The sequence below is a fragment of the Sabethes cyaneus genome, chromosome 1 (genome assembly GCF_943734655.1).
Source record: "Sabethes cyaneus chromosome 1, idSabCyanKW18_F2, whole genome shotgun sequence".
Taxonomy (NCBI): domain Eukaryota; kingdom Metazoa; phylum Arthropoda; class Insecta; order Diptera; family Culicidae; genus Sabethes; species Sabethes cyaneus.
Window position 1 is genome coordinate 50,372,756 of NC_071353.1, and position 113,978 is coordinate 50,486,733.

At 39.0% G+C, this 113,978-nt stretch overlaps 13 protein-coding genes across 13 annotated transcripts; 5 read left to right on the top strand and 8 right to left on the bottom strand.

Moving 5' to 3' along the window:
- Positions 1-18,728: 18,728 nt before the first annotated feature.
- Positions 18,729-20,785, top strand: LOC128743429 (nucleolar protein 56). Its single transcript, XM_053840043.1, has 2 exons — positions 18,729-18,980; positions 19,121-20,785. Exons 1-2 carry the CDS (start codon positions 18,978-18,980, stop codon positions 20,639-20,641), a joined length of 1,524 nt encoding a protein of 507 aa, XP_053696018.1. The 5' UTR covers positions 18,729-18,977; the 3' UTR covers positions 20,642-20,785.
- LOC128743523 (abscission/NoCut checkpoint regulator) lies at positions 20,658-22,389 on the bottom strand. Its single transcript, XM_053840159.1, has 3 exons — positions 22,269-22,389; positions 22,057-22,208; positions 20,658-21,999 (listed from the first exon to the last, which is right to left on the bottom strand). The coding sequence occupies exons 1-3, from the start codon at positions 22,314-22,316 to the stop codon at positions 21,219-21,221; spliced, it is 981 nt and encodes a 326-aa protein (XP_053696134.1). The 5' UTR covers positions 22,317-22,389; the 3' UTR covers positions 20,658-21,218.
- A 10,800-nt stretch (positions 22,390-33,189) lies between these two features.
- LOC128741370 (26S proteasome non-ATPase regulatory subunit 6) lies at positions 33,190-34,547 on the top strand. Its single transcript, XM_053837157.1, has 2 exons — positions 33,190-33,218; positions 33,283-34,547. Exon 2 carries the CDS (start codon positions 33,325-33,327, stop codon positions 34,492-34,494), a length of 1,170 nt encoding a protein of 389 aa, XP_053693132.1. The 5' UTR covers positions 33,190-33,218; positions 33,283-33,324; the 3' UTR covers positions 34,495-34,547.
- A 2,874-nt stretch (positions 34,548-37,421) lies between these two features.
- Positions 37,422-37,916, bottom strand: LOC128745659 (prostatic spermine-binding protein-like). Its single transcript, XM_053842737.1, has one exon. The coding sequence runs from the start codon at positions 37,914-37,916 to the stop codon at positions 37,422-37,424; it is 495 nt and encodes a 164-aa protein (XP_053698712.1).
- Positions 37,917-40,666: 2,750 nt separating this feature from the next.
- Positions 40,667-41,161, bottom strand: LOC128745660 (prostatic spermine-binding protein-like). The gene has a single exon (XM_053842739.1). The coding sequence runs from the start codon at positions 41,159-41,161 to the stop codon at positions 40,667-40,669; it is 495 nt and encodes a 164-aa protein (XP_053698714.1).
- Positions 41,162-45,476: 4,315 nt separating this feature from the next.
- LOC128745198 (protein FAM50 homolog) lies at positions 45,477-48,078 on the bottom strand. The gene is made up of 3 exons (XM_053842219.1): positions 47,974-48,078; positions 47,053-47,916; positions 45,477-45,692 (listed from the first exon to the last, which is right to left on the bottom strand). The coding sequence occupies exons 2-3, from the start codon at positions 47,901-47,903 to the stop codon at positions 45,509-45,511; spliced, it is 1,035 nt and encodes a 344-aa protein (XP_053698194.1). The 5' UTR covers positions 47,904-47,916; positions 47,974-48,078; the 3' UTR covers positions 45,477-45,508.
- Positions 48,079-55,235: 7,157 nt separating this feature from the next.
- Positions 55,236-71,980, top strand: LOC128740651 (translin-associated protein X). The gene is made up of 2 exons (XM_053836216.1): positions 55,236-55,614; positions 71,168-71,980. Exons 1-2 carry the CDS (start codon positions 55,343-55,345, stop codon positions 71,868-71,870), a joined length of 975 nt encoding a protein of 324 aa, XP_053692191.1. The 5' UTR covers positions 55,236-55,342; the 3' UTR covers positions 71,871-71,980.
- LOC128740640 (calcium permeable stress-gated cation channel 1) lies at positions 60,695-67,283 on the bottom strand. The gene is made up of 3 exons (XM_053836206.1): positions 67,061-67,283; positions 62,773-63,802; positions 60,695-62,704 (listed from the first exon to the last, which is right to left on the bottom strand). The coding sequence occupies exons 2-3, from the start codon at positions 63,719-63,721 to the stop codon at positions 61,416-61,418; spliced, it is 2,238 nt and encodes a 745-aa protein (XP_053692181.1). The 5' UTR covers positions 63,722-63,802; positions 67,061-67,283; the 3' UTR covers positions 60,695-61,415.
- On the bottom strand, positions 71,901-72,846 carry LOC128740659 (ADP-ribosylation factor-related protein 1). The gene is made up of 3 exons (XM_053836225.1): positions 72,652-72,846; positions 72,149-72,573; positions 71,901-72,089 (listed from the first exon to the last, which is right to left on the bottom strand). The coding sequence occupies exons 1-3, from the start codon at positions 72,742-72,744 to the stop codon at positions 72,002-72,004; spliced, it is 606 nt and encodes a 201-aa protein (XP_053692200.1). The 5' UTR covers positions 72,745-72,846; the 3' UTR covers positions 71,901-72,001.
- Positions 72,847-81,176: 8,330 nt separating this feature from the next.
- On the top strand, positions 81,177-83,711 carry LOC128745661 (uncharacterized protein K02A2.6-like). The gene has a single exon (XM_053842740.1). It carries the CDS (start codon positions 81,177-81,179, stop codon positions 83,709-83,711), a length of 2,535 nt encoding a protein of 844 aa, XP_053698715.1.
- A 189-nt stretch (positions 83,712-83,900) lies between these two features.
- Positions 83,901-85,625, top strand: LOC128745662 (uncharacterized protein K02A2.6-like). Its single transcript, XM_053842741.1, has 2 exons — positions 83,901-84,691; positions 85,037-85,625. The coding sequence occupies exons 1-2, from the start codon at positions 83,901-83,903 to the stop codon at positions 85,623-85,625; spliced, it is 1,380 nt and encodes a 459-aa protein (XP_053698716.1).
- Positions 85,626-95,547: 9,922 nt separating this feature from the next.
- On the bottom strand, positions 95,548-105,086 carry LOC128745663 (uncharacterized). Its single transcript, XM_053842742.1, has 4 exons — positions 104,947-105,086; positions 103,312-104,259; positions 97,394-97,698; positions 95,548-96,005 (listed from the first exon to the last, which is right to left on the bottom strand). Exons 1-4 carry the CDS (start codon positions 105,003-105,005, stop codon positions 95,548-95,550), a joined length of 1,770 nt encoding a protein of 589 aa, XP_053698717.1. The 5' UTR covers positions 105,006-105,086.
- Positions 105,087-107,794: 2,708 nt separating this feature from the next.
- Positions 107,795-109,056, bottom strand: LOC128732588 (uncharacterized). The gene is made up of 3 exons (XM_053825870.1): positions 108,961-109,056; positions 108,766-108,883; positions 107,795-108,695 (listed from the first exon to the last, which is right to left on the bottom strand). Exons 1-3 carry the CDS (start codon positions 109,054-109,056, stop codon positions 108,061-108,063), a joined length of 849 nt encoding a protein of 282 aa, XP_053681845.1. The 3' UTR covers positions 107,795-108,060.
- Positions 109,057-113,978: the final 4,922 nt, after the last annotated feature.

The following is a 113,978-nucleotide window of genomic DNA, read 5'->3' on the forward strand; positions in this document are numbered from 1 at the left end:
TTATGCAGCCAAAAAAAATCTATCTTTAAATTTAAAAAATGAAGCGCGGCCTTTTTTTATTTTGCTGTAAACATGTTTCGAACGTGATATTTTTAATTTCGAATAACTTTAATTCGTATAAGTAAGCTATAGCTAATTAAAAATGCATGTCTTTTTTTTCCGGGAATTGAACCCGCCATCTTTTGATCCATAAGCACTCACCGTATGATCCGCCCCATTTGCATCTGCAGAACAGACAGTGAGAATATCTTTACACCTGAAGCCTAGCCCGCCTAGCGTGAAGCAGTCGATAATGTCGATAACGGATAAGCTTTTGCTGTCAGCCGAATTGCGAAATTCTATGATCTGACAGTAAGTGTGCTGTGAGCCGAAAAAAAACTTGGTAGAAGTTTGTAAAGCCACTTTAACACCTCTTAGCAGCCCTAAAGTAGTTTGAAAGCTGTGAGCCTAATGAAAGCTTCCACTCTACATTTTAACACCTTTAAGCAGCCGTAAAACGGTTTGATGTTTATGGCTGTTGAGAAGCAGATTGTTTAGCAGAAAAATCCACTATTAAGCTTGTTTATGAGCTTTTGGGAGAGAACTGGTTTGAAAAACTTAAAGTAGCTTAAACATCGCTTATTTAAACACCATTTAAGTGCTTACTTTATGCAGCTTTGATCGCCTTAAACCAACCCGTAAACAGCCATTGCTCTTGCAATTCAGCTACCGTTGTTACTTGGGAAAGGTGTTGAATAAGATTTATTTTAATTTTTTTTAAATAAGTATTTCGTTTACGATACTCAAAAACATCATAGCGATAAGTTTGAATGATGTACAATGTTTTGGTTTGCTTTAGAAAAGTTTTGGAAAAGTCTTGCTTCCTGTCAACTGTACTAAAAGTATTTTTTAACCTATACTTTACCGAAAAACGTTATCTAATTTGATATCGTTAAATATCTAACCAATTTTAATGCATGAAAATCATACCCAACAAACACCGAAGCTGAATTAAAATGCTACTGATTTGGTCACAGCTGATTTAACTCTGAATACAGGTGGTAGACGCTGAATAAATTTAAGCAAAGACCTCTGTATTGTATAAGTGATTAAGCAACCAACGAATGCGCTGTAAATCAGCTGCTTCACATAATAGTGTCACAAGCAGATTAGGCGCATCTTCAACCTCGCCACAACCCGTCAATATTCTCAATAATTGTGCTATACTAGCTGAAAAATCGATTTGTCATCTTAATAAACAGCCCTCCCACGAAACATTTATGCACTGATTGAGTATTTTAGCATCCATTATTATTCAGCCATAGCAGAATCGAATAAAATTTATGTAAACAATTCTACTATACTTATTCAGCCGAAATTGGAGAATTTATACAACCTATTTCGCTTGAGGTATAAAAAACACTTGTTCGCAAATCGCAATCGCCCTTTATATAACCTCTGTGCGCCTTGTTTCAAGCTTTGCGTAAATTGGTTATTTAAAACGCGCAAAAGCCTCTATTAAGCTCCATTGCAGCTTCGAAAGCAGCTATTAGCAAGCCCGAAGCTTGACTTAGATGTTTAAGAGCTGAAAAAAGGTTTTTATTTCTAATACTAAACCATAGTTCAGCCACAGGTTAAATAAATTCAGCTAAAAAACGTTTGATCAGCCTGGAATTGTTACTTGGGGGACTGCTTTCAAAGCTGTAATAGAGCTTAAGAGAGGCTTTTGTGTGTTTTTAAATAACCAATTTGCGCAATTCTGTCAATTCTATTTTTAGAACGAGAAATAGTTTTGCAATGCTGTTTCAGTCGCTTAATCAACGTCTCATCAACCTTTAGGCAGCCAAAAATAATGTATTTTTAAATTTCAAAAATGGAAGGCGTCATATTTATTTTGCTTTGGCGTCATAAGCAGCTATATTTTAAATTTCGAATAACTTGAATTCGTATTTGCAAGCTAATTAAAAATGCGTGTCGTCATCTTTCGGGAACAGCATGAGCAATTGCTGTTTGCGAGTTGGTTTAAGGCGATCGAAGCTGCATAAAGTAAGCACTCAAATGGTGTTTGACCAAGCGAAGTTTAAGCTACTTTAAGTTTTTCCAAACCAGCTTTCCTCCAAAGCTGATAAACAAGCTTAATAGCGGATTTTCCTGCTAAATAATCCGATTCTAAACAGCCGTAAATATAGAGCCGTTTTACGGTTGCTTAAAAGTGTTAAAGTGGCTTTATAAACCAGTAGACGCTTTCATTAGGCTCACAGCTTTCAAACTGCTTTAAAGCTGCTAAAGGGTGTTAAAGTGGCTTTACAAACTAATACCAAGCTTTCATTCGGTTCACAGCACACATACTGTCAGATCATAGAGTTTCGCAATTCGACTGGCAGCAAAAATATTTGTCAGTTATCGACGTTATCGACTGCTTCAAGTGTAAAGATATTTTCACTGTCTGTTCTGCAGATGCAGATGGGGCGGATCGTACGATGAGTGCTTATGGATCAGAAGATGGCGGTTCAATTCCCGAAAGATGACGACATGCAATTTTAATTAGCTTGCATATACGAATTCAAGTTATTCAAAATTTAAAACATAGCATACGACGCCAAAGCAAAATAAATATGACGCGTTCTATTCTTTTTTAAATTTAAAAATAGATTATTTGTTGGCTGCATAAAGGTTGATGAGACGTTGATTAAGCGACTGAAAAAGCATTGCAAAACTTTTTCTCGTTCTAAAAATAGAATTGACAGAATTGCGCAAATTGGTTATTTAAAAACACACAAAAGCCTCTCTTAAGCTCCATTACAGCTTTGAAAGCAGTCCCCCAAGTAACAATTCCAGGCTGATCAAACGTTTTTTAGCTGAATTTATTTAACCTGTGGCTGAACTATGGTTTAGTATTAGAAATAAAAACCTTTTTTCAGCTCTTAAACATCTAAGTCAAGCTTCGGGCTTGCTAATAGCTGCTTTGAAGCTGTAATGTAGCTTAATAGAGGCTTTTGCGCGTTTTTAAATAACCAATTTGCGCAAAGCTGGAAACTAGGCGCACAAAGGCGATATAACTGCTCAACAAGGGTTTTTCCGAGTCGAATAAAATAGGTTGTATAAGTTCTCCAATTTCAGCTGAATAAGTATTGTACAGTTGTTTATATAAATTTTATTCGTTGGATATTCAGCTATGGCTGAATAATTGTGGCTGCTAAAATGTTTATTCAGCGGATAAATGTTTCTTGGGTATACATAAGTCCTTAAGCTTGCAAAATGTTGAAGGTATAAACAATTTAATAATTACTATTAAAGATTGAAGGCGGCAAATTTAATGGCATTTTTCTAAAGTACTATATTTAAATATAGTTAATGTCAGCAGAATAGTTAGGTAATGTTTAACTACTCTTGTAGACCTGAGATTGTAGACTAGACGTTTTCAAAGATTTAAGATTTAATAAGAGGTCTATATATATTATCAAAATAGTTCAAACCTTGGTTCAAACTTCATATTGCAATTGCCTTGACAATATTCAGATTGGAAGCAGCAAGTTTACATGTTGCAGCAATAACTTTTTCACTGCAACTTTTCAGTAGTTACAGTATGTAGATTCTAAGTATTATAAGAAATATTATAAAAATTGCTCGATGATCCCCACGAACACCGCGTCTATCTATCACACAAGTTTTGCGAAGTAAAATACCGTTGTTTATATTCTGGCTTAAAAATTTAACCAATTAAACATAAACAATATTCTTTTCCTCACTTTTCGTGCATAACAAATGGTAAAAAGCAGTGAGAAATGCAGCTAAACAATTTTTTATTTAATGTTTACATTTTGACTTGAGCTGGCCTAATGCAATGTGTGCCCCCCAGAAGTCGCATTACACTGAGAAAAAAACCATGGTAATGCGAAACATGTATGCATGGTCATCTTAACTATATTGCAATATTGTAGCGCTTACCATGATTATTGTCAAGTTGAGAAGTTTCGTGGTTAAAACTACTATGACAACAAGCAAATCGCTGACTATTTCCGTGGTTAAATTGACTTTTCTCTCATACTTCTAATGACAATATTTTTGCAGCTTGATATAACAATATTGAATTGTCAACAGGACCATAAAATTGGTAACTTACTAACTGTAAGAATATCATGGTAGTTTTAACATTTTTATGGGTTATCGTAACAGTATAAGTTTAGTGCTTTTCAACCGACTATGGAAACGCGTTTCTTGATGACAATTTTATGTTTATTTTGCCCTTTTTCTTTCTGTCATTTGAAACCGCACCGCCATTACGAAAAATTTGAGTCACGAGTGATGTGCTTAGTTGTGAGTTTTTTTGTTTTTATTAAAATTTTTTTGATATTATGAACAGTTTGTTAGTGCAAAACAAATAATAAAAAAAATCTAATCTTTAAGTGACAAATTGTATTAAATTATTTTCTGTGTACGTGAAAACAGGTTGAATTATTTTACTGTGTAGTGTACTAACAAAAACAAACTGCTAAACTGTTATGGTGTAATCGGTGTTATTTATAGCTTGTCTGTTTTATTTTTTTAATTGCGGATGGTGCTGGACTTCCGCTCTAAACAGTTCAATCGGTGGTTTAGACGTGACCGTGAAGTGTTTTTGGATAAAACGCGAAATGATGTCCAAATATTTCCATTTAACTTGACTGCGGCGAGGGAGCTGCGGGATAGACTGTTGGAAACGTATATTTGGAACCGTAATAAAGGCAATTTATATATCCTATCTGCATGCAGACCATCATCTATAGGTAGTATTCGATATTTTTTGATTGTATGAATTATTGGTATTATCTTTTCTTTAATATTCGTCAGGTATATTTGGATTACTACACATGAGACGCAAACTACTAGGAGCAAATTGTGATAAATAACTTTTTTAGGAAATGTACTGGCTAAGCTATGGCTTTACGATTGCCAATTGCAATCCTTGAGCGTAAAATATACCCTTGTGAATTAGTCAATGACCTGGTGAGTAACGGTTGAAAATTTAATAGTCATAATTTAATTGAAATGTTTTATACAGATCGAGTAATCCTTAAGCGACAAACATGCTCTTGAGTTAGGCCTTAGAGAGATCGCAATATGTGGAGGCGCGAGTGGAAAAGCACTATCGCAAGCGATTGAGCAGAGAATCATTACTGAACATAGATTGCAAATTGCATCAAAAGTTGCGAAACACAAGAATCTTGCAGACAGGTATGCATTTAATGTTTTTATTGTATTAGCTATTAATATGCTTTGATTTCAAATTCTCTTTTATAAAAATTACTCAATCTGAGCAATTACTTTAGATACATTAATTTCTCTTCCATGAGTAGGTGGTTTGTTGAGTCCTTCAGCAACCGCCAGTTTTAGTTTCATGTATAGCATGTAACCTAACCTAATAACCCAATAACCAACACTCTCTACTTTTAAAAGCCGCAATTACCGTCACCGAGAAAAATTGGAATAATGCGAACGATTGCCATGTCCCCATTATACTATATCTGCTCGATTTTTCGTACTTCTGAGCGATAACACTGATCTTGAATAACTGTCAAGAATTGCGTTATGAAACTCCCTCTTCTGTTGAGTACTCTTACCACTGCGTCCATTATTTTGAACTATTGTGCTATGCCCCGTTTATTTCTTTTACTGTACGCTTCAAGCTTACCTATCACTTGTTAAGTAAGTAATAGGCTCGTAGCTGGAGCGAGACAGGTACCAATCAGGGATGATTTGGTTTTTGAACGTTGTTACCTTGATCGGCGACGCAAAGCAGATCTCCCTTGGCTCTGGTAGACCAATTTTGGGATACTGCACTCTACGTCCTATTAGTGCTCCACAATTGCAGAGCAAGTGTTCCAAGGTATCACGCTCGGCATTACACAAGCGACAAATGTTATCTTGTACGAAACCGAGATTCCGAAGATGGTATTTACTCGCACAATGTCCTGTCACAAGACCGGTAAGCGTGCTGAGATTTCTTGATGTCAACTTTTGAGTAACCCTAATACACGGCGTTATAATTATTTTGATTGTTTGAGGGATTGTACGGCCATCCAATTGGCCATGCCTGTTCGGCTCTCCCGTTGTGTCAGCTCACTTTTCAGCACACAGTCAGGGATGCAGCGAAATGGATTTGGAACCGTGAATGGAGGGTTAGATCCACATCTGGCTGGTTCGTCTGCAAGTTCATTCCACTCTATAGCGCAATGACCAGGAACCTAGTACAATTTTACCGAGTTCACTTGGCTTAGTTGCCGTAAGAAGCAATTGCAATCCCAGACAATTTTTGAGGAGCACTTAAAAACTTTAAAGGCTTTTAGTGCCGCTCCCATACCAATGAAACACAAATTTCCTCGTAACTCGTGAACTAATCAAGCAAGTGGAACAAAATATGACATATGGGTGTTTTTGGAGACAAGAATGTTTTCTATGATGAATTGAAACCTTTCCCCGCTTCAGGAGAGGGTGCTCCTATACAAATGAAATACAAATTTCCTTATAACTCGAGAACTAGTTAATCAAATGGAACCATATTTGGCATGTGGGTGTTTTTGGAGGCATGAATTTTTTCTATGATGAAATTGGACCCCTCTCGGTTTTTAGGAGGGGGGGGGGGGGGCTCCCATGCAAATGAAATACAAATTTCCTTATAACTCGAGAAGTAATCAAGCAAATGGAACCAAATTTGGCATGTGGGGGGGTTTTGGAGCCAGCATTCTTTTAATGATGGTTTGAGACCCCTCACCCCTGTGGTAGGGGGATAAGGACTCTCATACAAATAAAACAGAAATTTTTGCGTAACTCAAAAACTAATCGAATTCGAGCAATTTTAGATTCTTTCATAAAACATTAATCTTGTTATTGATTAACCACCAAAAACTATCAATAGTAACATTAGATAATTCAGCGTGCGACGGCCACACGCCGCGAGTGTTGCCGGCGACCTGCAGTCGGAAGCGCCGGCCACTGTGATGGGCAGCCCCCCGTAGAGATTACCTCTATCTAGGTTTATTTATTTTCCTAGATCTACTGACCTCTATTACTTTCCTTCAGTTGGGTCACCCCTGCGAAATGGTACTTTCTACGAAAAGATTTTCCGTGAAATGGTACATCCCGCGTAAGGTTTTTCGCGAAATAGTATTTTGCGAAACTCTATATTCCGCGTTATAGTCAACCGAGAATTAGTGTTCCGCAAAATGGTATTCGGCTAAATGGTTTGCAATGATGGCGAATATCTAAATGCTATCCGCTTTATTTTATCAGGCTAAGCAATGGGGGAAGTTTGTCGGGTCAGCTAGTTTGTTATATACTACAAAGTTTTAAATAAACATGTACAGTGGACTCTCGGAAAAGTTAATCGATTGGGGAATGGGTCGATTAACTTTTCCGAAATATTAACTTTTCTGAGTAGTCCTAAAAATCATTGAAAATGATAAATACATAGGCGAAAAATGCATTCCAGGATATAGGGTACACATTTTTATGTATCTAGAAGTTCTAATGAAAAGAAATATGTAGTAAGATCTTTATGAAATAATAGTTAGTTCTTTTCAGTAAGTTTAAAATAGTCGGTTCACTAGTTTACTTTTGTTTTTTCGTAGTGTGCGACTACGTTTTGATAATGTTTGCGCATATTTTTAGTTCCTTCTTTTGCATTTAAAATTCAATCTGAGTTTGCGCTTTTCCAGTATGTTATCAATAATCCTGAAGTAACTATGTGCCTGTATTGAACTGTTGTTAGAACTGTCCGGTACAAGAGTTTAATTTATTCCCAGTTATGATGCAACTCTGTATGAAACTGTGGAAAGGCGACAATAAACCGAAAAATGAGAAAGAAAGATAGAAGCTAAACACACGTGTGGACGAACGCTTGGACAACCAATGAATTCAAACTCTCAGAAAAGTTAAGGCAAAAATTAACTTTTTAGACCGTTGCATGAGAGCTGATATTCGCTTAACTTTTCTGAACAATTAACTTTTCAGAGAGTTAACTTTTCCGAGAGTCTACTGTATTTTGTTCTACCAGCTCAATAGGGGCAAGATGGGTTAGACTGAAAAAGACTTGTGTGGCACTCTATGTTTGTCCATATATCTATATTTTTGAGTTTATTTATTGTTGTTATTAAATAAGTTGTTAGCTGGCCCGGCATATATTTTATCCACAAAACAGTTAATGCGGCAAAAGGGTAGTTTTCCGACATTTCACTTTTTGTCTGATATAACTTTTATTTTGTTTCGTTTTATTTATTTTGGTTATTTTTGGATTTATATTATTAGTGATTTATCTAAATAAATGATAAGCTGCTTAAAATTGAATTCGTAGAAAAACGCATCGGGTACTTTCCTTAGGTGACCAGTCTTGCTCCACCTGACCCTATATTCTATTATAGCTGTTATCGCTGCCTGGACGACTGTGGGCCAGTCTCCCATAGCTACAGATATTCTTGTTCTGGGACCGTACACTCCAACACCCATTTTGACTTCCATTTTTGACCTGTCGGTATAGAACTTGATTGAACCACTGTGGAGGCTAGGTCCCTCCCCAACTCATACCGAACGTGAGGGTTCGTTTAATGTGTATGGGATGTCATAGTTGGTTCTAGCTTCCATCCAATCACTATTCATTTCCGCAGCTGGACCGACAAACAGGTAGAAGATTCAGGATACTCAAGTGACCGGTTTTATCTCCGTCGAGTATTGTCTTCAATCGTTTAAGTGTTAGGACACTTTTCTTAGCCTCTAACTGAACATGTTGGTTCAGGGGTAGTAAGTGGAGGATAGCTTCTAGAACCTTTGAAAGTGTGCTTTTCATTGCTCCAGTTACGGCCATGCATGATAATCGTTGAAGTTTGTTCAAATTTTCAATAGCTGTGGCTTTTATTAGTTTTTGGCCACCATACCTACGAGGCATAAGCTATCTTAGGTCTCACAACGGCGGTATAGACCCACATCACCATTTTTGGTTTGAGGACCCATTTTTTCCTACCAGTCTAGAACATACCCATAAGGCAGTCTGCCTTGCTAATTATTAAATCTAAGTGTGCGTGCCAAGATAGTTTAGCGTATAGGATTACTCCTGAGACGAGACTCTACATTTAATTTCTTCCTTAAGGTGTAGAGATTGTAATTTCAGTTTCTTCTTCCTAGTGAAACAACACAAACAATTGTTGTTATAGAGGGATTGATGCCCAGCAGGGTTGCCACATGCACAGATTATTCTGTGTTTAACAGATATTTGAAAGAAATCGCCTGTACAGAATCTGTATGCATAGAATACAGATTTTCGCCAAATTACACAGATTAAAGATTTTTGAGCTTTTACATGAGAGTGAAAGAGACGGAAATAGTCAGCAAAATGACTCTCTGTCTCTTTCACTCTCATTGTTTTGTAGTGGACAGATTTTTACACAGATATTTTTCCTCGCCGAACAGATTGTCAGATTTTTCCAACAAAAAACACAGAATTATTTGTGGTATCCCTGATGCCCAGGCCTTCTTTACTACACCAAGGCCCTCTGCATTCTATCCGATATCACGTCGTCGAATTTTCAAAGAACCATGATGACCAAATCATCAGCAAAACCCACAAATTCGAAACCTTTTGCCTCTTAGCTTCTCACAAGATCAGGTCCAAGACTTCCTGCCTCATAGCATTCATGAATGTAGGTTCATTGTTTTTATTAGCAATGTCGATATTGTTTAACGAGAGAAATTCTAAAAGGCACTCATCTCGATTGTTGATGTCGGTGCCAGCGAGGTGGTGTGGCTGTCAAATCACATACATTGTCCATGTCCCACTCATTGGTTTTAATACCTTTGGTGCTGGGACCTACTTAAAGGTTGATTCGTTTTAAAACATCTGAAATTAATTAGAAAGCAGTTAAACGTAGCCTTTTAGTTATAATTTAACTATTATTAGCTGTTATTTTCGATACGCTGGCTGGTTCCAAATTGTCGCCATTCATGGATGTTTAGTCCGCAAAATTTTGACAATTTCACACCCCTGGTCGCTGCTTCCCCACAAAATGCGATAGCGTTGGTATCGCAGCCGATAATACAGTCTTTGTTGACTTCTATGCAGAATTTGACGAACGTCGCAACCTCTTGAGTTGCAACCTTAGGAACGTCTCCAGGAAAATGGGGCGATGCTACGATAATATCGGATTTCCCTTGGCGATTGATACCTCAACTCTGATCGCCACTATGTCTCGTTTGATGAACTCTGTAATGGGCAAACAATTAATGTTTGCGTTGGCCAAGACAGCAGCTCTCGGAGGATCATATTTGTCATCATAGAAGAACTTACATGTTCTTGTTTGAATACCTTGTATTCTTCCTTTGTAGACCCAGGGCTCTTGAATCAGGGGTGGTATTGCGATTTTCGTTTCGAGTGATTTTAGTTCGTTTCGCCCATTCATTTAACGTGGTCGAAACGAATCAAAATCACTCGAAACGAGAATCGCAATGTCACCCCAGGGCCAGGTCCACACCGTGTTCGATAAACCTCCTGAAAATTACGCCCGAAACAGCTTTCGCAAGTGGAAGGTTTATCTGCACTGTATTTTTGTGATTTTTCCGCTCACTGGCATTTAGGAGAGACGGAATTACCGGAGGTTTGGCCTCATGGAGGCCGTAGTTTTCTTACTACCAGTAGCCGAACACATTTTGGATCGAGGGGGAGCTGGCTTCGTGTGGTCTCGCCTTTCCCACGTATATTACCGGAGTTTCCTAGAGACCACTTTTTTGGTTCCGCTCAAGGTTTCCACTCCTAGCGCCGAGGTTGCGACCCCGTTGACGGCCGAGCGTATCATACTCCACCCGTTTTCGAGGGTCGAAGCATCTAGCTTTAAGCGCACGTGTACTGCTATTAGGTAATTGTCCGAGTCGGTATCCGTACCCCGTAGGGAGTGTACGTTGGTGATATTCGAGAAAAACCGGCCCTCGATGTGAATATGGTCGATTTGGTTCGAAGTTCATTGGTCAGGTGATCTCCAGGTGGCTTTTTGGATATCTTTGTGGGAAAAGAAAGTGCTTCTGATCACCATCGCTGGTGATCATGCATCGCTGGCCGTTGTCGTTCGTATCGGTGTGCAGGCTATGGGACCCGATCACCGGTCTATACATTGCTTCCCTGCCGACCTGGGCGTTCATATCGCCGATGACGATCTTGATGTCCTGTCGTATGCAGCTGTCGTACGTTGCCTGCAGCTGCACATAGAACGCTTCCTTCTCGTCGTCGGGTCTACCTTCGTATGGACAATGCTCGTTTATGATGGTGTAGTTGAAGAAACGGCCTTTTATCCTCAACACACACATCCTCTCGTTGATCGCTTTCCAGTCCATTACGTGATCCTGCATTTTTCCCAATACTACGAAGCCCGTTCCCAGCTCGTCGATCGCTCCACCGCTCTGGAAAAATTTGGCTTTACCACCACGGATCCTCCACACCTTCTCGCCTTTGCGACAGATCTCTTGCAGTGCCGCGATAAAAATGTGAGCCAAAATATTTCGGGGGATGGGCCAAGGCCGCCAGGCCCCCCTGGCTACGTGGCTGCTCCCACCATTATTATTACGGCAGATAAAATAAAGCTAATAGTATTTAAATATTCACCGTGATTATATAACATTTCGCCGAATTTTCGCGGAAAACCAATTCTCAGTTGACCATAATGCGGAATATAGTGTTAGCGGAATACCATTTCGCGAAAACCCTTTTAGCGAAAAGTACTATTTCGCGGGTGCGATCCTCACTTACCCGCCGTCGCTCGTTCGGACCCAACTGAAGGAAAGTAATAGAGGGCAGTAGACCTAGGAAAACAAATAAACCTAGACAGAGGTGTTTTCTCTGGGGACTGCCCCCCCCTCGTAGTGGTCAGCGCTTCCGCCGGCAGTACTCGCGACCTACGGCCGTCTCGCCCTGAATCATCTAGTGTATATAAGCAGTTTTTAGTGATCTTGATATTGACTAATGTTTATGGAAGAATTTTTCTCGAGTTCAATTAGTTTTTGAGTTTTGCAAAAATATCCGCTTTATTTGTGTGAGTACAACCCCTTCCAGAGAAGGGAAAACCCCACCTCATCCAAAATTTGGTTCAATTTGCTTGATTGGTTCTCGAGATATGTAAAATTTGGGTTTTATTTGTATGGGAGCCACCCTGTGTAGTATAGTAAAATATTTATAAACTCTATTATCCGTTGATCTAGTAAACATAGATTCTTGGATATGCTATTTAATATACATACTGGGAAGTACAAACTTTACAACTGGGCGGCACAGACGTATTTTCATTAGCAGCACTAGCTAGTACAATAAGAACCTTCCCTGGCCCTAAAAACCGCATACAAATTTTCACTCCGATCGGTTTAGTAGTTTCCTAGTCTATAAGGCACATGCAGAACAGACAAAATTCATTTTTCTGTATACCCAACAAACATTTTTGTTTAATAGTATACCTTATTAAAACCATTGTATAGCTAATACCGAGTAGCAAACGCTTGATAAGTTGTTATATAACAAAAATATTTGTTGGGTACAATATTTTCTTTTTCTTTATATTTTCCGCAACATATTTTTAAGAAAATTTGCATCTGTTACTTGCTTCCGAAATATCGAACATAACCGGATTGCAGCTCTTTACAAAAACTAGGAATGAGCCAACACCATCCAGCAATCACAACATTTAGCCTCTATTGTGCGAACGGTATTGTTGCCGGGTCCAAGATCCACGTCATAGATCTTCTTGATTCGTCGTAAATACAATACAATGATCACGGTTTGCTCACCAACAGATGTTTTATATCGGAATCCACAGGCCAGTGAAACTTTTTATTTTATTAGGCCAGTGAAAAAAAAAGAATCAATCCAAAGTTTTAATCGCCGTCATCATAACTCCATACCGTACGGTCTACAGGAAGCACCATTTGTGCTTTAGGTAAAGAAATAGAAAAATCATCTTTTATTATCTTCAAATACACCATAATAACTCTTTTTAGGACCAGCAATGAACTCGATTAGGACTGTTTCAAACGGTTGAGGCTAATATGTTGTTTTCCAGGTACAGTGTTTTACTGGATATTTCAGCAAAAAAAACAGAAGTAAATACGTTTCGACAGAGGAAAGCGGCAATATAGTAGACCGACAGGAATCAAAAGTTAGTACATATTTTTCCTGACCGGTAGAGTGGCAGTGGTTCTGGAACTGCCAACGATGGCTGATTCGTGTCGGGAATTGAGGATTACACTTTCGGTACCTTCAATCGAATAATTCAAAATGACATCCTATGTAACACCAGCTAGACCAGTGATGGCCAAACTGCGGCTCTTGAATTTGGCCTTTGCGGCCCGCGAACTGGTTTGATAGATGGCGGACGGACACTATAGGTTGAATTTATTAATGTCAGAAGTCATTTAGGGCCGAGGATCTATTGGGGAGATCTGATTTAGCCCGCAATATGCTTGTACCGTGGCCACTGCTGAGCTAGACCATCGTCAAACTATTTCCGTCAGCAGACACTGGAGCACAATAGACTTCTAAAACCGATCAGAGTCACAATTAGCAACTCCGAGACTTTGAAATATTTCAATCGTAAAATCTACTTCTACCAGCAGTTATGACGTCCTACTTGATCGGAAGATTTCGGCCGGCCTTTAAACTACCCCGAAACTACGGCATATCCAACGAACGAACGAAGTGAGTATTTAATTTTTGTCGTATTTCAATGTTTATTCAATTTTGTTCATTTCAGTCGTCTGTTATTCAAGTTGCTGACACACTACGAACGGACATAACGAAAACATCGCTCACAGTCGATGGTATTTATTATGTTGTTAATCCAGGATTTGTTGAGCAAAAAGTCTTCATCTCAAAAACTAGAATGGAACGTAAAACGCTTCCGATGCTGGTTCCAAAAATTTAGCGTACCGATTTGACCACAATGATATTTCAGCTGGGAATTAACGATTTCCTGCAGTTTGATTTTATGGATGCTCCGCTAGTTGAATTACTGTTGCCTGCTTCAGACCTATTGCACTCTTTATCTGCATTAGACAACGAAAGACAGCCGGCATGATTAGATTGCCGTATGACAGACTTTCCCTTAGAACCGAACATATATAAAATGCTAATTATGTCGGTTGTACCAACCTGTTCTGATGAAATTGATCAGAAACCAATTGTTAAATCACTTGACGGAGATCACCTTTGCTTGCCGTTTATAACAGTTGAAATAACAATATTTTCAATGCATGGTGCACGGTGGAGAATCTTATCCTGTAGTTAATTGGCATCATGGATAGGCTTAAGTTAGACGTGTTGTCTGCAGTCAAGAATACGGCATATGTCCAGAAAACTCTTTCCAGGATTATCGATTTTCCCATCCGTACAGGATTCTGCTGCATAATGCCCCCGGGAGATGTTTCCAATTTATTCGAAGTCCCAATAACCGATGATCGTCATTGGATGTGCCATCATGATAAGGATTTTTAGAGTAGTAGCTACACGGGCTCGACAACTTTGAGGTAAATATTGGTATGTGTTAGTTTAGCACACGTCTAAAACCGCTTCTCATCCCAAATAGGATAACGTGAAGTCTATGCCACATTCGATTAATGTTCAGGCAGTTCAAACTAATAGGTAGCCAGTGGTTTCACTTCAGTATATTCCAGCTAAATATGCCAGATCTGACCGGCTCTGCTGCAGGCTGAACATCGCAAATTGTGGTTTTAGCCGCGGATGAATCTATACTCGGAATGCAGGTAACCACAGTCAGCAAACCTACACTGCAGAGCCACACCAAAAACGTACGTAAAATTCCTGTTAAAATTATAGTAATCTACGATATATATGTATAGACATAACCGATTGTTTGTTATTTGGATTGTGAAATAATGAGAAATCCGTCTAATTTATTTATATATTACCGTTCACATTATGCTTACTTCGAAAGAATCATATGAATCTTTTGCAATAATTGAATGTGGTGCATCTGCAAGTATACTTGAAAGTTTCTCTGCAAGTATACCTGCAGGTGCACCACATTCATTTATTGCAAAAGATTCGTTTGATTCATTCGGAGTAAGTATAACGTGAATGATCATAAAAACTATAAAATTTATAGTTGAGATGACTACGTTCATGGTTATTTCAACAATAGTTAATAACGTCATTTTTACCACGAAATTGTCACGACAAACAACTCGTCCCGTTCATTGCGTGTTTAAGATGACTATTTTCTTGTCAGCAATATCATACAAAACCTGGTCATGATAACAAAACCATTGTCATGATGACAATTGTATAGTTTTAAATTATAGTTGTCCCAACCATACATAGTCATTTTTACCATAAAATTGTCACTGCAACCAGCTAGTTCCGTTTATTTTTTTGTCCAAGATGACTATTTTCTTGTCAGTAAAACTATACAAAAAGTGGTTAAGATAACTAAAGCATTGTAATGATGACAATTTTATGGTATACAGATTATAGTTATGCCTACTATGCGTGGTCAACCGTACCATGCGTCCATTGTTCAAGCTTATAGTCGAAATAACCATGAAAATGTTGTCTAGACCAGTTTTCCCAGTCGGTTGAAAACCACCATACTTTTCTGGTCAAGCTTACCCCTAAAATGGTAGAATTTACCATGAAATTTTTCTGTGTGTAGTGTTAGTGTGAAAAGCCCTATGGCCGTCGCATTGATTTTCTATGAAGTGATTTCCCGCCCAGTGTTTTCGACGTTTCAGTTTCAGTCGCAGAAAAATGGCGACGTGCCTGGGGGTCGGCTGAAACTTGTATGAACTGGCCGCCCTGCTCTTTGTTATTGTTTTGGTGGTTTGATTTAGTCTCGTTTAGTTGGTAGTTGCAAACAGCGAATATGTTATTCTCCGATCGGATTTCTATCGTAATCGTTGGGAAACGAAATGTGAAACTGATTAAACTAGGATTAAACACGCTAGATCAGTACAAACAAATCGCGTTTATGTGCATTGTCTGCGAAGGCAAATGATGCCATATTGAGAATGATATTTGAACCATTTTTAATTTGCACATCGTGCAAACCAACGGGGTTCAAATTAAAAACTGTTCAGATTAAAAACGGTCAAACGAACGGGGGTCCACGGTATTTCATTTAGTGAGCGACATACTACACTGATAAAAATAGACACGGCGTTACCAAGAGATCTTACACATGAATTTCAACGTCCAAATAATTATAATCTTGTTTCATTTGTCAATCATTCGGGTATCAAAAGCGTTTCCCTTCGATTTAACATCAAATGAAATATTTCATATGGGAAGCACGTTAAACAACCATGTTTTTCCAACAAACCTTCAATCAACATGGTACTCATTGCTATCGCACTGCAAATCCACGTGTTTTACCATTAGATCGTATCCTGTTACGATCCACATGAAATTAAGGTGTAGTGTCGAATTTGTTTATTCAATCCGGATTGAAACTGGATGAACTTTTTGTGTTTATTTGCTCCTATCTGACAGATAAAATTCATCCAGTTTCAACCCGGATTGAATAAACAAATTCGACATAAGTTTTTATAAATATTTCACTGGTTTTACACGTTTAATCAAAGGGTAACTCTTATGAAATGTAATTCTATTTGAAATTCACGTGGCTTTCACGATGAGTTGATGTGAATATCAGGTCATCTGAAAGTGTTTTACAATAGAATCAATATATATAGAATGCCAGTGTCGCTGTTTTTCTACAGGACTCATTGTGGTAAACATGATGCTAACAATCTGTATCAAGTCTGTGAATCGGGAACTTTATTGTCAAAGTTGCTCATTGTTATTTATCTGTTCTTTATCTGTGCGCTGGTTGGTGCTGTCATCAGTGCGCGCATCGCTGTGTTTTCATGCCAGTGAAATGTTTTTAAACGCTAATTTTCTTTTCGTCCGGAAGAATAGAGGTTTTCCGTCAAAATTTTTTTTTCCACTAAATGTTCGGTTTTGACTCTTAGAAATTATACCCATATAAAACTTTCTTTATTAAAACCTCTAACTACTGTAAAAATGAAAAACTAAAATACGTATATTTCAACCCGTCACTTCTCGGATGTATTACATGCCTTTTTGTACCAGTGTCCTCTATTTTCACCACTTCGAAACCATTTATGCCACTCTTTACTCTTGTGGCAAGCAACGCACGAAACGAAAAAGAAGGTAATCATTAGCTTCATTCGTTTTGTCCTTTTCACTCAACCGCTGATACACATATGTCAATATCTGTTGTGCAATGCTGCCAGAAAATCTGAAAATTTTAATAAACAGTGCAGCCGAAACGAATTTTTTAAAACTCAACATTCGTGATTTGGTGAAAAGAAACTCACCATTCTTGCAATTTACATTGTTTGAAAAATCGTAGTAAATTTTAGAGTCAACGAAAAAAATATATTTTTGCACCATTATCACTCGTATTGGGAGTACTTTCGAGAAAAAATAAGAAAAGAAGGGGTATGATCTGACGGAAAACCTCTATTGAATCCCAAAACTGTGCCTTTTTGCACCAATTTTTTCAGAATTTTGCAGCCAGCGAAGTTTACAATCACATTACTTGGCAGCCATATTCGAAATTTCAAACTGGTTGTCAAAGTTTGACAATGAGATTCCCCTTTTGATGAACCTCAGGCATACACACATATGCATATATATTGTAAATACATTATCTGAATATGTATGATGTTTACCACGCGCACTGCAGCGACACTGGCATTCTATATATATTGATTATACTTGTTTTACCCATGGTTTTTACATTGAATATGACTCATGTGTTATTCCTATGAAACTGTAGTGATTAGCACCAGGAGAATATCTATGTGATCTGCACATGTGCATTTAAAATGTATTTGTAATGTTCTTTAATATTATTTACGACCATGTAATAAATTATATGTGCGGGTTTTATAAATTTTATATTTCTTGGTACATAAAGGTCTTATAAGAGCTGAACATACAATGAAAGGATTTGGAACATGATTCTTTAGTGCGGAAGCTATAGAGGTTTTCCGTCAAAAAATTTTTTTTTCCACTAAATGTTTGGTTTTGACTCTTAGAAACGATACCCATATAAAACTTTCTTTATTAAAGCTTCTAACTACTGTAAGAAAAACTAAAATAGGTTTATTTCAACCCGTCACTTCTCGGATGTATTACATGCCTTTTTGTACCAGTGTCCTCTGTTTTCACCACTTCGAAACCATTTGTGCCACTCTTTACTCTTGTGGCAAGTAACATACGAAACGGAAAAGGAGGTAATCATTAGCTTTTCATTCGTTTTGTCCTTTTCACTCAACCGCTGATACACATATGTAAAAATCTGTTGTGCAATGCTGCCAGAAAATCTGAAAATTTTGATAAACAGTGCAGCCGAAACGAATTTTTTAAAACTCAACATTCGTGATTCGGTGAAAAGGAACTCAACATGCTTGCATTGTTTAAAAAATCGTATAGTAAATTCTAGAGGCAACGAAAAAAAATATATTCTTGCACCATTGTCACTAGTATTGGGAGTACTTTCTAGAAAAAATAAGAAAAGGAGGGGTATGATCTGACGGAAAACCTCCAAATAGTTGCATAATTTTGTGGTATGTGGTATGTGGTGCACATACAATTTATTTAGCCAGTTTTTTCAGTGCATGAACAAACCTAAAATATAAAAAAAAAATCTGGCATCCTTTGCATATTTGTTTAACACTGGGTTTCCGGTTAAACGTCAAAGTAGTACGAAACGAATTTCCGAAAACAACAGAATGAAATTGGAGTGGTTTTTCATTTCGTAATGTGCGTTGACAAGAATAACAGTGAATAATATTGTTTCTAAAAGAATGTTTTCCGTAAAAGAGTTGTAAATATATCAAATTGAGCTTTTGACTTAGCGACAATATTGTCGTAGCAGAGTATCATAACTATAGTGAAGTGTTTGTTGATATTTTGGAAATTTATTTTTGAGGCCCTTTGCGGTTAAAATAAAATGGTTAGTAATAAAGTATCTAATATTTTTACGCATTACAGACAAGCATTTCAAATGCTTGCAAAGGAAAACCATAAAATCCTTGCAAGCTATGGAAAAATGATTAAAGAAAAGTACTACGTTCTAACCTCAACTTTTTTCAGGCGTTGTATGCTTTGTATGAACACGCAGCTGGCTACGCGGTTTTCAGCGTAAATGAGTTCGAAGAAATATCGATGCTATTGCCACAGGTAGAGCAAAGTGTAACTGATTTATCACGTTTTAATGCACTTGTTAAGTTAGTGGGCTTTTCCCCGTTTAAAACCGCAGTTTCAGCCTTGGAGAATGTTAACGCTATCTCGGAAGGGCTTGTCCCAGATGATTTATTATCTTTTTTGGATAGTGTGCTTCCAAAAGCATCAAAAAAGAATAAATTTACGCTTGGGGTAGCCGATCCCAAGCTGGGAGCAGCTTTAGCTGAAGCGCTAAAAATTCAATGCTCTCATATCGGCGCTGTTCCAGAAATTCTGCGTGGTATACGTCATCACTTTCCTAAGCTTGTCAAAGGGTTTTCGGAAAAAAGTGCGGGTGTAGCTCAATTGGGTCTCGGTCATAGCTATTCACGTTGCAAAGTTAAGTTCAATGTTCATCGTTCGGATAACATGATCATTCAGTCGATAGCGTTACTAGATCAGTTAGATAAGGATATAAATACTTTTTCTATGAGAATTCGTGAATGGTATTCGTATCATTTTCCGGAGCTGGTGAAAATTGTGCCAGAAAACTATCTATTTGCTAAAGTCGCTCATTTCATTAAGGATCGCAAGTCGCTAAGCCAGGAGAGTTTGGAGGGACTGGAAGAAGTTGTAATGGACTCGGAAAAAGCTCAGGCCATCATTGATGCTTCTAAGATGTCAATGGGAATGGACATCTCAGTGATCGACTTGTTAAATATTGAAATGTTCGCTAAAAGAGTGGTTAAATTATCTGAATACCGGCATCAGTTGGCAGAGTATCTGCATTCTAAAATGAATAATGTGGCTCCAAATTTGCAATCATTAATTGGGGATCAAGTTGGTGCAAGGTTGATTTCAAAGGCTGGCAGTTTAACAAATCTGGCCAAATATCCCGCGTCAACAGTGCAAATACTAGGTGCTGAGAAGGCATTGTTCAGAGCGCTTAAAACCAAAAGCAACACACCTAAGTACGGATTACTGTTCAACTCCACGTTTATTGGGCGAGCAACCGCCAAAAATAAAGGACGCATTTCTCGGTTTCTGGCCAATAAGTGCTCGATTGCATCTAGGATTGACTGCTTTACCGAGAGTCCAAACAACGTATTCGGAGAAGCGTTAAAACAACAAGTTGAAGATCGGCTCAAATTTTATGAAAGCGGAGAAACACCTCGCAGAAATCTAGAAGTCATGAAAGAGGCAATGGAAGCAGCAGCAGAAATCAGTGCCGTTCAATCCCAGTCGCAGCCAAGCGCAAAAAAGAAGAAGAAAAATAAGAAACGTAAACATGAAAACAAGGATGCTAATGGAGATGCTGATGAAACGTTAGACGAAACCGCAAATGGCAATGGATTACCCGATGAAACAATACAGCAGTGTGAAGCTGAGACCGAGAGAGAGCCCAAGAAGAAGAAGAAAAAGAAGAATAAAAATAAGGAAGTTGAAGTGTAGTTACTCATATTGATTGTATAACTCCTTAGGCATGAGGTTTCCTTTAATGCGACTTTTTTTTTCATTTACATTTAGTGGTAAGAATATGTTCTGCCATCGTATATGTCTTCTAAAATTTAAAAGAATAAATATAATCTAGAAACAAGTATCTTGGTAAATGTGTTTGAATTTCTTAGACTCTCGTGTAACTCCTGTTCTGCCCTTGGCGTAGTGATTTTGCAGTCTATAGTGGCATGAAATAGAATCATCGGCCCTCGATTTCGTTTACACTTTGCTTTATACTACGCTATAATACAGTGTGTTGCAATTAAAAAAGGCTGGCCGTTCTCAAACTACTCCCTTCTGGTTGTTGAATAGTTGTACTGCTTTGCATTCTAATAGCTAATAATTCTAATTTAAACGTACCTTCTTTAGCAATATAATTACTAACTTTGTTTCTTTCGTACTTTACAAACCTATCTCAGATCGATGCTACCTAAAACACGACTAAATTATATAAACAGGTGATCCCAGCAGAGTTAAATCCGTTTATTCTTTCAGGGAGCTATACATACTTTAAAAACCAACAAACAGACCATTAATTATTCGCTTTCGGAACAGCCTTGTAAGACTTTGTTATATGCACCCTATATTCCTCATCATCTTCATGGCATTCCCGAAAACAACCATCACAGAATAAATCCCCGTCACAGCTAACACAACGAACTTTTGCATCCTCATTACAGATTGTACACCACGGTAACTCCTCCAACTCTGACGGATCCACCAGAGTAGGTATATCAATGTTATTCAACTCATCTTGATTGTCTTTTGGGGCGTTCTTAGCATCGATTGCAGCCTCTTCCAAAAATTGGGCAGTCAATTTGCTTGCAATTTCGTCTTCATTTTCCTCGTCATAACTTTGTAGTTCTACTGACGGGGTATCTTTTGCCGTATTATTTTCCGTACTGCCTTTAAGCACAGCTAACCTTTTTTCGATCTCCTCAATTCCAGCCAACTGATAGTCACTAATGGCATCGTGGATCTGCTGTTCTTTTGTGAATTGTTTCATCAGATCCTCTATTTGTTCCCCCTGGGTCCTATTGTCTCGTGCCAGAAGTTTTTTATTTGACTCTGTGTAGTCTTTATATTCCATCCCCTTTAACGCGGCAAGACGTTTCTCAATATCTGAATAACTGAGCGATGATTCTTTTGAAGTGTCATTGTCGATGTCCTCCTGTTTAAGCGCTGCTAGTCTTTGCATAATCTGACTGTCCGCGTTTAAAACGGAATTCATAGAAACAGATGGATTTTGCGTTGGCTCCAAAATTACATCCCTTCCTGTACTCTCCATAGGTTTATCTAAAATAGAGAGGTCCCTAAAAAAACAAAATTTTGGGTTCTGTGCGATTGTTTTACTTTATAACTGTATTTACGTTTTTTGCTTTTCGAGGTTTTGGTTTGGACGTTTCCCTGTGTTATAAGAATCGTAACATCGGAGGCATACATTTTTGTTCTTACCATCTTGTTTTATAGAGAACCGCAAGCACTTTTTACAAAATGAAAATTTACAAACAGGACATCCATGCTGCAAGTAGGTAAATTGCATTATTTTTTTTGGTCAATTAACTTTTTTAAATATAATTACCTCTTTCATTAGCAAACCAAACTGTTTTGTACAGCCATTGCAAGCCATGGAAATTATTTATATTAATCCTGCTCCAAATTTAACGTAATGAGAAAATATCTGGATGAATCATTATACGTTTTGTTTTTAATCACGATCACGACGTTTTTAATTTATTGTCGTTGACTGGCAGGGCATCAGTCAGGGTCGGTCAGGGAACAGTAAAGCCCTATAAATGTAAAGTGGACGAATGGCTGTCAGTCAAGTTCCAATGTGGTTTAAAAGCAATGAGGTTTAGAAAGGTGTGGCAGATGAACACGCTTGACGGTATTAGTAGCGAAAAATCAGAAAACGACGTCAAACTACAAAAACAAACCGCGTCGGACAATGGGGTTTGTTTTTGGAGTTTGACGTCACGCTTCATCGTGATTGGTCGATTTATGATTCCACCCACACCATGATTAAATTTCTTCATTGCACTAACACCACTTAACCAACATTGCCACACCTGTATGTATCACATTGGTTTAAAAGGGTGTGGAAGAAGGAGACATTAATCGAGAAATTATTTGAAGATGTGAAATTGTCAAGGGGTCGGTCACTCGGCACGGCCGTTTTTATGTTAGGCTAGAGTGACTATATACAGAGTGGCGACAATGTCAAAATTGGAATGATAATTATCTGTCAGTGTCATTCCAATCGAGCAGACGGCCTATCCAACGCGTATGCAGGAAAGAGAAAGAAAAACATTGGAAAAACCGCATTGCATACATTTGGGATGACTTGTCGCCACTCTGTATATACACGGAGCGAAAAAGCTCCAGTTTGTTTCAAACAAAATGATTGTTGCTTTAAGCCTTAATAAAATATTTTTATAACAACCTGAAAATATTGTTGTTTCAAAACGAGATTCTGTTTGAATCAAGAAAATAACAGTTTTGAATTAAATGTAAAGTATTTTTAAATTTGAAGTTAACATTGATATAGCAATAAATATTTTCATTTCAATCATACATTTTAGTTTGAAACAAAACGAAACTTTTGTTTGTGCGTAAAACAACCATAATTATGGTTGAAACTACATTTTTATTCTCCGTGTAGTCACTCTATGTTAGGCGACTTGAAACCACAGAGAACAGATTAACAGGCTCGAAGGAAGTAATCGATTTTTTGTGTGTAAAATCTGTCGGTAGCGCCCTCCAGAAATAGTTTGCCAAACGCATCAAAAAATATCCATGTACCTTTATCAATATTTCTTTGTGCTGGAGTTACATAGCAGCGACGGCAGCGACATCAAGATTTAGTTTGCCACTTACTGCTCGAGGGGTGCTCTATTGAAGGATTACTTGTATATTACATAAAAACCCTTTACACACTTTTTGTCAATTACCTGGTAGTCTGTTCTCTGTGTTGAAACTATAGTTACTATATATATAGTTCGGCGGATAGAAAACCAGGCGAATTGGCATCCCTGATTTATGAAATTAAATTTGAAATTATGGTGAAATGTGCAGGTTTTTACGAAAAATAATCACTGGCGGGTGTTGAAAATGACTAGTTCTATGAAAATAAAGTGTGTTTTTTTAACATTACTCCTGCATTTTGGATTTTGAAAAGCTTTTGGCTCCGCTTTTGACGTTTATTTGGCTCCCGATTTTCTATCCGCCGAACTATATATATAGTAACCACAGAGAACAGACAATTATGTTCATATAAAATATTTCGCAAAAGGTGTGTAAAGCTTTTAAACAAGACACTAGCGACATCTCTCTTATAGTGCACCAGTTGTCCAACATCCTCGTTGCCAAATTTATTATATATGCTTGTCATAACAACACTGGCAACTCCAATATCAGTTACTGTAGCAACCGTAGCAACGGGGAGATTTTGTTTGTTATTTGCCGAACACGGCTAATCATTGAAAACAAAAACCAAAGCGCATTTTAAATTTTTCTGTTATTTTGGATTAGTATGGCCAAACAGGTATCGTATTTAAAGTTTTTCCACATTGAATCGTGCCATTTCATCGTTATACCAGCATGACCTCACCGCAGCGGTACTAGCTATGGATTTTTCATCTTTGAGCACCGGGAAATCCGTACTACTACTTCATCGAAGTCCACCGTAGGAGAAGCGTTTGGCTGTGATTCATTGACCTCAGAGGTGGCGACCACTAAAATTGTGGTATATTCTCGACCTATATGCCAATGACTCGTAACATCGAATTTATAATCAAAATCACCCTTATCGCCATGAAGTTCGTTTTAATTTCAATTGGCGAAAGTTATCTGCAAGCAATTCCGTTACCCCCATCTGGTACGTTCGCAATCCGATACAGATAAACAGTTTCTCCGAAGAATTAAAAACGAATTATTCAATAATCACTATTTTTGATGAATGATGTTTACCTTTATTTTGAGTTCGGTAGATTGGGTAAACAATACGTTAGTTGCTGTAGCAACTGTTAAAAGCTTTGGTGAAAATACGACGAAAGCTCAAATCAAATCGTTGACAAACATTAACAACCAAAGCCTATTATGTTAGTGATGTGAGCGCCACGTAACGGGAGCATTACCACTTACTTTCAAAATGGTGGCTAAGCTTTTTACACACGTTACGAGCGCAAGATGAATGTCTGTTCTCTGTGTAGTAACTATACTTGAAACGAGCCGAACTGTGCCGATGCTGTACCGAATGTACCGAACTGCAAGATTTGTTAAATTCGTTATAATCTGATAGATCTGGCAACCGTACTAGATGATTTTGACAACTGGCAGTGCTCCCATTTCATATGTAAAATTGAACCGGAGGTGTGTAAAGCCCTATAAATGTTATTTTTATAAGGCTTTAGAGGTGTGCCGCTTGATATATCTGAAGTGCCGCGGTACAATGTGCTGAGTGTCCGACCCCTTGGAAATTGTCAAAATTTTGCGAACTAAACATCCATGGACGGCGACAATTTGGAACCAGGCAGTATACCGAAAATAACAGCTAATATTAGTTAAATTATAGCTAAAAGGCTGTGTTTAACTGCTTTCTAATTAGTATCAGCACTGACGAACTGACATGACACTTAGAAGAAAATCCTTTAAAAACCATCGTCCTGCACATTTTGCTTGCACGCTAGCACCCTCTGTTATGCATGTTGCGGAGTAGCTTGCATTTGCAGGGTTTTGCACATTTGAAAGGTTTTATACTGAAAACTCAATGCAACACTTGCACGCCGCGGTGTGGCCATGTTGCGAAACATGCTTTTTTTTAAAAATGAGTGGTTTTTGATTGGACGATGGAATTATCGCGAGTGTCTCGTCTGTTTATCTGTGGTATCAGTAATCTCAAAATGAATAAACCTTTAAGTAGCCACCAGAAAAAAATGAGTGGGACATGTACAATGTATGTAGTTTGACAGCCACACCACCCCGCTGATATAGACTTATCCACCTTTTCGCGTGCTTAATGGCGGCTAGTGGGTACACTTTTCGACAACGTTTATTTGCTTTCGAGAACCCCGCTCACGTGCGCTTGAAAGTTCTACAACAACAATCAAGGCTGGAAATATCAACTTGACGTGAATAAAGTTACCAAAGTCCTGTTAACGTTTTCCGAAAGTTGTGCCCACTAGCCGCCATTACGCACGTGAAAAGGTCGATAGAGCTTTCTGACAGCTCAAGCACCCACACTCAATGAGGTTTAAAAAGGTGTGACAGATGAAGACGTTTGATGGTATTAGTAGCGAAAAACCAGAAAACGACGTCAAACTACAAAAACAAACGCGTTGGGCAATGGGGTTTGTTTTGGAGTTTGAAGTCACGCTTCATCGTGATTGGTCGATTTACGATTCCACCCACACCATGATGAAATTTCTTCATTGCACTAACACCACTTAACCAACATTGCCACACCTGTATATATCACATTGACCCACACGCCTCATTTTGGGGAAAAGCTGACAGAGCTGATGACTGTTTGCTGATGACAGGAAATCTCGAAACTGTCAACGCGTGAGTGTTGACAAAAGCAAAAATACTTCCCTTTCTTTTTTTCTCACGCAAAACCCTGAACAATATATCAAATCTCGCGAAACTTTTCAAAAGGACCTAAGTAACATTGAGAGACTCTCTTTGGTCTCCCTCTCTTTCGATTATTACGAAAACAATAATGCATTTCAACAAAAGTTTTCTTGACGATTAGTTAGCTGGTAGCACCAGCAACAGATTTATGTAAGGCAGATGTTTTAAAGTGCATTCGCACCGCCGTGAAAAGCGAAAGAGAAGAGGCACAAAGAGAATCTCTCATTGTTACTTAGGTCCTTTTGAAAAGTTATGCGAGAAATTTCAAACTCCCGGATCTCCTCCTCCATCCTTTGCTCCCCTCTCATTTCTACAGAAACGATCTGCAGCTAATGTCATTCTTGTTAGTGACGAAACCGCAAATTACTTCATTTAAGACTTTTTTCTTTGAAGCAGAGCTGCCACAAATACAGATATTTGTGCATGGATAAATTTGGAACTGATCAAGCCGAAGAAAAAAATCCGAGAAGTAAACTTTAAGGTGAAATTAGTCGTCATCGATTCTGCCAATATCAAAAGCAGTTTTTTTGTTCGTAACAAAAATTCTTTTCATGAAAATATATTCGCTGTATTCAGATTGGTAAGAACAATGTAGTATTTACTTTTTTATAAACATAATCCCGCTTTTGGCTCCAAAAACTGCTTCCGAAATTGGACTCTTCGACGAAAAGCTAATGACTGCTAGTTTCCCGTTAAGGCTGATACAGATGACATGTCATAATTTCTTGCCGTTCCATTGTTGTAGACGGTTGATAACGGCTAATTTGAACCAGTCTTTTTAGGTGGACCAATCAGATTGCAAGGCAGTTTGACAGTCGCTCATAGACGTTCGTCGATGTGTTTGACAGAACATGTCTATGCTGGAGAGCATCTGTGAAATTTTTTAGCTTTTCCAATGATCCATTATAATATTTTGCTGGAGCAGCATAGGAAAATCAACTTTCACTCAGTTTGCTTACGCTTGCGACATTCGCCTTTTGTTGGTTCTATCACTAACGAACTGACATGACACTTCTTCAAAAAAATTCTTCAAAAACCATCGTCCTATACACATTTTGCTTGCACACTAGCGCCCTCTGTTATGCATGTTGCGGAGTAGCTTGCATTTGCAGGGTTTCATACCGTAGGTTTTTTTACATTTGCAAGGTTTTATACTGGAAACTCAAAGCAACACTCGAGCGCCGCGGTATGGCCATGTTGCGAAACATGCTTTTTTGAAAAATAAGTGGTTTTTGAATGGACGATGGAATTAACGCGAGTGTCTCGTCTGTTTGTCTGTGGTTCTATCTTCAAATCAAGAGCAACATTTCAAATAGGCCGAAGTCAAAACTGACAGTTTCGAGAAAATCGATGTTGAAACTTGAGCATCATTTTTTAACTCCTTATTTGATATAAACAGTGTTGCTTAGAATTGAATGTCACATTATGATGCAAAAACATAATAGTTTAATGTGTAATGCAACAACTAGCAGAAAAAACATTGATTTACTTTGTAATTTGCAAAAATATGCGTTTGGCCGTTTTCAGAGATCATTCGGTAATACGACTTTTTCATAAGGCTGTTTTGATTATCAATTGTTGATGGGGCCTTTGACATGAGGCTTTTATTTACTGTCAGTGGTGATATGATTTTGGTGTTGGGCCGATTTTTAGACAGCGTTTCGCGTTTGGCCTTTTTTTATCACGTTGTTTTGAAGCGCAATGGCTAGAAAAGGTTAAAAATTCGTAACTGGGACCCGATCAGCTTTATTATTTCTACTAGAAAAGTTGGGGTTTAATTTCATCGGCAAATCTGCCACCGTTGAACAGGTTTGTGAAGCGGAACGTGTTACCCGTGAGGTGCGGCAGTGCGGCAGTCGCTATTGGTAGTGTGAAGCAGCAGCAGTTCATTCATTTAGCATTTCTAACTCACCACAGCGTGCAAGTGCATCACGCCTTGGCAGTTCAGCGATAGTAAATGTCTCGGGCGCGCAACTAACGAACAGTGTTGCCACATATTCATCTGTACTGGAAGGGACAAAAATCTTTTTTAACTGTACTTTTTCTTCCAAAAATCTGTACCAAAATCTGTACCATTAAAAATATTTATTGCATAGAAAAATTTGGCTTGCTAGCATTAAAAATACACGAGTATCAAATCATTTATTTGTTTCATAATGTTTGAACATATCTCTGCTAAACTTAGACATAAATACGTTTTGTTTTGTTTTAATTCATACTAAGAATTGCTTCTCTATTGATTTCAAGAAACAGCACTGAGAAAAAAGTATGAGTTTTTAACACTCATAAAAATCTGTACCTATCTGTACTTTTTGGCAAAAATCTGTAATCTGTACCGTACAGAATCTGTATCAAAAAATTCGAAAAAATCTGTACTTTTCCAGATAAATCTGTACATGTGGCAACACTGCTAACGAACTCTGTCCGGTTCCTCCACAGGTGATATATATATATACAGCGAAATAGCTTTTTTCGTGTAAGCCGAAAAGTAACTTAAATTTTTGTTGCCGCGCAGGCTTAAATACTAAACATGTCGTGTCTGTGAATGATCGTGTTATTTATGCAGGTAGCATCGTATTGTTTTTTTCGGTCGTCCGTCGAGTCTCTCGCGCAATTGTACGGCGGGATCATCTTCGCGGCAGCAGCAAGCAGCAGAAATCCCACAACAAAAATAGGGCCGAATGCAAAACAAAACACAAACTGCGTATAGGCTTTTTCATGCAGAAGGGCCAAAGCACAAAATGAAAACTTTGTTGCCAGCTTTCACATAAGGCTTTTTCAAATTTGATTTTTAAGACTCATAAAGTTTTCAAATCGCTATGATGTTTGGTATTACTATAGATACCTAAAAAAGCTTTAAATATAACCAAAAAACCAGTTTTTTTATATTTTGCACTTGGGCCCTATTGAAATGTTGCTCTTGAAATATCTGTATTTATGGCAGCTCTGCTTTGAAGCATTGTAATGACGGCCCCTTCGGATTATCCAAGGGGTTTCCAGTAAGGCGTATAAGTGCGTAGTAATCAGAGATTACTTTAGTAATCATTTACGAATTAATTAGGTAATCAAGGGTAATCAGTATATTGCGCTCTTCGCACTCAATTGGACTGCACAGTTATAAAGTGCAACCTTCAAAACTGTGATGAAAAGTGTGCTACTGATAATATCACTAGTAATCTTATATCGATAATATCATCAAACTTTATCGTCACGGAAAAGTATCGAAATTTGGAGGATTGAAAATGAAATCTTCTTCTTGGCTTGTTATTATTTTAACATTTTTGTTCTATTTCTTACGTATTTTTGCTTATACTGTCATATTATCGTTATTAATTATTAACGATAAGAAAACTTTATCAATAATCGTTATAGATTTTGATCGGCATTTCCCATCATTACAACTCTCCCATCTGAGCTGACATTTGATTTAGCAGTGGCGCCAGTACCAATTGTAGGAAAAGCAAATAGTATTTAATTTTTCATTTATTTCATATATGCCGCATATTTATTCAAATAATGAATTATGCGCGGAATTATGTATCTAGAATCTTTTTTTATATTATTCGTAGCGTCGATAACAACTCTACGTAAGCATTAGAATTCAAATAGGAATCAACCAAGATTCATGGGTTTTAGCCACGAAAATTTGGCAACTTTTCTCACCTACAAAATGTGTGACTGAACAAGTGTGCTCAAAATCCAACTTTCAATGCAAAGGGCAATAGTAATCAATGATAATCACCCCATCGACATCTCTATATCGAGCTGCAGTAAACGTCAGCGACAGCATGTCCGGGGCTCAAAATTTGACAGCGGGCCCAAATCAGACTGCTGGCAGTTGAGTGAAACGCAGTGCTGAATTGCTATCTCATTTTCGCACACACGAGATGTTGGCGGCGAGAACATGGTTGTCTGCCATGGGCTTGATGATAATCTTAAGCAATATTGTCCGTTTCTTTGGTAACAAAACGCGCTGTTCACTTTTTTGATAGCTTGAAATCGTCGCAGAGAGAATTTGCTTGGCTGTAAGTAAGTTATAAGTATATATTATGCTTGTCTAGCACCTTTTCACGTGCCTAATGGCGGCTAGTTAAAGCCCTATAAAGATATACATTTATAGGGTTTCACGGCTAGTGGGCACAACTTTTGGAAAAAATAACATGCTTTTGGTAGAGTGACTATATACAGAGTGGCGCCAAGTCATCCCAAATGTATATGCAATGCGGTTTATCCTAGGTTTTTCTTTCTCTTTCCTGCATACGCGTTGGATAGGTTGTCTGCTCGATTGGAATGACACTGACAGATAATTATCATTCCAATTTTGACATTGTCGCCACTCTGTATATAGTCACTCTAGCTTTTGGCAACTCTGCTCACGTCAAGTTGACATTTTCCCCCTTGTAAAACTGTCAAGCGTGCGTTAGCAAAGTTGCCAAAAGCATTTAAACATTTTCCAAAAGTTGTGCCCACCAGCCGCCATTAAGCACGCGAAAAGGTGGATTGATTTACTTGACAAAATAAACGATATTTGCCCCCGCGACGATTCTGGCGACGGTTTCGCCCGCGACGGTTTTAATTCATCGCGTACGAAAGGGTGGGAAATTGATAATAATTGATAATCATAATTAATTTATAGTAAGGTACCGTTCAAATATTACATAACGCAGCAGAGGGTGAGGGTATGCTCAATTTCTATTACAAATTGTTAAGCTTTTTCTGGGCGGAGGGGGCTTTGAGCGATAATGTTACGCGTAGCATAAACAAAGATATCGAAAAAATAAACTGCTTAGAAAATATATACAAAATTACCCACAAACTAATTAATCGACATTTGTCAGCTAAATCGCATTAAGAAAAATGGAATGATCTGCGAAACCACACATCCATCCCGTGAGACAGCTTCAAAACAGCTATGAAAACAGTGTTAGATGCATCATTCTTCAAATACAACAACAAGTTTTTCTCAAGTCCAGGGGGTACCTATGGGATCGCCTCTCTCTCCAGTGGTTGCAAACATCATAATGGAAAAATTAGAAAAAGCTACATTAAGGACATTGAATGAAAACAACATCCCGATTGAATTTTATAGGCGCTATGTGGACGATTGTTTTTTGATCGGAAAGGAGGAAGAGATAAATATCGTCCTTAACGAATTCAATAAGTTCCACGATACTATACGATTCACGGTAGAAAAAGAAGTAAACTCGTGCATAAGATTTTTAGATTTAACCCTAACAAGGAAAAATAATCAAATAGGGAAAACATGGCATCCCAAACAGAAGGATGGATATCTCGATTTCTACTCAGAAAGCCCCCACACGCACAAAGTCAATACAGTGACAGCACTTTTCGATCGCGCTCTGAAGCTGACTGATCCAGAAAAGAGACACGAGAGCATATTGGCTGCTAAAAGCACACTACGAAAAAACAACTATCCGGATCAGCTGATAAATCGTACACTCACCAACAGAGTACACTTACTATACAACACGCTACAAAATGCCAACAACGAAGAACAGCCTAAAAAATACATATCGCTCCCGTACATCCCATGCATGAGTGAGAAAGTAGCCAAGGTACTGCACAAACATGACGTAACGGTTGCACATAGACCTTGCAATAAAATAAAAGACACTATTTTCTCAAAGCTGAAAGATAAAATTTCAAAAATGCAACAAACCAACGTGGTGTATAGTGTACCCTGTGGTGGTTGTAATGATAAAGTGTACATCGGTCAAACATCGCAGACACTGGAGAAACGTCTGCAACAGCATCAGAACTCAATCCGAACGAAATCATCGATGAGCGGACTCACACAACATGCGGTAGAACACGACCATGCTTTCAAATTCTCGGAGACCATCATCTTAGAGAGAGAGAGCAACGAAGCTAAACGACTGAACACGGAAACACTACACATAAAACTACACGAGGGGAAAACAGTAAACTTGCAGCGGGACGCACTAAGCTTCTCCAATGTATACGACGGCGCCCTGAACAAACTAAGAAGATTCGAACAAAACAGAAGAGAACCGCACACGACGCGAACAGCGTCGTCATAGAAGAAACAGCGGACAACAAAAGTTTAGTGTTTTTAATTGACTATAAATATTGTTTGTACGTAAGATTTGCATTTTGTTTAAACGTGTGTAATGAAAATTGTTTTATTTAAGAATCTGATGATGGCTGAGTAAAAACAGTAAGCCGAAACGTAGTTTAAAGAAATTATAAATTTGAATTTTCACCGAGAAACATCAACCCGAAAGCCACAACATAAATATACGGTGATCAAAAAAATTAAAACATAAATCGCATTAAGTTACTGTGTCGCAATCATCGGCAAAACGATCGAGCATACATTCAGCTGTAAAAGTTGCGCGTTACGGGTATGGGTGGGGGTGTAAGGAAGGATTGTTACAAATTGTTACAAGGAGGTGGGGGGCTTGTAAAAATGGCGTTTTCTGCGTTATGTAACATTTGAGCGGCTCCTAGTCATAAGAGATTGATTGCCGGTAATCAGAGGTAATCAGTAAAGTAATCAACAGTAACTTTTTTCAAAGGTGCGTAATAATCATTGCTGTTGGAAACCCCTTGGGATTGTCTCTAGATAGAATTAACAAAAGGGCGAATGTCACAAATGTAAACAAACCGGATGAGAGTTACTTTTTGCTGGACCAGCATAGGGAAATCAACCCTCACTCGGTTTGTTTACGCTTGCGACATTCGCCCTTTTGTTAATTCTATCTTCATCTGTGCATGCATTTATTAATTAAAATATTTAAGTAACGTTCAGATTTAGCGTGTAGATTTTCGAGCAGTTCCACGTAATTTAAAAAATATCTGACACCTCTGCCAATGCCAATGACAATGCTTATTTCGAATAAATTTTTAAACGCAAGTGGTAAGTTTTAAATGTTCCGAGCTATATTCGGTGATTTTATGTACTTAATATAAACTTCCTCTAGTTGAAGGTATCTCAATTTACATTTAAACGCAACCAGCTCAAAATGCCAATCGAAAATCTCGAAGAGCAGGGATTGGAGAAGAATCCCAATCTAGAGCTATCGCAAATAAAGTTTTTGCTAAGTTTGCCGGAATACAATCCAGATAAATCTTTGGCGGATAAATTGCTTTCTGCGATAAAGGAAGACCATATGGGTCCATGGTATGAGGAAGTCTGCAAAGACTTAGGATGGACCCTAGACCACCAACTGCTCAACGAAATGAAAGAAGTAAATCGCAAGAAACTAGAAGAATTGGACGCCGTTATAGATGATGCCGAAAAAAATTTGGGAGAAATGGAAGTGAGAGAGGCCAACTTGAAGAAATCAGAGTATCTTTGCCGAATCGGGGACAAAGAAGGCGCAATTTCTGCTTTTAGAAAAACTTATGCCAAAACAGTGTCTCTTGGTCATCGATTGGATATTGTTTTCCACAATATTCGCATTGGATTGTTCTATCTAGACCATGACTTGATTACTAGAAATATCGAAAAGGCAAAAACTTTAATAGAAGAAGGTGGAGACTGGGATCGACGAAATCGTCTTAAGGTTTATCAGGGAGCTTATTGTGTAGCAATACGTGACTTCAAAGCAGCTGCAAACTTCTTCTTGGATACTGTTAGTACGTTCACCAGCTACGAGCTAATGGATTACGCTTCTTTTGTGCGCTACACGGTTTATGTTTCAATGATTAGTCTGCCTAGAAACGAATTGAGAGATAAAGTCGTAAAAGGAGCAGAAATTCAAGAGGTTTTACACCAACTGCCCGATGTCAAAGAATATTTGTTTTCCTTGTATAACTGTCACTATGCTGACTTTTTCAAGAACCTTGCGCTAGTTGAAACAGTTCTTCGTAAGGATGTTCTCTTTCATCCTCATTACCGTTTCTATGTTCGTGAGATGAGAATTCTCGCGTATACTCAGCTTCTTGAATCGTACCGTTCGCTTACACTGCAGTATATGGCCAATGCATTCGGCGTTAACGTAGATTACATCGATGCCGAGCTGTCGAGATTCATCGCTGCAGGACGACTACACTGTAAGGTGGATCGTGTTGGGGGAATCGTTGAAACCAATAGACCAGATAATAAAAATTGGCAATATCAAGCTACGATTAAGCAAGGTGACATTCTGCTTAACCGCGTACAAAAACTTAGTCGCGTCATCAACATTTAAATCTCGCAAAATGTATTTTTTCTCTTGCAAATAAATCTATCATTGAAGACAGGCGTCATTTTTGTTACATGCATTTAGTTGAGAAATTTTACGAAACTCGGATTAAGCGAAACAAAAACCCGACAGCGGGGAAAACAAATTGAAGAACAACTTTATAACACCCTATTAGATTCAATATCACGTAGAAGTGCGCATCATTCTACATGGCTGTCATCATTAGTTTTTGAAAAAGTGTAGGCATTATTTTTACAGTGACTGAGCCGAGTGCGCGAAGAACGCACAGCGGTTCAATGCAATGGTTCGTGCACAAGCACGACCAAAATTAGCAAGCTCAGGCGTTATTTGCTGACTGACTTACTAGCTTTTTAGCGGACTACTCGACAAAATCGTGTCGCGTGTGACGTAATACTAAAAATAGACCCCTCAAAATTGACACTCGACTCGAAAGACAGACCAAATTGACACTCTACGTGACCCATAAAATTTTACATAGGTGGGACACGCACCCCGGCATACCCCAGCCTAAGTACGACAATGACTATTATAGATCACGAAGAAATTTATAACTAAACAATAATTATTGACTACAAAAACGTAATTTGGGAGGACACACCAAAAACTGGCGGGCCTAACCAGAGTATAATTTTATTAAATTCAAGCCTTTTTTGAAATAGAATTTACTTTTTACATTTATCTTTAATCGTATATTTATCGTAGGTCTTTGTTGGATCGTACGGTTCCCAACGAGATGCAGGAAAAATATGTTTGTTTCTCTCGTACCAAGATCGCAGTAAAACCTTTCCAGCGTGTGACTCTTCTTTCTCTACTGTGGCATCGCTTATCATTCGAATGTCGTCTTTGCTAGAAGAAATTATTAAAAACCTCTGTAACGTTTTTTTTAGCGAGTTGATTGGCTGCGGCGTATTGCTAATTGGTTCTCGGCCCGACTCGCGAGTTAACCATACAAACTAAGCCAGCCGAACTAACGATAGCGGGTCAATTGAACGCCGTTCCTCGGACCAAGAGGACTTAATTTGCCTGAGTTAAGCTCGAGATTTTTGTCGGTGAATTGTCATGTCACAGTCATCGTAATCAGTCGTCTCCTTTTTTGTCCGTGTCTGACTTCTTGCCTTCGCTTTCTTGATTTTTTATATGCGCAGTACTATTTTAACCTTCTTACCGCGCATCATTCATTTCCCATAGTGTGATGATTCTGTTCACTCTTGTCCTATAATATTTACAAAAATCCGTAATACAAAATACGTTGTAAAAACAAACCGCGTTAATTCAAAAATCGTCACAAAATAGACCGTGTTGATTCAAAGTCGTCGAAAAACCGCTCAAATTCGAAAATCGCAAAAAAAAACCGCGTCAATTCGATGATGTAAACGAACCGCGTTAATTCAAAAATGGTCATAAAAACCGTGTTAACTGCAAAATTGTCATAAGAACCCGCAATAATTCGAAAATCGTAAAAAAGTGTATAGACTATAGAGGCTTGAGATATAAGTATGAGACTAACCTAGATATTCGAAAATTTTCTTGTAAAGCCAGTACCACGAAAATGAAAATCACATTTTTTTTATAAATTTAATATAATGGTAACGGTACTACACAATCAGCCATAATTTGATAATTTATATCTAAAAATATTATGCACATGCGAGATTTAAAGTTGTAGTATCCATGCGGGCATCTATACTTTTTTAATCTGTCCTCTATGAAACTACTCCAAAAACTGAATGCTACACGTTGGTGCGTCAATTGTCTCCTTCGAATTTTCAGCTCTCGAGTGTGCGTGAGCATTATTTGCCAATCATCAGATTCTCTCCTCTCTTTTCATCCGTTGCATGCTAGAAGCGATGTCTCAATTTTTTACATATCGTATTTTATTCTGTCGCTGCAGGGAACAACTGAAAGTTTTATTTCGCGTTTACACTGAAGTAATTAATTTCGATTTTTTTGGTTCATTTATTTTATTCCTCATCGTATCTCCTACAATCTCCCTCTCCACTATTCTTTCCAAATTAAAGTTTCATATAATAGGAGACTTATTTAACGTTAATTATTCGCTAGATATTTCCGACAGTTCAAATGAATTATGATTGCAGACAATGTGTAATCATATCTCTATTTCTAAAAGGATTTCAAATATTTCTATTCATCGCATTACGCGGTGCGTACGTCAATCTTCCATCAGTCAGATTTCAGATTTCAGCCAACTGAATCTTCTATCTAAACGCTTGAGCCTATATTGGGTATGGACATCTCAGCTATACACATAACCATTTACGAAGTGATATCGAACCGCAAAATCGTGATCATTACCAACATAATCTTACCATCAGCATGATCTTTGTCTTCATCACCATGATCATTACCTTATTCATGATCATTAGCATCATCGTGATCGCGCATTAGCATCCACATGGACATCACCATTAAAATCATGATCGTAACCGTCATCATGATCATTAGCATCACCCTTATCATTGCCAAATTGAAGATTAGAATCATCATGAACGTTACTATCATGATCATTACCCTCATGATGATCATTGCCTTTATCATAATTAGTACCATATCATTACCAACATCATTATGATCGTTACCATCACAATTATCATTATCATCTTCATGATCATAAACGTCATGATAATCACCATCATCATTATCATTAGCATCAACATAATCGTTATCATCAATCGTGATCATTACCATCATCATGATTATTTATATCATGCTCTTTACCATTAAGATCACGATCATTTCCATCATCGTGATGATCATTGCTATCATGATCATTACCATCATGATCATTGCCATTATGATCATTACCATCATCATTATCATTAGCATCAACACAATCGTTATCATCAAAATCGTGATCATTACCATCATCATGTTCATTTGTATCATCATTATCGTTACCATAAGATCATGAACATTACCATCATGATCATTGCTTTGCTATCATGATCATTGTTATCATCATGATTATTGCTATCATGATCATTACCATCATGATGATCATTGTCATCGCCATGATCATTGCCATATTCATAATTATTAGCATCATCGTGATCGCTATCAGTTTCATGATCATTGTCAATATTATGATCACTACCATCATGATCATTTCCAATACTATAATTAGTACCATCATAATCAATACCAACATGTTCATTATCATGATCGTTACCATCATCATGATCGTTACCATCATCATGATCACTATCAGCATGATGATCATAACCACCAACATCATTAACATCAACATGATCATTACTATCAAGATCATGATCATATCCAACAGCATCATGATCGTAACCATCATCATGATCATCGCCGTTATCATCATGATCATCCCTATTATCACCATAATTAGTACTATCAATCACAAACAGTACCAACGTGATCATTGCATCATTACCATCATCGTGATCATTGCTATCATTATTACCATCATCATTACCATCATTATCGTATTAACATCAATATAATCGTTACCATCAAGATCATGATCATTATCATCATCATGACCATTATCATCATCATGATCATTGCCATTATCATCATGATCATTTCCAATATCATAATTAGTACCATCATAATCAATTCCAACATGAGTATTAAGATCGTTAGCGTCATTATCGCAACCAGCATGATGATCATTACCATCAACATCATTAACATCAACATTATCATTACCATCACCATCAAGATCATGATCATATCCAACAAGATCATGATCACAACCATCATTATCATTAACATCAATATGATCGTTACCATTAAATCAGGATCATTATCTATCATGATCATTGCCATTATCATCATGATCATTTCCAATGCCATGATCATTACCATCATGATCTTTACCATCATCACTACCATTATCATAATTAGTACCATCACAAATAATGGCAACATGTTAATGATCATCATGATCGTCATTATCATAAACGTTATCATGATCATTAACATAATCGTGATCGCTACCAGCAACATGATCATTCGCATCATGATCATTACCATCATTATCATTGACATCAATATGATCGTTACCATCAAGATCATGAACATTGCCGTTACCATCATGATCATTCCCATTATTATCATAATTAGTACTATCAATCACAAACAGCACCAGCATGATCATTGCATCATGATTGTGACCAACACTATGATCAATACCATCATGATCATTGCAAGCTGCAAGTAATGTTGTTTTCTGTCTTCCCGTTCGAGGGATCCTATTTACAACATTCCCGCACGAATTAAGTTTTTTTTTACAACCTATCTCACCCAGGAGAACGAGGTTTCTATAAACAACGTGGATTCAAAACATTCCCGCTCGAGGGAAGTTCGTTTCAACCTATCTCACCCAAGAGAACGAGGTTACGATAAACACACGCACACGAGCGTGGCTCTAGAACATTTCCGCCCGAGGAAAGTTCATTACCTTTCTCGCCCAAGAGAACAAGGTTTCAAATAAACACACGCACACGAACGTGTTTCATATATCATCTATTAAAACATAAATCAAATACGCTTTTACTACCACTAACGTTTGGTAACATCAAACTTACTTATAGGGGAACCATTTTCGCACATCGAAATCTTTTTTTTTTTGCGTCACTGCTGGGTGATGCAGTGGGTGCGGTTTATCGACAGCGGTTTTATCGATCGCATTTATTGCTTAAACAATCACAGCGGTCATCACAGAGATTATACCATCCGCAGGCACAGGCAACACAACAAAAAATCACCGCAAAATCCAAAACCAAGTCTCCCGCAGTCACAACCAAAGCGTCTAAAACTGTTCTTCCTCTTCCGATGTCAGCCAAACCTCGCCGTCATGGCCACGATTTTCGCAACATACTTACTTTCAGGAGCGTGTCCCTATTTTTTGCGCCATTGTAGTATCCATGCGGGCATCTATACTTTTTTAATCTGTCCTCTATGAAACTACTCCAAAAACTGAATGCTACACGTTGGTGCGTCAATTGTCTCCTTCGAATTTTCAGCTCTCGAGTGTGCGTGAGCATTATTTGCCAATCATCAGATTCTCTCCTCTCTTTTCATCCGTTGCATGCTAGAAGCGATGTCTCAATTTTTTACATATCGTATTTTATTCTGTCGCTGCAGGGAACAACTGAAAGTTTTATTTCGCGTTTACACTGAAGTAATTAATTTCGATTTTTTTGGTTCATTTATTTTATTCCTCATCGTATCTCCTACAATCTCCCTCTCCACTATTCTTTCCAAATTAAAGTTTCATATAATAGGAGACTTATTTAACGTTAATTATTCGCTAGATATTTCCGACAGTTCAAATGAATTATGATTGCAGACAATGTGTAATCATATCTCTATTTCTAAAAGGATTTCAAATATTTCTATTCATCGCATTACGCGGTGCGTACGTCAATCTTCCATCAGTCAGATTTCAGATTTCAGCCAACTGAATCTTCTATCTAAACGCTTGAGCCTATATTGGGTATGGACATCTCAGCTATACACATAACCATTTACGAAGTGATATCGAACCGCAAAATCGTGATCATTACCAACATAATCTTACCATCAGCATGATCTTTGTCTTCATCACCATGATCATTACCTTATTCATGATCATTAGCATCATCGTGATCGCGCATTAGCATCCACATGGACATCACCATTAAAATCATGATCGTAACCGTCATCATGATCATTAGCATCACCCTTATCATTGCCAAATTGAAGATTAGAATCATCATGAACGTTACTATCATGATCATTACCCTCATGATGATCATTGCCTTTATCATAATTAGTACCATATCATTACCAACATCATTATGATCGTTACCATCACAATTATCATTATCATCTTCATGATCATAAACGTCATGATAATCACCATCATCATTATCATTAGCATCAACATAATCGTTATCATCAATCGTGATCATTACCATCATCATGATTATTTATATCATGCTCTTTACCATTAAGATCACGATCATTTCCATCATCGTGATGATCATTGCTATCATGATCATTACCATCATGATCATTGCCATTATGATCATTACCATCATCATTATCATTAGCATCAACACAATCGTTATCATCAAAATCGTGATCATTACCATCATCATGTTCATTTGTATCATCATTATCGTTACCATAAGATCATGAACATTACCATCATGATCATTGCTTTGCTATCATGATCATTGTTATCATCATGATTATTGCTATCATGATCATTACCATCATGATGATCATTGTCATCGCCATGATCATTGCCATATTCATAATTATTAGCATCATCGTGATCGCTATCAGTTTCATGATCATTGTCAATATTATGATCACTACCATCATGATCATTTCCAATACTATAATTAGTACCATCATAATCAATACCAACATGTTCATTATCATGATCGTTACCATCATCATGATCGTTACCATCATCATGATCACTATCAGCATGATGATCATAACCACCAACATCATTAACATCAACATGATCATTACTATCAAGATCATGATCATATCCAACAGCATCATGATCGTAACCATCATCATGATCATCGCCGTTATCATCATGATCATCCCTATTATCACCATAATTAGTACTATCAATCACAAACAGTACCAACGTGATCATTGCATCATTACCATCATCGTGATCATTGCTATCATTATTACCATCATCATTACCATCATTATCGTATTAACATCAATATAATCGTTACCATCAAGATCATGATCATTATCATCATCATGACCATTATCATCATCATGATCATTGCCATTATCATCATGATCATTTCCAATATCATAATTAGTACCATCATAATCAATTCCAACATGAGTATTAAGATCGTTAGCGTCATTATCGCAACCAGCATGATGATCATTACCATCAACATCATTAACATCAACATTATCATTACCATCACCATCAAGATCATGATCACAACCATCATTATCATTAACATCAATATGATCGTTACCATTAAATCAGGATCATTATCTATCATGATCATTGCCATTATCATCATGATCATTTCCAATGCCATGATCATTACCATCATGATCTTTACCATCATCACTACCATTATCATAATTAGTACCATCACAAATAATGGCAACATGTTAATGATCATCATGATCGTCATTATCATAAACGTTATCATGATCATTAACATAATCGTGATCGCTACCAGCAACATGATCATTCGCATCATGATCATTACCATCATTATCATTGACATCAATATGATCGTTACCATCAAGATCATGAACATTGCCGTTACCATCATGATCATTCCCATTATTATCATAATTAGTACTATCAATCACAAACAGCACCAGCATGATCATTGCATCATGATTGTGACCAACACTATGATCAATACCATCATGATCATTGCAAGCTGCAAGTAATGTTGTTTTCTGTCTTCCCGTTCGAGGGATCCTATTTACAACATTCCCGCACGAATTAAGTTTTTTTTTACAACCTATCTCACCCAGGAGAACGAGGTTTCTATAAACAACGTGGATTCAAAACATTCCCGCTCGAGGGAAGTTCGTTTCAACCTATCTCACCCAAGAGAACGAGGTTACGATAAACACACGCACACGAGCGTGGCTCTAGAACATTTCCGCCCGAGGAAAGTTCATTACCTTTCTCGCCCAAGAGAACAAGGTTTCAAATAAACACACGCACACGAACGTGTTTCATATATCATCTATTAAAACATAAATCAAATACGCTTTTACTACCACTAACGTTTGGTAACATCAAACTTACTTATAGGGGAACCATTTTCGCACATCGAAATCTTTTTTTTTTGCGTCACTGCTGGGTGATGCAGTGGGTGCGGTTTATCGACAGCGGTTTTATCGATCGCATTTATTGCTTAAACAATCACAGCGGTCATCACAGAGATTATACCATCCGCAGGCACAGGCAACACAACAAAAAATCACCGCAAAATCCAAAACCAAGTCTCCCGCAGTCACAACCAAAGCGTCTAAAACTGTTCTTCCTCTTCCGATGTCAGCCAAACCTCGCCGTCATGGCCACGATTTTCGCAACATACTTACTTTCAGGAGCGTGTCCCTATTTTTTGCGCCATTGTAGTATCCATGCGGGCATCTATACTTTTTTAATCTGTCCTCTATGAAACTACTCCAAAAACTGAATGCTACACGTTGGTGCGTCAATTGTCTCCTTCGAATTTTCAGCTCTCGAGTGTGCGTGAGCATTATTTGCCAATCATCAGATTCTCTCCTCTCTTTTCATCCGTTGCATGCTAGAAGCGATGTCTCAATTTTTTACATATCGTATTTTATTCTGTCGCTGCAGGGAACAACTGAAAGTTTTATTTCGCGTTTACACTGAAGTAATTAATTTCGATTTTTTTGGTTCATTTATTTTATTCCTCATCGTATCTCCTACAAAAGTGACTCGAAAACCTCGTGACAAATTTGAATTTATTATACCTGAAAACAAAAATCAGGCATAATGAAACAAGCCAATATAGCCCCTAAGTTGATAAGCATTTCCTCCTATCAACGCTAATATGTAGAGATATAGCTCCCTACACGGTTGATTATGAAAAAAAACCTCTGTACCTAATGTGAAAAGTTTACTTGTTGTGCCGTAAATTCGATCAAATTAGTCGTTCAATTGGTCCGTGTTAAATTAGTTTAATTGACAAAACTCTGATTTGGAGAAAAACGCGTTCAAAGTTTGCTGCTCTGTATAGTTTATAACTATCAATCGTTCGAAGTCATCTCATAAATCTGGTTTGCAACATTTATGCAGTCTGATTAAAGTAAAATGTAACTTAGAAAATTGTTGATCGTTCGCTATCATTAACTCATTTATTTTAATTTTGCGACTTGGTCCGATCTGATTTAACATCGACGTATTGTCATACACACAGAAAAATTTCATGGTAAATTCTACCATTTTAGGGGTAAGCTTGACCAGAAAAGTATGGTGGTTTTCAACCGACTGGGAAAACTGGTCTAGACAACATTTTCATGGTTATTTCGACTATAAGCTTGAACAATGGACGCATGGTACGGTTGACCATGCATAGTAGGCATATTTATAACTAAACAATAATTATTGACTACAAAAACGTAATTTGGGAGGACACACCAAAAACTGGCGGGCCTAACCAGAGTATAATTTTATTAAATTCAAGCCTTTTTTGAAATAGAATTTACTTTTTACATTTATCTTTAATCGTATATTTATCGTAGGTCTTTGTTGGATCGTACGGTTCCCAACGAGATGCAGGAAAAATATGTTTGTTTCTCTCGTACCAAGATCGCAGTAAAACCTTTCCAGCGTGTGACTCTTCTTTCTCTACTGTGGCATCGCTTATCATTCGAATGTCGTCTTTGCTAGAAGAAATTATTAAAAACCTCTGTAACGTTTTTTTTAGCGAGTTGATTGGCTGCGGCGTATTGCTAATTGGTTCTCGGCCCGACTCGCGAGTTAACCATACAAACTAAGCCAGCCGAACTAACGATAGCGGGTCAATTGAACGCCGTTCCTCGGACCAAGAGGACTTAATTTGCCTGAGTTAAGCTCGAGATTTTTGTCGGTGAATTGTCATGTCACAGTCATCGTAATCAGTCGTCTCCTTTTTTGTCCGTGTCTGACTTCTTGCCTTCGCTTTCTTGATTTTTTATATGCGCAGTACTATTTTAACCTTCTTACCGCGCATCATTCATTTCCCATAGTGTGATGATTCTGTTCACTCTTGTCCTATAATATTTACAAAAATCCGTAATACAAAATACGTTGTAAAAACAAACCGCGTTAATTCAAAAATCGTCACAAAATAGACCGTGTTGATTCAAAGTCGTCGAAAAACCGCTCAAATTCGAAAATCGCAAAAAAAAAACCGCGTCAATTCGATGATGTAAACGAACCGCGTTAATTCAAAAATGGTCATAAAAAACCGTGTTAACTGCAAAATTGTCATAAGAACCCGCAATAATTCGAAAATCGTAAAAAAGTGTATAGACTATAGAGGCTTGAGATATAAGTATGAGACTAACCTAGATATTCGAAAATTTTCTTGTAAAGCCAGTACCACGAAAATGAAAATCACATTTTTTTTATAAATTTAATATAATGGTAACGGTACTACACAATCAGCCATAATTTGATAATTTATATCTAAAAATATTATGCACATGCGAGATTTAAAGTGACTCGAAAACCTCGTGACAAATTTGAATTTATTATACCTGAAAACAAAAATCAGGCATAATGAAACAAGCCAATATAGCCCCTAAGTTGATAAGCATTTCCTCCTATCAACGCTAATATGTAGAGATATAGCTCCCTACACGGTTGATTATGAAAAAAAAAACCTCTGTACCTAATGTGAAAAGTTTACTTGTTGTGCCGTAAATTCGATCAAATTAGTCGTTCAATTGGTCCGTGTTAAATTAGTTTAATTGACAAAACTCTGATTTGGAGAAAAACGCGTTCAAAGTTTGCTGCTCTGTATAGTTTATAACTATCAATCGTTCGAAGTCATCTCATAAATCTGGTTTGCAACATTTATGCAGTCTGATTAAAGTAAAATGTAACTTAGAAAATTGTTGATCGTTCGCTATCATTAACTCATTTATTTTAATTTTGCGACTTGGTCCGATCTGATTTAACATCGACGTATTGTCATACACACAGAAAAATTTCATGGTAAATTCTACCATTTTAGGGGTAAGCTTGACCAGAAAAGTATGGTGGTTTTCAACCGACTGGGAAAACTGGTCTAGACAACATTTTCATGGTTATTTCGACTATAAGCTTGAACAATGGACGCATGGTACGGTTGACCATGCATAGTAGGCATATTTATAACTAAACAATAATTATTGACTACAAAAACGTAATTTGGGAGGACACACCAAAAACTGGCGGGCCTAACCAGAGTATAATTTTATTAAATTCAAGCCTTTTTTGAAATAGAATTTACTTTTTACATTTATCTTTAATCGTATATTTATCGTAGGTCTTTGTTGGATCGTACGGTTCCCAACGAGATGCAGGAAAAATATGTTTGTTTCTCTCGTACCAAGATCGCAGTAAAACCTTTCCAGCGTGTGACTCTTCTTTCTCTACTGTGGCATCGCTTATCATTCGAATGTCGTCTTTGCTAGAAGAAATTATTAAAAACCTCTGTAACGTTTTTTTTAGCGAGTTGATTGGCTGCGGCGTATTGCTAATTGGTTCTCGGCCCGACTCGCGAGTTAACCATACAAACTAAGCCAGCCGAACTAACGATAGTGGGTCAATTGAACGCCGTTCCTCGGACCAAGAGGACTTAAATTGCCTGAGTTAAGCTCGAGATTTTTGTCGGTGAATTGTCATGTCACAGTCATCGTAATCAGTCGTCTCCTTTTTTGTCCGTGTCTGACTTCTTGCCTTCGCTTTCTTGATTTTTTATATGCGCAGTACTATTTTAACCTTCTTACCGCGCATCATTCATTTCCCATAGTGTGATGATTCTGTTCACTCTTGTCCTATAATATTTACAAAAATCCGTAATACAAAATACGTTGTAAAAACAAACCGCGTTAATTCAAAAATCGTCACAAAATAGACCGTGTTGATTCAAAGTCGTCGAAAAACCGCTCAAATTCGAAAATCGCAAAAAAAACCGCGTCAATTCGATGATGTAAACGAACCGCGTTAATTCAAAAATGGTCATAAAAAACCGTGTTAACTGCAAAATTGTCATAAGAACCCGCAATAATTCGAAAATCGTAAAAAAGTGTATAGACTATAGAGGCTTGAGATATAAGTATGAGACTAACCTAGATATTCGAAAATTTTCTTGTAAAGCCAGTACCACGAAAATGAAAATCACATTTTTTTTATAAATTTAATATAATGGTAACGGTACTACACAATCAGCCATAATTTGATAATTTATATCTAAAAATATTATGCACATGCGAGATTTAAAGTGACTCGAAAACCTCGTGACAAATTTGAATTTATTATACCTGAAAACAAAAATCAGGCATAATGAAACAAGCCAATATAGCCCCTAAGTTGATAAGCATTTCCTCCTATCAACGCTAATATGTAGAGATATAGCTCCCTACACGGTTGATTATGAAAAAAAACCTCTGTACCTAATGTGAAAAGTTTACTTGTTGTGCCGTAAATTCGATCAAATTAGTCGTTCAATTGGTCCGTGTTAAATTAGTTTAATTGACAAAACTCTGATTTGGAGAAAAACGCGTTCAAAGTTTGCTGCTCTGTATAGTTTATAACTATCAATCGTTCGAAGTCATCTCATAAATCTGGTTTGCAACATTTATGCAGTCTGATTAAAGTAAAATGTAACTTAGAAAATTGTTGATCGTTCGCTATCATTAACTCATTTATTTTAATTTTGCGACTTGGTCCGATCTGATTTAACATCGACGTATTGTCATATAGCATTTATAAGGATATTCGATCAGTATACTGATGTTTAGAATCGTTTATCACAAAACAATACTTACACATCAAAATTAAACAGTGGACCACTTTTTCCGCGAGCTTTTGTTACAATGAAGTCATAGAATGTGTAATGGTGCGGAAGAATCAAGTCCTCTTTCACGTACATCAGCTGATCTGCCATAACGGTTTTCAGCTCACTGAATTCCTTACGAAGCATCTCAAGACATTTTTGCAAAAACTGGTATATCGAGTTTCCTTTCTTCATAGTTACACATTTTCTGTGTCCGGAACCGTCCCAGTAACTGAATGTTATCATTATTTCTTGATCTTTCAGGGTGGCCTGCTTTATGGCCCATTCCTGTCGCAGCTCTTCGCGCAATTTATTATCCGATTCTTCACGTTCTCGGTCCGGCAAAAACGAAGTATCTACGTCGGGATTTTTTCGAATTCTTTTATTTTTAGGCACCGAGCTTTCCTCGGTTTGCCATTTTTTTGTCGCGGGTTCCTGCTCTGTATCGTCACTGTTTTCGTCTTCGAGATCGTCTGGATTAAATGATAAAGCTTGTATTTGTCGTTTTTGGCGATCTTTTTCTGCCTGTTTTGCTTCCAGTGCCCGAAGCTTTTCTCTATCCTTTTCCTCTTTTTTCTGTGCCAACTTTTTTTCTCGTTCTCGAACTATATCTTCTTGTTTTTGTTTCATTTCATCCAGCGTGACCAAACCAATGGTGGAGGTTTTAAGCTGCTGCTCCACGGCATCATAGTGGGTGGCGAATTTATTTTCAATATTACTAACCTTGAGATCTTCCTCAATCTTTTTCTTCCGAAATTCAATCTCCTGTTGGGCGATTTCACGCTTTTTCATAAGTTGCATTGCACGTCCCCCTTCACTGGCTGCTCCTTTGTAGTAGGCCATTATGAACGAATACCTGTTAAATATCTAATATTATTTTTCATCATTTATAAAAAACAATAAACTTTCTTACGATAAACTGTTTTATAAAAGTTTGTTGAATGTTAGTATGAGATATATTAAAAGTTCACTACTTCGTTTGTTATGCCAGGCCAGTTGAAAAGGGAAAAGTCGGAAAAGTACAATATTTAATAACAAAATATTCAATATGTCAGCTCGACTCGAGCATAGAAATCAGCGATGCCAGATTTGTCTAAAATATCCGTAAACCGTAAAAAACTGTTCGAAGTTCGACTGCTCGAATGTGCAAACTAAAGATCTCGACCAAGGGGTTTTTAGTAAGGCGTAAAAGTGCGTAGTAATCAGAGATAACTTTTGTAATCATTTACGAATTAATTAGGTAAGATCTCGTTCAAATATTACGTAACGCAGCGGAGGGTGGGCCCAAGTAACCAAGAGTTCGAATAATGGTGTCTATCAAGGGTTAAACAGCTTTATGTATATCAATCTATAACTTGCTAAGCAGCGTCACTTTTAAGTAATTAACCGAACTTTCAAGCTGTCGTGGGTTCACTGCATAGAACGCTAAGCAGCTTCGAAATAAACTGTCAAAAACTAAGAAAAAACAAATTTAGCAGAACTTCTATGTTCTATTTTTATACTTTTACCTAACTTCTATATCGTTGCATTTGCCTGCTGTTGGGTTTGAACCCGGGTGTTCCGCGTTGTAAACCTATACCGATCCACTGCGTCACCTTTGTCGTATACAAGCGATCTGAATTTTGCCAATGAGTTGTTCTTAAGTAAAAGTTCGTTTTAGAACTTGCAGCAGCTTTATGCAGCGCGAGTTAATTATAGAACATAAAGTTTAGAACCAGGCAATTAGCTATAGTAGTGAGATACCGACAGCATATGCTACACAACACAAAACAATAATGAAGAGCATTACATTCTAATTTATATTTGTAATTATAAATGTGCGAGGATTAAATTTATTCAAGTGAAATAAAAATAATTAATCTCCAATCGTTTCAGGTTCTGCTGGTTTGATCACCAGAAATATAAACAAAAAAGCAGCACGCAGAACTTGTTAGCAACTAAAGTTACTTCAGAACTTCTTGTAGCATCCTAATGCTTTGAAGTATCTATGAAGTACTTGCAGCACTTCTTAAAGCATTTAGTTCCACGTATACTTGATATACACTACGAATCAGCAAGAAAGTTCCAAGGAGCTGAATCTGAACTAATTATGAACTTTCGAGTTCGCGTGTCAAGTAATATTCGAACTTTTGGTTGCTTGGGGGGGTTCCTTAAATTTCTGTTACAGATTGTTACGCTAATTTTACGGGGAGGGGGCTTTGAGCGAAAATGTAACGCGTAACATTATATATAAAAATGTCAAAAAAATAATCTATTCATATCATATATACAAATTTACGCAAAAACTAATTAACTGACATTTGTGAGCTAAATTTAAACAAGTGTCGTAATCATCGGTAGCGATCGAGCATGCATACAACTGTACAAGTTACGCGTTACGGGTATGGGTGGGGGTGTAACAAACGATTGTTACAAATTGTTACAAGAGGGTGACGGGTTCGCGAAAATGGCGTTTTTGGCGTTATGTAATATTTGAACGGCTCCTAATCAATGGTAATCAGTAGAGCGATCAATGATAATCTTAAGTAATCATTGGTAATCATGATTAATTTATAGTAATCACAAAAGATTGATTACTGGTAATCAGAGGTAATCAGTAAAGTAATCAAAAGTAACATTTTCCAAAGGGTTTCCAACAGCAATGATATTACTATACGCACCTTTTATAAAAGTGAGTTTTGATTACTTTACTGATTACCTCTGGTTACCAGTAGAAATCCGGCTTTAGTTTTCAAAAGGTCGCATAATTAACCCTTTTGCATGCATTGTGCGACCTTCTGAAAACTAAAGCCAGAAATACTCACAGTAAGAGATACGCGGAAACTACCCAGGTAACCAATAAGCATTAAAATAAGCAGTAAATCAGTCATTCATTAGCATCTCTGGCGTTTTATACTGCAGGTTGTTGTTTATCCAAGGGGTCGGACACTCAGCACATAGTGCCCCGGCACTGCAGAGATATTAAACGGCACACCTCTAAAGCCTTATAAAAATAACATTTATAGGGCTTTACACACCTCCGGTTCAATTTTACATATGAAATGGGAGCACTGCCAGTTGTCAAAATCATCTCGCACGGTTGCCAGATCTATCAGATTTTAAATAATTTAACAAATCTTCCAGTTCGGCACTTTCGGTACAACACCGGCACAGTTCGGTTCGTTTCAAGTCGCCTAACATAAAAACGGCTGTGCCGAGTGACCGACCCCTTGTGTTTATCAGCTTTTTGACTGCATAACTGTTGCAAATTGGCATCCAAAATTCTATTTAAATTCTTCTTGTTGGTAACTAGCTGCAAATAAGCATTGTCAGCACTATAAGAGGGCTAGCAGTAAAGTAGCCGCATATTTTGCCAAAATAGCATTTAAGTAGCATTTAAGGCAACTTAAATGCTTATTGACTTGTTTTTAAATTGCATTGGAAATGCTTATTGGTTACCTGGGTAAAGCCAACGGTTTGGCATCAGTGTTCAAAAACTGTCAGCACTTGCTGCGGAGCAAAAATGATCCGCTTCTGTTTTGTTTACATCAATTTTGCACAATAGAGCGATACAGTGGACCCCCGTTCGTTTGAACGATTCCTCATGCAAACTAACGGGGTTACTTTTTAATTTGAACAACTGGTAACCCGAAATATGCTGAAACCTGTGTGAACTGGCCGCCCTGCTCTTTGTTATTGTTTTGGTGGTTTGTTTTAGTTGGCAGTTGCAAGTGCGAATATTGCATTTTCCGATCAGATTTCTATCTTAATCGTTAGGAAAACGAAATGTGAAACCGATTAAACACGCTTGGTCAGTACAAACAAATCGTGTTTATGTGCATTGTCTGCATAATCAAATGATGTCATGTTGAGAATGACGTTTGAACCATTTTTAATTTGCACGTCGTGCAAACCAACGGGGTTCAAATTAAAAAGTGTTCAGATTAAAAACGGTCAAACGAACGGGGGTCCACGGTATATCTTTTAACTTAATCAGTGTAAAATGCGTTGCAAAGCTTTATACACACTGTGTCCGAGTATAATATTCAACCCAGTAAACCATTTGGTTTGTATATCTCGATTGCAACTAAGGTATACGAAATCATATCTGAACGAAAAAGTTATATTTCACACCATATAAGAGCATATATGTACCAAAGTGGAGGCGATATACGTGCGAAAATTTTGACAACTATTTGTAATTCTATTTTGCGTAGTTTTTATAACACGCAACTAAATACTACTGAATATATGATTAAGATATAATCAAATATTGCAATTGTCTATCCTGCTTCATAATTCACAGTCATGAATTGTATATGAAGACATGCACGACTGCAAAACAACTTATTGTTCACTTCGATTTGACATACTCTAATCATTATACAACTCCAATATGAAATTGACATGAAAACGATTTAATGTGAACTTTCTATTACGATTTTGTGTTATCTGGGAAGGTGTGTGACAATAGCTTAAGTAGATTTCATAACTATTTCAATACTTGTTAATCAAACATTTAAGCAAAAAGTATGCGTGTTCGATTGGCTCCCTTTTGACAACTCTCGCTGCTCGATTGGCTCCCAAGATGGCTGCTTCCGCGTATCTCTCACCTCTGAGTATTTCTAATAAAATTCATCATTTACTGCACTGAGGCCAATTTCCGTATCCAGCTTTTTACGAGCCATAATGGCGGACGTGTTCGTAATATTTGAACAGCATTTTTGACATTTCCCGAATACATCGCACGTTTTCTTTCCGCGCGTTCACGGCAAAAATAAAGGAATGTACGGAAAGAAAACGTGCGATGTATTAGGGAAATGTCAAAAATGCTGTTCAAATATTACGAACACGTCCGCCATTATGGCTCGTAAAAAGCTGGATACACTTTATTTGTGAACGTAATTTTTTGCAATTTAATCTAACAAATAACATATATGTGTGAGGCACATGAATATCATTTGAATCGCCATGAATAACATTTATGTCCCCCAAGGGGTCGGTCACTCGGCACAGCCGTTTTTATGTTAGGCGACTTGAAACGAACCGAACTGTGCCGGTGCTGTACCGAAAGTGCCGAACTGGAAGATTTGTTAAATTATTTAAAATCTGATAGATCTGGCAACCGTGCGAGATGATTTTGACAACTGGCAGTGCTCCCATTTCATATGTAAAATTGAACCGGAGGTGTGTAAAGCCCTATAAATGTTATTTTTATAAGGCTTTAGAGGTGTGCCGTTTAATATCTCTGCAGTGCCGGGGCACTATGTGCTGAGTGTCCGACCCCTTGATGTCCCCGTTAAAAGTATGTACAAGAGCACATAATTTACGACTATCCAGCTTTTTACGAGCCATAATGGCGGACGTGTTCGTAATATTTGAACAGCATTTTTGACAGTTCCCTATCCAGCTTTTTACGCGCTATAATGGCGGACGCTATAAATTGTGTTCGTAATATGTGAACAATCTTTTTGACAACTCTGCATTCATCAAAACTACCGAGGTAACCAATAAGCATTTCCAATGCAATTCAAAAGCAAGCCAATAAGCATTTAAGGTGCCTTAAATGCTACTTAAATGCTATTTTGGCAAAATATGCGGCTACTTTACTGCTAGCCCTCTTACTCTTACTCTTAGTGCTGACAATGCTTATTTGCAGCTAGTTACCAACAAGAAGAATTTAAATAGAATTTAGGATGCCAATTTGCAACAGTTATGCAGTCAAAAAGCTGATAAACAACGACCTGCAGTATAAAACGCCAGGGATGCTAATAAGCGACTGATTTACTGCTTATTTTAATGCTTAATGGTTACCTGGGTAGGCACTCTTCTCCTGTACGGCAGTGTTGCTCTTTCTTTCGTTTACGCAAAAGAAGGAAGGCAATACCGTGGACCCCCGTTCGTTTGACCGTTTTTAATCTGAACACTTTTTAATTTGAACCCCGTTGGTTTGCACGACGTGCAAATTAAAAATGGTTCAAACGTCATACTCAATATGACATCATTTGCTAATGCAGACAATGCACATAAACACGATTTGTTTGTGCAGATCTAGCGTGTTTAATCTGTTTCACTTTGCGTTTTCCCAACGATTATGGTAGAAATCCGATCGGAGAATGAATATTCACTGCTTGCAACTGCCAACTGAATCAAACCACCAAAACAATAACAAAGAGCAGGGCGGCCAGTTCACACAAGTTCCAGCATATTTAGGATTACCAGTTGTTCAAATTAAAAACTAACCCCGTTAGTTTGCATGAGGAATCGTTCAAACGAACGGGGGTCCACTGTAGTTTTGTTTACATTTCGCACAGTTTTGCTTTCCTTCTTTGACGTAAACGAAAGAAAGAGCACGGTAGTGTTGCAATAGAAGAGTGCCAGATTTGATGTATGCAGAGTTGTCAAAACGATTGTTCGCATATTACGAACACAATTTATAGCGGCCACCATTATAGCGCGTAAAAAGCTGGATATAGTATTGCCCTTTGCATTGAAAGTTGGATTTTGAGCACACTTGTTCAGTCACACATTTTGTAGGTGAGAAAAGTTGCCAAAATTTCGTGGTAAAAACCAAGGGGTTGGTCACTCGGCACAGCCGTTTATATGTTAGGCGACTTGAAACGAACCGAACTGTGCCGATGCTGTACCGAAAGTGCCGAACTGCAAGATTTGTTAAATTCGTTCAAATCTGATAGATCTGGCAACCGTGCGAGATGATTTTGACAACTGGCAGTGCTCCCATTTCATATGTAAAATTGCACCGGAGGTGTGTAAAGCCCTATAAATGTTATTTTTATAGGGCTTTAGAGGTGTGCCGTTTGATATCTCTGCAGTGCCGGGGCACTATGTGCTGAGTGTCCGACCCCTTGGGGCTGCCTCATAATTAGTAAGAAATTTCATTTGATATTTATTTATATTTAAGCAAATAAATATAATCACAGAGAACAGATTAACAGGTTCGAAGGAAGTAATCGATTTTTTGTGTGTAAAATCTGTCGGTAGCGCCGTCCAGAAATAGTTTGCCAAACGCATGTTTCAGGTCCAATAACTTTTAGGTTTAAATGTTTATAAGTGTGGGCACATTGCAAAAAATCTTCGTGTGGGCCGTGTGGGCATCAAAGCTGCCATAAATATAGATATTTGTGCATGCATAAATTTGGAACCCATCAATTATTTTAGTTGCTGTGATTTCTGGCTCTACAAATGTTCCTGAATTTTAAAGTACTCCATAAACCACCCTATTGATATCTGTATATCGAGCTGCAGTAAGTGACAGCGACTGAGGCTGTGAACCATTTCGCGAAATTTTTAACATTTTGGTTAAAATTTGACAGTTCGATGGTTATTTCTCCTTGAGTGGTTAAAATCAGTTCAGAATGTGAACCATTTCATATTTGACGGATTGATAGTTTTTTTGCTCAATGAGAGCATATAAGGTGAGGGTGAAAATATTGTTTTTTCTGTCCGAGTTAAAATCGGAGGAATTTTTGATGTTCATTTGCTTTTATTTGATAGATAAAATTCATCTCATTTTAACCCGGGTTGTTTGAATAAATTTATAATGCGATAAGCATCCATACTAATGTAAAAATAAACTAACGAAAAATCAGTGAAACTTGTCGAAGCTCTCTTCCTCACCTGTGCATATCTCATTGGCTCTCAGAACTTGGTTAAAACTAACCATGCTTCCGAGCAGGGTTATTTTCGGAAAACCATCGAACTGTCAAATTTTAACCAAAAAGTTAAAAATTTCGCGAAATGGTTCACAGCCTGAATGTCCCGGGCTCGAAATTTGACAGCGGACTCAAAACACTGTTGAGGCCGTTGAGGCAGTCGAGTGAAACGTAGCGACGAACTACTATCTCATTTCTGCTCCCGCTATGATGTTGGCATGGCACCCAAGACATGGTTGCCTGCCAATAGAGTGCCATAAACTATTTATGTTATTTAAAAGATTAGACCGAGAAAATAAAATACTCCGGAGAAAACGGCATGGTATGGTCCCAAATTTATGCATGCACAAATATCTGTATTTGTGTGGCAGCTCTGTGCGTGTGGGCGTGGGAGCATTTTTCGAGCAGTTTGTTAGATCTGGCGTGATCTGCTTCTTTGCTTTGTTTAATATTTTGTTTCAAGAGATACAATCATATTTGCTATATAATCGTAGCGGTAGCATTCTTCTGTTTCTATCGTTTTTACACGAGAATCTCGCAAATTTTATATGTACTGATTTAAAATCATTTTCATAAGCTATTTCTTATATATTGTTATAAACAGGTAATAAAAAAAATCTTGCAACAAAAATGAGTTATCACCAGAATCGAAGCGGGAATCGTCGTGCGTACAATTCTAACCGTGGCGGAAACCGTTATGGTGGCGGTTCTGGTAAACGTGGCGGGGGCAAAGACTCCAATATACCGATCGACGAAACAAATCCGGTGATACAGTGTTTCCGCGAGTATGCCCGGGAATTGGATGAAAAACATGACCGGTACGAGCGCATTATCAAGTGCAGCCGTGACATCACCATTGAGAGTAAGAGAATAATATTTCTGCTGCACACGGTAGATTCCAAGTAAGTTGAAATTTTCTACTTTATAAATTATCACACTTTGAAAAAGCGATTTTATTTATAAATCAGTTTGTTTTTATTGAACTTTGTTTAAATGTGCTTTGTCAAACGAGGGCGAATGTCACACGAATGTACTATATGTTTACAAAAAACTGCCCCTAAAAAGTAAAACAATTTAGAACAAACAAATTAACGTCTTAGCTTTTCCGGCAACAATCCGCTTATCGAATCCATGCCGAATTCAGCAGCCGTCTCCACATTTCTCGGTCTTGGGCTGCCGCTCTCCAATCGCTGGTCCAATCGAATCACTGGTCTCTCATCCGGCATCTTTGCTACGTGGCCAGCCCATTGTAGCCTCTTAGTCACTTGACAACATCCGCATCTGTGTATACTTGGTATATTGCATGATTCATGCACCTGCGCCACACTCCTTCGTCTAATATGCCACCAAGAATTGATTGCAGCATCTTACGCTCAAAAACCCCAAGAGCTCGTTGGTCGCTCTCAACGTCTACGCTTCATGGCCAGCGGGGTGCTATCCCTATCTTAACGAACGGTGTTTGACAGTCGACTTAACGAAGGGCGCTATTGCAGGAAAAGCGCCCGCCTGACAGGTAAATTTGCTGCCAACCTTGTCGAGATATGCTGAGATGTTGGCAACAAAAACATGGCACCCATCGCAAGCCCCTGTTCATGGCCGTAGATAACAACAGGGAAAATTCGAGTCTTCAGAGCGCGAGCTTTGTACAGAAGTTGCAGGCTACGGTACCTCAGCTGACTACGTAATCCGTAGAAGGTCCTGTTGGCAGCCGCTATCCGCCTTTTTATTTCACGGTTCACATTGCTGCCGCATGTTACTAATAAATAATAAACTATACAAATTCCACGTGAAAAGTATCTCCATTTCTCACCACCGCAGTTCCAACACCCGAAGGTCTACCACGCTCTCCACCACTCACCATATACTTTGTTTTGGTATAATTTATGATTAAGCCTTATCCTCGCAGCTTCATTTTTAAGATGCGCGTGCGCTTCTTCCACAGCTCTACGGTTAACACCGATGATTTCGATGTTATCCGTAAACCCTAGGAGTATATGAGATTTCGTGATGATGGTACCGCTTCTCTGCACGCCTGCCCATCGAAAAGCACCTTCCAATGCAATGTTGAACAGTAAATTCGATAGTTCGTCACCTTGCTTCAAACCATCATCACAAACGAGTCCTGACGCTTGATTTGAACCATCAAAGATAGCACGTATTAGCCTAATCAGTTATGTTGGAAAACCATGCTCAAGCATAATCCGCCACAGCTCATTTCGTTTAACTGAATCGTACGCCACCTTGAAGTCTATTACCAAATGGTGAGTCTGCAAGTTGAATTCTCGGAATTTATCGAAGATCTGTCGCAAGATTTGGCCGCGGAGCGTCCCTCTCGAAACCGCACTCGTATTCACCAACGAAGGTTTCCTGCAACGGCCTCAGTCTGAGCAGAAATATGATGCGGGAGAGAATTTGAATCGTTTGTTTGAGAAACCCCACAAGCGCAATCGCAATCCTAAAGATAAAGCTTGAAGACCTTGATGCTTTGGTAACAACATACGAGATATGGCTGCTTGACCATTAACTGCGAATTTAAGATAACACCCAAGTCTTTGATGGGCGAAACACGTTCAATTGCTGTGCATTCAAGCTGATAACGACACAGGATTGGATCTTTCGGGAAAATATAATTGCTGAGCACTTCTCCGGATTCACTATCATACATTTCACGTCGTATCAAGTGGTAAAGGCCTCGAATGATGCTGATGATGATGATGGTCCCACTCCATACCCCTACAACGGCTTGAGCGGGACGATTTATCTACTTAAAATTCTTATGATATAACCATGTAGCCAGGTGGTAAAAGCAATTAACGAGCTGGCTTCTAATACAGATATATCAAACTTTCAAGTGAATACCAAAATTTCAAAAAATTTCCGAGACTCGTCCAAAACATTTCTAACCCAAAAAATTATCTGGACTTGATTAGGAATCGAACCTAATATTTTAGAGCCCCAGCTAGTCACAACTGGTTCTAGATTACGACCTAGAACTACGAGATAGATCCGGCAGTCCTGTGGTACCAGTAGTAGTAGTAGTAGTTGTAGTAGGGGAAAGCCACCATCACTTCAAGGACTTGCCAGTGTATGTAAATAGAATTCAGTAGATCCAAATTTAATTATCATATGAATTTCACGCTAATGCTGTTACAGAAGGGCCAAAAGGGATTGGGCGGACCCACGAGCAGAGGCACTTGTGCGCACTCCGGGGTTATAAGAGTCGCCTTCCAGCGTTAGGATCCTTCCATGTAATAATCAATTTCGCTGTTCCAACCAGGGATGGTTCGATCACTTTGACTCAATTTTGATTCATTTGACACTACCGTTTCAGTCGAGCAAAATTTGACAAAGTTATGTATGAGACATTTGTAGAACTCGTTATTATTTACAATTTTGCAGAATAAAGTGTTGCTGTAACTTTTGTAGTTACGGCGCTACAATGCTAGTACCTCTTTAGTAACTAAATGAACGTTCATTTAGTTACTAATGAGGTACTAGCATTGTAGCACCGTAACTACAAAAGATACAGCAACACTTTATTCAGGAAAATTGTAGATCTAGTTATTATCTACAAATGTCCTATACATCAATTTGTCAAATTTTGCTCGGCTAGGATGCTACTGTCAAATGAATCAAAATTGAGTCAAAGTGATCGAACCATCCCTGGTTCCAACTTTAACCCACGTGATGATTTGTTTGTGAGAATTGAGAACTGCCATATTTGTTTCAGACCTTAAGGATTCAGGTTGGCAATCCACTCCATCATCCAGCGTTTCACATATATGATATCAATAATAATACTATTAATAATATGATATTAAGATGAAATGTGGTATATATGGGCAAAAAATACAACAATCTCACCAGCAGTCCTTTGAATGGAATAGAGTTGCGTCCTTTGAGGTTCTATAAGTGCTTCTAATAATTAATTAATTTTTTTCATCTGCGCCGTCTGCCCAAAACTGCGGTTTTGAGATCAGGCAGCCGGGAACCACCCAGCGTCGCACCTCCTAGATTGACTACTCAATAGAACATTACCAGGTATGGTCACGTGGAGGCGCTAGGTAGGGGCTTGGGATAGCTAGAGCTATATTGGACGCTCCTCATTTGCCTTCCCCATTTCATACCCTGATCGGACAGTCCTTTGGTACTCAGTATAAACCTCCGCAGGAAAGCGATGGTCTACGAGTTCCAAAGTCCACAAGCAAACCCAAGCCTGTCCAGCTGCTGCTCCAACCCCTTTGTTCAGGACTTCAACCTGATTATTCAATTTGCAAATTATCTCTGTCTGCTCTCACGTGAGTGGCTCAAGCATGTGTTAGTCTTGTCTATACTTAATAATAATAAATTAAAAATAACAATTTCAAATCCATCATCATCAGTGAACATGATAACTTATTATATCCAATAAAAATAAATAAAAATTAAAAATATACAATTTTCTTGAATCTTGCAAAAAAATTAAATTGTGTCTATAAAGTAGCTTTTATGTGCAAAATGTATAACCTTTTTAATTCTGCCATAGTTGTTGCTCATTTTATTTGTCGCGGCATCGAATTGAAAAAGTTAATTCCTTCGTACAACAGAGAGTTCTGTGGTGTTCTCGCATCTTCCGCGTTTGTAGTGTAACAGTTGTACCGATTTTGAAGAAAGTGACAATCGTCAATCGAGCGGATCCGGAAGTACATTTTAAGATAATCTGCATACAAGAGTTGGGGGTCATTAATGGCCAAATTAACGTCATTGGAATAAAGCTAAAAAATCAGAGGGCCTAGGTGGCTTCCTTGAGGAATACCTGACTAGTTTACTTTCTTTTTTGTGGACAAAGGACATATGTGCAAATTTCCAATACGATGGGTAAAACCCACTGGAAATGGACATTCGAAATAAACCGAGTAACGGTATTAGCATGCGGGATCTGTGTCTCTTCAGGAATACGGATGGTACTCCACCGGGTCCAGGATTGAAGAACGACTTGAGTGTGTTCACAAACTTCGAAATCATCTAGACATTGATATCTTTGGCACCCAGTGTTTGAACATCTGTTGGGACATTGTTGGCTGCTACAACAGCTCTTAGGCAACACCGTCATCGCTCAATACCTCATTGGTTAAAGCACTTGAGGTTTTTTGGAAAAGAAACGGTATATATCCTGAGGAGCGGCAACAACTTCTTCGTTTTATTCCATTAGTGACGGAATCCCGGACTATTTGCGTTGCTCGTTTACGTTACGTAGTTCCAGAAAAATTTCGTGTGATGCTTCAGTCTTCGTCGAACATTGCGATACGATTCAATAATCCTCACAAATGTACAGATCGGACCCCTCCGCTTCAGATCGTGACGTCGGAAGACGATCGTTGACGTTCAAGTAAAACTCTCTGAACGAAAACGCTGTTTGCATACTCCCCCATTCTGTATTTCGAACGGATGGGGTTTTCGAACAAAACTGGATGGTATTCTTCAATTCTCCAGCAAAATCAAATGGGCAAAACAACTCGTTCAAAACAAGTCGAACAAAATAAACACCCGTTCGAAATACAGAATATGGGTGATAAATTGACGCTACTATCGAAATGAAAGACGAGTAACCTAAAGTTATAGAATAGCGAGCCACTTGTGTATCGCGAAGACTACCAGATGATTTCGGATTGTTACGTCTGACAGTCTGTGACGATGGTATCATATACCAGAAAACGCCTGACTCGGTCGAATTGATCTAGTTGATGGCGTTCTACCGTTAACTAGACAAACAAACAGATAGACTTGTTGTAGTAGTCCTATGTAACGGTAGATCAAAAGAAACTTGATTCAGCCTTTTGATGTTCATCTCTCCTTTGATAGCCTGTTTACTACACTATTTTTACAAAAAGTTTGATTCTGTTGATTATTCAAAGACATTTGTTTGGCGACAAAATGGCCATTGAATTATTTAGAAAGTTTTAATTATTGACGTTAGTGAGGAATGCTGGTCAAATTCAAGGTTTTCACGCGTTTATTCCAAAATATGTATCTTTTATTTCTTACAGTATTAGTATTCTAGTGACGCTCACAGTTCCAATTTTATAGAATATAATTAGGTATTTCAAATGTGTAAAATATTTTACCAGTGCTCTTGTTTTTAATCAGATGAGTATGACAGAGTTTAGTTAGTTTTGTATAGCATTTTTATTTTTATATCGTTTTCATTAAAAGCTGAACTGGGCATCGCTATCAAACCTAAGACATGTGCTTCACTACAAAAAAAAATTCATCAAAGCGCTCGTCTAATCAAAGGCCAGTGACTAACTAAATCAGATAACTTGCCCAACAAACATCGAAAATCTCTGTCACTCTACAGCCGTAACTCTCTAATACCATTTCGTTGCTTACAGGCTAGTTTCTTCATGTAATCATAATCGACTACGTCACAGCTAGTTTAGTTTCCTTGAATACAAGAACCCAGTTTTTTGGTGATGTACAATATTAACCCTCATTGAAGCTTTATATGTTATACATAAGGTAAAAAATAGTACAAATAATTTAAAAAATATTAGAATTAAGCTATGTAAAAAGATGATCAGACTCCAAAAACAAGGCTTTTCGACGAAACAAAACGCTTACTGCTATCAAAAAACGCGACACTGAAATAGTGAAGAGAGTAACCATGAGCAAACTGGAATTCCCGAGCAACCGTTTGCACAGTAGTCTGGGTAAAAGGATCACTTTACACTGTCACACTTCGACCGGCATCGTTCATCACAATGTCCATCGTTGTATCAGAGCCATAGCTTAAATGTGACGGACTATCGGATACCATTCGCCGATTAATAAGCACGTCGGCAACATAAACCGGAGCCGGCCCTTCCGTTTCCACAATACTCAATGGTTTAGTGGTGCACCTCTTGATTGGTGACATAAAGGTGAACATGAACAGTGTCAAGCATAGGGCCAAAATCAGCACCACGGCGCGCATTTGAAGACCTCCCGCGCGGACCCAGGCCAGGGCGGCCATAATTGACAGCAGCGTAACTACCGAGAACTTAGTCATCGTGACTGCGGTGCTATGAATTTTACCGCCACTTCCCTGGCTAATCATATTCGAAGGCGCAAACGCGAAAAACAGGTTGTGTTTGTCTACAAAGTGTTTCAACAGAATGTACACCATTGCAAATGGCATTATCAGTGGACAGGCCAGACTATAAACCGTACTCATGGTGAACACCATAACCATCCAGGCGTAGTGAATTCCAAACGGGAAAGTAATCAAGATCGACTTGCGAATGTACGGTGTTTCTGCGCGTGACTTAGCTGTAGCCAGTTTCCAAAGGTAACATATGAGATCAGGAAATCGGATCAACTCCAATGCCGTACCGATGAAAGCTGCAGTGATAATGTAGTTGACAAAAAATGCACCTTTGTCCGGAAGAAATATACATTCCCAGCGATATGTCTCATTCGACTGGATCGTCCATTGGAGAAAAGCCTCCGCGCTAGTCAATCCAAGCGAAGGCAGAATGAGGATCATGAACAGTAAATAACCAAATGTTTTTGTCATGATCACGTAGTTCTGTCTGGATCTTGTCCAATGCGAAAGCCACGTATCAGAGTACGCCACAATTACCGGCATTAGTGCTGACAGGGACCATAGCAGCAATGTAGGTAAGAACTCCGAAATCAGTGGACTGATTTTTCCGATCTGTGACGTTGTGTTTTTCGTTAATGAAAGAGTGTCCAGTTGGTTGACAATAATTACCGGAGTAGTCAGGAAAAACAAAAACAGAAATAAAAACAAATTCACTGTAATCCATTTACAGTACCACTGAGCCGTGTCGATATTCAAATTTTCCCAGAAAATGTCCGACGGAGCAGGTGCAAACGTTAGATGCCAATCGCGATAAGTACCCGGACGGAAATGAAGAATTACGTGCTGTGCTTCCTGAGCAGTATTAAGAGTAACAAAGGCGATTCCTAGTGGTTCGTTCAAAGCTGAAGCCCTAAGCCTTGACACCTGACCTGTAGAAAGAAAGTAAAAAGAGTACGTATTTCTAACGGTAAATTGTGTGAGGAAATATTGTACATACCAGCCAACCTAGCTTCTTCCTCTTTGTAATAGTCCAAAGCATCCACTTTTTGGCAAGTGAAACAAGACAACTTCGCCTGAACAGGTTCCCGATCTCGGTTTCGATGCGCTTCACAGAAGATTCGCGCATCCACAATTCGTTCGTACTCTTCTGCGGCTTTGATCAAACTGCTAATGTTGTAAGCCAGCTGAATATCATCTATCCCCACATCCGGAAACAATTGCTGAAGATACGTTCGGATAATGCGTTTGTCACAATCCGGTTGAGTTACATTGGTTGCCATCACCGTTCTGGTCGGTGCTGTCTTGAACGCATTTCTTCCGGAAGCTCGTCGCATTATAAGCACTACCATCGGTACATAAGCGATCGCAAAAAATACATGCGCCCACATCAGCGACGAATCTGGATCCAGATTGGAGATGGTAGTATGTCCAAACGAATTCCTATCACCACCAAGCGTTCCGGAAAAATTGATCGGCAGAATAATTGCAATCGAAATGGTCGTCATGATAGCCATAACCGTCATCAAATGTCGCTGAAAGGACAAATAGTGCACTGCATCCGGTCCACTGTGGGTAAGAATTTGCTCTCTGGTCAGACGCCACGTTGCAATAATCCATGAGAAGAACCCCCGATCGATGTTAATACTTGCGTCGCTTGCCTCTAAGCCTGACCGACCGTTGACGTTCCCGTGCGCATAGAAAAGCTGTGTCCATCGCTTGTTTTCGCCGTGACTGTTAACTAGCGCAAGCCGTCCATAATCCCATGCCTGCTGTCTCAGCAACGTGAAAAGCAAAACCAGGAAAATCCACGCAATCACATTCAATAACAATGTCTCCGGGATGCCCTCGTACAGAGTTATGATGATTTTAGTTTTGTTTAGCACCAGACATGCATCTCGGCTTGGAACATAGTAATTGGGCACAAAAAACGTCTCGTTGGTTTCCATGCTGATTGCGGATCCGTTTGCTCTTTTTCTCACTAGTCGTTCACTGTCGTTTGTCAGAAGTCATGCAATAGCTGTAATGCTCTGTTGAATGAGAAAAGAAATTTTGATACAGTTTTAGTAATCGGGTGGTCTCTGTTTGTTGATTTGGCGATAAGGGAGTGACGTATGGTGACATTCGCAGATAACGAAAATAAACCTGCCAGGTGCTGTAGCGTTTCTGGCTGCCTAAAATGAACTCCATTATATTGTTGATTATTTCATGGTTCATTGTAAAAAGTGTGCTTAATATAAAAGATGAAGACTTTTTAGAAAAGCACACAAATGCAATTACTGTGTTATAATTAAAATTAAAAATATTTTTTTCTTTGCTTTTTATGTCTTCACATTTGTCGTAAATAGTTTTGAATGATTAAAATTTTGAACAACCTCGGTTGGTTTTGTAAGTCTCATTAATTCAACGTGCTAAATTTAAGTAGAAATATTTTTAATTTCCTTGTAGGCTTCGGTTTCGGATTAAAAAAATGTAGATTTTTAAACCTTTCTCGGGAAGCCGTATTTTTCTAATTTTATTAGTTTCAAAAATAATGTCATATTTCTTTGTTCATTTTGTTTTTCTATGATACCTTTTAAGCTGCTCTCATCATTTTAACCAATTTAGCTCCTCACAATCAGATACGAAAATTGTTTTTAATTGACAATATAAAATACCTACATGTTTATAATTGTTTGCTTGACAAATGTCAAGCGACATGGCGACAATCATGGGTTCAAGAGTTTTCATCATTCAATCGCAAAAAATCTATTCGTCCAGATAATTTGTTTTGCATGAAAACCAGAACTTAAACTTCTTTTGATTGTACATATTTACATGAAAAAAATAATTATTAGTTTTATCGCATTCTTCTTTACGATGCGAAAACCTACCGAGAGAGAGAGAGAGAGAAAATCGAAAAAATCGAAAGAAATTTGTATTACCCAGGGATGGAATAAATTGCTTCTAGCGATCAAGAACATAGCAGCAATCAGATTTGAATTTATTAACATCCCTAATTATGAGTGACAAGTCCTTTGTCGCAATCTGTACAGATTAGGACAAACCTCAATCAGATCATGTTCATTGCTTGGTTGCAATGTAACAGATACAGGTGATGAAGAAGAAACAACAAGAATAAACTTTTTTATCGCTGCTAGGTAAAATGTAACACTGTGATCGATTGCCATGAATTAATACAAAATCTTGTGATTAATGGGAAACTAGCAGTCATTCACTTTTCGTCGGAGAGCCCAATTTCGGAAGCAGTTTATGGGCCCAAAAGCGGGGTTCTGTTTATAGAAATGTATTCACTGCATTCTTCTTGCCAATCTGAACACAGCGAATGCATTGTTCCTTGCAGTAATGTATGGACACGCAGAAAATAACCACGCTAGTAATGATTTTCGTGTGGGAGTCTAAAAAGGTGGAATCTCCGCAATTTTTTCATGAACAACATTTTTGTTTCAAACAAAAAAACTGCTTTTGAAATTTGCGGCATGAATGACAACTAATTTCACCTTAAAGCTAAAAATGTTTGTCATGAACTGTGCAGATCACGGTATGTACATGTGGTAATAACTCATAGATTTGATCAAAATCACTGACTATACTTTTCAATCATCGCATTGTTTGAACTTCATCTTCTTTTCCGTGCTAGATGCGACAAACTACAAACTACTCATATGTAACAAATTTTTTTGTTGCCTGCCGATTTGTAATTCCAAAAAGGAGTGAGAAGAAGGAGGTTGATAAAATAGTTTGCAGTGGTCTAATTCAACTCTTGATAAATACTTAGATAACATTTATGGCTATATTTTAAGAAAACCAAAAACTGATTAATGTTTTGAATGATATTTAATACCTTAGGTTATTGAAGATTTTTGTAAAATCAATACAAAATAAAAAGGGGGTAAAACATCTTTTCATTTTCACGGGATTAAGATGTATTTTTCGCATATATATACCTAATTGATAATTTTTTCATTGCACATTGATTGAAATTTTTATTGTTTTTAATTCAAATCAGTAGCAGTGTAATTATGCTAATGCACGTTCAAATTCAGAAATAGAACAAACTTTTCTCAAGTGCATAAATATTGAATTTCTCAAGTGAATGGTTCGTATGACATATTAACTCACAAGGTAAAAAACAAAAGGTTAACCCTAAAAATACTAATGTTTCTGTCAAATTGCACTCACATCCGGCCTAATTTCCCTAATTGGTCTTATAAATTATGTATAAACAGCCAAACACAAGCCAAACAACTCTCCTGATCGTCCTCGAAACTACAAGAGAAATTACAATTCATAGTTTCTCTCATCGCATCGTTAAACATGAGGAACACGTAGGAATCGGCGGCTAGGTCAAGGTCCATTCAGTTATGTTATTTGACATATCGGAAGAAATTCTGCATTTTTTCACACATGCAACGGAAATCGAATTATGGTTTTTATCGCGAGACGAAACGTTACTCCCTTAACATTCACGATTTAGCGTTGCGATGAATCACGATATTCCTTGCCATGCCTTACTTCAACGTTTACTCATCAATGAAGCAAACACATACAGTTTAACCGAATAACACTTTTTATTATATGTGTTACAATCACAAGATTACAAAACTTACTACTCTGTCCGTGTAAACCATTATTTTATCTTGGTCTTTGCAGCTCTCTTTTCGACTTGATTTAAATCAAATTCAATTGGTTGTATCACAACAGCCACTGATGTATACTACTAAAGCACCACACAATGAGATTGAGTGCACCTCGGAAATGTGAAAGGTTGCTTAGTGTGTGATGTCATTGAAGACTCTATTCTCAACTTAGGCAAGGATCATATCAAGAAGCCATCTAAGTGATAAGAATACGCTTTGAGTAACATTCCTCACTACTCCAACCCTCCAACAAACTATCAACATTAGTCTTCGTTTAGCTAAATTTGGGACTATTACGTGAGCCTGCACATCAGTTATGGTCTGATGAATTATTAACTCCCTGTGCACGTTTCAAAGATCTCTGTAGCTTATGAAGTAATGGCCAAAAGAAACAATATCAAGTGTGAATGTAGTGACCAATCCTGACGCACTAATATCGTGTGAATGCATAATTCGGCATCGCACGAATGAAGTGTTTATAAAACAGCTGATTTAAACACTATATTGTAGAAACTTATTTCCATTGTTTTCAACTCAAATTGGGTATATATGTTAAACCACCGTCATTTTTCCTCGTACCACCAGCATTTTTTGTGCTATGACGCGGTGGAATTTGATGCGTGTCACGCGAATAACTGTACCACTTACCCCTGCCGCAGGAGCACAATTTGGGACAATTCCTCGACGGAATTTAGATGAACCGAACCACTCGTTTGAAGGTTGCGATTTATTTGATTTTTCCACAAAACCCAACAACACAGACGAACGATAGACAACCAAAAATTTTCTTTTTTCTTGCTTCTTTTGTGTGTTACACTCGCTGGCCAGCAGCAAGCCGTTCCGTTCCGTTCAAGCGATTTTAATGTTTTGATGACGGTGTGCTACTTGATGACGAGAAAGAAAATGTTTTTGCAACTTTCCTAATGTCAAACTTGTCGGGAAAATATTATGCGATTTTGTTTGAGTGTGCGTGTGCTCATAATAAGGGTTGCCAGCACGGTCAGCACCAAAGTAAATTGATGAATTTGATTGATTCATTTATTTTTGATTTTTGTGAAAGATCATCGGACTAACTATCGAACTGTCAAATTTTAAAATGTTAAACTTTTGCGAAATGGCTCACAACTTTAGTGGCCTTCATGATCTATACCTATAAAAATGAATTTCTGTCTGTCTGAATCGATCGGCGTGAAAATCTGTATGCAGGGGTTTTTTGAGCCGGGTACGTACGGTTGTTATGATGGCTGGAGACTCCTCCCCCCAGGCAAATGAAGCACGAATTTTTGTATAACTCGAGAACTAATCAATCAGATGAAACCAAATTTTGTATGTGGGTTTTTTTGAACGCAGGATTTTTTTCTATGGTAGTTCGTGACCCCTCACTCTTCTAAGATTTTTAACCAGCACAACTGCTGGGTAGCGGAATTTGAAAAATCACCATATTTCCAACGGTTATTCGGCATTAAATTTTATGACTTTAAAAAGATTGCCATTTCTAAATAGGCGCTATATCACTGCATATTAGCGTTGAAAGGAGAAAATGCTTATCAACTTAGGGACTATTATATTGGCTCGTTTTATTATGCCTGCTTTTTATTTTCAGGTATAAGAAAATTCAAATTTGTTACAAAGTTTTCGAACCACCGTAAATCTCGCATGTGTATATTTTTAGAAAGAAATTAACAAATGATGGTTGATTAGGATGTGGTACCACTACCATAGTATCTTTTTCTATAAATATAATAAAACCAAATTGGTTTGTTTGTTTGTAAGGGATAAACTCAAGAACGGTTTGACCGGATTCGCGTTGATTTGACGGCATTAAACGATATGTCTTGCACACTCATAGCAATTCCCATATGTGAGTGTGGGTGAAAATCTGCCAAAATGTTTCGATCTCTTGCACTCTTTAACAAATTCCTATTCTGCTTCACCCCTACAGTAAACTTTTTGAGGTGGCAGCAGCTTACGTTCGTCAACGCGAATTGCATGATTCTTTTTTCAATTGTTTTGTTTGGGCCTGCGTCAGGTTTATACGCAAAAAAGTAAAAAAAATTCACGCGAAAAGCTGGAAAATTGTGAAACCCGATATTTGACTTTTCCCGCAATCCAACGTACACGCAATATTTTAGGCTACTGGGATTGTTATCAGGGAAAGTAACACACATCGTATTCAATATCAAGCAGCGTCGTTGTCATGAGCATTGTAATGTAAGGTGGTAACATGTGCTTAGTTAGTGATAGTAACTTAGACCACTGAATTTTCACAGAACACGTGTTGCTTACAACTATGCCAAATCACCAGTCAGGAATGGCAATTCTTCCGAAAGCCTAAAATTTTTTGCAATTATTTGTAGAAGGAAACTCGCTGGTTTTAGATATCTCCCCATTTCGTCTGCCGCAGTTGACCGTCAAAATATCTTCAATACATATTGAAAAAAATTCATTATTTTGGCTATCAACCAATTTTATGAACTTGTAAGACTAATAATACATATTATATAATGAACTCACAATAGTTCAATTTATCAAGGAGTCTAACAGCCTAAGGTTAATTCTTTCACTTCATTAATAGAAAAATATACCAAAACTGGTAATGTTCTACGTCGGATGCGCATACAATGCAGTTTTACAAACTTTGAAATGTTTTGAGCCAGCCAAACTGATTCTTTTACATGAAACTGCCTGATCGTCAAGTACAGCGTGTAGTTACCTTACCAATTATTATCATTATTATGCTTGGTTTGTAGGTTAAAAGAATATTTGCTAGAATAAATTAGCAGTAAAAGTGTATGTAAGAAAGCTTTACAAAAACAGTGAACCATTAATATTTAACGTTAATAATTTGTGGCTCACGTCACTTCACTTCACTTTTTTGTTGCATCATTTGGCGCATGAAATACCGTCATCCGGGGCGAGATTGTGCCAAAAAAGCATATATTTTTGTTCTTTAACTCAGTATACGCACAATTTAAGAACTAAGTTGATTTCAAACCTGTCAATATGTACTAAATTGTTCAATTAACATCTACCGTAGAGATGGTTTAGTTACAATGAAACCTAATTTTACTGGAAGTGCATGAGCTTTGGCACAACCTCACCCCTTCTAGGGGGTGACATTGTGCCAAAAACATAAAGTTAGGCTAAAAACTTAAACAGTGAACATTAGCATGTTTATAAACAATACACATAAATATCAGTATAAAGTAGTTCACATGGGGCCGTCCATGAACTAAGTGGACTATTAGGGGCAGGGGGTCGGCCAAAAACAACGCATCATACAAAAAGTATGAACGAAAATAACCCGGAGAGGTCTGCAATAACTAAAAATGTGTTCGTAGTCAATGGACAGCCTTTATATAGCCAGTAGCGTTTCTAGGGTTAAAAAGGGAGAGATATATGAAGGGGTGTATCCTAAAGGGCATACTTATTTGATCATTTAACAAAGGTAACCATTATTTCGTTCAAGAACCCGCGGCCGCAGAACATGTGGCTTATCCCACCCCCTCCCTCCTCCTTAAAACTGGTAGTTTATACACGGTATAATATATTCGTCTTATTAGAGTGTTTATTCAAAGTATCTGAAATTTCCAGAGAAAAAGTAAAAATTAGTTTAAATTATTTAGCAGACCTATGATGCTGTTTGCTCCAAAATGGATGATGCAAACTAATCTGTCAAAATATTGTGCTCAACAGTAAAGAATGTGAGTGTGCTGGTGTATTCTGACGTATTTTTGTTGTGTATGTGAAATCCACAAATTGGATCGATCATTATGACTTGGCACAATCTCACCCCCGTGAAGCTCGAAAAGTACAAAGTTTCGAAAAATATTATTTTCGTAATCAACACCTTTGCCAACGCATAATAACCTTTCAATACATTGTAAATGATTAGTTTATATACCTTCAAGATAGCAAGTTGATGTGATTTCTTGTTTGGCTTGGTTTATGCGGGACATTTTTTACAAGCGTTACTTCTGCGTATTTTTGATCGCGAACTTTGAAACCCTGTTTAGGCTAAATAGTTTGCTAATATTATTTGTGTTCCATTCTAAGTTATGAATAAATATGTTACGTTCATCATCATTTTGAATTTAGGTCACCAGTTTCTATAGATAAAATAAATTTTCACAAATAAATATTTTTGGTTTTTGACACAATCTCACCCCCGTGGCACAATCTTACCCCGGATGGCGGTACCGAAGAAAAAAAGATTAGGGTTTAAACTAAATATGTACATTTATTTGAACTACGTAGTACAAAAAATTCAGGGCAAGGCACATTTACAAGTTCGATCTTTCGTTTTTCTTCTCATCTTCATCATCATCATGCATCATCATTATATTTAAAATATGACATTCCAGCCTTTGGCAGAGAGATCTCAGAGCCAGGTTGTGGAGTCCGCGCAGGGTTGGAACGCCTTCGCCTGCGGGTATAGATATGTCGGTTATGCTTGGGGCTCTACCTGTGTTTTAGTGGGCGACATTGCTTGTCTCGTCAGGTAGAACTGATGTTTGAGGTCTCCCTGACATCACAAAAGGGTCCAGCGCAGAGTTTTATACGCTATTAGGCATCCAGTTGGATAACCCGAAAAAAAGGAAAAAGATTTAATCTGTTTCATCATCAAGCGAATTATATTTTTTTTGAAATTCGATTTCATGTAAAAAAATCATAACAACCAGTCAGGCTGAACAAAAACTAGTGGTTATGAAAGCTATTGCTGTATTTTATCTAATCAGCGATTTTTTCTTGCAGGAAAAACAATCAATCTCGAGTGTGCGACGAAGCAAAGAAGCGACTAGATAATTTGTGCCAGACTCATTTTTGTACGATCGCCGAAGAGCTGCAAGGCGTTGACCCATATCAGTATACGCGAGCATATTCTAGTGGGATACAGGAATTTATTGAAGCGTACACATTTATCGAGTATATCAACTCCCAGAAGATGTCTCACTGGAAATCAATTCAGAATAAACTAATGTACCAGATTTCAACCGATGGATCAGCCGATAAAACACATTGCAATCATGATGGAATCGAAAATCCTGACAGTGAAACATTTAACAACGATAATGATTCCCAGCAATCGATAAATCAAAATCAAATAAGCTGTTTGTTGCAGCCCTTAGACTTTGTTTTGGGAATTGGTGATCTTAGCGGAGAAGTGATGCGCAAGTGTATCAATTCCCTTGGTTCCGGTGATGTTGACAGCTGTTTCGATCATCGTCGCTTCTTACAAGAGCTCTATAAGGGATTTATTTCGGTGAGTAACGCCAGAAGCCGTGATTTTTCTCAAAAAATTATTACTTTGAGACAAAGTCTTCTTAAGAGCGAAAATGTATGCTACAACGTAAAAGTCCGCGGTGGAGAAGCCGCCAAATGGGGCAGCACGGACGATTGTGCATTTGGCGTCATTGCAAAGGATAACCAGGATGAGGACGAGGGCATTTTCTTTTGATTTCATTAATCGCAAACCTCTTTTCTCTTACTTCAAAAATGGAATTTTCATTATTACTTATATAAAACACAGAATAAATTAAATGATACATACAATCGGATTGCACCGTTCAGGGAATAAGGATTGAAGTTTCAAGTGTCTTCTGTTTTGGGAGGACGAGCGAAAGAATTCCGTTTGATCGATTCCACCAGCCATTTGATACCTTCGTCGACTCCTTCCCTGAAATTGTGTATAATTTACATATCGAAGCAAGATTATGATCTAGTTATTTTACTCACCCCGTCAACGCTGACACGGGCATTACCAGACAATCTCTTCGTCCGATTAAATGACCGACCTCCTGAAACACAGGCTTGATTTCTCGTACACCCATACAGTCTGGTAGATCTTGTTTGTTGGCCAATACCAGGAGAGGAACTCCCGAAAGATATTCGTTAGCGATCATCCTGTCGAATACCTCCTTAGATTCGTGCATCCGATCACGATCATTTGAATCTACTACATATATCACTGCATGAGATTCGGAATAGTATTTGTCCCAGAGTGACTGCAACTCCTGCTGTCCTCCTAAATCCCAAAAACTCATCCGGATACCGTGCATGTCTATCTGTCCAATGTTCAGTCCTACGGTGGTGGTTATTTTGCTCGGATTCATTCCTCTGTAGTTTTTCGTAAATTTCGTCTTTGCTGCTTCCAGGTAGGTCTATTTGAGGCCAAATAGTACTAAAGTTATCCATTCATGCGTGTGATGCCACGCAAATTCCTGTTATATATAGCTTACCGTTTTGCCAGCATTATCCAGTCCCAATATCAGTATGCAGTACTCGTCCTTCTGAGTGAGATATTTATAAAAGCCACTGAGAAGTGTATACATCTTGAAATACCAGTTTTTATTTCTCTCAAATCTAGTTGCACCCTGAGAAAGAAAGATATTATATTTTACGTTTTACTGATTTTGTGTAAAGCCATATCAATTGCAATTGACGGGCAGGAAAACGTTTTGTTTTGAATCCAGATGTCAAAAATAAGATTCTGATTCTGGTGACAGTGATGCCATCTTCATTAAATTTTCTCAAATTTCCTTTAAGGTGGTTCACATTTTTATTGTTTTGTTTAAATATCGATGAATGCAAGGCAAATTGTATTGTCAATTGCAAGTAAAATTGTACCATCCAAATGCATTAAATCGTTTCGATCTTCGGCGCACTTTTTCGTTATCTTCCAAGCAATAAGTGCGCCGAAGAGACCGAAACGATTTAAGCTAAAATAGTACTTTTATGAGCGATTGCGCACTTATTGATTGGACAATTTTCCTTGCAATTGACAATATCATCCAAAGTGCGAAATCGCTCATAAAAGTGCAATCCCGCATAAAATCGTTTCGCTATCTTCAGCGCACTTTTTTGTACATTCCAAGCAATAAGTGCACCGAAGAGATCGAAACGATTTAAGCCAAAATAGCACTTTTATGAGTCATTGGCCACTTATTGATTGGACAATCTTCCTTGTAATCAGCAATAAATCGTTATAAATCTTTTGATCCCTATGAGATTTAATATCAGTTTAATCCACGGTTTAACCTTATAATCTTGCTATATGAATCTTGGCATAATTGATGCGATATGATGCGAGCAATTCTTAAAATAAGATCAAAAAGGTTAGAGCTGATTAAACCACGTGGCAAAGTGTGCATAAGATGAATGTCAGCAATCTCGATACGGATAACACGCAAAAAATAAAATAAGCACAGAAACCTGTCCCGAAAAAAATTAACAAAGGAAAAACATTGTAGGGTACGGGAGGGTATTTCCAGCGCGCTACTAAATTCGGCATACATGACGTTTTTTGGCTGCGCTTTCCCAAATAACTTCGCCGCTATATATGTAACAATACTGAAACGAATATAGCACTCATAGGCTTTAATGTGTTATAACTATTTTCAGAAAAATGTAAGTAATTTACTAAATTTTATTCAATAAACATCAAAACCACTGTTTTTCCACTACCACCTAGGCTATTAGGTTGAAAAAAAAAAAACAGAAGCAATTGCTTACGGCTTACGTGTATACGCTCTTGAAGATGGTTTGGAAAACACACAATTATGATCACGTTTACTTATTCTAGAAACTAAACAACTGTGTACATGGTATCATAGAAAAATTCTACTTCTTTTTATCACGAAAGAACACAAAAATTCCCCTCTGATATGGAAATATAAATCAATTTTCATTCACTAGCAATTTGCTATTAATTTCAGCATGTGGTGCTTTATTTACACTACTACCAATGTGTGAGGCAGTTGCGCCTGAAACTCTTCTATTGTGTTGACATAGCTAGTATTTGAGTGACAACCACTTGCTTCTGGTGCTAATGTATACGAACGATTCAATGATACAATGACATGTAGGCAATACCGACACGTTATCCAACGGTCTCTCTTTTGATCTGTTTTTGAAAAGCCGTAACCCCTGTGGAGGCTTTTTCGGCCTGCTGGATTTAAACAACACAGACACCATTATAGAAAATGCGTATATTCAGTAAACCACCTATAGTTCACTACTATAGAAAATTCAGTAACGTTTCATTAAGATCAAAATACACGCCAATATTGAGTAAATATTTGGTAGAATAAACTGGTATAAAAATCTTGTCTCAAATGAATATAGCACTGACGAACTGACATGACACATTTTTAAAATCCTTTAAAAATCATCGTCCTACACATTTTGCTTGCACACTAGCAACCTCTGTTATCGACCTTTTCGCGTGCCTAATGGCGACTAGTTAAAGCCTTATAAAGATATACATTTATAGGGCTTTACGGCTTGTGGGTACAACTATCGGAAAAAATGTCGACCAACATTTGAAAGGGGCGGATAAGCCAACTGTCAAACAGACCGAGCGAGAGTTATTTTTTGCTGGAGCAGCATAGGAAAATGAACTCTCACTCGTTCTGTTTGACAGTTGGCTTATCCGCCCCTTTCAAATGTTGGTCGACAAATAACATGCTTTTGGCAACTCTGCTCACGTTAGAAAAGTTGCCAAAAGCATTTAAATATTTTCCAAAAGTTGCGCCCACTATCCGCCATTAAGCACGCGAAAAGGTGGGTACATATTGCGGAGTAGCTTGCATTTGCAGGGTTTTATGCTGTAAGATTTTTACATTTGTATGGTATGTGTTAGGTGATTTTGGAAGCTAAATTTTGTAGCGGTTGATTTTGTCTCGCTCAAACTAGAAATTAATATATATTTTCAGAAATGCTAATAAATGTTATAAGGCTTTCATCACTTACGGATTAAGTTTCCTTTTTAAGTATTGTCAATTGCAAGGAAAATTGTACCATCCAAAGTGCGATATCGCTCATAAAAGTGCTATTTTGCATTAAATCGTTTTGGTATCTTCGGCGCACTTTTTCGTTATCTTCCAAGCAATAAGTGCGCCGAACATACCGAAACGATTTAATGCAAAATAGCACTTTTATTAGCGATATCGCACTTTGGGTGGTAAAATTTTCCTTGCAATTGACAATAATTCACCTATTACTCTTAACCGAATATGTTCGCTTTAATTTCTCCCTGCACTATAAATTTATTGCAAATTGCATCAAAAACGCGAAATGCAAAAATCTTGCAAACAGTTTACAAGTAAAATGCTAGCAGCGAGCTGTCAAATATTTATGTCAACTTATTGCAAGTGTCAATCCCAATAAATTGACATGAATAATTGACGGCTCACTGCTGGAATTTTGCTTGCAAAATGTCTGCAAGTTTCTTGCATTTCGCGTCTTTGATGCAATTTGCAATAGATGATATAGCATTTTATTTTGTTTAGTTCTGTACTTACTGTACTTTATCAACGAAAACTTATTAGGGGCTTAATGAAATATAAACTTTGATAGTATTTAGATACTATCAAAGTTTATATTTCATTAAACCCCTCATAAGCTTTCATTTAGATGTTAAATGAAAATTTATCTTTTAGAAAAAAGCACATTTTCTGCTCTACAACAATTGTCACAGTTTTAATTATACTATCTGCCTCCTACAAAATGGTTTCCCTGCTGCTGATCTGTTATTACGATCAAGATGACCAATGTTGCGGTATGATAGATTTTATCGATAAGCAGTGTTCTCAACACTCCCCGGCCCGTAAACCTTGTCTAGGAACTTCGTTTAGATCAGATGACGCAATTTCAATAACAGCTGGCTTTACTGTGGGTCGCCTATACAGCCCACTTGCTGTTTTCACCACGGCCTGTCGGATTCTCCCGTCTTTGCCTGTAATCACCTGCTGGATTCTGCCGCGTACCCAGCCATTCCGGTTCTGGTCGTCAGTAATGAATACCAAATCGCCCTGTTGAAGCGGCTTGCTATCCTCCAACCACTTGGTTTTCATGTTTAACGACGGTAAATATTCGCTTAGCCAACGCTTCCAAAGCTCAGCCGCTATGTACTGCGACCGTTTGTATGTATTCCTGAGCGCTTCGGCAGAACACGTTGGAGGACTACTGGCAACTTCCTCTTCGGCTGCTCCAATCTGCAGGAAGTAACTTGGCGTCAAGGCATCCCCTTTCGATGATTCTTGTGGTACATAGACTAGAGATCTGCGGCTAACGATTTCCTCAGTTTCAGCGATAACAGTCAGCAGTATCTCATCGTTCATTCGGTGCTTTGCGCTCAGGGTTGCCATAGAAGGAGGATTAAATGACCAACAGGTTCGAGCATTTGGAAATACGTTTGCGCATGCCGTATCGATTTGTCGAATTTGTTTCTGGAGTTCTTTGCCGGCGGATTTCAAATTAGTGCCGTTATCCGAAAATATGGTAATCGGAGCTCCTCTTCGTAAAACAAATCTGCGTATCGCCATGATACAGGAGTCGGTGTCGAGCCTGTGCGCCACCTCCAAGTGTATAGCCCGAACAGACAGGCACGTAAATAAAACGATCGATCTTTTCTCGATACGACAATTACCCGATACTTCCACCGGTCCAAAATAATCAACGCCAACATGGCTGAACGGTTTCAAGAACGGTGTCAAGAGCTCCATGGGAAGCGGAGCCATTTCTGGAATCTGCGGTCTGCAATTGCGTATTTTACACGATTGGCAATCCTTCACTGTTGACGTTGACTAAATAGGCTCGTAGTTTGGGAATGTAGAATCTACGTCGGATTTCGTTGAAAACGGTTTTGCCTTTCTACTATATGAAAATATAGTATAAAGGTATAGAAATCACTCGGAAAACCGAAAATGGAAAGAAGGTCCTGCGGGCCGAATGTCATACACCATTCGACTCAGTTTCGAAAACAGCATTTTCTGTGTGTGTGTGTGTGTGTATGTGTGTGTGTGTGTGTGTGTGTGTGTGTGTGTGTGTGTGTGTGTGTGTGTGTGTGTGTGTGTGTGTGTGTGTGTGTGTGTGTGTGTGTGTGTGTGTGTGTGTGTGTGTGTGTGTGTGTGTGTGTGTGTGTGTGTGTGTGTGTGTGTGTGTGTGTGTGTGTGTGTGTGTGTGTGTGTGTGTGTGTGTGTGTGTGTGTGTGTGTGTGTGTGTGTGTGTATGTGTGTGTGTGTATGTGTGTGTGTGTGTGTGTGTGTGTGTGTGTGTGTGTGTGTGTGTGTGTGTGTGTGTGTGTGTGTGTGTGTGTGTGTGTGTGTGTGTGTGTGTGTGTGTGTGTGTGTGTGTGTGTGTGTGTTACATACACAATGTAACGCTTTCAATCTCACTCACTTTTCTCGGAGATGGTTGGACCGATTTTAATGTTCTTAGTGTCAAATGAAAGGTCTAGGTGTCCCATAGGTTGCTATTGAATATTATCCACCTTTTCGCGTGCTTTATGGCGGATAGCGTACGCTTGACAGTTTTGCAAGGCGAAAATGTCAACTTGACGTGAGCAGAGTTGCCAAAAGCATGTTATTTTTTCCGATAGTTGTACCCACCAGAGCTGCCACAAATACAGATATTTGTGCATACATAAATTTGGAACCCATAAATTATTTCAGTTGCTATGATTTTTGGCTCTACTAATGTTCCTGAATTTTAAAGTAGTCCATAAACTATTTATGTTATTTAAAAGATTAGATCGAGAAAATTAAATACTCCGGAGAAATCGGTAGGGTCCCAAATTTATGCATGCACAAATATTTGTAGCCGTAAAGCCGTAAATCTGTAGCCAAGCCGTAAAGAAAAGGGGGGGGGGGGTTATAGGGTTTTAACTAGCCGCCATTAGGCACGCGAAAAGGTCGATACTGATCGGACTTTTAATTCAAAAGTTATGTATAAAAATAAGAAAAATATCGGACTTCATTATCTCATAGCTCCCTTAACCGATTTGAACAAAATTAATTGCATATGAAAGAGGAGCCTTCTAAATCCTTAACTTCCAAATTTCATGATGATTTGGCTTGTAGTTTGAAAGTTACATAAAGAAATGTGAAAAAATAGTATTTAAAACATATTTTTGTAACATATAAGCATAATTTCAATGAAAAACATCACACAACTTATTATTATTTGAAAATTACTGCTGAGATCTATCAAACGAATCCGAGTTATTTAAAATCGGACGGTTTATTCAAAAGTTATTCAAACTTTAACACTTAGGCGCCGTATATTAAACCGTTAAAACGTGTAAAATCTAAACATGTCAATCAAATGTTGATTGTATTCAATGTGTGTGATGTATGTGTGTATGTATGTATGTATGTATGTATGTATGTATGTATATAGGTATGTATGTATGTATGTATGTATGTATGTATGTATGTATGTATGTATGTATGTATGTATGTATGTATGTATGTATGTATGTATGTATGTATGTATGTATGTATGTATGTATGTATGTATGTATGTATGTATGTATGTATGTATGTATTGGGGCGAACAAACCAACGGTTGAAAGCCCCATCAAATATAGCAGATTGCAAGAAAAATCCTCACATCGCGGTTATCTTGACTGTTGAGACAAACCATCATAATACCAGAGACAGACATACAATTGTACCAGCGTTGTACCTGTACAATTGTATGTCTGTCACCGTGTACAACGATAGAATCACGCAAGCAAAGTGGTACAACGGTGGTTTCTGTACCTACCTCTTTCACCGTTGTACGAAGCTACAACTGCTCGATTTTTACTGCGCGCAGCGCCAATGACTGGTAGTTGTGATAACAAAAACTAAGCAGAATTTTAAATTAATTATTATTTTGCAAGATTTTGGCAAAGATTTAACGCTAAACGCTCGGCATCTTGAAATTTGTGTTTACATTTCGAGAATAGGAACAAAAAACAACGCTTAGACCATGCAATTATAGATTATCGGTGATGAGCACAACCACGTACAACGTACAGTAGTATGTCTGTCACCCTTCCGTTGTACATGTACAACGCTGTACACGTACAACGCTGGTACAATTGTATGTCTGTCTAGGGTATTAGTGGAATACGAACTCTGAAATTAAAGCAAAGAAAATACTTTCACCGACTAAATTCCACTATTTAATATTTATTCGCGACAGCTACGTATACACTTCGAAATAAGACAGTGATGAAACCTGCACGTCGTAGACGAACTACGTATCTGTCGCAAATAAATATTAAATAGTGGGATTCAATCGGAAAGTTTTTTCTTTTCTTTGATTTCAGATTTCAATTGTCATTTTCTTCACTTGCTGTTACTCACAATTGTACGAGAAAAGAAAAAGCGAAGAAAAGCAGTTAATTTAAGCATGTAGGTAGTATAGTGGTGTATAGGTTTAAAAACACTAGTGAGTTGATTTATCCAAATAAATTTATATAAATTTCATACAATTTTTGCGCATCAATAGATGCTCTTTCCAATCAATAGATACTAGAGCTTAGAAATTTTATATGAAAAATTGGAGGAAAACATTGTACGGTAGTAATTTTATACGATTTGTTTTCGTTAGTGACACTTCAAAAGATAAAAATCTTATGTCATGTATAATATTTTAATAAATAAATCGAATTGATCATATTTCGAATATAAATCATATCGATCATATTTCCCATTCTCAAGCATGTTTATGGCGCAGCTTTTGCACTATTTTTCGACCTCATCTTGTTTTCCTAACCCTCTAACGGGATACATTGTAAAGCGATACGATCATGCTAAGGATTATATTTTCATGAAAGTACATTCAAAAGAAGCTTAAGTTTTGATTTTCATGCAAAAATAATTATTTGAAGGAGCGCCAGCTAAGAAAAAGTTAAATTTCTCTTTTTCATATCTAATGCTCTATTCAGTTATGTTTTCTAATACGGATATATTGCAAAATTGAAGTCAAGCAAACTAATAGTAAAATTTTGAGACTAATCATTTTGTTGTAGATATCCTTTTTTCTTCAAAAGCCCTCCCATGGGTAAGTGGTTTGACGCGTACTTCGGCTAACCGACCTAAAAATCTTAATTCCGCATGTAGAATGTAATATAGTTTAAGTTGGATATATGTGTAGTATGTAGTATTGCATAATTTACCTTTACGTGTAGCATGTGCCTCGTAATGCGGAATGGAGCGAAATTGAACGGATCTGATTTTAAATCAAGTCCGTTTAGGCCGAAGCACCGGGAGGGCTTACTCAGTTCCCTAGATGAAATGCTGCTATGCACAGAAATTTCTCTAGAAAACTGAAACCAAATCCTACCCACCATTCATGAGATTTTGACTTACTCATGAAAATTAAAACTTATCGGTAGTTAGAACGAACGAGTGTTCAAAAATGATGTGATGTCTTTATTTACGTAATCGAGACATTTTCTATGAGATTGCCATAGAATTTGTGGCTGTTATGCGATTATGGACAGCACAGCACTGAAAAATATACACACACGTACATGTATACATGTGTATGCATGTATGAGTGTGCATGTGTGTATAGGTACGAATGAATATATGTTTGAGTGTTCTATAATGAGTCGGAATTTTTTCTTATACCTATGCTGCCAAACTACAATTATTAATGGGCAGGAAGTTATAGTCGGTAGCTGTGTTTCCTGTGTCAGTTTCCTACGTTATTACTGTTATGTATGCAATCCAACCGTCATAATTTTTCCAGTGTAAACTGTCAGTTCTTTCTAGAAAATAAAAACCGCGTTCGCGCTTACAAATGTTCCTCCGTAAAGTTCATATTTTCTCAAATAATAATTCGAATTCCGTTATGTCTGCGCGTATATCGAACCGCGTATAAGATCCCTATACAAATCTACCCACATACACGATAAATTTGGTGTCAGAAGTGGGATAACATTAATAAACCGGTCGTACGAAAGTGAGGTTATAATCGGTCGAAAATGGCCCAAGCCAATGACGAATTCATGCAGGCGCTATCTGCAATGATTGTGCAAACCCTCAGAACGTCAATCGGAAATGCTGTTGAACAGGCGAATATCGGTCCTCGAAATCCTGCTGGAGACGCTGCTGCTCCAACACCGAAAGTCCCGTCATTCTCTATGAACGAATACCGGTCCGCAGAAGGGACATCCGTTTCGGACTATCTCAACCGATTTGAGTGGGCGCTGCAGCTGAGCCACATACCAGAAGGTCAGTACGCACACTATGCCAGAGTTCACATGGGAGCTGAACTGAACAACGCGTTAAAGTTCCTCGTAACCCCCCGGAATCCTGCAGAAGTACCATACGAGGAACTACGTGCTACGCTGGTCAACTACTTTGACCGAACGAAAAACAAATTTGTAGAAAGCATCAAATTTAGACAGATCGTCCAGCAAAAAGGTGAAACGGTCGCGCAGTTCGCCTTACGATTGAAACAAGGTGCATCACATTGTGAATACGGTAACTTTCTGGACCGAATGTTGATCGAACAACTTTTACATGGACTCGAGGCTACAGATACGTGTGATGAAATCTTAGCAAAGAAACCAGAAACGTTTCACGCTGCCTACGAAATCGCGCACACGCTAGAAGCAACCCACAACACAGCACGAGAGGTGAACACAGGGACACTATCGCCGAATCCGCCTGAAACCGCAAACAAGCTCGGTTACGAAAACTCCAGATATAGAAAACTAACGCAACCTGATTGCCGTCCGTCAACATCATACCCGGCACAACAGCGACAGCGAAATTTCGAGTCGCTAGGTGGTAGGCAGCAATCCAGTAGTTACAACGATCGGGTGTCGGACCCCTGTAATGGTTGTGGCGGTCACCACCTACGGAATCATTGCCGTTTCCGTAATGCAAGGTGCAACAATTGCAACAAGAAAGGCCATATTGCTAGAGTGTGCAGATCAACGAAGGTCAATTTACAAAATTCTTCCACCGACGAAGTTCAATCACAAGAGGACGCAGTTTCTGAGCTTGATTCGATACAGTCGTTAAGCCAGGTGTACGACGTACATTCGATCGGGAAAAAGATGATCAACGTGCAGATAGAAGGGCGGTCTTTACAAATGGAGTTAGACACCGGAGCACCATGCGGGATTATTGGAGAAACAATGTTAAAAGCTATCAAACCGAGACTTTCGCTGTTACCAACGGACCGACAGTTTTCGAGTTACTCCGGTCACCGTATCAATTGTATTGGTCGCACACCTGTGAACGTATCTGTCGGAGCTGCAACGCGTAGGCTCAATGTATACGTAGTATCCGGAAAATCTGAAGCCCTCTTTGGTCGAGAATGGATCACACACTTTGCTGACCAGATCAACTTAAATAGACTTTTCGCACCCGGCGTGCCTGTCAATTCGCTTGCTACTACCGCACTAAGTCAGAAAGAAGAAGCTAAGTTATCAGAACTACTGGAACATTTTAGTGACATTTTTAGCGACATTCCCGGTAAGCTTGTGGGACCACCAGCAAAAGTGCATTTAAAACCAGATGTATCACCAGTTTTCGCTAGGGCACACGATGTACCCCTTGCCTTACGCGAACGTTATGCAACAGAAATCGATAAAAAACTCGCTTCAGGATTTTACCAAAAAGTGGACTTTTCGGAATGGGCATCACCGACACACATCGTCGTGAAGAAAAATGGTAGTATTCGGATCACCGGTAATTACAAGCCAACCGTCAATCCGAGGATGGTCGTCGATGAACATCCAATACCAAGAATCGACTCAATTTTCAATAAAATGAAGGGAGCTGCCTTGTTTTGCCATTTGGACATAACCGATGCCTATACACACTTGCCAATCGACAACGAATTCAGCCACGTACTTACGCTGAACACCACGACACACGGGCTTATCCGTCCTACGAGAGCGGTTTATGGAGCTGCCAATATCCCTGCTATTTGGCAACGCCGAATGGAAACCGTCCTTCAGGAGCTGGACAACGTCGTCAGTTTCTATGATGATATTATCGTTTTCGCAAACAACTTCGACGATCTACTGCTAGCGCTAACAAATACAATGGAAAGGTTGAAAGTAAATGGTTTGCGGCTCAACCGATCAAAATGTGTGTTCGCCGTACCGTTTCTCGAATGTTTAGGGCACAAAATCGATCACCAGGGACTCCACAAGTCGGATAAACATATCGAAGCCATCCGTGATGCTCCACGCCCATCAACGCCAGATGAATTGCAGCTTTTCTTAGGTAAGGCAACTTATTATAGTTCATTCATTCCGAACCTTTCCTCTAGAGCCAGAAGCTTACGCGACATGCTTCTTACCGATCCGTTTAAATGGACACCAGAAGCTGAGAAGGCTTACCACGATTTGAAACACGCTTTAATCTCCCCGCAAGTATTAATGCAATACGATCCTACATTGCCGGTGGTTCTAGCAACGGATGCTAGTAAAACGGGCTTGGGTGCTGTGCTTTCACACCGACTTAGCAGCGGAATAGAACGGCCTGTGAATGAATGAAGCTGTGCTATGTCCAAGACAGAACAACGATACCCGCAGATAGACAAGGAGGCACTTGCCATCGTGTGGGCGGTGAAAAAGTTTTTCCACTACCTTTACGCTCGAAAGTTTACGCTCATTACTGATCATAAACCTCTTACACAGATTTTTCACCCGGAAAAATCTTTACCTACACTTTGCATCAGCCGTATGGCAAACTACGCTGATTATTTGGCCCATTTCAATTTTGACATAGTTTATAAGCCAACTAACCTGAATACAAATGCTGATTACTGTTCACGAATTCCAGGCAAATTGGAGCATTCCGATATCGACAGCCTGCCTCTGCGCGAGGGAGGAAATAGCGAGGATGATTTCGGACTATTCGCTCTTCATCAAATGCAGCAGCTACCAGTGCGCGCTGAACACATAGCACGAGAAACACGTAAGGATTTACACCTCGGAAAAATCATACAAGAACTCGAACTGGGCCGTAATCTAGCTCAACTAGGATATAAGGCTCCAGAAGCAAAATACACTATTGTTGCCAACTGCTTGCTATTCGAGCATCGCGTAGTAATACCGCCCACTCTTCGTCAACCCATTTTGAATGACCTACACGCAGCGCACATCGGAGTGGTGAAAATGAAAGGACTAGCACGTTCATTCGTTTACTGGCCTGGAATCGATTCAGACATCGAGTGTATGGTAAGATCATGTACAGAATGCGCACGTCACGCACCTGCCCCTGCGAAATTCAGTAACCACCACTGGGAGTATCCAAAAGGTCCATGGGAGCGTATTCATGTGGATTACGCTGGCCCGGTAGCGGGAGCAATGCTGCTGATAATTGTCGATGCATACAGCAAATGGTTCGAAGTAAAAATCACCCATTCTACGACGACATCCGCCACGATCAAGATACTGGATAATGTATTCACTGCATACGGTGCCCCTATCACACTGGTGTCCGATAACGGGCCGCAGTTTACTGCTGCAGAGTTTGATTCTTTCCTACAGGCGAACGGGGTGAAGTTTCACAAACTTTCGGCTCCATACAGCGTTGCCAACCTTCCAGATTTGTCTGGATTTTCCAGATTTTTTTATGCCTAATCAGACAAAAAAAGACGTTTTTCAAACGTTGTCTTCCATTAGACCAAATGGCAGCCAGATTTTTCCAGACATTTTTATTCTCGTTTTCCAGATTTTCGTAAAAACCGGTTGGTAACGCTGGCTCCATACCATCCATCTACTAACGGGCAAGCTGAACGATATGTCCAAACAATTAAAACCGCACTGAAGGCGATGAATACGACAAACAACACATTGCAAACAAACATCAATAGATTTCTGCAACAGTACCGAAGAGCACCTCATGCTGAAACTGGAGAGTCACCGGCAAAACTGTTCCTTGGTCGGAATGTTCGAACACGACTTGATCTGGTTAGACCGCAGAATCTTAACACTAAGATTTCCGAAAAACAACAAGCAGCCTTCGATCCTTCGTTCCGGTCATTCGAATTAGGGCAACACGTCTATGTTCTTTCCGGAAACCCCCGAATGGACAAATGGATTTCGGGAATAGTAGCTGCCCGTTTAGGAGACCTGCACTACGAAGTGGTTTACAATGGGAAACGTCTGAAACGTCATGTAAATCAAATGCGAAGGTTTGACGGCTGTACAATCAGTGATAATGGTACAACAGGTGTGGCAAAACGACGAGTGCGTTTCTATGGAGATACAATGACGTCACCGGATCAGCGATGCAATTCACCTTGCAGTACTTCGTTGGAACGTTCGTCCGTTTCTACAAGCTCACCAGATGCCCGATTCCTGACTCCTCGTAGCAGTCCAGAGCAGCATCAGGAAAGTTTACCGTTCATTTTACGTCGCTCAGACAGACCACGCCGTCCCCCTCTTAGATATTCACCGTAGTCGTGAGGATCGGATTTCTTTCTCAAAGGAGGGAGGAAATGTTATGTATGCAATCCAACCGTCATAATTTTTCCAGTGTAAACTGTCAGTTCTTTCTAGAAAATAAAAACCGCGTTCGCGCTTACAAATGTTCCTCCGTAAAGTTCATATTTTCTCAAATAATAATTCGAATTCCGTTATGTCTGCGCGTATATCGAACCGCGTATAAGATCCCTATACAAATCTACCCACATACACGATAATTACTATTACTACTAATATTGCTATCGTTGTTGTTATTGTCACCTCTATTGTATTATTTTTGTTTTGGATTAGGATTAGGCTGGCAAATGAGTGAACATGTGCAAATATATCACCTCTGTTTTCTAACTCCTATCTCTACCTCCACGAGGTGCCGGCTGGGGTACGGTAGCCAAAGTTGCGCACCTGGTGGTACGCAACCTTGGTTGTCGTATGCAGACAGAGAAGGTGGAACACTCGCCGTGTGGTTTCCGGCTACCTAATCATGCAGTTCGGCGCAGGTTTTTCGGAGGGCGCGGCTGCGGGGTCTGGGCACACCGGGAGAGAGTTATTTTCTCAGCTGGCTTAGCACAGAGAGAGAGAGACTCTAAATCGGTCTGTTTTACACAATCTGCAGTTAGGCCCTTTGGCGGTTGGTGCCGAATTGTACGTTTGGGCAAAAATTGAGCCACGGGACCTGATTCTGCCGGGAGTCGGCAAATCAGGAGCCCCTAAGTCAAGGTCTACCTCCGTGCCGATGACTGAATGGCTGGAGGGGTGAAAACATGCCAGTCGCGAACGGAGTGCTTTGGGCATCTTGCCCCTACTGTGCCAAGCGGGGCTCTGGTACGGTCGATCTTTGTTGTCCCTTGCGTTTCGTGGGAACAGCATAGTAGTCCTGCCCAATTTCCCTTATGGGTTTTACGCCAAGTGCGTTCTGGCCAATATAATTGGCTTCGCTTACAATTTGCTGTCTGATCTGTGTTGGAGATTGTTTGTGAATATACTCCGCTAGTCAAATAGTTAGGGTCGCACAAATAAATCTTCAACACAAACGGGCAGCAAATTTGTATTTATGCGAAAAACTTTTTAATGGCTCTGTCACCATCGCATTGGTTCAGGAGCCATATTTTCGCAAGGGGTACTTTCATTCGACGGATATTGGAAACCAGAACTTTGCTGCTTTCAGCAAAACTGGTATGACAAATCCTCGTTTGATGCCCAGGGCATGCATATTGTTGCATAGGTCAATAAGTGCATGCCTTATCTCTGAGTTGACTACTCGAGATATTTGTGCAGTCACAGTAGAACTCGTCGTGGATGATGTCCATAGGCGCTATGTCTACTGTTCTGCATACTTACCACACGATGAACCGTCTCCCAGCGACGATTTCAGAAATGTGGTGAGATACTGCCAATCTAATGGGCTTCCGCTCATTGTAGGCAGTGATGCCAATGCCCATCACATCATTTGGGGCAGCTCGGATATCAATCCGAGAGGCTCTGATTTGATGGAATATTTGAGTAGTACCAACCTTGGAATACTCAACATTGGCAATTGTCCAACTTTCATACGAGCTGGTAGAGAGGAAGTGTTAGATATAACACTCTGCTCTAACAGGATCAGTCATGAGTTGGCACAATGGCATGTTTCAAATGAGACACCAATATCTGATCATTGCTTTATATATTTTGATCATTTGGGTGTCTCCTTGAACGCTGCAACCTTTCGCAATCCGAGATTTTCTGACTGGGAACTCTTTGAGGAGGAACTGGCGACGAAATTTCAAGGATTCGAACCGACGATTGAGTCATCGATCGACTTGGATGTGGCTGTAGATGTCACAACATCTTTTATTGCGGAATCTTTTGAAGTAGCTTGCCCGCTAAAAACTATTAAAACGACTAGAGGAACACCGTGGTGGAAATCTCATCTAGCGGAACTAAAGAAACGATGCAGGAGAGCCTGGAATAGACGTCGGAGGGATGGCGTGGAGCCTTTGAAGCAGGCCCGGAAAGCCTATGCAAAGGCTCTACGGTCTTCAGCACGCACGAGCTGGCACAGGTTCTGTAGCAACGTTTCCAGTTTCGGCGAGGCAAGTCGACTTAATAAAATACTGTCAAAATCGAAAGATTATCAGGTTAATAACATTCGAAGTTCGAACGGTGAATACTGTTCGAATGTCAATGAAATCCTGGAATGTCTCTTTTATAGTCACTTTCCGGGCTGTGTGGAACCTGAAGTTCGAAACGATCCAGAAATCGTTTTAGGTGGCTTAGACTCATGGGCTTTTGCTCGGAGACTTGTCACAACTGGAGCGATTGAGTGGGCCGTAAACAGCTTCTCTCCATACAAATCTCCTGGAACAGATGGAATATACCCTATTCTACTGCAGAAAGGATTCAAGTACTTCAAACACATTCTGAGAAGGATGTTTGTGTGTAGTATTACTATTGGGTACATCCCAACTCAATGGCGTGAAATAACCATTAAGTTCATTCCTAAAGGTGGACGCGCGACATACGAGCAAGCAAAAAGTTTTAGACCAATCAGTCTAACGTCATTCTTGCTTAAATCACTTGAGCGGATTGTTGATCACCACATCCGCGAAACAAGCTTAGTAGAAGTTCCTCTTCATTCAGTACAACATGCTTACCAAAGTGGCAAATCTACAACCACTTTATTACATGATGTGGTGGATAAAATTGAGGTTGCTTTTTCACAAAAGGAATCTTGCTTAGGAACTTTTTTGGATATTGAAGGCGCGTTTGATAACGTATCTTTCGCTTCCATTTTGGAGGCTGCTCGTTATCATAATGTGCCTTCAATAATCATAAAGTGGATAGAACAAATGCTTAGTAACCGATTGCTTTTTTCGTCCTTACGGCAAGCAAGCATTTGGAAGCAAAGTGTTTGTGGATGTCCACAAGGTGGCGTTCTCTCGCCTCTTTTATGGAACCTTGTGGCGGACGGCCTATTGAGGAAACTCAATGGTCTAGGCTATCCGTCATATGGTTTTGCGGATGACTATCTCATCCTAGTAGTTGGAAAGTGCATAAGCACATTATTTGACTTAATGCAGCAGGCACTACGCGTCGTGGAAACGTGGTGCCGAGAAACTGCACTTTCGGTAAATCCGAGCAAAACATCTATCGTCTTATTTTCAAGACGTAGAAATACCAATGGAGCTCGCGCTCTGCGCTTTTACGATTCGGATGTTGATGTTGTGAACGAAGTGAAGTACGTGGGGTTGATTCTCAACTCCAAGCTTGACTGGTCTACAAATATTGACTTCCGAATTAAAAAAGCGTGCATGGCCTTTGGGCAATGTAGACGAGCAATTGGCAACTCTTGAGGGCTTAAACCCAAATACATACACTGGTTATACACGGTCGTTGTCAGACCAATACTGGCGTATGGTTGTCTTGTATGGTGGCAGAGAGGGGAAGTTGTGACTGTCCAGACAAAGCTAAACCATCTTCAAAGGATGTGTTTAATGGCAATGTCTGGTGCATTTACTACAACTCCTACTGCCGCCCTAGAAGCTATTTTCAATATTAAACCTCTACACTTCCACCTGAAGCAAGAGGCACTAATATGTGCTTATCGACTACACGCGATTGGCCTTTGGCAGTCTGTGGACGGTTCCACTGGTCATACTCGATTGTGGTCGCAAATTGTTGCTGAGGACAAGTTTGCCCTTGCTCCTAGCGATGTAACGCTCATGCGTACTTTCCTGTATAGGACTTTCTCAAGTGACTTCCCTCCTAGAGAGGATTGGATGTCAGGCTACATGGAAAGGAAAATTTCCGACTATGTGGTCTGTTATACCGATGGTTCCTTGTACGAAGGTCGCACGGGTGCTGGTGTTTACTGCCGTGAGCTAGAATTGGAGGAATCCTATTCGTTGGGTAGTTACTGCACCGTTTTTCAAGCTGAAATCTTTGCAATTATGTGCGGAGCTCAGTTTGCACTTCAGAAAGAACTGATAGGCAAGATTATCTACTTCTGTTCTGACAGTCAAGCCGCTATAAAAGCCCTTTGTGCGGCTAATTCTAAATATAAAACAGTCATCGCCTGCCACACCCAATTAGAAGAACTAAGCATTCTAAATGCCGTTCATCTGGTTTGGGTTCCTGGCCATTCTGGTATAACCGGAAATGAATGGGCTGATGAACTAGCAAGATCTGGAGCAGAAAAGTCGGTTTTCGGACCGGAACCTGCTTTACCAATTGCGGCATGTTGGATAAAACAAAAGATTCGATCTTGGTTTTCATCTGAACATGTACGTTATTGGGAAAATCTTGAAACTTGTCGTCAAACGAAAAGTTTCATTGTTAAGCCTTGTGAGAAGGTTGCGAAATTTCTTTTGCAACACTCAAAGGTAAATTGCAGTATTCTTGTCAGATCACTGACTGGTCACTGCAGGCTAAATTATCATATGGCTACGATTCAGCGAGCTGAATCGTTTCATTGTAATTTATGTGAATCCGACTACGGTACACCATATCACGTAATTTGCAACTGTCCTGCAGTAGCACAATTGCGTCATAGGATCTTTGGATCCTACGTCTTAAATGAATCGGATTTTAGGAAATTAAAATTACGAGACATTTTGATGTTCCTTACCGAAAGCGGTATTGAGCTATAAGCTCTTATTTATCATGAGTATACCCCCCAGGGGGTGTACTTTTGATAAGTTAACTACCAAGGATTGCAGTATCCCTTCGGGGGTACAAAAATCTCTCGGTATATATATGTTTGTATTTGTCCAAATTCCTCATCCACCCCTTCCTATTCCTCCTGTTTTCCTTCCCGTCCTCATCAGGTAAATGATGACACGGGCAAGATGGGCAAGGCACAAATCTTCCACATGATTGTGAGGAACGTGCTGCTCGAGCCAAAGATGCTGATACCTGATACCTGATACGTTATTACTATTACTACTAATATTGCTATCGTTGTTGTTATTGTCACCTCTATTGTATTATTTTTGTTTTGGATGTAATTAATTATAATTATTATTGTTATTTTCTTATTTCCTTCCTTTATTAGAATGATTTGCATGCCTTGTGACTAACCGCGTTAACGGTATTCAACTAACAATATAAAATTATCACGAATGACGCTGTTTGTCTCCCAAAGACCCTCCTAATGCTGATGAGCTACTGTCGGAGAGTCCATCAAGTCGGACGGTGGCAACTCACCGGTGGCCTGCTCCTCTCCATTCTTGCTGCAGTCGTTGCGGTCGGACTCAGTACAGTGGATCTCTCGAAAAGCTTTATAGCCTCGATGCATTTGTTCTGTCCATTGCCCAATCCTGGCAGACTTCAACTGGAATTCCACTTCTAACTAAATCTTTTTAGAGTACAGCAAAGTTTCGTTAATTGGTGGTTCGTTAATTGGGCGGTTCGTTAATTGGGTGTTCGCTAATTGGGCTATGTGACAACTTGAATGTCAAAATTGTATGGAATTTTCGAGTTTAGAAATTTCTAACAACTGTCAGTCGGCCCAATTAGCGAATCAGCTAGAGTGCAGTCGTGGCCCAATTAACGAATTCAGGCTGTATAGCTCTTCAAGTAAAAACAGATACAGCCTGAATTCGTTAATTGGGCCACGACTGCACTCTAGCTGATTCGCTAATTGGGCCGACTGACAGTTGTTAGAAATTTCTAAACTCAAAAATTCCATACAATTTTGACATTCAAGTTGTCACATAGCCCAATTAGCGAACACCCAATTAACGAACCGCCCAATTAACGAACCACCAATTAACGAAACTTTGCTGTATTCGATTCTCTGGTTGATTCAAGCGATAGCGAAGGGCTGTCCTCAATATACCATCATTCCCACTTCCTAAAATATGGTCATAGTACATAATATATGGCCGTGGTATGAGGATTTTTGACGTAGGACTACGTCTTACGGCAAGTTTTGAGATAGGGTGTCATTCCAAAAAATCGAAAAATGCGAGCGTCACGAAAAATGAAAGGTTTTGAGCGCTAATAGCTCTGCGGTTCTCCGATCGATTTTCAATATTCTTACACCAATCGATCGGAAAATCTTCTAAGAATTGACCCAAATGAAGAAAAGTATGGATTCTTGACGTTGAACTATTGAAAAATTGAAAATAATGAACCTATGTTTTACCAGAATTCTCGCTTCGTGATTGGTTGGAAGATTCTTTACGATGACCTAAACCTATACCAATTTGATATCTGTGCTTGGGAAGTAAGCCAAAACAAGTGACGAAGTTTCCTCATTTCAACAATATTTCTTAACACCGCGGCTAAACCTAGACCATTTTGATGTTCTTGCTTGGAAAGTACGCCAGAAAGAGTGACAAAGCCCCCTCGTGCCAACAGATTTCTTACGAACGCGATTAAACCTAGTCCAATTTGATGTCTGTGTTAGGGAAGTGTGCCAGAAAAAATGACACAAGTTTGTTGCCCCAACAGATCGCAAATTCTTTACTGCGAGACGATTAAACCTCGGTGAATTTGTTATCTGTGTTGGAAAAATGTGCTACAGCTGTAGTGTACAGTTATAATAAGACTCTGTATGAATACGCATGCTTGCCGTTTCATTAGAAGCGTAGTGAAAAGATGTGCTGTTGATAAAATAGGATTGAATTGATAAAATTCCTTCAACGTGGGAGCCATGGGTAATAAAAACAATCTTTAATTTCTGCAAGGTAGCAGGCAAGCAATAGTTTGTGTTCTTGATTTTGTTAAATTGTTTTCAAATGCGCAATGTTTTGAGAATTAAACGTATGCAATGTTACTACTTTGATAAATGTTACAATCAACGCATGTAGCATGTATATATGTTGCATATAGCATGTATACATGAAGAATCGATTGATTACAAGCATGAATACACGCTACTATCACTACAAAGAGACTTACGTAGTCCTGCGTCACCTATATATGCGGTCGTGTCTTGTACACAACTCCTCTGATTTTTTCGATTCAATACCATCCTCACAGAATTATCAATGTCGTTAACATCTTATTAAGTCTTGCTTCAGTGACAGCTTGCACTTAAGACTTAACACGGCATATATACATATCTCCAAGTGAAGTTCTACTTGATCCACCTCATCCTTTCTTAGTTACAGAATCATTTCAATTGACAACGGTCTGAAGAGCATACCGACAAATCGGTTGACTACCGCTACAAATAGGCAATTAATGCCACCGGGAATAATACGAGCGAGTACCAGTCCCCATTATAGCGCATCTGCTCTATTTTTCGGAAGTTCAAGTAGTTTTTCGATAGTTCTGAGCGATAATATTGCTCTTGAATAATATTCCGCACAAAATATTCGAAAATTTACGCCAACAGCTACAATCCTGCAAAGATGGTAGATAAAGAAGCGGCTATGGCTTTTAATGAGCATAGGTGGTTGAACAGCGCTGGGTCAACCGTGATGACATGGGTAGTTGGAGAGATGAGTAGCGTCCATCCTAGCGAGTAGTTAGTCGGTAGTAGCATAGGTGATGGACAGACATAGAATTCTCGTGATATTACTAACCCGAAAATTGCAATCAACATGTTGACTAAAAATTTCTTCTTTTCTTTTCTTTCTTTTCTTTCTCTGCCTGATCTCTATCGCTTCTTCTCACGGCAACAATGTTGTCGTGAGGGGCGGCAAGAGATCAGCCACAGACGACTGCACTGGTGACAACGATGGAGAGGACGGCGTGGAGCCGACTTTGGGCTTAAGTTGTCGTTTTCGTTTTTGCGGTGTAGCTACACCGGTGTAGCTTTTTTGCACCAAAACTGTTCGTTTTCGATTTTTGTGCTACACCATTGCTACACTTTTTCTGCACTAGCTACACCAGAAAAAAAGAGGGTGTAGCTGGTGCAGATAGGAAAACACTAACACACCCATACCACATCACTGCTGCTGCACCGCAAGTGTTCGTTTATCCAGCGAAAAGTGTAACACCAAACGGTGTAGCTGCACCACAAAAACGAAAACGACATAAGATCAAAAACGGACAAGACGAGCAAACAAACAAGGGAAGGAGAAAACAAGATAAGTACAAGTCATCTTATTCAATATTCCACCATGTACACAATTATAGAGCCAAGTTCTGTCATTCTTCTTCCTCCTCATTAATTCATCATCACCAACGCATTATGGCGCTAGTGTTATCCGCAAGGATTCTTTTATCATTATCACAACCACCTTATCTCAGCCCTGGATTGACTTGGCTCTAACTGCACCTCGTGCTGCAAACAGAAACAGAAACAGATACCCTTTTTCTTCAAGAGCGAAATATAATATTTTTTCTGAATTCTTGTTTTTCAAAGATACTAACTTTTGAACACGAAAATATCAAAAAATCTGCTATGAACACATATTTCATATTGTCAATTCAAAACAAGTTTCGTATGTGGCTCTGAAGCCCGAAAGTTAAGGCCGTCTGCAGACCCGTTAGAGGGTTAATTTCTAATTTTCTAAATATATTCATTCAAGTCTGCAAAAATTATCTTTTGTGTTTACATTATGTTTCTATAAATCACGTAAATATTATAAAACTAAATAAGGTGTTCATCAAGTAACATAAATGACGCTTAACAGTATTTACGCATCCAAGGAAAGAAAATATAATTATTGTGCGCAATACGTTGTGAATTTTACTGGCAAATAAGGATTTTGAGGAATACGGAACGGATATTTAAAAATATGGTTTTGTGGCAGTAGAAAGGCTAGGTCACGTCACTAGGTGGATTAATTCGGGTTTTCTATTTGCGTGACCATATTTGCAATGATAGTGAAACAACTTGTGCTGTCTTGTTTCTCGGGAGTATGATGGGAAATCTGGTATCGTAGGGACTAAACTCAGCCATTATCGTTCTTCAATCCATCCATAGAACATATCGTTCGTCTAGAAATGGAGACGCTCGGTAAATGACACTTCTTCTCGATCGGTTTCCGCATTTCCATAGGCAAATTAAGGTTTTTCGTTAGTATCGCCAGCTCACAAGCAAAGTGTTCACGTTGCGCCATATTCCATAGAATGGTCTCAGCGAGCTCGTATTCCTCCTGTTTAACTGGAACGATGACGGATTTTGACGACCGATAACCAAATTCAATATTCTGCCCGGTAATTGCGGAACAGTTTCAACAGGCAAGCCAGCAACCTTGCGCCGGCAGTTTGATACAAACCGAAGAGCATAGCAGATAGTCCGTAGCAGCATTGTCCATTTTGATATATGTGTGACGTCAATCAGCGGCTGATGGACCATCGCTGTGTGAAACATGTAACAACCTCGCACTTCTTCATTCGTATTCGGCGGTGGCAAGGTTTGCTTCGGCTAGAGCTCCTCAGGAAGTTGAAGAAATTGAAATCCATTGAGCCATGGTCCAGCCAAATTAAACGATTCCTTGTCCCATTTAGTGAGAATATCCGCTATGTTTGCTTTTGTTGGCACCCAGCGCCATTCGTCGATTTTTGTTTCTAGCAGAATTTCACCGATTCGGAATGCAACAAAGGGTTTGTATCGCCGTTGCTCGGAACGGATCCAAGACAGGACATTTCGAGAATCCGTCCAGAGTACCCGCTGTTTGGCCTTCAGTCCATGATTAGCTTCAACAGTGTTAATCAGTCTCGCGCCTATAACTGCGACCTGCTGTTCCATGCGCGGAATCGATAGCTGCTTCAATGGCGCTACTTTGGTTTTTACCATTATTAATGCGCAGTGGCATCGACACAGCTCAGTGGCAGCGACACAGCACCGTATGCCTGCTCACTGGCATCGACAAATACATGATGTTGGAGGGTGTCATAAGCGGTTGCATTAGCGCCTTTCAGGTAACAACGAGGAATTTTCACGTTCTCGAGATATGGAAACGTTGCTCTCCACTGGGACCAACTTGCAAAACAGCTGTCGTTGATGGGAGTGGGATCAACTACACTCGCATCCTGTACGCCACAAATCTTGCAACAGAATTTTCCCCTGGATGGTGGAAGGTGCCAATAGTCCAACTGGATCATTGAGGCTCATTATGTAGCGGAGAGCCATCCTCTTAGGGGGACGATTATCGCCCGTAAGGTACGGTTGAAGGTCCACATGTACACTCATTGAGAAAGTGAAATAATCCTGATGGGGATTCCATATAATTCGCAGAATTCGTTCGGTCGCCTTTTCGTTCATCTGCAGCAGAATTTGATTTTTAACAGCATTTTCTCCCAGGGTCTGCAAGAATGTTGTCGAGTTTGATATCCAATTACGGATGTCGAAACCGGCCTGGGCATGCACCTGTTGAGCGCGATCCACCGCTTCTACCACCGTATCAATACTGTCGAGATAACCATCGACGTAATGCCGACATATTATAGCTTTACCCGCATCCGGGAACTCTTCTGCATGTTGTGAAGCGTTTAAGTTCTTAATATATTGAGCCGATGCAGGAGAACAGGCTGCACCAAATGTCGCGACGTCCATGAGAAAAATGTCCGGTTCTGCTGAAGGGTCAGTCCGGAAAAGGAATCGCTGCGCATGTTTATCAGCTTGCCTAATGCGCAGCTGATGAAACATTTCCCGGATGTCCGCTCCAAAGGCTATTGCTCGTACTCGAAATAGCTGGTAACGAAGTTAACATGTCCGGACCGGTGAGCAGCATGGAATTTAGCGACACGCCATTTACCTGAGCGGCGACGTCCCATACCAGCCGAACTTTGTTAGGCTTTTTGGGATGGATAACTATACTGAGCGGTAAATACCACACCTTTTGTGGGTCTGCTGATGCTAATTTATGAAACGTAGCCTTATGCGCGTAGGTTTTCGCCTGATATTCGTTTAACAATTCACGCACAGTCTGTTCAAGCGTAGTTTTTTTTCTAAGACGGCGTTCCAGGCTGCATAATTGTCTATACGCCATCGTGTAGCTATTGGGAAATCGGAAGGTGTCTGACTTGCATAATAGTCCTGTTTCAAAGTGTCCATTGATTCGCACTGTTGTGCCCTCCAGCAGCTCTTTCGCGCGACGTTCGTCTTTAGACTCTGGAAGTTGGTTAACGGTAATTCCTGCTTCTTCTACTGCAAAGTATTCACGCATTTGATCATGGAGCTCGTGGTTAGTTAGATCATAGTGACAACCTAGAAACCCATTAGTAGACGATATTCCTCTTGGCCCGTAAATAGTCCATCCAAGCTGTGACCCGACCGCTATTGGTTCATTGGTCCTTCCTACAGGTGATTCTAGAGGCGCCAGAAGGTGGACGTTATTAGTCCTATGAGAATTGTAGGCTCGTTTCCAATTTGATTTTCTGCATAAATTCCATTTAAGTATTCATAACGATTAACGATATCCGCAAAATCGATTCGTTGTTTTGGCAAGTAGAGTTTTTTCACCGTTTGAGCCAAGGGGTTTCCAACAGCAATGATTACTTTGCACCTTTGAAAAAAGTTACTTTTGATTCCTTTACTGATTACCTCTGATTACTAGTAATGAATCTCTTGTGATTACTAAAAATTAATCATGATTACCAATGATTACTTAATATTATCATTGATTACGTTACTACACTGATTACCATTGATTACCTAATTAATTCGTAAAAGATTACAAAAGTAATCTCTGGTTACTACGCACTTATACGCCTTACTGGAAACCCCTTGGTTCGAGCCTCACTCAAAATCATTTTCTCCGCCTCGTTGCTTCCCGAGATTTGCAATGAGATACATTCTGACCCCAGCTCTTGCCAAATGATGTTCCCTGTCCACTGCAACGTTAATGGTTGTGGCTTACCCGTCGTTCCGAGCTCGGTAATAATCTGTTCCCCCACAAGCGTCATAGACGATCCCTCATCCAAGTATGCGAGAGTTTCCACTGCCTTTCGCTTATACAATGTACAATGTGACCGGAACGTAACAGGGTTTGGAATATTCGGTTGAAACGCCATACGATGAACCAGTGGATGATGACGTTCGCGACACCTACCAACGTTGCAGGTAATTTCCAATTTGCACCAACCTTCGTGCTCATTTAGACACCGTTCACATAATTTACATTGTTCCTTCAGCTTTATACGCTCCGCCAGGCAGGGATGATTCCTCCTCAGAATAAAAAAAGAGAAGAGAAAAATTCACACTTTACTCAGTCACGATTTATGTTGCTCCGTTTTGTTTGAACTTTTCTCTTTTTTACTGATCGCGATTGCTCAGCATCCTGCTCATTGTTCTTCTCATTGATCATTGAGGAATAATTGAGCTAAATATCTTCGGAACAGGTCGACCTTCAAAACAGAGCAGTGTTTTGCAAATGTTTGTATCATGTTCAGAATACGCGTTTTCTGCGATGGTGTCCCATAACGAAAAGTATCCAGCTACTATTCAATTCTGCTTATTATAATAAATATTTCGCCCTCGTATTTAGAAAGTACTATTAAATAGCAGCTCAAAACACCTATTTTGGAAGACATTTGTCAGACTGTTGGTAAAATATGGAAGATTCTGCTTCGAAAAAACAGTTGCTCGTGGTGTCTCGTAACTCTGGAATGTGTCTATTGACTGAAGTTTTTGGAGCGTCTTAGTAGAATACGAAACCTAAAAATAAAAAATAAGAAAACTTATCCAATTTAATTCTACTATGTGTATTTTATTCAATGACAGATAAGTATTTCGCCTACGACTTGCAGGCTTCCTGCATTTCGAAAACAGACACTGAGGAAGCCTGCAAGTCGTAGGCGAAATACGTATCTGTCATTGAATAAAATACACATAGTAGAATAAAATTGGATAAGTTTTCTTATTTTTTATTTTTAGGTATGTGTCTATTGTTTGTGGGGGTACTGCAACGACCATAAAGCTTATCGGTTCTTAGATCCTTTGACGGATAGAATTTCTTTCCGTCGTGATGCACGATTCATCGCATTGGGAAACGGTTCTCTGCTGCTAGCTGTCCAAGGTGAAGGTAGTGTCGATGCTCAAGTGGAAATTGATTTGCATTTCGAGTAGAAACGACATGGTGAGGGTTTGCTCGAATCGCAGATTCAGGAGGATCAGCCTTCAGGAGATTCAGGAGGAGCAGTGCCACAACTGCAAGATGACTCCGGAGAGGAATTCTACGGTTGGGACTCGGAAGAAGAGCGTACTGGTGAAACACTCCATCGTGAGCAGCGAAGCATTAGAAGAGTTTTGCCACAGCGTTAAAATGACCACTGACTAACAGACGTAACACTGAAGCTCCATTTCATCGCCAATAAAAAGGACCATTTCAAATTTTCACTTAAGCCAAGACTCAAACTACAGTCGCTGCGCGAGAACGCCGCTCCCCTGCGCTGGCGCTGTTTTCAGATAATATACAAGTAAATTTATAGAATTGCTAAATTTATAGCGACCTGCTCTGCGTAGCGCGAGGACTACACCAGGTGATGCTAGTGTTTTTCCAAGTTTTAGGGATGTCAATGAAACGATGTTTTGTTAGAAAATTTGTTCGAAGTGTTACGTCTGTTAGTCTGTGTAATGACTATGTTGTTTATGTCGCAATGGCTGTTGGCCAGGAACCAACAAGTTATGGAGATGCTGTTGGTGGGCCGAAGCAGATGCTGTGTGTCGTAATTTTGCATCATCTTGCGTCTGTCGGGGCAAGCCTCTTCCTGTCGTCACCGTCCGGCGTCACGCGAGCAACTGCTTGTCCTCAGCAACAAGTGCTATCCCTAAAGATGGTCCTCAGCTAGCGGCGGTTGCCGCGTTATGCCTACTCTACCCGGCGTCGTGCAAGCGGTTGAATTTAATGAGCAAATGGCTCTCAGCTTGTGGCGGCTCCAGAGATGTGTACTGTACTGCATCAGAATTCCGAATGAACGAGGCTGGCTTGTACGTCAGCTTATATAGCTGGTGATCTTCTTACTTCCCCTAACAGAAGAGAGAATGCTCCGGAGGGGAAAAGTAACGCATTTCGCTGAAAAAGACTATGAATGAGACGAAAACTCGGTTGTTATGCGTGAAGCAGCTTGCCACGCATGATAGGGATACTCAAGTAGTATTTTAAGCAAACGCATATATTTTAAATTTTATTTTATTTGTTTATTCCCATATTTATCCTACAATGCCTTATTCCTCTACTCTCTAATCAAATATGTGATACAAAACCATTTCATTGAATCGCGAAGGCCTCTTTGTTGAGCGTTTTGGTCTACCAAGCACATCTTCACTGTCAACGATATTTTCTGCCTCCGTTTCTTGCAGCTGAAACCCATCCAAATTACTCTCATCCTCCGCCAAACCATCTTTATCTCTTTGGTGCAACAAAACTGGAATTAGCTTTACATCCTGAACATTTCTGGCATATTTTACGCCTCTATCACTTTGCACAATAACTTTGGCACCGTCTCGTGCAACAACAGTAAAACGATTTTCCAAAAACGTTGGGTCCCCTTTTTGCATTGTATTTTGAGCTAACAGAACTTTGTCGCCAATTTTGATCTTCGATTCTTTCGCTCCTCTTGCTGTGTCGGCATACTGTTTACTTGTCAATTTAGACGAAGCATCTTTCTCACGAATATCTATTCGATCCAAATGATCCGAAGGAACTGCATCCCACAAAAACGGGAAAGTTCCTCTATATTTCCACCCAACTAGCAGTTCAAATGGCGTGACTCCTAGTCGTGACAGAGGCCGAACTTTATTGTGCATATGCACATATTCCTCTAGAGCTAATTTCCAATTCACGTTATCTAATTTTGCAGCAGTCAACGCGTCTTTAATTCCCTTATTCTGGCGTTCCACGGCCCCATTTGACTGGGCACTCAAGGGAATTGATTTTTTAATTTTTACGCCCTTGTTTTCCCACGTGTTGATGAACTTTTCGCTTTGGAACGGCGGGCCGTTGTCGCTATGAATAGCAAGCGGATAACCCCATATCTCAAAAATTCTGCTCAGCGCCTGATTTGTGCTATCGGCATCTGTGTTTTTCATTTCGATCACATTCAAAAACCGTGAGTATGTGTCCACCACTACAAGAAATTCACCATAATCTCTAAAAGAAAAGAAATCCACTTGCAGAATTTCCCATGGACCTTCCGGAGTCTCACGGCTAGTTAATGGAATAGGTGGATTTTTCTTTGACATTCGAAAACAAGTTTCGCAACTCTTGACAAACGCTTCTACTTGTTGTGCCATTCCAGGCCACCAGAAATAATTCCTCAAAATCTTTTTCATCGATGCAGCTCCCATGTGCCCTTGATGCGCCGAAGTGAGCGCTTGGTTTCGTAAAGCAAATGGCAAAATTACACGATCTCCCATGAATACCAATGCACCTAAAACCCGCAAATTCCGAGCTTCAGCTTCGTATCTTCTAAGGTTTCTGTCCCAGGAACCAGTCTTGATGGCTTCTTGGACTGAGGTTAGCTCATCATCGCGTTCAGCTTCAATCTCAATATCGTTCCAAGTTAATTCCATGAGACCATTATCCAAAAAATATAACATATGTTTTTCTTTAGAATCTTCGAATGGTCCACAATCTTGTGACTGTTCCACCAATCTGGAAAGCGCATCAGCTAAGTTCTTTTCCCCTGTAACTCGAGCAACCTTGAAGTTATATGGTTGTAATTGTAATGCCCATGCTTCCGCCCGTGATACTGCTCTCTTGCCTATTCTGTGTAGTCCGCCAAAAATGAACTCATTCGATTCTGCATCGGTCCGGATTGTAAAGGTTATGCTCATAAGATATACTGCAAAACGCTCGACACCCCATACCATTGCAAAAGCCTCTTTTTGAGTCTGCGGGTATTTTTTCTCTGCCTGCGTCAACGTTTTTGATGCACATGAAATTATCCTTGGCTTTGAATCAGCATCATATTGCACTAAAACGGCGCCGAGTCCATGAGGTGAGGCATCTACGAACAATTCCGTTTTATCGTTACGACTGGAATATCCTAGGGTTTTGATATGATTCCACGCTCTCCTCTTTAGGTAATCAAATTCGTCTTCGAGGTCTTGGCTCCAATAAAATTGCTGTGAATTAGCCAATTCACGCAGGTGACGCGTTTTATCTGCTCGTTGGGGAATGAACCGCTCGATAAATGTAATAAGGCCCAGAAAACTTTTTACTTCCGCTTGGTTTTCAGGTATGCGAAAACTTTTGATTGCACCGATTTTCTCTTCATCAATTTGCCATCCCTTAGAAGACAATTTAAATCCTAGAAACTTAGTTTCTTGCTGACGATAAGAGCATTTATCGTAATTTATTTTTACGTTGTGTTCCTTTAGCCTTTTCATAACTTTTTGGTAATTTTGATCGTGTTCCTCTTGAGTTCGCCCAAATACTAAGATATCGTCTAAGTAGTTCACCGTTCCTTCACATCCTGACAGTACGATAGTTTGCATAACTTCTTGGAAAATATCTGGTGCATTCGTTAACCCGAAAGGCAAACGACAACATCTATAGAGTGCATCTCCCGCAAAAAAATTCGTTAGATGCCTCGACTTTTCGTCTAGTACAATATGAAAGAATGCATTGGTCAGATCAATTGTGGAAAAATACATGGCACCGTGTAGTTCCAACAATATTGATTCAAACGTTGGCATCTTGAATGGTGTCCTATAAATACATTTGTTTGGTCCGCGTAAATCAACTACAAGTCGAATGTCGGATTTTCCTTTAGGGATCACCAGTAGAGATGAGCAAAAACTTCTATCCATGTCCATCGTTACCTTCTCAATGATACCAGCCTCACGTAATTCAGTAAGCTTTTGCAAAGTTAATTCTTTGAAGGCAACCGGAATGTGCGTGTAAACATTTCTTGAGGGTGGAACAGAATTATCGTAATTTAATACAACTGCAGGTATATTAAATTTTGGAAATTGTGCTATGCTAGATCCTTGAACTGTATGTATAGTGACGAATTCACATCGCCAATCTTGTTCCTGCGAACCTTCGATCGGTACATTTAAGCCTACAGCCAATAAACTGTATCTGATTGCTGTGTTGAAACCCAGAAGAGATCTCGATTCACGCACTACGTAAAACTGTTCTACTGTAGCTGGTCTTTCATCCGAAACGAACAACTCAGCTGCAAAGGTGACAATAACGTCAATATTCCCTTGTGATGCATAACCACGTAACTTTTTATCCGTCTCATAACTCAGGGAATGCATGTTTTGTACTGCTTTTTCATTCTGTAAGATGGCATCAAATACTTCTGCAGTGATAGTGTTGACTTGTGCCCCAGAATCAATAAAGAACAGTACTCTTAGGCCAGCAACATATGCCTCAACGAATGCAGTTTGATTATCTAGAATTCCTGTTCCAACTGAACTCGTTCCCTTTGCAGTCGATGGAAGATGGTAAACCTGTAATAGTTGCATTGTGTCATTCAAATGAAGTTTACGCTACTACTTTTTTTTTGAAACTACTATATATTTATTATTATTCTCTTTTTTCTTACATAACTTGAAGTACACATTCTTCATTTAACTGACTTTACTTATTCATTATTATCAACTTGCATTACCTCCTTATAATGATCCTCTTCTTCACCCATTTGGAGAATTGCTGCAATTTTACTGGGTGGTTCAGCATCGTCTTCCGTACAGCGGCGTTTCTCGAGTTCTTGTTTCACTTTAGTGGAGCATGCACGTTCAATGTGCCCCCGGCGACCGCAACTACGGCATATTTTATCGGCATGAAAACAATCTGCTGGGGTGTGATATGTACTCAAGCACCTCCAGCACGATTTGTTGATTCTCTGGTTCTTCGTTACGCGAAGAAAACCTCCTCTGCCACTTCCACGGTTACCCTTATACTGATATGGTGTTTGATATTGGCTGCGACGAGACTGGGCATGATCCCTCGATTGGCGTGAAACGGCCGCAATGGTTTCAACCCTTGGATGATGAAGTCTACGGTAATCGTCCTCATTTTCTAATTCCACTTGTCTAATACGAACTTGGTCGAGTAATTCGTTTAGGGATCCTCCATCGGTAAGCACCCGATAAGCAAGCGTTCTGATGCGACTGTCCGTTGATCCTCTAGTGATGGTGCGTGACATTGCTTCGAATTCCTCATCTGGTTTATAGTTGCATAACTTTGAAGCTGCTGCAACTCTTTTCACGTAATCAATGTTTGGCTCACCATTACGTTGGGCCATATTTGTCAGTTTGCTGCGTTGCGACAAAATATATGCCCTCGAAGCGAAATGAGCGTCCAATCGTGCCATTGCATTGGAATATGCAAACTGTTTTTCATCCGGCATTCCTTGTTGTGTAGTGGTTCCTTCAAACAATTCGAGTAACAATGGACCCGCTTTAATACGAAACAAATCATATCTGGTAGCTTCATCGCTAGCTTGAATAAGGTTTAATGAAGCGTTGAAAACACCCTTCCAGTGATCATACCCTCGTTTATTAATTTCCGTATCCCCTGCTGCTGGCGTACATTCCGGAATGTTGAGGCTAGTCAAGGACAAATTGTTCATTGTTGTGAAAAAAGTCTCGTTCTCGCTGGTCTGCTGGTCGTACATCGTACTAGATCTGGCTTCATCGAAGTTCGCATCATCTATTTCAGCCAAACGACGACTTAACTCTTCCTTTTCCATCATCGTCTTTTCCAATTCTGCTTTCATCCTTAGTATCTCGCATTTCAGTTCCTTCCTTTTCGTTCGCTTCACGTGCCTATAAGCAAAAATATAAACTAATTTTAAAATTTCACAAATTTAAGTTTTGATAAAAAGTCTTCCCAATTCTGTTTTCAATTGAAGTGAAAAGTTTAGAATTGCTCGCCATTTCCATCGGAGAACAATGCTTTTTTTTGCAGATTGTCCTCTCTACAATGATACGGTTGCTATGCAACCTTTACCTCTATTCTCCGTCATTTTCATCGAAGAACAGAGAAAACAAGGCCCTCCTTAACCAACACATTAGCATTCTCCGCCATTTCCATCGGAGAACTATTTCAGTCTTCGATAACATAATGTCTCCGCCATTTCTATCAGAGACTTACACTATATTCACCATATAGATTTTTTTTTTCAAGAAAAACGATTCTAATTCTTCAATGAGAAAATCTATTCTTATTCCAGCATTCTCCGCCATTTCCATCGGAGAACAGAGAAACAAAAGTCATTTCTCTTTAACCAACACATTAGCATTCTCCGCCATTTCTATCGGAGAACTATTTCAGTTTTTAACAACACAATGTCTCCGCCATTTCTATCAGAGACTTACACTATATTTCACCATTTCAATTGAAATATAGACTCTTTACAGAACAACGATTCTAATTCTTCAATGAGAAAATCATTTTCTACTCTTCGTCGAAAAAATACTCTGATTCCCAGAGCGCAAACGTTATGTACCCACCTTTTGTTCAAATGCTGTTCGCTGCTACCGTCTGCACCATTGTCGTAATTTTGCATCATTTTGCGTCTGTCGGGGCAAGCCTCTTCCTGTCGTCACCGTCCGGCGTCACGCGAGCAACTGCTTGTCCTCAGCAACAAGTGCTATCCCTAAAGATGGTCCTCAGCTAGCGGCGGTTGCCGCGTTATGCCTACTCTACCCGGCGTCGTGCAAGCGGTTGAATTTAATGAGCAAATGGCTCTCAGCTTGTGGCGGCTCCAGAGATGTGTACTGTACTGCATCAGAATTCCGAATGAACGAGGCTGGCTTGTACGTCAGCTTATATAGCTGGTGATCTTCTTACTTCCCCTAACAGAAGAGAGAATGCTCCGGAGGGGAAAAGTAACGCATTTCGCTGAAAAAGACTATGAATGAGACGAAAACTCGGTTGTTATGCGTGAAGCAGCTTGCCACGCATGATAGGGATACTCAAGTAGTATTTTAAGCAAACGCATATATTTTAAATTTTATTTTATTTGTTTATTCCCATATTTATCCTACACTGTGGACTGCTGCCAGGAAAGAATATAGTTCGCCGGTCGAAGCATATCGAGCATAATGCGAAATTTGGTCCAAAAAAGGTGTGGCGATATCCTTACCATGCCGTTGGAAAATGTAAAGCAGAGAAAGTTTTTGGAGGCGATAGGATCGATGGGTCGAGTCAAGGTCAGGGCCCGACAACATCACCTTCAATTGCATAGCGTCACTCAACAACGACGCAGTAAAGCTTCGGTTTCAACAGAAGCACCACCGCTTCAGTTTCAAACTGGTTTCAGTCAGCGTCAGCGAAACGGCTTTCACTTCAGCATGAATATCGGTTTCAACTTTTCATTTGTACTTTTCTATCAAATATTCAGAAGAAGGCCAGCAACTTTGAATGCAAATAAATTGAATTTGAGTAACATTTCCTACAATGCAATGCATGTTACAGTTAACCTAGACAATGACGACAAATCGTGCCTGAATTTCTCCCGTTGTCAATTGAAACAGCCACCAACTTCAACTGAAGCTTGCTTGAAACGTTCTGTTCAACAAATGAAGTAAGTCACTTCATGTACGAAGCGAAGGTAACAGAAAGTCAGTTTCATTTATTTGTTTCGACGATGCCGGGCCCTGGTCAAGGTACTCGAAGCGATTCAGTAGCTGAAATATCGAGAAGTGTTGGTGGTACCACGCCGCCACTGTGCGATGAGACAAAGCAGAGAAGAAGAGAGAAATATTTCATTTTCACTACCACTTACCACTTGACGTTGTATCTTTGACTAATAAAGACGTGTTACGGTTTAGCTGTTAGTAAAAATCGAACGTCTCGGATACATTTTACTGAATGGCTAAAATCATACCTAGTTGGTCGTTCACTCTGTGTTAAATTAGGAAACATTGAGTCTAACAGCTTCCTTAGCTTGTCAGGTGTTCATCATGGAAGCAACCTGGGACCGCTACTATTTTCCGTATTTTTCAATTACGTCTGCTTCATTATTCCGCCAAACTGTAAACTCATCTATGCTGACGATCTGAAATTATTCTTCGTCATACGAACTGTAATGGACTGCATTAAGCTGCAATGGCTCTTGGCCTCTTTTTGTTACTGGTGCTTGCACAATTCACTGGCTATTAAAATGTTCTGTAATCATTTTCACACGTAAGAAAAACCCATTATTCTAGAACACACAGCATCTGGAGAAATACTGGAAAGAGTAACAGTAATTAAAGATTTGGGCGTATTATTAGACTCTCCTTTAAGCATCATAGCAAACGCTAACAGAAACCTTAGCTTCATAATGAGGATTGCTAGAGAGTTCACTGATCCGTTTTGCTTGCGGTCGTTGTATTTTTCACTAGTTCGTTCCACTTTGGAGACATCAGCTGTAATTTGGAGTCCGTATACTGAAATTTGGACCAACCGCATTGAAGCAGTACAAGCTAGGTTTCTACGTTACGCTATCAGGTTTCTTCCGTGGCGTGATCCTAACCATCTGCCAACCTATGTTATGTTGACCGTTGTCGACTATTGGGAAATGACACACTTGAAAAAGGCGAAATATAGCCAAAGCTGTTTCCGTAGGAAAACTTTTAGTTGGTGAAATAGATACTCTACATATATTTTCACAAATCAATATAAATGTGCCTTCCAGAACACTAAGATTACGAAATTTTCTGCGCCTTGCATTTCACCGAACCGATTATGGCCAAAACGAATCCGTTAGGGCGATGTGTGACATTTTTAACAACACATTTGAACTATTTGACTTTAATTTATCCAGTGTTACTTTTAAGAATCGACTGCGAATGTTGTAACGTGTTTTTGAGTTAAATATGTATTAATGGTAAATAGATTTTTTATATAAACTACTATAACTGTATATAGCTCAGAAGACAGTTATGTAATTGTAAAACTATTGTAACGGTGTCAAAAGATGGTGGGATTTTTACGCGCATCTGTGGGTCGACCTCAGGTGGGCTTTTCCCCACCCCGCAAATTTTATTGAGGCCTGTTAAGGCCAGATAAAATAACAATGAAGTAAATAATAAAAATGAATAAATAACAAACTTGACCAGGGATCCTCAAACCCCTCAATAGCAGATGGGATGGCATGAGTGGTTTCATCCTTTGCTGTATATATGGGGAAACTTTTCAACGAAAATATATCCGAAAACAGAATTAGTGTTATATTTTTAAACAGTTCACACACCAACAGCTATTCTCTTAGTTTTGAAATTAAGTTAATTGGTAATATTCACATAATTAGTTCTTTATAATTTCTTTATTACCTATAATATATTCTAGAACAGTGGCACTCAGTTGGTTGTAGGCAAGGTGCGGGCCCAATTGGTTCCTTGGTCCCTTTGAATGCCGCAGTTCGCAATGACTAATACTGCTCATAACATAATGTAAAATAGGCGGTTTTGATTATCATCTTTCAGAACTTTCTGCAGCATTTATATAGGAAAACATTCAGCATGCTCGAAGACCCACGACTAAACTAGGTTCCCTCTCAGCTAACCTATAGTTTCTCTTCACCATCCTTTAAACCGCGCGAAACACTTCAGAGGGCCGCAGTTTGGTCATCACTGTATCTAGAACATCATAAAAGTTAGATCGGATTTATCTACATCGATGGTTGTCGGTGGTGGTTCCTTGTTGATTTCATACTGCCTCCACAGTAACAGACCGATATTGGCCCCGTGAAGAAGCATCGGTAAGAATAGGATCCAATAACTAGCGCCAAGGGCTGCCAGACCCGTCGAACTATACGGTGCCACTGGTGTCAGCGTATCCGTAATACCAATATTATTGCTCAGCTGTGTACCGAACAGAGCTCCCCAAAGAATCATTGTTATTAAAGTGGCACCGATCACGATTCCATTCCAGATGTACAACCCAAACACACCGAAAATAGGCTCCACCGGATTGAACAGCACATTGATGATTGAAAAACTAGCACTACCACCGGAAAAGGCGGTTGCAAGTGCCAGAAAAATGACTGTTGTCACCCACAATCCAGCGTTGATGAATTCATCCTTCAAAGCCACCTTGGAAGAATTTGCCATCACTATGTCAGCAGACTTTGTAGCTGATATTGTCTTGGTATTGGCTAGTGGACATTCCGTTGGAGTCCGACCATTCATCATATCTAGTAGTTCCGTTTCACGTTTGGCCTCTTCTTTCTGGCAACTGTAGACACAAACATTGTGCTCATACAGGCAGATAACTAGTAAATATTATTTACATTACTGATATTGTTACTACTTGTAGTTCAATCAATATCGGTGATGACGTACCTGTTAGATCGAAGGAAGATGGGCTGAGTAGAACGTTTCTCGTCAGTGATCCAGAGAAAAGACCATACTGCACCTCACTATTTTTGGATGCTCTTGATTCGTGTGCTTCAGAGACCACCTGCAAAGAACTGTCTAATGATCAATCCTTATTTTATTAAAATACAATGATCATCATTAAACTAGAACCGATCTTACCCAATAAGGTGTACACAGTGAAACGATTAGTGTCGCAAGCGATAGACAGGACAGCACAAAAGTAGCAAAAAGAAGATTCCATTTTGTTTTGGCCATAATTGCGCCTCATACGAAACGCAGCAGCAAATTATGCATTTCCCTCAGCCAAGCCGAGAAAAGTAGAATTAGCGTTCGTCAGGAAGTTAGGACTGGTACTGAAATCGATTGACTCATTGGCAAGATACGCTCGTATGACAGGTGAAGATTGCCGTTGATAAGCGCATGTGAGTGCATTGTGATGTGAGAACACCGAGGAACGCGTATGTGGTTATCAGTTTGATAAGAATGCTATTATTGCCAATTAAACGCGTTGTTTGGATAGCTATTCGTGTAAAAGTCCGCAGTTCTACATAGATAGAAGTAGTTTGACGGTTTCGCCTATATACCTACTCGTATTATATCAATGTAGATTAAAAATGTCAAAACTGCGAAACTATCACATTAATCGCAACAGTCCTAAGTAAATAAGAAACCTTAAAGCAGTTCAGTCCTATCTGAATAATACAGAAATTCTCCACTTTTTCACATTGTTGTCTATACGTCATCAATTTTTGTCGCTTTCTACTTACAATGCAATATCAGTTTTATGCCATACAATGCAATATGATTTACAGTTATTCATTAGCATCCACGCATCTACATAGCTCGGGCAAAGTTCTATGTGCAAAGGCATTTTTAGTGGTGTTCAGAACCGGTGACGTCAAACAAAGGCGTTGACAACTGCTATTCTGTCAGCATATAACGGATATATCCAGAAGATCATCGAAACATTTCGCAAAGAGGATCAACAGTTTCTCAAATAAGTTTAACCATTGACCAAACTCGTGTTTTAGTCTTTGACCTTGAAATGCGGTCAGGCATTAATATTAATATTTTTTTGAAACGATGATTCTACAATTGATGGAGGGCTCAAAATACATCCAAATGTCCACTAAAGAGCTCGTGTAGAAAAATACTGTCATTTGATACCCCATTTGCCATATTTTCGGAGAGAATTCCGAATGACCACTTTTGAGTTCCGGTAGAACCGATGCCGGATGTTTCAGCATGTCCAGATCGGCTCAAAATACATCTAAATGTCTACTAAACAGCTCGTGTTGAAAAATCCTGCCATTTGATACCCCATTTGCCATATTTTCGAAGAGAATTCCAAATGACCACTTTTGAGTTCCGGTAGTACGGATGCCGGATGCTCCGTAATGTCCAGGTCGGCTCAAAATACATCCAAATGTCCACTAAAAAGCTTGTGTTGAAAAATCCTGTCATTTGATACAACATTTGCCATATTTTCGAAGAGAATTCCGAATGACCACTTTTAAGTTCCGGTAGAATCGATGCCGGATGCTTCGGCATGTCCAGATCGGCTCAAAACACATCCAAATGTCCACTAGAGAGCTTGTGTTGAAAAATCCTGCCATTTGATACCTCATTTGACATATTTTCGAAGAGAATTCCAAATGACCACCTTTGCGTTCCGGTAGAACCGATGCCGGATGTTCCGGAGCGTGGGGCGTCTACAGCGCTCTACAGGATAGTGTAAAAGTCATTATTAGTGACTACAAATAAAATGGATAACTTTTGCGCAGTCAATTAAGCAGATTTCTAGTTTTATTTCATCTGCTACTTATGACGTCATAAAAAAAAATTAATCCCCATTAATCGTTCATAATCGTCCGATTAATCGAATTTTTTAAACGAATTATTCGAATATTTGTGGTCGAATACTACTAGCACGATTACTTAACTAATCGATTAGTGCATACAATGCTAACCGATTAATCGGTAATCGAATAATTGAAAATTTCGGACATCACTAGTCACACGCAGTACCTTGTAAGTCGCAAGTGTCTGCATAGTGTCGTCGTCCCGCCAGTAAAAACCAAGTTAGATTAAACTTCTCGGTCGGTAGTTCTACAGTAGACAAGAGGCACAATTTGTGTCTAAAAATAACCCAACCCACACACTTAAATTTTTTTACCGAACTCTGAGCAGCCGAACGTTCGGTAAAATTCGATGGTGCCAATCGACGTTTACGGATCATTAGTAATGTTTGGCATCATAAAAAAATTTTACCGAACGTTCTGCTGCTCAGAGTTCGGTAAAATTTACGATATTTTACCGAACTCGGTACTTTTTTTAAGTGTGCATGTCGCTAGCTTAATAAGGGGGATTTGCAGTCTCCTTTGTCCAGCGCCTCTGTGGTGAACACATGGTGTTCAACACTAAAAGTAACTCAATGTTGCTGTTAAGTAACACAGAAGTAACATTATAATGTTACAAAGTTATCAAAATTTGACGTTACATTTAAATAAAAAAAATGGTAGCATTGTTACATTAAAATGTTACCTGTAGGGTGAGTAGCAATAACATTAAATGTGTAACATTACAACTTTTATCAAAATTTGACGCAACATTTAAATAAAAAAAATGGTAGCATTGTTACGTTAAAATGTTACTTGTAGGTTATGTAACAAGAACATTAAGTTGGTAATGTAACAAACTTAATGTTATTGTTACATAACCTACAGGTAACATTTCAACGTAACAATGCTTCCATTTTTTTATTTAAATGTTACGTCAAATTTTGATAACTTTGTTACATTACAATGTTACTTCTGTGTTACATAACACCAACATTGTGTTACATTCAGTGTTGACCGGGTAAATTGTGATATTTTTGCAATTTGTGAAGTGTGACTACGGCCTGACGTAATATTGAACATAAACGACTTCAACATCATTAGACAAAACCGTAAAGAAGCAAAAGAGGAGGAGTGCTCTTAGGAGTCAGGGAAGGAATCTCCTTTTCCAGGATAAATACCCCAATATGCTTGGGAATAGAGGTACTCGCTTGTCAAATAACAAGTTACATGAAAACAAAATTTATGTTACCCCCAACGCAGTAGTCTGAGAATAAATCAGAGCCTCGCCTTCTTTTAGGAGATTCTAACTCACATGGTATTGCATGGGTAAACTCCTCAACGATAAACGTTCTGAAACAAATATTAAATCTGTCTAATGACTTTAATTTGGCGATAATGAATAGCGAACAAGCTACCAAAATCTCTGCTACCTCAACAAGAGAGTTATCGCCAAACTGCCAAACTCGGAATCGGAGGCTCGTTGCTACGATGGTTTAATTCATACCTCACCGACCTCCACCTAGAAGTTAGCATCGACGGGTTTACCTCCAAACCTTTCACTGCTAACTTTGGAATTCCACAAGGTAGCCATCTAGGACCTTTGGTCTTCCTCGTCTATTTCAACGATGTTAACTTCCTGCTTAAATGCCCTCGACTCTCTTTTGCCGACGATCTGAAGCTGTATACTAAAGTCGATAGCCCGTCTGACGCCGCGTTCCTGCAAGAGCTACTATTGATTTTTGCGAAATGGTGCACAGATAACCGCATGTTGCTAAACTCTGACAAATGTGAAATAATTACCTTAAACCCTCTCGTCTTCGACTACATGCTATCAGACGTGCCTCTACGCCGCGAAAACTGTGTCATGGACTTGGGAATACTGCTTGACTTCAAGCAGCACATCGCATTTATTGTTGACAAAGCCTGCAGGAATTTGGGATTTGACCGAATCGACTCTGTGCAGCGCAGCTTCATACGTTTCGCTCTTCGGAGATTGCCCTGGAATGACCCCTTTCAGCTGCCTTGCTATGAACAACGCTGCAGACTCATCAATCTCGACCTTTTGAACACTCGTCGCGATGTGATCAGACCATTAACCGTTGCCGATTTGCTGACCTCGAGAGTGGATTGCCCTTATCTACTCGCGAACCTCAACATATACGCTCAAAGTCGCGTCCATATACAGCCTGAATTCGTTAATTGGGCCACGATTTCACTCCAGCTGATTCGCTAATTGGGCCGACTGACAGTTGTTACAAATTTCTAAACTCGAAAATTCCATCATACAATTTTGACATTCAAGTTGTCACATAGCCCAATTAGCCAACACCCAATTAACGAACCGCCCAATTAACGAACCACCAATTAACGAAACTTTGCTGTACCTACAAGAGAAATTGGAGAAATTTTGGTTTTCGTAGAGGTGGGAGGTTGCGATGACAATCTTACTTTGCACTCGTCAGAAATTGATATTACACTTTCGTAAAAGGACAAGAAATGGCAAGTCTTCTTGATATTTTTTTTAAATTTTTATTTTTAATGGTATTTTAACTATTTGGTCATTCACCACGCGTATTCTTGATATTCTAACAGCGTTCGATTCTGTCTCGATCAAAATTATTTCAGAGAAATTTAGAAAAAATGGATTATCTGCCATAAATAACTATTTGGTAAATCCTCTTCGCGAAAAGCAAATTACCTTTTCTCATGGTTTTTTGAAAACCACAAGGGCTCTCATTACATGGGATTATCGTAAGGATATTGCTTAAGTCCTCTTTTATACATTGTCTACGTCAGCAATATCGATGAATGTATGGCGGAGAATTGTATTTCAATACAGTTTGCAGACGGTTGTGCTGTCTCAGCATCCAATATGAAAGACCATTATATGAAAAAAATCCTTAAACAAGATGTCCATCTGGGCATACAGGACAGGCTAGGTATAGAATTCTCTCTAGAAAAAGCAGAAATAGTAGTGTACTCCGTAAATTTCTTACGCTCAATCACCCTCTTTCTATTCCATCCACACGATGAGTTTAGAGTTTCTGGCACGGGTTCTTCTACTGCCTTTTTGATTTTATGAACTATCTTTTCGATTCTTGATACATTGCGAAGTATTAAATCCGCAAATAAATTCAAACTTCGAAAAATTACCATAAAAGCCCAAATAAGAAATTACTATTACTGTGAATTTCTGACGCTCCCATCCCCTACTTACCGCTTCTCCAGCCTCCAAATGCTACGTTTGATTTATCTATGAAGGTTTAGGTATATGATAGCCCTGTATATCTTCGTCCTTTAGCAATTTTCTCTGCGGCCTTCAGATGTTTTCCTAAG

Excerpts from the sequence above, each read along its gene's own strand:
- LOC128745659 (XM_053842737.1), bottom strand. The coding sequence starts at position 37,916 with ATGATCACGTTGGTACTGTTTGTGATTGATAGTACTAATTATGGTGAT.
- LOC128740659 (XM_053836225.1), bottom strand. The coding sequence starts at position 72,744 with ATGTATACACTTCTCAGTGGCTTTTATAAATATCTCACTCAGAAGGAC. Across the intron at positions 72,574-72,651 it reads TGGATAATGCTGGCAAAACG|ACCTACCTGGAAGCAGCAAA; the intron begins GTAAGCTATATA and ends GGCCTCAAATAG. Across the intron at positions 72,090-72,148 it reads CCCGTGTCAGCGTTGACGGG|GGAAGGAGTCGACGAAGGTA; the intron begins GTGAGTAAAATA and ends ACACAATTTCAG.
- LOC128732588 (XM_053825870.1), bottom strand. The coding sequence starts at position 109,056 with ATGGCCAAAACAAAATGGAATCTTCTTTTTGCTACTTTTGTGCTGTCC. Across the intron at positions 108,884-108,960 it reads CACTGTGTACACCTTATTGG|GTGGTCTCTGAAGCACACGA; the intron begins GTAAGATCGGTT and ends AGTTCTTTGCAG. Across the intron at positions 108,696-108,765 it reads ATCTTCCTTCGATCTAACAG|TTATCTGCCTGTATGAGCAC; the intron begins GTACGTCATCAC and ends AATATTTACTAG.
- LOC128740651 (XM_053836216.1), top strand. The coding sequence starts at position 55,343 with ATGAGTTATCACCAGAATCGAAGCGGGAATCGTCGTGCGTACAATTCT. Across the intron at positions 55,615-71,167 it reads CTGCACACGGTAGATTCCAA|GAAAAACAATCAATCTCGAG; the intron begins GTAAGTTGAAAT and ends TTTTTCTTGCAG.
- LOC128745661 (XM_053842740.1), top strand. The coding sequence starts at position 81,177 with ATGGCCCAAGCCAATGACGAATTCATGCAGGCGCTATCTGCAATGATT.
- LOC128743523 (XM_053840159.1), bottom strand. The coding sequence starts at position 22,316 with ATGGCTTGCAATGGCTGTACAAAACAGTTTGGTTTGCTAATGAAAGAG. Across the intron at positions 22,209-22,268 it reads TTGGTTTGCTAATGAAAGAG|CATGGATGTCCTGTTTGTAA; the intron begins GTAATTATATTT and ends ACCTACTTGCAG. Across the intron at positions 22,000-22,056 it reads AACCTCGAAAAGCAAAAAAC|GGACCTCTCTATTTTAGATA; the intron begins GTAAATACAGTT and ends TTGTTTTTTTAG.
- LOC128740640 (XM_053836206.1), bottom strand. The coding sequence starts at position 63,721 with ATGGAAACCAACGAGACGTTTTTTGTGCCCAATTACTATGTTCCAAGC. Across the intron at positions 62,705-62,772 it reads GGAAGAAGCTAGGTTGGCTG|GTCAGGTGTCAAGGCTTAGG; the intron begins GTATGTACAATA and ends TTCTTTCTACAG.
- LOC128745198 (XM_053842219.1), bottom strand. The coding sequence starts at position 47,903 with ATGGCCTACTACAAAGGAGCAGCCAGTGAAGGGGGACGTGCAATGCAA. Across the intron at positions 45,693-47,052 it reads CCACTGTTTAATTTTGATGT|CAAAGACGACATTCGAATGA; the intron begins GTAAGTATTGTT and ends AATTTCTTCTAG.
- LOC128745662 (XM_053842741.1), top strand. The coding sequence starts at position 83,901 with ATGGCAAACTACGCTGATTATTTGGCCCATTTCAATTTTGACATAGTT. Across the intron at positions 84,692-85,036 it reads CCGCAGTTTACTGCTGCAGA|ATTTCTGCAACAGTACCGAA; the intron begins GTTTGATTCTTT and ends AAACATCAATAG.
- LOC128745663 (XM_053842742.1), bottom strand. The coding sequence starts at position 105,005 with ATGATGCAAAATTACGACAATGGTGCAGACGGTAGCAGCGAACAGCAT. Across the intron at positions 104,260-104,946 it reads GAACAGCATTTGAACAAAAG|GCACGTGAAGCGAACGAAAA; the intron begins GTGGGTACATAA and ends TTTTGCTTATAG. Across the intron at positions 97,699-103,311 it reads ATCAACAAATCGTGCTGGAG|GAATCATCCCTGCCTGGCGG; the intron begins GTGCTTGAGTAC and ends TATTCTGAGGAG.
- LOC128745660 (XM_053842739.1), bottom strand. The coding sequence starts at position 41,161 with ATGATCACGTTGGTACTGTTTGTGATTGATAGTACTAATTATGGTGAT.
- LOC128741370 (XM_053837157.1), top strand. The coding sequence starts at position 33,325 with ATGCCAATCGAAAATCTCGAAGAGCAGGGATTGGAGAAGAATCCCAAT.